The following is a 144,179-nucleotide window of genomic DNA, read 5'->3' on the forward strand; positions in this document are numbered from 1 at the left end:
TTTTTTAGAGCATTGTCATTTTTGCTATAATTTCCCATGTCAATAAAAAACATAATTTACATAACTTGCTGTCTTTTTTTTTTAATCGTAGGATGATGCAATGTATAAACGGCCTTAGACCAGGCAGATAGAGTGATAAAAACTCATAATATTAATAAATTAAAACTAATATTAATAAAACTAAACTATTATTTAAAAGGAATGGAACCTTATAACAAGTGTGTTCATGACAAGTATTGCTGCACGATGCAGAACCTTAATCTGGTGCCCTTTAGAACATTTTTTTGCAGTTTTTTCTTAAAAGTGCATAGCTTAGGTAATGTGTTGTCATATTGCACTTGTTGTCTGAGCAGAATTAACTCTTATGCCTTTCAAGTCAAACTGGTTTGTCATCAACTAAATACAGCTTTGAAATCAGACTGCTCAATGAAAATCAATGAGTGATTCATATCATTCACCCCAGACATTGGAATGTAGGTTTACATACATGATGTACAGTCGTGGCCAAAAGGTTTGAGAATTACATAAATATTAGTTTTCAAAAAGTTTGCTGCTAAACTGCTTTTAGATCTTTGTTTCAGTTGTTTCTGTGATGTACTGAAATATAATTACAAGCACTTCATACGTTTCAAAGGCTTTTATCGACAATTACATGACATTTATGCAAAGAGTCAGTATTTGCAGTGTGGGCCCTTCTTTTTCAGGACCTCTGCAATTCGACTGGGCATGCTCTCAATCAACTTCTGGGCCAAATCCTGACTGATAGCAACCCATTCTTTCATAACAACTTCTTGGAGTTTGTCAGAATTAGTGGGTTTTTGTTTGTCCACCCACCTCTTGAGGATTGACCACAAGTTCTCAATGGGATTAAGATCTGGGGAGTTTCCAGGCCATGGACCCAAAATTTCAACATTCTGGTCCCCGAGCCACGGTGCTCCATCGTGCTGGAAAATGCATTGTTCTTCACCAAACTGTTGTTGGATTGTTGGAAGAAGTTGCTGTTGGAGGGTGTTTTGGTACCATTCTTTATTCATGGCTGTGTTTTTGGGCAGAATTGTGAGTGAGCCCACTCCCTTGGATGAGAAGCAACCCCACACATGAATGGTGTCAGGATGCTTTACTGTTGGCATGACACAGGACTGATGGTAGCGCTCACCTTTTCTTCTCCGGACAAGCCTTTTTCCAGATGCCCCAAACAATCGGAAAGGGGCTTCATCGGAGAATATGACTTTGCCCCAGTCCTCGGCAGTCCATTCACTATACTTTCTGCAGAAGATCAATCTGTCCCTGATGTTTTTTTTTGGAGAGAAGTCGCTTCTTTGCTGCCCTTCTTGACACCAGGCCATCTTCCAAAAGTCTTCGCCTCACTGTGCGTGCAGATGCGCTCACACCTGCCTGCTGCCATTCCTGAGAAAGCTCTGCACTGGTGGCACTCCGATCCCGCAGCTGAATCCTCTTTAGGAGACGATCCTGGCGCTTGCTGGACTTTCTTGGACGCCCTGAAGCCTTCTTTACAAGAATTGAACCTCTTTCCTTGAAGTTCTTGATGAACCTATAAATTGTTGATTTAGGTGCAATCTTAGTAGCCACAATATCCTTGCTTGTGAAGCCATTTTTATGCACTGCAATGATGGCTGCACGCGTTTCTTTGCAGGTCACCATGGTTAACAATGGAAGAACAATGATTTCAAGCATCACCCTCCTTTTAACAAGTCAAGTCTGCCATTCTAACCCAATCAGCCTGACATAATGATCTCCAGCCTTGTGCTCGTCAACATTCTCACCTGAGTTAACAAGATGATTACTGAAATGATCTCAGCAGGTCCTTTAATGACAGCAATGAAATGCAGTGGAAAGGGTTGGGATTTGGGATTAAGTTAATTTTCATGGCAAAGAAGGACTATGCAATTCATCTGATCACTCTTCATAACATTCTGGAGTATATGCAAATTGCTATTATAAAAACTTAAGCAGCAACTTTTCCAATTTCCAATATTTATGTAATTCTCAAAACTTTTGGCCACGACTGTACAAGAGATATGTAAATTTACATCAGCGTTGGGAAGGTTACTTTGTAAATGTAATAGGTTACAGATTACAAGTTACCTTGTTTAAAATGTAATAAGTAGTGTAACTATTTCAGTTACTTTATTAAAGTAATGTAACTGATTACATTTGATTACTTTTCTAAACTTCTAATGTTTTCAACTGTTAATCATTTTCAAACATGTAAACAAGGAAGGGTTAACCTAACAGTAGCACTCAACACTGATTACTGTAAGACTTTCAAAATCCTTTCATGACTTGAATTTAGAGTATAATAATTGAATTGAAAGCACAACCACTACAAAACCACGGACTTTAGCACCTCAATTTGCATAGCTATGAAACACTGACATTTAACAATGCTTTGGAAAAAACAGTTAATCTTAAAAAATAAATAATATACATAAGCCCAGATAGGAAATGAAACAGTTATTGAATAAGCATGTGTCCTATTTTGTTTTCTAAAATCCTGAAACATTGGTGTGTCATAATTTAGAGCAGTCAATGCAATTTATGAAAGAAGTCAGTTAAATCGCACGTGGGTGTGTGCAAGTGAAAAAATTCAGATGTATTCCCCTTTGTAATCATTAAAATTTTCATAAGTAATTGTAATTTAATTACAGTTTGTTTTCTCAGTCACTGTAACAGATTACAGGTACATTTATTTTGTAATTAAATTACGTAATTCCGTTACATGTTACTAGTTACTCCCCAACACTGATTTACATGCTGTATACCACTTTAGCTTTATAATAAAAAAAGAGTTATTTGATTTTATAATAGCACATTATGCTTACAAGTAATAGCAATTTATTTAGAATCCAAAAATCCTTTCATCAGTGATCTAAATGGTCATAAAATAACTGTTGCAGGTATCTAGACTTGCTTATTTGGCATTAATATGATAATGGGAGAATTAGCCTTCAGTAGACTGAATAAATATAGCAGTTTGATGTTAGTTACTTTGTGCCATTTAACTGAGTTAACTTGTATTTTTCTTTTTTCCACCTTAGACCTGGTGGTGATGAAAGTGGAAAGTCAAGAACTGTATGATATGGAGGAGGAAGATCCATATGATAAACGTCACGGAGAAAAAATTTGCTCGCAGACTGAAAAGGAGCCCTCTCAAAACAAATCTCGAAAGAAAAGTTTTAAAAACTGTTACATCTGCCCTCAATGTGGCAGGAATTTCACTTATGAAAAAAGCCTTAAAAAACACGAGTTAATGCACAATGTACAGTGCCCTTTCACCTGCCCACAGTGTGGGAACATTTTCACTACGAACGGAAGCCTTAAAAACCACATGAGAATTCACACCGGAGAGAAGCCTTTCACATGCAATCAGTGTGGAAAGAGTTACACACGAAGCAAGACATTAAAGGATCACATGAGGATTCACACTGGAGAAAGACCTTTTAAGTGTGATCAGTGTGGAAAGAGTTACATACGAAGCAAAACCTTAAAGGATCACATGAGGATTCACACTGGAGAAAGACCTTTCAAATGCGATCAGTGTGGAAAGAGTTTCATACATAAGGTAACCCTTAATTTACACAAGAGAATTCACTTAAGAGAGAGCCATTTTATTTGCCATCAGTGTGGAAAAAGTTTCAAAGACATAGAACGCCTTAACAGGCATGTGATAATTCACTCTGGAGAGAAGCCCTTCAAGTGCCAGCAATGTGGAAAGGGGTTCCAAATAAAAAACAACCTAAAGGCACATATGAGATGTCACATTGAGGAAAAGCCTTTCAAGTGCCATCAATGTGGAAAGTGTCTAAAACACGAAACATCCCTTAATTACCACATGAGACTTCACACTGGAGAAAGGCCTTTCACCTGCCTTCAGTGTGGAAAGAGTTTCATTCTTGAAGGACAACTTAGTCGTCACATAAGATACATTCACACAGAGGAGAAGCCTTTCGTGTGCCATTACTGTGGAAGGATTTGTGAAAGCAAATCAAACCTTAAAATTCACATACAAGTTCACACAGGAGAAAAGCCTTTCTCTTGCCCTCAGTGTGGAAAGAGTTTCATACATAAAGGTCTCCTTAATTATCACATGAGGCTTCACACTGGAGAAAAGCCCTTCAGCTGCCATCATTGTGGAATGAGTTTCAGATATAAAGGACTTCTTAATGGTCACATGAGAAGTGTTCACACCAATGAGAAGCCTTTTACGTGCCATCACTGTGGAAGGATTTGCGAAAGCAAATCTAAACTTCAGATTCACATGCGAATTCACACTGGAGAAAAGCCTTTCTCCTGTCCTTGTGGTAAAAGTTTCGCACTTAAAGGAAACCTTACGGCTCACATGAGGCTTCACACTGGAGACCGGCCTTACATGTGTGTTCAGTGTGAGAAGAGTTTCGCCTATCTAAGACAGCTGAAAAGTCATTTGCAAACTCATTTTGGAGAGAAATCCCAGTGTTCTGAATGTGGCAAGAAGTTTGCAAAAACAAGCAATTTCAAAAATCATCTGCGCATTCACTCTGGACTAAGGCCGTTTAATTGTGATCAATGTAATAAAAAATTTATTTTGCCATCACACTTAGAGATACACCTGAAAAGTCACGCAGACAAGAGACCCTATTTGTGTTCTTTGTGTAAAAAGAGATTTAAATGGCTGTGCAATTTAAGATCGCACAAGAGATTTCATATCCGTAAACCTATTTCCAAAGCAACCTACTTGAAACGAAAGCAACAAATCCATACTGAAGAAAAACCTGACACTGTAAAAAGTGGTGGTCACGTGATGGCGCCTTAATTGTAGGGATACTCCACCCCAAAATTCGCTGCGTATGCTCTTCTGTATCAGCCGCACCACAAGGATGCGCTGTTTCTACGTGTATTTAGCTTTGATTTGAAATAAAACAGCGTATACTTGTGGTGCGGCTGATACAGAAGAGCATACGGTGATATGGAGAGACACAGAGGAGACTGTTGATGAATGAATTATTGAAAAAAGTTGTTATTTTTGTTTTCTTCGCTTACAAAAAATGTTCCCGTTGCTTCATATAACCCAGATTGCACGTCGGATGGCAGATGGAGTATTCTGTATTCTGACTGTCACAGGCCTCCTGGTTTTCATCCAAAATATCTTAAATTGTGTTCCAAAGATGAACGTAGCTTTTACAGGTTTGGAACGACATGGGGGTAAGTGATTAATGACAAAATTTTCATTTTGGGGTGGAGTATCCCTTTAAGTCATGTTTTGGTGCTACACAGTGTCATGGCTGGACATTTCTGATACTGTTGTGGGGATGAAGGAGATACTGTATCACAGGTGTTTTTTTTTTTTGTTTTTATTTTGCAGTTTTACTCATTTGTATGGGCAAAACATTAATCCAATTGAAAACATAGACCTTTTATATAAGCATAATCAATCCTACATTTAACTCGTAAATGTATTTCAGTAGCTTTCTAGTGAGATGGATATATTAAAATCTCACATTTGACTTTAGTTTAGTATGCATCATTTTAGCAGCTAGTAAACCAGTTCTTCTTTAACAGTGGGTAGGGGGCTGTGTGGAGTAGTGTACCAATTTAGTGAAAGTGTAAATCCTTTCATTTAAATGTGCTCGTATGAATAGCCTGTAAACCATTTTGTTGTGTTTGTTTTGTGTTTGTTGACTTGACATGGCTTCATTTTCCTCTCTCGAATTCCTAACATTTTAAGTCAACATTAAACCACATATAAGATTTTATGCACAAGTGGATGTATAGCCTGTCAGTCAACATTACAGTTACACAAGGACACTAGACTTCTTCCAAAAGTGTATCTGCATGTGGTCAGTGATTAACGTTAAAAATACAAATAACATATTAACGTAAAAACTTAATATCTATTATTGGGATATTCATATATTCATATTCAATATTCATAGCTGCTATTGGTACTCATGATTGAATTTCAAATACAGACCCTTAATGTGATTTTTTTAAAGAAAATTGAGCAAGTACATAAAAACAAGTGTCCAAATTCATCTTCATGCCTTATCCCAATTCACTGTGGCAAGCCAATAAATATAAATTCAAATTTTGCACTGTCAGATTCATTTCCCACATTATTTTTGTCTTCTCATCATTTCTATAAACACGTGTCCAGTTATTATGTGTGATGCATGTTGCTACAATAGTGTTGTTTGACTAGCTAGAAAACTGTATATGTGAATGATAAAAAACTGTTTTTAATGCTTTTCATTCCGTCTAAACAAGGCCTAAATGTCAATTACCATCAGAATGTTTCATGTACTTTTGTACAATTTTTTTTTTTACTATTTATGCATATGTATGCTACTATTCATATTGTACTTTTTTTTCAATGTGCTGCCTTTTCTACTTTTCTTTGATATTCAGAATAACCAAAACTGTAGGCTATGTATGGACTCATCTGTCAAATCAGAAAATGTCAAGTTTAAAATAAACAAGACTTGGAATTTCAGTCATGAACTTGCACAACTTTGGAACAATGGTTAAAAATGAATAGACTATGGCTATGAGTAGGAACTGCAAAGTGAGAACAATGAAAAAAATGCAGTAATAATTAATATGAGTTTTTGCAATTGCTATTCGCACTGAGTGTTTAAAGATTGTGACATAAAAATGCACGAGACCCAGATCTCAGTATGAATAGAACTCGTGCCCTCAGCGGTCATAGGGAAATTCCAGACAGGCGTTAGCTATTGAAGCTGGTTCGAGAAAACACACTACTGTACACAGAAAATGCTCGTTTATGTATATCTGTTGTCATATTTATCAGCGGTTAGAGCAGGTAAGTCAGATTACAGATGTTCTTGTGCTTTAACAGATGTGCTTTTAACCATTCGCCGTAGATAATAGTACAGGCTATGTGATCTACTAAAAGTAGAAAACGTTTAGAAGCATTTCATCACAAAATAGTGAAACTTGTGCAACAATATAGCCGCAAGATGTGTTCAAATCATCTTTTTACATTTTGCCATTTTATTCATATGAAAAAGCCTTCTCGGAAGTGAAACTAGGTAAAAGCGAAAGCCGTAGAGTTTGCCGAGTTTATTCTCGTTTATCACGAAATGTCTCATATGACACCATAATATTACTGCTTTGCAATAGAGCCCGAGCCCGGCCCTGGCCCGAGACGCTCAGGCCCTAGCCCGACCCGTGTCCGACAGCTCATCAGAATTATCAGCCCGAGTTCGACACAAGCCCGTTTTTTATTTATTTATTTATTTATTTTATTACACAGCGGAAGCCTGCCCTATTTGCAACAATAAAAAAATGGGTCAGTTTTGTGTTATGTTTTTTTTTATTTTCTTATCAAGTTGATTTAGAAAAATGTTTGGAGCATTTTTTTTTAAATGACGATTAACGTTAAACAGCCGAGCCGACAGCGAGTAGCCTAAAACATATTTAATCAATTAAACCTCTCAAATTTAACGCTAAGCCTACTTTACTTGGCTACAATAAAATCCATATATAAAAACACTTCAAGCATATCACACAGACAGTTTAATAAATGTTTATTTATTTAACCACAGTGAGTAAAAAAAAAAAAAAATTTAAATACTCGCAAACGAAATGAGAAATAGCCTACAATCTAAACAAATTAAATTAATTAAAAACAAACTTGCAGGTTATCTTACCTCAAAAAATGCACCACAGAATATGTCCATTCTTTTTTCCATTAGTTTCCAACAGTTAAACGAAAATAAAGTCCAGTCAAATGAAAAGTTAGAACAGTCTCTTACAGAGCATCGTGGGAGAAAAAGAATAGCCTCCAGAGTGGAAGGTTTTAACCCAGTCCTCCTCTCTTCTATCACTCTTCCCGCTGCGCTGAAGACACGTTCGCTGCTGCTGCTGACGGGACACTAAACACAGAGCGAGCCAATCTTGACAGTTGCGGTTAGCAGGGTCTCGTGCTGTTTACATTTACATTACTTTAGAGGCCTCTAATAGCTACTACTACAGTAAGTGGATATAAGTGAAGTATAATCGTGGGTCGCGCTGACGGAAAAGCGTGCGTGCGCGCGTGCGTGTGTGAGACTGTCATGTCAGTATGTCAGTTTAATTATAACCGGGTGGAATTATCAGATTATGAATGGTATGAGGTTATGAAATGTCGTTTCTTCTATGTTTGTTTTTCTATCGTCGACGTCAACTTCTCTTTTTTTTATTTAATGTCTAAAAATATAAATAGAAGGATACACAAAAAAAGGACAGAGGCCCGGCCCGCATGTGAGCTATAACGTGAAAAACTGGCCCGAAGCCCGGCCACTCACTGATGGCGTTCGCAACATATATAATCGGACAGACACCATTTCCAGAGTTCCTTTGCAAAGGTTCCCACTCACTGATGGCGTTCGCAACATATATAATCGGACAGACACCATTTCCAGAGCTCAGCGCCGTAGTGATGCTGGATGATCTTCAAGTGATGTACTATGACTCGATCACACGGCGAGCTCGCTCTTATGATGATTCAAAACACTACGACGAAGAGAAAAGTGATGCTGGTGTCATATTTCGTGATATGTACAACGACATGAAAGGTCGAGCATTTTATCTTAAGGAGCACCTAAATTTCACAGACGGTGAGCGTGCATATAAATTTTGACGGTAATGCAAATCACGTTTACTAATGCCAATACTCCCAGCCGACATTTCAACGTTGAAACAACGTCAGGTACCATGGTTGAATCAACGTTGAATTACCTTTCGATTTTGCAAATTGGATCAACGTTGATATTGTGACGCTGAATCCTCTGTTATACTTTAACGGTCATATTTTCAAATTTAGAAAGGCGCGAACAGTTTCAACAGCCAGTTCCTGGATGACAGCCAGATTAACCAATCATGATCAAAGCAATAAAGTAAATGATTGTTGTTGATGATAATATTTAACATATACTTTCAGATTTTAGAATAGGTATCATGATTAAAATATTGTAAAATGCTATTAAAATAATAATAATAATCTTAAGTAATTTAATATTAATAATTTAAAAGGCAGACATAAATTTGTATGCTGTTGAAGACATTAAGTAGATTCAACATACAGATCTTATTTAAAAAAATTATGTTGATTTACAAGTGTTTTTAATAACCTTTTTCAACCATTTAGCACTAAACATTTTTCAACGTTGAAACAACAACTGTGATTATTTTAACCATATTTCAGCGTTGAAGGTTGGTCACGTGCCGGCTGTTTTTCAACCATTGAGCTTCAAACGTTGTACATATCAACGTTGTTTCAACGTTAATACAACAACTGACCTTATTTCAACCATATTTCTACGTTGAAGGTAGGTCATGTGCCGGCTGGGCTACCCGTATCCAAGGTCAAAAAAAAATAAATAATAATAATAACCGAGTATAGAAATCTAAAAAAAGTGTTGGCTGTGTTCTTATCCTTCTAAAGGTGTACATGTTCACCAGAGACTTGCTGGATGTGAATTATTGAATGATGATAAACCAGGTCCACTTCAGACATGGGATGCATTTGATCAAAAAAATAAAGAGGAGTTCATTTTCAACGAGGAGAAAAATCATTTCCAAATTGAATTGCCATGGATATTGTGGGACAATTTACAATTTGCTCATATGAAATTTTTATATAAAAACGTATATCATCCTGTTTGCATTAAAGTTTTGCAGAGTTACCTGCAAGTGAAAAAGAACAATGTGATGAGAAAAGGTGAGAGAACCACTCTGATCTTTATACACAAAGCTGTAGTGTGGCTTGGTGTGACAGTAAGACTGTGTATTTTTCTATATTCTTCTCTGTATAGTTAAACCCAGAGTCAGACTCATGAGGAAGATGCTCTCAGACTCTGAAGGGCTTCAGATCAGCTGTCTGGCCACTGGTTTTTACCCCCGTCACATTAACCTGACCCTGTTCAGAGATGGTCAGCCTGTGGAAGATAATCAGATCACAGGAGGAGAGATTCTGCCCAACGGAGACGGAACTTACCAGATGAGGAAGAGTTTGGTGATCAGTGAAGAAGAGCTACGTGAGGAACATGAATACAACTGCACAATGAAGCACCTCAGTCTGGACAACAAACTGGACTTTACATTTGGTAAAAAAAAAAAAAAAATTGCAATTTTAAAGTAGATATCAGGTTTAATAACAAAACTGTATCTGTGTGCATCTCGTTTATTTATTTATTTATCACCCTAGTTTCAGATGTGGCTGAATCTGACCCAGGATCCTTCAGTCAGTTTGTAGTTTTCAGTGTGCTGGTGTTCATGTGTGTGGTTGTTTTCATCATAACTGCACTCATCATATGGAGGAAGAGACGAGCTGCTGGTAAATGTTCTGTTTAGTTCAGTTTATTACATCTAATGCTCAGTTAGGAACCAAACATCAGTTCCTTTAGAGTCACTTTTTCTAACACCATATTCAGTTCCACGTTGATGCTACTCTCTGTTTATACTGGTTTAACTTCCTCATTCTTATGCAGGACGAGATTCTGAGGCATCACAGTGTAAATACTTCTCTACTTCATGTGAGTATGCTGTGTTTTATAACATCATTTTTAGGTTAATTTTGCACATCCTATAAATGATAACCAAAATATTATTTCCTTTTTTTCAGCTTCCATGCAAGATGAAACATGAAAATTGAGTCTATTTAGTCAAGAAAATACATGCAAAACTTAATTTAATTTAATTTGCTTGTTGGATGCCATTTAGATTTTATGATAATGACATTTTCTGATACTGAAATTGAGCTTGCCTCAGTTCACAATAAATAATTCAATCATTTTCTTTCATCTGAAAGATACAAATGGATACAATTATATTTGTATTTTACAAGAACAAACATTAAAAAAAGTCTAGCCTAGTCTCACCAGAACTAGTGAACACCCATCTCATATACCCTGGCACACTAGTGAAGTGTGATATGATATGGTTATTAACTGCTTACTAGGAAATAGGCATTTTGCAAGGCTTTCTTGCTGTTAAATCTCAACAAGAGGAGAAGGTGTTCCTGGACAATTTCAGAGTATGAAAATATGGGCCAAATTGATCAACATTTCATCTTCTACAATCCTGTATTTTACGAGACAGATAGCAGCCCTAGAAGAGATGCAGACCAGTTCTCAGAGACTGGGACAGCACTGGTCCAAATCCAAAGTATTACTTACAGTATTTTGTCTTCTATAAAATCGCAATATTTGATTGCCTCATCTGAATGAATGACTCTCTTATTGGAGTCTCTGGTGAGACATTTGCAGAAAGGACAAAATGAATATATCTGCTGTTCATTTTCATACATTATTCATTTCATACAAATATTATTGTCTTGCATATTTTTGAAATTATGTTTTAGTAACAAAGTTCAGGGAGAGCATGTTCAGATAATCAACTCAGTTAACACGATATTAATATAGAGCCAACCTACCTTTGTTTCACTAGTGTTTTCTGTCCTTCCTGAAGCTACAATTAAAAATATATATTATTTATTTTTATTTTATTATTATGTTTTTTGTCATTTGATGCCACGCTCTATTATACATAGTAATATAAATTGAATATTAACACTTCTTTTGGTAATATTTAATCTAGATATAGCATTTTATGATGAATATATAAATTAAAAAAATATTTTACAAACATTCAGTACTCACTAGAAGCAGCAGTGTAATCAATCCTAAATTATGTTCTGGAAGTTTGTCCTGGGAAGGAGTTACTCAATATAATGCATTCAGTGTAATACTGTGTAACACTGGATGTCTACATCTTTAGTTTGCTTTCCAGTGTAATAGAGGGAACACTCAACTTAATTTTAGACGTTTAATTTTAGTGTACAGTACATGTAATTTAGAAGACGTACTTAGTTTAACAGTCTGCCATCATTTACTCAACCACATGTCGTTTCAGTCCCATACTGTATGACTTTTTTTTTTCTTTTGTGGAACACAAAAGGAGACGTTCAAGTTGTTAGTATCCATACCACCAAAGTAAACAGAATGGGCGCTTCCAAGCTCCATTCACCTTGCACTGGGGATTGGCCGTTTTCTGAAGCCCTTTATTTTCTTTCTCTGAAACCAATGGTCATCGTCTTGCTGAAATGTCCATTCTTGCTGATCATCCATGCAATTGATTTTTTTTCAGCACCTTTAGAAATATATTTACTGAGAAAAATGGTGACGTCTATTTCAATATTTTATTGGCTGTATATGACAGATTTTAACATAGATGTCATAGATGCTTTTTTGAACATTTTAGCAATTGATTTTTTTTTTACAAGGCATAGATGCAACAATATATATCTATAAAATGTTTGAAAACAAATATATAAATAAATGAATTACAAGGAAAGAGTAGGAATAGAGGAAAAAATAAATTGATGTTAAATAAACATCCATAACAATAAAAGTAGGTGGCGATATGGACACAGAATGCAATATAGGCAACCTAAGTAAAAGAAAAAGAAGAAGAGTAAAAGTAGAAGAAGGAAGTTTGGGGGATATCGGACCCAACACGAGATTATTTATTGAAAAAATGTTTGAGCTTGTGTATTTGTTGTCATGCTTGACATTCGTCAGAGCAGGTAGGATAGTGTACTGTCTGATACCTCACACAGTTTCAGCTGTTTGATGTTTATGGTCATAAATGGTTTTGAATGCCAGCATATTAAATCCTATTGACAGCTTAGGTCAGCACAGATATTCACGTATTAAGTGAAAACTACTATAAAACTAACACTGTAAAATGTACACAGCTATTACACAGGAATCCAGAAATACAAACCACAGATCATCCACACATCAAACAACCTGCAGAGATCACTGTCAGGGGGTACTGCAAATCTGTTTTGAAACAATAAGGACTCTGAAAAGCACTATACAATAAAAAAAAAATTACTTATCTATTTATTGTATTTCTTTACAGATCTGATCAGGAATGTACATATGTAATGGTATAATTTGAGGTCACGCTAATATTGAATGCTTGTCCTTGTGTATTCACAGGTTCTCACTCACTGATGGCTTTGGCAACATACATAGATGGACAAACGCCATTTCCTGAGTTCAGTGTTGTGTTGATGTTGGATGATGTGCAAATAGCATATTATGACTCAATCACGTGGAAAACTGTCTATCGCTCTCACAGTGAATCAAAATATTATGATGAAGAGCAAAGGGATGCTGGTGTTGTATTTCAATATATATATAACAACCTGAAAAATTGGGAATTATATTGTAAGGATCGATTTAATCACACAGATCACACAGGTTAGTCTAAGCAACAATTAATTAATACCACACAAAATATTTTCACTGCATCTTATATTGTGCTATGTCAGTGAAGGCCAGTAGTTTTTAGTTGAATTTCTTTCCATTCACATACAGGTGTACATGTTACTCAGAGAATTGTTGGATGTGAATTATCGAACAATGATGAACCAGGTTTATTTAAGTCTTGTGATGCTTTTGATGGACAAAATATTGGGGATCTCACATTTGACATGGAAAAAAATGAAATCCACAACACAATGCAATGGGGAATAGCATGGGAGCAAGGAAAACAGCTTCATGTAAAGTTTGTTCTTCAAAATGTTTATCACCCTATTTGTATTAAAACCTTGCGGAGGTACCTGAACATGGAAAAGAACAATGTCATGAGAAAAGGTGAGTGACTTATCCTGATTAACCTCAGTATGGACCAGTCAGCAGTGCTGACATAAAATACCTTTGCCATTGATTGCTTTATGAATCATGATTACCATAAATTATATAAATTAATAACTAAAGTAATATAATAGACTTAACAGTTTTACAACAGTATCACTTTTATGTAGTGAAGCCCAGAGTCAGACTCATGAAGAAGACACTCACAGACTCTCAAGGGCTTCAGATCAGCTGTCTGGCCACTGGTTTTTACCCCCGTCACATTAACCTGACCCTGTTCAGAGATGGTCAGCCTGTGGAAGATGATCTGATCACAGGAGGACAGATTCTGCCCAACGGAGACGGAACTTACCAGATGAGGAAGAGTTTGGTGAACAGTAGAGAAGAGCTACGTGAGGAACATAAATACAACTGCACAATGAAGCACCTCAATTTAGAAACCAAACTGGACTTTACATTTGGTAAAGAAAAACTAACAAACATTCAAGACATGCAGCTTTTGAGTACATTAAAACCAAATCAAACAGTACATTTAGTAATCAAAATGAATTAAAACAGGTCTACTTTGAATAAGGTAAAAAAAAAATTATATAAATATATATATATCATATATAATATATATTATATATATATTTGTTCTCATCATAACTCCAGTTTCATTTATCTTACCTTAATTTCAGATGTGGCTGAATCTGACCCAGGATCATCTACGAAGTCTGTAGTTATCAGTGTGCTGGTGTTCATGTGTGTGGTTGTTCTCATCATAACTGCACTCATCATATGGAGGAAGAGACGAGCTGCTGGTAAACGATCTGTTTAGTCCAGTTCATTCCATCTAATTCAGTTTAAACATTCACATACACAGTTTTGTGTTTCTGTAGCGTTTACTAACTGTGTCTTTATTTTTGTTCAGGACGAGACATCACAGAGTAAATACTCTCCTACTCCATGTGCGTACACTGTGTTTTAAAGTATTAACAATTAAAAATGTACAAGTAATAGGGCATTTAGCAGCATGTTCAGTTTAATTTGAGAAACTTGTAACTAAAGGATGTTTTTTATTATGATTTTCAGCTTCTGCCAGCTAATGAAAGTGAGTCTATGTTAAGGTAAAAATTAAGGTCAAGAACAATACATGCAAACCACGATCTTAGCATTTGTTTGGTGGATGCCATTTGGGTTATGTTATGATAACAATGGAAATTAAAATAATAAAGTAAAGATGGAAAATGAAAGAATGTAATAGGTACACAAAAATACTAAATTTTTGCAGCTGTATTCCTTGCTGGTACAAGGTAATCTACTTTTTGCTTTAGAAATGTCTAAAACTTGATGGTAGAATAGAACTGACTTTGTATGTTTTGTTATCATCCATCCATTTGATAATATATCATCATAAAAAATATTTTATTAAAAAAATCCCAGAAAAAACCTGGATATAATGTATATTTCTCAATGTGCAGGTTTTTAATTAAGTTTCAAGAATCACTGCACTACTTTTGAAGGATCTGAGGATCCTCAAATGCAAACTGTGTGTGTTGCTTCAAGAGAGCAACCATACATTTGAGTTGTGTTTTTAATTTCTTTTCTCTTTATAGTCATAGTATTCTTCATTCATTTATTAATTCATAATAATTTATCATTTAATTGTTTTATGATTGCATTTAATCATATAATTATTTATAATAATCATTTTAACCATGTATACTGTATACTAATTTCATTTATTCATTAATTGATTAGTCATTTATATTACATTATATTGTTGTTTTTTATATATTATTTTTCCATTATTGTTTAGTCTTATAACTGTGTGTCTCAATGGCTGATTGTCTTCATAAATAAGAAATAAGAGGGAATGTTCATGGAAATTCAGGGTCAGATGAGACATACTCAAATGATTCAATAAACTTTTTTTTTTTTCTTATCATTATCACTTCGTCTCCTAATTCTGCTGTTCACTGGCTTTACTCAGTCAGCTTCTTGGCTGATAGAAGACTGTTAACAGAGTTTTGGTTATTTTGGGTAACAGACGAGACTTGCTGTTAACGGGTTTTGGGTATTAGGCAATTTTGCTGAATAGTTGTTCTTTTACCAGACAAAATGAATATTTTCTGACAGGATCTGGCATCTGGGGCTGGATCTTAATTATCTGGCATGGAGGCATGATCTAACACTGTGAAGGAGCCAAGGGTTCTTAATAACAGCCTATGTGTGTATGGTTTTAAGTAATCAGAATATTTTGTTATGTGCTGTGTTCTAATCACATAACATAAAAAAAATAAGCATAAATAATCCATATCTATTTCTTTGGTATAATAACACTTGTTAAAATTGTGCTGGTCCAGACAAATTCAGAATGAATATTAAGAAAGACAACTATTATTTGGGCAAGAAGCACATTTAGATAAATCAGGACAAATTTCAGAATGAATATTAAGACAACTATTAATTCTATAAATTCTGCTAATTTTTACCATCACTTCTGCTTCCTGCCTTTGTTTGCTCTCTTGGGCTGATAGAAGAGTTGACTGGTTTTGGATATCAAACAAAATGCAGTGTCTGAATGCAAAATCTGCCTATAATAATTGGCTCCACAAATAAAAGTATAGCAAACCATCTGTATTAAAATGATCAGATCAGCTGTCTAGCCACTGTTTTTTACCCCTGTCACATTAACCTGACTCTGTTCAGAGATGGTCAGCCTGTGGAAGATGATCTGATCACAGGAGGAGAGATTTTGCCCAACGGAGACGGAACTTACCAGATGAGGAAGAGTTTGGTGATCAGTGAAGAAGAGCTACGTGAGGAACATAAATACAACTGCACAATGAAGCACCTCAGTCTGGAACAAACTGGATATATTTTTTGGTCAAGAAAAACTAACAATTAAGGAAAATGCCTCTTTGGAAATTAAATTTGACATTAGGTTTAATAACAAAAACTAAATTTTTATGACTGTAGCCTACTGATTTCTGTTTTTTTTTTTTTTTTTTAATCACTTCACCCCAATTTCAGATGTGGCTGAATATGAGCCAGGATCATCTACACAGTCTGTAGTTTTCAGTGTGCTAGTGTTCATGTTTGTGGTTGTTCTCATCATAACTGCACTCATTATATGGAGGAAGATACGAGTTGCTTCTTCATTCTCATTTAGGTTCAGTTTCCAAGACAACACAGAGTCATTACACCCGGACTCCAAGTGAGTAAACATTTTTTTTTTTTTTTTTTTTTACTACTTTAGTAAGTGATTAAATAATAATAATAAAAAAAAATTAAATATTGTTTACTTTTCCAACAATTTTTTTTTAAAACATATACAATAATTATTATAGCATTTATATCTCAGTTCTTTAAATGTAATCTTTTGCATCATGCAGTTACGTCTTTATCTTTGTTCTGCTTTAGTGCAAGAAGCAACTTGAATAAAATGAGCCTGTATGGACTCAAATTGATGGGGTAATAAACACACAGGTTTTGGTCTCATTTGTTTCCTGTGAATGTCAGTGGCTCTTATTGGAGTCTCTGATGAGACACTGGAAAGTCAAAAAAAAGAAAACTCAAAAGCTTAACCCCCTATAAAAAAAACACACCACAGACACACTCCTCAAAAAAAATAATACTTGATGGTACACAAACAATGATAAAAAGATTTTAAAAAAATAAAATATTTTTTATTATTATGACAGTTACAGTGCAATCAAGGTATATATATATTTTTTTTTTGCCATTATGTGTGTTTTCCAGGAAAACAAACTGATAAGCTTGGAAATTACTAGCACTATAATAAATTTGTAATTGAGCCATTGCATAAATGTATTTGCATCAGAAACATCTTCTGTGTCATGATTCTGTCACCACTTCCTTTAACCCTCTGGAGTCTAAGGGTATTTTTGGGGCCTGGAGAAGTTTTGTCATGCCCTGACATTTGTGCTTTTTTCAGTTTCTTATAAATATCTAAATGGCTTAAAGTCTAATCTCACTGTAATCAGCACAAACTGGGCTATAATAATATGTGAGCAGCATGTATGTACATGATTGTGTTTTTATGTATGCGTGGTTAGTGAAAAACTAAAAATGTTAAATCACTTGAATAAGGCAATAAAACACATACAGAAAATTGGTTCCCAGGAATTTTGAGAACTGGAGCTTGTAGCCTAGAATTTTTTTTTCTAAATGATGTGAAATCATCTTGTTTACTCACTTACAGAAAAAACAATATATTGATTTAAATTTTCTAAGACACTTTTTGTTGGTAAAAGTCATATGCGAGTAGGCGTCAACTATCATGAATTACACACCTGAGAAGACAAAGGCCTGCATAATGAGCTGCATAATGAGGCCATTCAGTCAGAGGTGTAACTGAGAGGGATGAGTTTACAAGAAAGAATGTGAGGACAAAATAAATGTATATAATTTTATGTTTGTAGTTTATTTAGAATATATTTAATTATCCCACAACATAATTTAATATTCACTTGTGAGTGCAGTTAAACAGTTTTATTAGGAACAATCAAAGCTGACTTTCAAACTGAATTTTTTTGCATCATTACTCCCAGTCACACAATCCTTCAGAAATCCTTTTAATCAATCTTATTTTCTACAAAAAAACATTTATTGTTATTATTATCATCATTATTATTATTATTATTATTATTATTATTATTATTATTATTAATGTTGAAAAGAGCTGAGAATATATATTTTTTAGGTTTTTTAGGGGGGATAAATTGAAAGAACAGCAATGATTGTTACATTTGTTACAGTTACATTTATTGTTACATTTATTATTATGTACATCAAGCTTTTGAATGGTATAGTAGTGTATATTGTGTTATTGAAACTTCATAATTATTTCACTTGATTATACATTAAGTCAGGAATTATATTTTGGAAAAAGTCTTTGGAAAAAGTCTAACTAGTAATATTCTTGCACTCTATGGGAAAACTAGTACAAGTATATAAATAAATAAAAAGAGACTTACTCATGTTTATGATCTCTGCTGAATAAAGTGCTTCATTCTTTTTTCTGAGGAAATCCAAATCTCAAATCCTCAACCACATCACATCTTTTTGGGGTGAATTATGTCTTATTCCGCTCATCGCGAAGCAAACAGTAAAATATATAAAACTTGAAGAACAGTCTCGCTGCGTTGTCTTCTGTTGTGTGGGCGTATTCAAAAGCCGCGCGCTTCAGTGAAACATTTGAATCTCAAAAGCGCGCTCGGCGCGGGGGCGTGGTCGCATTAGAAGATAATGAAGGGGGACGTGAAAAAAAACGGACATCGCGTTGTTTTCATATGGATTACTTTATCACAGAATATTTGTTTTCAGCAGCACTTGTTTAGTTTAAAAGTAGACATGTCAGGCTTTCTATAGATATCTCTCTCATGTCTCTTCGTTGAGTATTCACTGAGTTACAGTTCATTTTAATGACGCGTTTGTATCTGAGATCAGCGCAGACAAAGGCTGCAGACAGCACTCCTTGTTTGTTATCTTTATTTTATAAGTGCACAAAGTTTTGTTGTTATTATGTCTGTATACAAAAAAAAGTAGACCCTTTACAGATTCGATTGATGTATTGCACTTATCTGTACGATCAAAACTGAAAGTGTAATTTAAGTCCACTCAAAAAAATAAAATAAAAAATGTCTGCGATGTTCTTTTATGCCAAACATACCCCACACATTTAACAAGACACAAGCTACTTCTCTGCCACCTCATCGACTCTATGATTGTGCTATCAATTTGCTCCCCGGGACTACACCCCCATGGGGTAGATTGTACTCTCTCTCTGGTCCTAAATCTGAGGCAATGCAAGAATACATCTCTGAAGCCTTGTCTGCTGGTCTCATCCGCCCCTCTTCATCTCCTGCTGGTGCAGATTTCTTCTTTGTCGGCAAAAAGGATGGTGGATTGAGGCCGGGCATAGACTATAGAGGTCTGAATCAAATTACTATCAAGAACCGTTATCCTCTGCCACTCATCTCCACTGCATTTGAACTGTTACAGGGAGCAGTGATATTCACCAAACTGGACCTGAGAAACGCTTACCATCTGGTCAGAATTCGCGAAGGAGATGAGTGGAAAACTGCATTTAACACCCCTTCTGGTAATTTTGAGTACCTTGTTATGCCCTTCGGGCTCACCAATTCTCCAGCTGTATTCCAGAATTTGGTCAATGATGTGTTGGGAGACATGCTAAACAGATTTGTCTTTGTATATCTTGATGACATTCTGATTTTCTCCAAATCTGAGACCGAGCATGTACAGCACGTCAGGGCGGTTCTCCAAAGACTTTTGCAAAATAAGCTGTTTGTGAAGGCCGAGAAGTGTGAATCTCATTTCTTGGCTTCATTTTGTCAGCTGGTAACATCAGAATGGACCCAGAGAAGGTGGAAGCTGTTAAAGCCTTTCCTACAACTTAGAACCTTAAACAACTACATCCTACACTAGGCTTTGCTAATTTTTATCGTAAGTTCATAAAAGCTATAGTTCAGTGGCAGCACCTTTACACCAACTCACCTCGATAAAACAAAAGTTTGATTGGTCCCCAACTGCTGACAAGGTTTTTTCCACCCAAAGGAACTGTTCACTACTGCACCTGTAGCTTCCTGTAGCTTCCTGAAGAGGCAGTTCATTATGGAGGTTGATGCATCCAGTTCAGGGGTCGGAGCCATCCTGTCCTAGAGAGCAGAGAATGACAACAAGATCCATCCTTGTGCCTTTTTCTCGTGACGACTGTCTCCTGCTGAGAGAAATTATGGTATAGGCGACAGAGAGCTCCTAGCAATAAAATTGGCGCTGGAGGAGTGGCGCCACTGGTTGGAGGGCTCCGAACATCCATTTCTGGTTTTGACTGATCACAAGAATCTGGAGTATCTTCGTGCTGCAAAACGGCTAAACCCCCGCCAGGCTCGCTGGGCTCTGTTTTTTAACAGATTTAATTTTACACTGTCCTATCGTCCTGGATCTAAGAATCAAAAGGCTGATGCCCTCTCTCGGCAGTTTGACTCTCAAGAGGAGGAGGGTGAGGATCTTGATTTCATTTTGCCTGTTTCTGTCCGTCTTGCTACAGCTCTCCTTGATGTTGAAGAGGAAGTAATTAACAGCCTCCGAAATTCTCCTGCTCCATCAGCCTGTCCTGACAATAAATTATACGTACCTGATGCCCTCAGACCAAGAATTCTGCAGTGGTGTCACTCCTCACACTTGTCCTGTCATCCTGGTACTACCCGGACCACATTTGTAGTGGAACAGCACTTCTGGTGGCCATCTCTAAGAGGATGTCCGGGAGTTTGTTGCTGCATGCCCTGATTGTGCACAGTCTAAAACATCTCGAAAACCCCCCAGTGGACTTCTCCATCCACTATCCATACCAAGACGCCACTGGTCTCATATTTCCATTGATTTTGTCACTGGTTTTCCCTTATCCTCTGGAAATACCACCGTCTTGACTGTTGTGGAACGGTTTTCAAAGATGGTTCATTTCATTCCACTACCCAAACTGCCCTCAGCAAAGGAAACAGCTGAAATTATGGTTCAACATGTTTTCCGTCTCCATGGCCTCCCCCGCAACATTGTTTCAGATCGTGGTCCACAATTAACAGCCCTTTTCTGGAAGGAATTTTGTAAACGGCTTGGCATCTCAGTAAGCCTCTCCTCAGGTTTTCACCCCCAAACAAATGGCCAGACAGAACGCTTCAATCAGGAGTTAGAGACTGGACTTTGCCTCATGTGTGCTCGGGACCCAGCCTCATGGGCTTAGAACATGGTATGGGTCGAGTATGCTCACAACTCAACCCCTTCCTCTGCTACAGGCTTGACACCTTTCCAAACTGTCTATGGTTATCAACCACCTCTATTCTCATCTCAAGAATCTGAAGTTACAGTTCCATCTGCATTTGCTCTGGTGAGGCGTTGTCACCTGGCTTGGAGAAGAGCCAGGCAGGCACTCCTCCATTCCTCCGCTAACTATAAGAAGTGGGCAGATAAAACACCGCTCACCTGCACCTCAATATCGAATGGGACAACGAGTTTGGCTGGCTTCTAAAGATCTGCCCCTTCGACTAAAGAACAGAAAGTTGTCTCCTCGCTTTGTGGGACCTTTCCCCATCACTATGGTTGTCAACAGTAAGATTGCGACTCCCCAGACCACTTCGCATCCACCCTACTTTCCATGTTTAACGTTTTAAGCCATTTCGACAGAGTCCACTTGTACCCTCCTCCAGACCCCCTCCACCCGCCCGGCTCATTGATGGGGCCCCAGCTTATACAGTCCGACGGCTCCTGAAATCCCGTAGACTAGGGAGGGGGCTGCAGTATTTGGATGACTGGGAGGGCTATGGCCCGGAGGAACGCTCCTGGGTTCCGCCACGGTATATTTTGGATCCTTCACTCATTGATCAGTTTCATCATCATCCTGATCAGCCTGGTGGGACGTCATGAGCCGTCTGTTATGGTGGGGAGTAATGTCATGATTCTGTCACCACCTCCTGTTAATCTTTTATTGTCAACTAGCATCCAGCTTCCTGTTCCTGGCCTCGTAACTCCTCTTTAATAACCCTCATTGGTTTCACCTGTCTCACTAACTATATAAGCCAGTCTTACTCTTACCTCCTTGCCAGATTGTCTCATCAGCTCATTGGTTAACATTCCAGCCAGTTCCTGAATCAGATCCTTGAAGCCTGTGAACTCTACCCTGCCTGGAACCTGAATTTTCTCTCTCTGCCTGAACCTTTATCAAGAGGTAGTAATTTTGACTGACTAGTAAATTTGATGCTCTGGATTAGGATTGTGGAATTGTTTTGGACATGGGATTGGAAGAGGATAAAGGATTGTATTGTCTCTGTTTGTTCTCTACTCATCTATTACTTCTCAGAATGCCTTCTAGAACACACTTGTAGTCTCACCTGTGTGGTACAGTGGACTGTGTCTCTGCCTGTCACGTGGTAGACCAGGGTTTGATTCCCAAGCAGATCACCCCATCCATCTCAGAAGACCAACTAAATCCTGTTAGCTATACTGATCCAGGCAATATCTGTAAGCCGATTCACTCAATTCCTGCTTGGAATCATTCAACTAACTTGCTAACCTCCAGACCTTCTTCTGATTTTATACTCCCATCACGGACCCATTGCTTACTCCACTGTAGCCACCTTCTGGCCTGGATAGGACCTGCCAGCATCCTGAGAACATTGATATTAAAGAAACTGAAAATAAACTTTCAAAGGCTTATTCACTTGTGTCTGTCTGTAATTTTGGGTCCAGTAGTAATTCCCTCACATTCTGTTATGTGGACATTCAAAGACATTCATTTCAATGACATGGGAGTTGGTCCACCTTGAACACCTGACACATCTAGTGTTATATGAAACACCTTATTGCTCAATAAAAAAAACTCTAAAGTTGGTCGTTTTCACTTTCTGTGTAAAACAGAGCATATCACAGAAAAGTTAATGATTTGTAAGTCACTGGGGTTGTGAGATACAGTGAGATGTGTATATGTGTCTCTTGTCACATGAGCCATGCAAACCTAATTCTTAATCCTAATTCACTCAGTTCATGAATATTCTATCACAACCTAATTTAATTGTAATCAATCCACTTAAATTTGTAAAACAGATGTTTAGTTAATTCATTTACTGTATGTTGGTAAGTGAATACGTTTTGTTGCCATTAAATGAAAATGGGCATGAAATTGCTAGTTCCCAGCATGCCTTGCACAGGACTTTATGGGAAGAGTAAACAATGTTAGAATATTTCATATCTTCTTGCGCAAGGTGAAAAAAAGCGTGAGAACTGTTTTATATTTTGCTATGTTGGAATTTTAATGTCGTTTGTAACAGAAGGTTGAAGTTTTGTGGTTTACCACTGGTGAAGAGTTTTTACTGGGCACTTTACTTTGAAAATACCAGCCCAGCAGTCATGTGTATATATATATATATATATAATATATATATATATATATATATATATATATATATATATATATATATATAAATATATATATATATATATATATATATATATATATATATATATATATATATATATATATATATATATATACTGGACTTTGTTCAATTTAATTAGGCTTAGGCAAAGACTTTATTTATTTATTTATGTATTTACCATTTATTTATTTACTTACTTATTTTGTTATTGTTTAGGCTGCAATTCCTTTTCTGTCTCACACCCTGTCCTATGTCTTCCCCAAGCAGTTAAAAACACTGCTATTTTTTTCTGTAATTTACTGCTTTCCTATTATTATTATTTCATTCAAAAAGCCCATTGATCCATGTGGATGATCAGAGAATGTTGAATGTGTGCATATTAAACTCACATACAGATGAATACACATACAGTACATTTGCTTGTCAGACCTAAAAGAAGAAACATTACGTAAGAATCCACGAACAGAAATTGTGTATAACAGATGGTCATCTACTGTAGGTGTATAGGTAAAGGGTAACTGCTTTGTTTTGTAAGATTGCTTGCACTGGGTGGCACAGTAGCTCAGTGTGTAGCACTGTTGCCTCACAGCAAAAAGTTCCTCTGTTGAAGTTCCAATTGAGAGACGAGGATTTCTGTCTGGAGTTCTCATGTTCTCCCTGTCAGTGTGGGTTTCCTCAATGTAGTTGAATTCTCCTCATGTCTTACCAAACAACTAAGATTTTTTCAGTAACTTTTCCATTTCCTTTTAAATGTCTTTTTTTTAAAGGTAATACAGGTGGCATTGAGGGTAAGGGTGAGTAAACAAGGACAGACTTTTCATTTTTGTGTTAACTATTACTCAGTTTTCATATTTCGTCCTATAAAATCTGTGCATGCTCTGTGATGGTTGGAGAGTTTCCAGAGTTTGAATAGGTTTAGAAAATGTAAAAACAGTGTTACATTCAACAGAAAAAGAGAACTATTTAAACAGAGCAGCTCAGGTTTATAATATTGTTTGTCGTGTGGAAAAAATAAATAAACAATAGTAATAATAATAAATGCTTGTTAAATATAAATGTTAATTTTTGAAATGCAATCTTATGATGATTTGCACAAACATACAAATTTTTGCTATTTTCTTGGACAAATTCCTTTCATAAATAAAATGAATCCACCGTGTCCTCAATGAATCTGATGTCAAGAGACAATGAAGACTCTTATGTTCACTTTTACATCCAATAACAAAATGCCTGCATTACGAGAAAATATGAAATCCCAAGTTCATGGCAATATGTGCAATTGCTTAGACCTAAACAACCATCAGTCATTTAATTAACCCTCGCACTGAGTTTCTCAGTGAGGCTGTTAAACTTTATATTAAATGCACCAGTTCAGCTAGAATCTGGAGGTACTTGTTGCCCGTTTAGGGGATTCCCTTTGTTGTCATTGTTGCAGAAAGGGGTTTCCCAAGGTTGTTGATTGGCTGGAGGCTCAGTAGTCATTTGAAGTGAGGTCTTGGCTGTTGGCTGATTGGAGTTTTGAGGTGGGCACAGTCGGAGTTAGGCCCCGTTTACACTAGTGCAACGCTGCTAACCCCGTATTATTTGGAAAACTCCGGGTCTGAGTTTCAGTGTAAATGGACCAAGACGGAGACTTTCGAAAACGATGGCGTGGCTGCCCACGTGATCTCTGCGTATCCTTGACGACCGTGTAACCGTATCATGAACAGTAACATGGATGAAGTGCAAACTTTCCTGGCTTTGTTGTCAATTTTAGCAGCCATTGTGCAGATAAATTCATTACTTTATAATACAGCAGCTGCCTACATGTGCATGAGACAAGCTGTGCTTAGAGCAATCGGCAACAAATCTTGTTTCAAGTGGCGTAAGCCCTACATGAAACGCCGGTTTTGGGTTAGACTGGGAAGAACTAGTGCCTGGTGGGACATGTTTGTCAATTAAGTTGTTGTTCCTGAGGAATTGTGACAGATAAGTGATTATAAGTGATAGATAAGTGTTTGTTTGCCACAAAGTTTTAGTTTTCTTACATTTTTAAACTTTTATTTTTAAGAATCATAATATTAAAATTAGACAATATTTAAAGCTTTGTTTTGGGAAAAAAGGTCAATCACTTAAAAGCCCTTAAAAAGTGCATGAATATCAAAAAGGTTGTACAAAGCCTGAGATGAATAATGTAAAATAAAAACATAGACAATTTTTTTGCTACATCACTGTTACAGTTAATGTGTATTTACAGTTAATCACTGTTAATGTGTATCAGTCACTCCTCTCTTCCTTCTCTGCTAATGTCTCCACTGCTAAAAGAACATACTATGTAATTCCTCCAGGTACCAACAGACACAAGTGGCTTTCTCATACTGATGGATTTATTGAATCCAGCTTAGTCAGGATCATAAACACACCGTGAAAACTAAAGCACAGAACAAACAATAATTAGCTTAAAGAAAGAAAACTAACAGATAAAACTATTTTGACAAATACAACATACAAAACATACCTCGTTGGCTGAGTACCGAGAGAGGAATTAGTTTAAGTCTTTTTCTTCTTCTTTTTGTTGATCTTATTTCTCTTATTAGCTTAGTGACCACACTTTAGTCATGCATCTTTCTCTCTCTAGAGAGATCGCTTCTTTCTCTAGAGACCTCGCTTCTTCTTCTGTATTAACCTCTTCTCTGCATACGAAGCTCACTCTTAAGCTACAGCGCCCCTAGTGGCACTTAACGGTAATAATAATAAAATACAGAAAATGAATAGAAACGCAAATGTGGCAGTAACACTCCCACCAATCTCACAACTCTTACTGTGGGATTTCTATGACTTACACTCAGTCTGACAAAATGAACATGAAAATAAACACAAACCCTTAGTCTGCTTCTAGCAAAAACAATACCTTATGAATAGGTCGTTCTAATGAGACTGTCTTAGTCACAAGTTTACTATGCTTGTCATATGTCCTTTCACTAACCAAAAGTCGAACCTTTCTCACTTTGTTATCAGTTCCTGGATAGACATCAGTGACTTTGGCAAGCTTCCATTCATTACGTGGTGCCATGTCATCTTGTAGAAGCACTACATCATTTATCTTCAGATTCCTTCTGTGTACATTCCACTTCTGTCTTGGTTGCAAGTTGAGCAAATATTCTTTCCTCCAACGAATCCAAAACTCATTGGCTAAATATTGTACTCTTCTCCATCTTTTTTGAAGATACAAATCTTCTTTCATAAACTCTCCTGGAGGAGGTTGAACAATGGTTGACTTCATAGTGAGAATGTGATTGGGCGTTAATGGCTCAGGACCTGTTGGATCACTTAAATGCTCGATGGAAAGTGGCCTACTGTTGACAATCGCCATGACCTCATACAACAAGGTTCTCAAGGATGTACTGTCGAGTCTCTTTGCTGACTGGTCAAGGATGGCTGAAAGAACACTACGGATGGTCCTGATCTGTCTTTCCCATATTCCACCCATATGGCTTGCCGAAGGGGGAATCATGAGAAATTCACATCCAAGCGCTTTTACCTTCTCCTGATTCATTTCTTTCATGAGATCTGCGAGTTCTCTCTGGGCCCCAATGAAATTGGTTCCTCTATCACATCTCAGTTGACGCACATTTCCTCTTATTGCAATAAATGCTCGCAGAGCATTTAGAAATGCGTCTGTACTCAGGTCGTCTACTACTTCAATATGTATGGCTCGTGAACATAGACAGGTTAGTATGAGTCCATATCTCTTGAGCTCCTTTCGTCCATCTTTGACATATATTGGTCCAAAGCAATCCATCCCAACATAAGTGAAAGGCGGGGTAGACTCAGTTCGTTCTACTGGCAAATCTCCCATACTTTGATGCTCCGTTTTCCTTCTGTATTTGCGACATCTGACACATTTGAAGATGTATGATGAAACTGCACGGCTGCTCCCAAGAATCCACCAACCATTTGCACGCAACTCATTCATAGTCATTCCACGACCTTGATGTTGAACCTTCGTGTGAAAATGTCTGATCAGCAAAGTTGAAATATGACTGTCCTTGGGAAGTATGGCTGGATGTTTTACATGCGGGTGTAGTACAGCTTGACCCAAACGTCCACCCACTCTGAGGATTCCTTTTTCGTCCAGAAACGGACTTAGTTTGTACAGATTATGATTTGTGGTCTTGGAGACTATTTTCTTTGATTTTAGACTCTTTATCTCTTCTGCGAAAGCTTTCTCTTGAACAATTTTGATGATAAACAGTTCTGTTTGTTTTCTTTCTTCCAAAGTTGTACTTTCTTTGATCCTTTGTATATCACCCTTGTGTTCCTTGACCCTTCTTCTCAAGATTGCAAATGCTCTTATCAATCTGGACCATTCTGAAAACTTCTCAAATCTGCTGAAAATAGTTTGCTCTTCCTTTGCATTGATGGTATACACAGAGGCTTTGCGAAGTTCTGGATCATTTTCCCTGATCTCTCCCACCTTAACATCTCTATCAGGAATGTTCTTCTCCCAGAGAAATGCTGGCCCCTCAAACCATTCAGAGGACTTCAGTTGTTCTGCGGTTAAGCCTCGAGAAACGTAGTCTGCAGGGTTCTGCTCTGATGCGACATACGCCCATTGTTCTGGCTTTGTGCTTGACTTGATCCTTTGTATCCGATTCGCTACGAAGACTTGAAACCTTTTGGCATCATTATTTATGTAGCCGAGAACAACGGTGGAGTCGGTCCAGAAAAACTCAGCAACGTATGGGATTTCAAGTTCTGTCCTGAGTAGATCACTGACTCTAACTGAAACAACTGCTGCTGAGAGTTCGAGTCGAGGGATAGTTGTGACACTAGTAGGTGTGACTCTTGACTTGGCCATTACCAAGCAACAATGGACTTGATCTGATTGGTTAATGGCTCGCAGGTAAGTACAAGCACCATATCCATTGACACTGGCATCTGCGAAGTGATGAAGCTCGTAGCTTTTAACCTGACCGAAATCTGTAGGAATGAAGCATCTTTGAATCTGCATGTTAGCTAAACTTGGAAGGTGCTTAATCCAGGATTCCCACTGGGGTTTTAAGTGCTCTGGAAGCTCGTGGTCCCACCCAACCTTATCCTTGCACATTTGCTGAAGAATCTGCTTCCCCAAGAGGACGAACGGTGCAATAAACCCCAGGGGATCGTAAATGGAGGCGACAGTAGAAAGTAAACCTCTTCTTGTAAGGTGGTTCAACTTGACTTGAACTCTGAATTTGAATGTGTCTGAAGTGACGCACCATTCAACTCCAAGAGCTCTTTCAATGCGTGGTAAACTTAAAGACAGGTCAAGGTCTTTCACTGTGGCACACTCTTCTTCTGGAATAGTGGACATAACTCTCTCACTGTTGCACACAAATTTGTGGAGTCTTAACTTTCCTTTGGAACAGAGCTCTCTTGAGTCTTTGATGAGCTGAATGGCTTCCCTTTCAGTAGGAACGCTTGCCAAACCGTCATCAACATAAAAGTTTCTCTGTATAAAGTGTATGGTGTTTTCTTTGAATTGACCTTGTCCTTGGGCAGCAAGGTGTTTCAGGCCAAAGTTGGCACAGCCTGGAGAAGACGCTGCTCCAAAAAGATGGACCTTCATACGGTAAACTGATGGTGATGCTTCCAAATCTCCCTTCTCCCACCAAAGAAACCTTAAGTAATCCTGGTCTTCTTTTGTGACATGGAACTGGTGAAACATCCGCTCTATATCACACATGAATGCGACAGAACTTCTGCGGAAACGACAAAGAACACCAACCAATGCGTTTGTCAGGTCAGGACCGGTTAAGAGGTGGTCATTGAGAGAAGTATCCTGGTACTTGGCCGAGGCATCAAATACTACTCTGATTCTTCCGGGTTTGTGTGGGTGATAAACCCCATGATGTGGGATATACCATGCAGGAGTGTTATTCAACTCTTTGTCAGGGACTCTTTCAGCATCTCCTCTTGATATGATGTCATCCATGAAGTTTGTGTAATCATTGTAATATGATTTGTCTTTCCTTAATCTCCGTTCAAGACACTTTAGGCGATGCATTGCACATATTCTATTGTCTGGCAATGTGGGTCTTTCGTCACGAAACGGTAGTGGCATCTCATAGTGGCCGCTCTCATTTTGTGTGATGTTTTCTTTGAGTTTTGTGAGAAACTTTAAATCTTCTTGTGATACAGGGTTGCCCTCAATGGCTCTTTCAGAGAAGTCTCCTTCAAGTGCTTTGATAATGTCCGAAGGGGTGATGTCTTTTACTGTTGTCCTATTGACATAGTGGACTTTGTTCTGAAGCTTTAGAGAAGGCTTAAGCTCTGGGATGACTTTCTTGACAATAATGCGATGACTAATTCCAATTGCATCTCCATAGTTCAGGCAGTGATTGGTTTGTCCAACTATACTCCAACCAAGATCGGTGCGCTGAGCGTATGGCTCGCCTTCCTTGCCTGACACAATCTCTCTCGGCAGAAGAGCTTGTGAGCAGTTGTATCCGATCAACAATCCTACCTCGCAATCTTGCAAAGGTGCGATTTCTGATTGAAGGTGTTCCAGATGTGGCCAAGCTTTGGCTGTTTCATTAGTTGGAATGTGAGCTTTGTTAGCTGGAATGAATTCTCGTGTGTATGTAGGAGGTAAAGTGATTCTTTTGCTTGAGTAAAGGCCACGAACTTGAAGATTTTGAAGTCTGTCGGACTGAACAACTGTAGTCTGGGAAGACATAGTAGACAGCTCTAGTTTAACAGGTTCTTGGTTTGTCTCTAGTAACTTTGCAACTTCACTGAGAACAAAGGTTGTATCGCTTTGCGAATCCAGTAAGGCATACACAAGAACTTCTTTGTGTTTTGTGGAAGATGAAAGCCACACAGGAATGATTGCAGCTGTCTGTGTGTTATTTTCTTGACTTGCAACTCGGTTAGTCGTAGCCATGGCTGTAACTTGTTCTTGAACTCGGTCGCTTTGACTTGACCTTTCGTTGCTTGGATTTGGATTAGCTATTGGTTGCCTTTGTTCTCCTTTGTCCTTAACTCTATCTTCATGAAGACAAGTCGGATGCCCTTTACTGCACCTTTCACAAATATTGCGGTTGGTACAGCTCTTCGAATGATGGCCTGGTTTGAGACAACCAAAACATAGCCTTTCTAACTTAATAAAGCTGACTCTGTCTGACACAGCCTTTTCCAGAAAACTTCTGCATTTGTGTAAACTGTGCTTAGGTTTCTTACAGAATACACATACCAGTTGTATCTTTTCTTGTGAAGTCGTCATCAGGGTTTTAACTCCAATTTCTTTCTGTTTTGTAAGCTTCGGTTTGTCTTTGTTAGGCTCACATTGTTTAAGTGACTGTAAAGATGTAACAGGATTACAGGCTATCTTGGCTTCTCTCGATAAAAACTCAACAAACTGGCTGAAAGTGGGAAACTGATTTGTTTGTTCTTCAATTTCAATAACTTTGCGGTTCCAACTAGCAGCAAGCCAGTCTGGAAGTTTGGAAAGTATCTTTTGGTTCTCATTGCAGTCATTCAAGATCTCTAATGACTTGATGTGAGCTGTAGCAGCTTCACAACTGCGCAAGAAATCTGCAAAGTCTCTTAGTTCGAAACTGTCTCTTGAGGTAATTTTGGGCCATGCATGCAGTTTGTCTCTAAAGGCTTTCGAGATTGTGAATGGATTTCCATATCTTTCATCCAGAATCTTCCAGGCAGCAGCATATGCAGATTCAGTTCCAAGCAGGAAATATCCTTCAACCGCTCTCTTAGCCGGTCCATTCACATATCTCCGAAGGTAGAATATTTTCTCCTTGTCTGGGATATTTTTTTGGTCTATCAGCGTTTGAAATGACAGCTTCCAGTCACTGTAACTTAAGGAATCCCCAGAAAACACAGTAGGTTCCGGAACAGGGATACGGCTAGCACTTAATGCACTTGCTAGCACTTTAACAAGATCTGATGTACCATCACTTGTAGGAGTGACTGCAGCTTGGGGTATGACTTGTTTAAGCAGAGATGGGAAGCTTACATGTTCAGCGACTTTCATTTCGGTGTTAATCTTTGTTACATCGATCTTTTGCGCTTCTACTGCACTCATTTGGTCATAAACCTGCATCTTTGCTTGTGCTGCCTTTAGATCTTTGACCTTTTCCAGGTGCAGTACTTTTCTTTTCTTTTCATCAAGTGTTCTCTGCAGAGCTGCATACTCTGCTTCTTGTTGAGCCTTAAACTTTGCTTCGTCTGCTTCTCTCTGCATTCTTAATCTAATTTCTTCTGTCTCTCTTACTAAGCGCTTTTGTCTAATCAATGTTTCTTGTTCTACTGCTTTTTTCCTGACTTCAGCTTCTAGTCTTTCTATCTCTTGCTGTTCCGTTTCTTGTTCTTCTAATATTTTGAGAACAGCTTGACTCGCTGCTGCTTCTGCTGCGGCTTCTTGACGTTTTATAGAGGATCTATGTGAATGCTCAGATGAGTTCTTAGTGGTGTTGAAGGAGCTTGACTTATTGCTTACAGTTTGAAAGAGGGAGCCTGCTTCCGGCCAATCTTGTTCCTCTTTTCCTTCCAATCGGCTGGTTGCTTTATTCACGAGGAAACCTGAGATCTCCACACACAGATCTACTCTGCGACGTGACTCCTGATCCGGTGGGGTGAGCTTACGTAACTCTTCATAAACTTTTGTGACATCTGCACAAAGACCTCTAACATCACCAATAATATCTTCAAGTATGTCTTTATTCAAGGGTTCTGTTTGAGAGAGGGGTAACTTGGATGCTTTTGCACGTGTTCTCCACTTTTCATAGTTGTAGTTAAATCTTTGCTGGAGTCCTTTAATCCTCTCATCCTGCATTTCTCTTCCCTTTTCTGTGAGTGTTTTCACTCTCTGACTTCTTCTAAGTTGTACTGATTCTTGCTGCTCACTAAGATCAGTACATTGGGTTTCTTCAGACTGCATCTGGGGTTCTGCACTATTTAGTGGTATATTTGGATCAGTCATTTTAACGTCTTGTCACTTGTCACTAAACAGCAAAATCTTTACGTTAACTAAAAGTCATCCCTGTACTGCAGGCAGTTAAAATATAAAGGCAGAATAAAATAAAAATGTAACACTGAATCTTAATGCAGTTATATGAATGTAACTTAAATTACTGTCAACTTAAATATACCCAAAACGTATTCAAATAAAAGTTATTCACATTTAAACCGTTCACATAAAATACAGAATTTTACAAATAGCCCAATAAAACAAAACTAGGAATAGCAAAACGTTACTTTCACTTTTCACAGTTTGATTAATCAACCATAAACTTGTGTTTTGTTTTCCTTGTTTAGACAAACCCTTAACTTATGAGTGTCCACAAATCTTATTGTCTTATCTTAAAGTGTTGCTCTTCAAATCGTGTGCTTTGATCCCGTGCGCGCTCCCTGCTCTGTTCACGTGCCGATCACGCTGTGGCAAGACTGCTGCTCCTTTGATCATGCCGCCTCGCCTCCACCCACATGCAGATCAGAACGAGTTTTCACTGTAATTCCTCCAGGTACCAACAGACACAAGTGGCTTTCTCATACTGATGGATTTATTGAATCCAGCTTAGTCAGGATCATAAACACACCGTGAAAACTAAAGCACAGAACAAACAATAATTAGCTTAAAGAAAGAAAACTAACAGATAAAACTATTTTGACAAATACAACATACAAAACATACCTCGTTGGCTGAGTACCGAGAGAGGAATTAGTTTAAGTCTTTTTCTTCTTCTTTTTGTTGATCTTATTTCTCTTATTAGCTTAGTGACCACACTTTAGTCATGCATCTTTCTTTCTCTAGAGAGATCGCTTCTTTCTCTAGAGAGCTGGCTTCTTCTTCTGTATTAACCTCTTCTCTGCATACGAAGCTCACTCTTAAGCTACAGCGCCCCTAGTGGCACTTAACGGTAATAATAATAAAATACAGAAAATGAATAGAAACGCAAATGTGGCAGTAACATACTATCATAACAAAATTAACAATTCGTCTAACTCTCGCATGCTTTTTTAAAACATTTTCCTCGCTCCTTTGTCCTCCTCCTCCCGCTCCTGCATCAACTCTAATAGCTGACGACGTTGCCACATTTTTCATTAATAAAATTAAAAACATCAGTGCACAATTTTCCACACCACAATCCGTCAAGCACATCTCACCAGCAAACATACAATCATTCACATCCTTCTCTTCACTCTCTGGACAGAAGTCTCCAAACTCATCCTTTCTAATCATCCTACACTCTAAAAACTAATTCAGATGACCTTTAGTCATTACTTAAATATATATATTGTTGTGAAATAAAAAATCAAGTTCTGAGATACTGTTAGACTTTTTAATTGTAATTGGGATGACACACAAATTATGCCTATTGATGAAATATACTATCATGACTTGTCAGAGTTTAACATTTTCAATTAATCAAAAAACAATTTAATTTTAAGTTCTGCTAATGTAAAAAACAATTTGATGACGCGTAAACGGCGCGCGCATGTTCAAGGCCAGATGACGAGACGAGACGAGTGAAGCATGTGGTGATTGGTAAGTAATTTTATGCTTAATTACACATATTCGCATTCGCTCAGGATTCAGTTGGTGATAGCCTACTATAACCGAATACCGAAATCTGCAAGTCCTTGCTGTGAAATTTGAGCAGTGTTGATAGTAACGTTATAGTCTGTGTGCCGAGGTAAAGTTAGCTATAGCTGTAGCTTGTCACTGATTGAGTAGCTACACTATTTGTTCAGATAAAACGTTCAATATATGTTTTTCTTCGGAAGAAACCAGAGGTTGCGAAGTAAGTTTGGTTGCATGAACAAGGCACTCGGTCTCTGGTAACCTAGCAACGTAGGGAGTGACACGCTAACAGCCAATCATATAACAGTTTGGATGCGCCGTATTGTGGTCTCGTGTTGGATTCTTCAGTAACAGAGCCAAACAGAACCGGCGTGGAGTGATAAGTGGAAAGCCTTATTTGATCGGTAAGTGATGTAGATTAGTGACTGCTAGTTTTGACAGGCGCCCGTGCATGTTACTTAGAGAAAGAGCAGAGAGAGAGAGAGAGAGAGAGAGAGCCCCTCCTCCGGATATATATATACATATATATACAATAATATATAAGACCAATACCTTTGTTGATCTCCTTTTTGTGGGGATAATCCTTTCCCGTTGCCATGGCATCCTCCGGTGATGGATAGTGTTCCCTAAATCTGCTGAGTATGTCGCTGTATTTGTTTTGGCATGACTCCCAATCGACATTTTCGGCCACCATGGCCACCTTGCAATCATTAGTTACTTTGAGTAACAATTCCAACTCATCATCTGTCCACACAGAGACGTCCTTGCTTTTTTCTCGCCATCATGCTCATTGTTGAACCTGCCAGTGTCTAGCAACCAACTTCTTGTTTACACTTTTACGCGCATGCCCAGTGTACATGAATAGTCACGTGACATGCATTTTCGCTTATGTAGTGTAGATGGAGATCGTCTCTGAAACGCAGCTGAAACGCCAGTGTAAACACGGATCGTTTTAATTCTAAAATGCAATTTTAAAATAAAAATGCACTAGAACACGAAACTCTCAACAGAAAAGAAAAATAACTAATATAAAAGAAAGAATATATTAGTGTGACGAGAATAGATGGTGTATCCCAGGGGTCGGGAACGCGAGCAATAGGGAAAACTGCATACTGACGTACATTTTGAGGTAATAACTTCTCAAAGTCACACAGCCTGTTAGGAGTTATAAATACCATTAAAGTTTGAGAATTAACTTGCTCTAGTCTATGGATCCGCACGCGACCGCTGCACATACTAGGCGCTACAGATCAAATCCTCAGGTCTAAAAGCGCTTGTCAATGTCAAATTTACTAAGATGACCAATCAAATCAAAGTAGACGGGGTTTACTGTTGATAAAAGCAGAGCGCAAAGCGTCAGTTTAACGTTAAAGAAAGCGAAGTAAGAAGAAGCTGCAAATCATTTAATATTCAACTTTAAACGATACTTTTACGATAGAAATGTTAAATGACCGACAGCTTATCCAGTGACGCAAACTACTCAAATTTATTTTATTTCTCAAATATGGCCATTTTGAGAGCGAGAGAGAGAGAGATATGTGTAAGTTGTCTGCGTCTGTCTCTCTCTACAAAAATATGAAGCCTGGTTTAGTTACTTAAAAACAGTGATTTTACACCCCTCCTGCTGAGAAATATAAGCGATTCAGCATCAATTAATAAAAGTCTTGTGGCAGCGCTGACAACAAGTTTATGAGCTTCTGAATGTTACTTTTTGCACAGCGTGATCTCAGATCTGTGTGCCAGTAGTGTGTGTGTGTGTGTGTGTGTGTGTGCGCGTGCGCGCGGGCACGAATCAATTAATGCAGCATATTAATATAGAACAGCAATTAAACTGGTTTTAATGGATTGGCCTTGTCACACACACACACACACATACAGTGATGTTCAGTACGTAAAGTTCACGCTGTATATCTGTTACTCAAGAAACCTTTGAAAAGTTATAAAAACAATTTATGAAAAAATCTTCAGAAAATATTTGCCTGAAAATCAAAAAAGAGGCCTATTTTTTTTATTGTATCATTTAAAAATGTGTATGAACTGTACAAAGCAAGAATGCATACTGTATGATAAAGAATGCATTAAAAAAGAGGGGGGTGGGGGTGATGGAGGTCGGCACAGTTGTAAACCAGAAAAATAAAAAAATGGCACGTCTGGCTGAAAAGGTTGCCAACCCCTGGTGTATCTCCTCGTGTGTAGAGGCATGTAAGCCAGAGCACACTAACAGAGTGCTAAAAAGCAGAGGCAAAAAGCAGTGGCAAAAGAAACAAAATTTGTTGGTGTCCTGAGTTTTTAAACTCGTCTGTTGGACACATCCCAAATGGCGTCCTGACCAATCAGACACTGTCTTAGCTCGACGTGTTGCTAAGTTTCTCTTCCCAATACATAAATCAACATGTTATCTTATTAGTCACGTGGTCCGAATTTTCCTGCTCTTGTAAAGTATAATTTGGATGAAAGGTTTTTATAACAAGAATCTGATACAGTTTAAAAAGAAATTAATGGAAAAAAACGTTTCAGGCAAGAATATTAAAACACATATTAAGCACAACTATAAACCTATAAACTATTCAGTAGTTATTCAAAATGGCATATACAATGAGTGATTAAAACATGATTTCCAAATGTGTGGGTTGCATACATGATATGGAGTTATGCAAAGGAATGATATTTGTTCATAAGTCTTTTTAGCATCATTTTGGTGCATTTATACATGTAATGACAGTCTCTGTGCCATTCTGTGAATGTGAGGACATGTTCTGTGAGGAACAAAGGTCAAAAGGTCTAGAAGGAGCCTGGTCTTTGTCCTGGGGGATGTCCGAGGAAGTCATTAGTTAGTGATTTCCATAATGGATTTACATGTGATGATCTCTTTGACCATTAATCTTGCTACTTGCCCCAAAATGGACTATCTCCTTCCTGAGTTGGGTTTATCAATAAGTGTTCTTTTGTGTTAATGTTGAAACATTTCAAATCTGTGAAAGAGTTTGTTGGTTAGGCTTGCTTTAGGCTGACTGGCGCTAGGATCTCATTTACAATCATTGCTTTAGTTGCTTTAGGCCTCTTTGAGGAATTTGGCTCCTTGTGTTTCAACAATGTTCTGATCGAATCATAAATTGTCTGATTTGTTCTGATATCAGAGTTCTCCTGACATAGTGTGGAAAGATTCAGAAAGGTGACACTTACCAACACTGTACTGTATCATTTTTTTCCTTATGGATAAAGTGTGCCAATATAATCATTATATTGCCTCCACAATTAAAAGAATGCAATCAGATAAGCTGGAGACAACGGCTGATCTTAGACATCCAGTTGGTCCAGTTGGTCCATATATATATTTATAAAATTTATATTTTTTTCTGATATTGTGATATAGTTCATTAAAATGTATGATATGATGTTTGGAAGCGTTTTAATGACCATTCTGGTGCAGGATGCCCAACTCCCACACATGCATTGCAAAGCGATAAAGTGTAATGTTAAAGGAACAGTCAACTCATTATTTATTAAGAAAAGTGATTAAGTGTAACATATTTGTATGTTTTAAAAGTATGCAAACCTTTGCTTTCAGTACTATCTGGTGTGACCCCATTTTGCAGCTTTTTGCAGAAAATTGTAAATGGTATCTTAAAAATATTTACAATAAAACAAAAGCATGACAGACAGTCACACTTTATAATACAATCACAATTTATTAATTGTAAAAATGTCAAAAACAGTACAAAAGGTAGTCCATATTACGATGCATTGCAGTCAGTCACAGTCCTCTGTGACGGAATACAATAGTTCTGTGTCAAAGTCAAGGTCAAGGTCAGGTTTATTTATTTATATCGCACCATAAAAAGCAACATGAGTGCTGACCAAAGTGCTGCATAACGGACAAAACATGACATCACCATACAAAAGAAAGCCTTATAAAAACGGATGAAATTCACAAAACATCAAAGACATCACATATTTTAGAATGGTCACTAACAAACAAGAAGATAAGCTGAACCTTAAAAATTGAATAATAGGGGCACTTTAAACAATATGATTTCAGACCACATAGGCTCATTTTTATGTTGCAAAATTTTGCATGTTGTCTTGACTTTAATGTAGGACCATAGACTCACTTGTCATGTTTAATCATGGGTGGAAGCTGAAATGAAGGGGGAAAAATGGTAGCAATTTCCAGAAAGTTTCCAAAATTAACCAAAGAATGAACATGCTGCATTCATATTACTTTATTTAAAAAGTGTACTCACATTCAGTAAGAGAGTTATCACTTTGTGACGTCTTGAATCCTTGTCCTGAATAAGAATGACACAGTTAAACCATGTCCATGATGAATAGAGTAACAGAAACATGAAACTGCATACAGTGAACTTTGAAACAGGTCTCTAAAGGAATGAACTGGACTGAACAGAACATTTACCAGCAGCTCGTCTCTTCCTCCATATGATGAGTGCAGTTATGATGAGAACAGCCACACACATGAACACCAGCACACTGAAAACTACAGACTGAGTAGATAATCCTGGCTCATATTCAGCAACATCTGACAATGTGGTGAATTAAAAAAGTAATAACAGAAAAAAAAGAAAAAAAAAAGAAAAAAACGGTAAGATGATGGACAGTTATTATAGTTTTTTTTTATTATTAAACCTGTTGCATTTCTGATGGTTTATTAGTTTTTCTTTACCAAATGTAATGTCCAGTTTGTTGTCCAGATTGAGGTGCTTCATTGTGCAGTTGTATTTATGTTCCCCACGTAGCTCTTTTTCACTGATCACCAAACTCTTCCTTATCTGGTAAGTTCCGTCTCCGTTGGGCAGAATCTCTCCTCCTGTGATCAGATTATCTTCCACTGGCTGACCATCTCTGAACAGGGTCAGGTTAATGTGACGGGGGTAAAAACCAGTGGCCAGACAGCTGATCTGAAGCCCTTGAGAGTCTGTGAGTGTCTTCCTCATGAGTCTGACTCTGGGTTTAACTATACAGAGAAAAATGAGAAGTGTTACTGTTTATGTGTTAACATTAAATTGTTGGGTTCATTGCATGAGTAAGTAATTATACTGATGTTAATTAGGTTGATTCTCTCACCTTTTCTCATGACATTGTTCTTTGTCATGTACAAGTACCTACGCAAAACTTTAATGCAAATAGGTTGATAAATATTTTCAATCAGAAACTTCATATGAAGTCTTGTTATTTGGCCCCATGGCCCCCATATTATTTTTGTCTGGACATTTTTTTCTGTGTCAAAGGTGTATTCTCCTATTTCTTGTCCATTAAAAGCATCCCATCTCTGCAGTAGACCTGGTTTATCATCATCCAACAGTTCACATCCAGCAAGTCTCTGTTGAACATGTACACCTAAAAAAACAGAATGATAATTAGTTTCTTTAAAGACTTACTAGTCTTCACTGACAATAATCATAAGATGTAGACTGAAAATACTTGTAATCATAACCATCTCTAGCAAATTCTTTTCTCACTTATACATAAAAATATCTTTAAATAACAAAATATGATGTACAAACTCTGCATTTGTTATAATATAATCAACGTGTTGGCCAGCACTCACTATTTGTGTGATTTAGATGCTTCTTAAAATAAACTGCTCGCTCTTTCATGCTGTAATACATATCGAGAAATACAATATCAGCATCACTTTTCTCTTCATTTTGGTACTTTGAATCACTTGGAATGCGACCTACAACACTCCATGTGATCGAGTCATAATATGCTAATTGCACATCATCCAACATCAGCACAGCACTGAACTCAGGAAAAGGTGTTTGTCCAACAATATATGTCGCAAAAGCCATCAGTGAGTGAGAACCTGTGGATAAACACAAAAAAACTTTCAAAATTACTATATATGAGACATACTCTAATACCAAGAATAAATAAGGACCACCGTACTGTATATATATTTCTATTATGACAACTCTCAGAGGGTTTGGCATAATGTACATGACAATGTTAATGTATTTGGTCTTGGCGAAACAGACCTGCTACGCTGCTGCTGCTGAAAGTAACATTACATGTGGCCAAGTATGGTAACCTATACTTGGAATTTGTGTTCTGCATTTAATCCATCCAAATGCACAGACAGAGCAGTGAACACACACCCAGAGCAGTGGGCAGCAATTTGGGGTTCGGTGCCTTGCTACCAAGGACACCTCAGTCATTGGTACTGAAGGTGGAAGACTGTGCTTACACTCCACCTACAATTCCTGCCGGTACTGAGACTCAGACCCACAACCTTTGGGTTAAAAGTCTGACTCTCTAACCATTAGGCCATGCCAATGAAAGTGAATAGATTGAGATGTGTTGTACTGTATGTGATTTGAATTTGTTAATGTTTTTATTTTTTGTGTATTTTGAAGACATATTGCCATGGTTTTGATTTAATTTGACGCATTATGTTAATTTTATGTTAATTGTTTTTTATTTATTTATTTTTAGTAAATTGGTTTAATTATATTGAGTTGATTTGGGTTTTGTATTTTGGTTGATTTATTGCCAGCAGTGATTAACAATTTATTGTTTTTTATTTTACAGCCCTGTGGATGATAAGGGAGTTTTAAAGAATTTGTGTAAATAACGTGAATATTGTTAAGAGATTGAAGTTGAAGTGAATTTTTGTAACCATGCGACATTATGTTGAATTAAAACTGCACAATTTCACCTTACATGCCGTATCTGGGGTTCATGGTGGGTGTTTGTAAGGATTTTTAAAGAATTTGGGTAAATGGGGAATATTTATGATTTATGTGTTGTATTGTTGTTGTTGTTGTTGTTTTCGAGCCCTGTGGATGGTGGTTGTTTGTAAGGGGTTTCAAAGACTTTGTGCAAATGATGCTTGTACCCATACATTATGTTGAGTTAAAAACCACTGTCCACTGTCCTGCTGAGTTTATCACCTTATCCAGCTAATCAAGAGCTGTGTCTGAAACCACCCGCTATTCACTTTTTCACTAATATAGTCGACAGGTGAGCGAATTCTGACACTCAGTGCACGGGAAGGGCTGCTGCATTTACAGAGTTTGTGCTTGCTGTTTAATAATCATTTGAAACTGGTAGCTCCAGTAGTAATTCACAGGTTTATCTTCATCTCTGTCATAGAAACTTGCATGTATAAACCTTAATTAAATATTTTCATAATCATTAAAAAAAACGAATATACACCTATATGATTTTACGCTGTACCCACATTGGAAAATTGGTTTGGAAAATGGATGGATGGATCAGCTGCAGGTGCCATCTTCTGGCAAAACGTGGAAATTAATTCAGCACAATCCTCACAGTGCCTTATGTGTATTCTCTAGCCATTGAGTATACATTGGCTGTACACTCATTATTGCAGTGCATTGTGGGATTGTGAGTAACACAACTACAAATGGCTGTCCCCTCAAATAGTGACCTATTTCAAGGTATAGGGGGCAATTTCGGACACTGCTAAGGTCTTTAGAATTACTAGAAATGTCCAGGCAGGAGTGATAGAGCTGGTTGAAGCTACACTCTGCAGGACAGTGGCCATCCAGGAGCGCAGTTTGACACATGCTATATCAAAGCAAATAAATGCAGTACCAAATGACTTCTTAAGGTTTTATTCAAGAATGAAGGTTACGACTTTAAAAGCCAATTTTCTTAAGGACCCATTCTGTTGCACCCTGTTTTTTTTTACTTCTAGTTTTTTTTCCATGTATTTGCATGTATAATCCATGTATTGCTTTAAAGAAGAAAAAAACATCCTGTTGATCTTCATGTCCCTTGCCACATGACCTATGGTCTGGCCTTCCTTCCTGTACCTCCCCCTCTGCTCTGTCCAACTCTACAAGAGAAGTTGAAGCTCTGCCTGTCTTCCTTTTATGACCGCCGTGATTTTGCCAAGACAGACATGTTCCTGGATCAACATCTTTTGATGATCCTGGATCAACATTACTGTCCAAAAATACAGACTTAACCCAATCCCTACCCCTAAACCTAACCTTACCCATAATTTATTCCTAAAATCAGAGGGAAATGATAGCTGATTAACAAAAGTGTAGAAGCACCTAACCCTGATTGTAAGCCTAAAACTGACATTTCCTGAAAATGTATCTCTCAATCCTGTTTGGTTGATTGGAATGATGTTCATGTTGTACTTGGTGAAATCACGCTCACCTTCCTTGTATATACTGTACTAAGCATGGCATGATGGTGTTTGGTCTAAAATTCAGTTCAGTGATAAAATATAAAATTGCAATGTAGAATTACAATAAAGTAATGCTTTAATAATAATCATAAGAAGGGGTTGAGCCAATGGCTCAATAATAGTTCTCCCCATTTTAAGGAGATTTTATCTTCAAGCAGTTTAGAGCTATCATCATAACAGTAAAGCCTCATTTTATAACTTCCTAAAGCACTAACATGAGAGATTTTGTGTATAATTACTGTATATAATAAAATAATTTTATAATAAAACTTGTGAATAATTGTTCAGAAAAAAAATAACCATTACTCCTTAAACATAAAGAAAGCACTTTGAACAGAAAAAACAACAACTATTAAACCTATCAAAACCTAACCTACAAAAACCTAAAAAAAAAAAAAAAAGGCCTATTAGTCAAGTTTCACATGGTCAACGGTTAAATCAGTTACTTTTAAATTCAGTGTCATTTGGAATGCTATACTAAAGTAGTCAAACGTACATATACACTTGGAGACAAAACATAGATCAGAAATATTTCTCATTGCTCATTAAGTCTCATTGCTTTCAGGGTTTAATTACTGTATTTTTTTAGTAGTATTTAAAAAACTTATTTGATATATATTTGATGCTCTAAAGGAAAATAACTGTAATTCTTCTTACCTGCTTTGGTGACTGTAAACCATGTCAACAGACACACACAAAAAAACATTGAGTAAATTAATAATTTTTTTCCAAAAAAGTATTGCATATTTTCATATAGTTAGGCTCGACTATTTCTGCAACACTTTTTATTGTTTTTGAAGAAACCAAATCTGCCTGCTCAGTTTAATATCATTAAAAGTGGTACTTCCCCAAGTCAATTTCTGACACCTCGCCCTTAAGTCTATAATTTATTAACTCCATGCAGTCAACTGACAAAGAAAGTTTAGTATTATTATGCTCTTAAAAAAAAAGGATGTGTTGAAACAGGTGAGATTAACACATCCTTTTTCGAGAGTTGCTTAACATAGTGTTTTTTGAACCTTAAATTGCATAAACACATTGCATTACACCAAATACACAAAATAATGTTTTTTTTAGCAGCGTCATATGACCCCTTTAGAGGCTGACATAAGATATTTTTTGAGGTGATTCCCCTGGAGCGTCTTACCTATGTATTACATCAAAAAACAAGCCAGTTTTATAAAGTCTGGACTCCATATCTGGAATATATTGAGCCTCATCCTCGCCCTATTATACTACAAGGAACATTGTAATTGTGTAACACTCTGGACATTTAACTTGTCTGCTCTTCTGCTCTTTAATGCACACATGTATGGACTTTATATGAAATAAAAAAGCAGTAAATGAACTTGCCTGCATTGATAACTGTCAAAAATGACATCAAATACACAAGTATAAACATTCTTTCAGTGATTTAATCCTGGTGTACAGACGTTTTCTCTTAACATTATTGTCTATTGTTCCTTAGCAACAGTTCAAAGTTCATTTGGCACACTTTCAGCAGGGAACAAAGTGAAGTGTTTTTCACCTACATGTGGAAAACAGGGTGTGAGACAGAACAGACAATGCTTCCTAAGTAATAACAAAAAATAAATAACAAAAATCTTTGGCTCAGCTTATTTAAATTGTTGACAGTAGTCCTATACTGAATGAAGCAAAGTCAAATGAAGTCAAACAAATAACTCAGCGGAATCACTGTGAGTTCACTAATAGCCAGCAGTGGGAGAAACTAGCCTGCTAAATGCAAATTTAACATATGTTCTTGGCAGCAAATACAAGGATGCCACTTACTAGGTGTTACGTTCCCAGTTAGTCTAGGGCTATAGGACCACGTAACAGAATAAGAAAAGGTGATATGTGGAGGCAGCAAGGTTCAATTCCCAACCCCGGAGCTTTAAAAAATGCCAACAATTGACTCAATATCAAAAACAAGTTATTTTATTTTATGAATATGGGAGGATGTCAACACTTCGACAGGGGGCAAGGCCAACATAACAAACAAAAACCCTCTAACTATTAGGGAGAAACTAACCAAACTAACAAAGGAAAGAAACAAAAATACAATAAGAATAAACTAACTCCCTAACTCGCATAAACAGGAGAAACACACCATAAACAAAATGGCACCCACCTCTCTACTAACATTCCCAATAAATTAACAAAATAAGCTTAATAGATAAACAAACAATAACATAAGTACAGACAGACAAATAATAACATTCAGAACAAACCAGATTGCTTCTAATAGGCTCCAGTTATCACAAGGGTGTTAACACAATAACACTGTAAAGGAATTATTCAACAACTCAAGCAAACAACTAAAGCTGTCTGGGTTGAGAACAGAATCCTCACGATGCAGCCTCCACACACACCACTTGTGCTGTGCAATGGTGCAGCTTAAAACCTCATGGCTTCCTCTCCTCCTGCAATCCCATCAGATCACCAATTATTGGAATCAGGTGGAAGCCCTTACATCCTACTTAGGGACAGTAAAGGAGGAGAGAGAAAAAGGGGGGAAAAACAAAACAAATATGTCCTTGGACATAACACCCTCACCACAAAAGGATTACAGCCAACAGTTGTAATACAAAACATAACACAGGGCAAGTCTCACTAATCTGGAACATAAGTTCTAGACAGAGCATCTGCAACAATGTTTTCAGCTCTTTTTTTATGCCGGATTTCGATGTTATATTCTTGCATAATAAGAGACCAGCGCATCAAACGTTGGTTAGAGTTAGACATTCTCAAAAGAAACACCAATGGATTATGATCGGTATAAACTGTAATGGACCCATCACTTCCACCCAAATATACCTCAAAATGTTGAAGTGTTAACAATAAAGCCAATGCCTCCTTCTCGATTGTACTGTAATTCTGTTGACTCTTAGAAAACTTCTTCGAGAAAAAAGATACAGGATGTTCAATGCCCACTCCATCTTCCTGCAGCAAAACTGCACCAGCTCCAGTAGCACTGGCGTCCACCTGCAACTGGAAAGGTCTGCAAAATTGGGAGCAGCAAGGACAGGGCAGGTACAAAGAAGGTCTTTAGCAGCGTTAAAAGCACTTATACACTCTGATGTCCACACAAATTTCCTAGATGTACTAAGGAGGTCAGTAAGAGGTGAAACGAGGGCAGCAAAGTTTTTGCAGAATCCACGATAGTATCCTGCCATCCCCAAAAAGCGCCTCAACTCACGCTTATTAGTTGGTGTAGGAAATTCAACAATTGCAGAAACTTTAGCTTCTACTGGTCGCACCTGACCCTGTCCCACACACTTACCAAGGTATACAACTACAGCTTTAGCAAATTCACATTTTGCTAAATTTAAAGTTAGTGAAGCATCTGCTAACCGTCCAAACACTTCATCCAACTTGACCAAGTGATCTTCCCACGAGTTGGAACACACCACAACATCATCCAAATAAACTTCAGTATTCTGCAATCCTGACAATACTCTGTTCATGAGTCTGTGAAAGGTGGAAGGTGCATTTCGCATGCCAAAAGCCATGACAGAGTATTGCAGAAAGGCATCAGGTATTACAAATGCGGATATCTCTGAAGCATGTCGTGTTAGAGGAACTTACCAATACCCTTTCAGCAAGTCTAATTTTGTGACATAGCGTGCACTACCAACTCAATCGACACAATCTTCCATTCTTGGAAGTGGGAAGGAATCTGGCTTAGTCACAGCATTGAGTTTGCGATAATCAGTACAAAACCTGACTGTAGAGTCAGACTTGGGCACTAAGATACTCCATGGACTTTGGCTAGGGACAGCCAGCCCATGATCAAGCAGATATTGAACCTCAGATTTCATAAGGTCACGCTTCTTCGGGTTCACTCTGTACGGATGTTGCTTAATTGGTTGACTGTTACCTACATCAATATCATGACATAGTACAGTAGTTTGAGATGGCACATCAGCATAAAGGCGGGAATATTTACCAATCAAACTACTAATGGCCTCAAACTCACTTGCAGACAAATGGGAAAGGGTGGTCTTCAAATTAGCCAGAATGGCAGAATTCTGCAAACGGACACACGAAGTTGGAGCATCTTTTGCCATTTATCCATCCTCCTCAGGGCAATACACTGGGGCAAAACAACAGTAGTCACAGGTACTGGCTTAGAACTCCCTTCATTCACGTTCCGTGCAACATAAGCCTTGAACATGTTCACATGACATAATCTGCTTTTCTTCTTCTGATCAGGAGTACAAATTACATAGTTGGTGTCACTTAGCTTCCTCTCAATCATGTAAGGTCCTGAAAACCGAGCCTGCAACGCAGAGCCAGGTACTGGAAGCAGGACAAGCACAGACTCACCAGACTGGAAAGTACAGGCCACACTCTTATGATCATACTGCACCTTCATCTTAGTCTGGGAGTTAGCCAGATTAACTTTAGCAATCTCACAGGCCTTGCAAAGACGTTCACGAAAAGAACTGACATAGTCAAGAATGGGCATAGGTGTAGAACTTTGTGACAAGAATTGCTCACTGATCAACTTAAGAGGTCCTCGTACAGTGTGCCCAAACACTAGCTCTGCTGGACTGAAACCCAGTGACTCCTGGACACTCTCCCTTGCAGCAAACATGATTAATGGTAAGCCCTCAACCCATTCCTTGCCAGTCTTGATACAAAATTTTTGGAGCATTGACTTAAGAGTCTGGTGAAATCGCTCCAATGCACCCTGAGATTCCAGGTGGTAAGCACTAACCAATTGGTGCTTAACACCCAACTCATTTAACATCTGTGAAAAACCTTAGATGTAAAATTAGTACCTTGATCTGATTGGATCACCTTTGGTAGGCCAAACATAGAGCAAAACTTAATAAGCTCTTGAACAACTGTCCTTGCTTTAAGAGTGCGAAGGGGGACTGCTTCTGGGTAACGAGTCGCAGCACACAATGGTCAAGATATACTGGTAACCTGACTTTGACCTAGGCAAGGGCCCCACGCAGTCAATAATTAGTCACCTGAATGGCTCACCAAGAACTGGAATTGGGTTAAGGGGAGCTGGCTGATTAACTTGGTTTGGGTTACCTGCCAGTTGACAAGTGGGACAAGAACACACGAATTTGGAGACTGATGACTTTAGACCTGGCCAAAAGAAATATTTGGAAATTCGATGGAAAGTTTTGGTCACCCCTAAGTGACCTGATAATGCATTCTCATGAGCCAATTGTAACACCTGTGCCCGATACCCAGAAGGTAGCACAATTTGACGAACCTCTTGACAATTCAAATCAGAACACTGAAGCTTCCATCTCCGCTTTAATACCCCATCCTCCAAAAAGTAAGTGACTCCAACTTCTGGCACTCGCATAATTTCCACCACAGAATACATGCAAAAAACTAAGGAAGGATCAGACGTCTGAGCTGCAACCAAGTCCTCCTTACAAACCTTTAACGGAAGAGAGGGTACCTCACTTGACTCAGCACGTTCTGAACCCATTCCAGGTACTACACTCAACTCGCACATTTCACAGTTAGGCTGAGAAGAGAAAACAGTGTCAGATAGGTCGATAGCATTTCCAAATTTCTTTGACTGTGCACGGGTCACAACACAGGCAGGGAATACAGCAGAGAATTGAGTAGAAAGATCAGGCAACTCAACACTAGGTTTATGAACTACAATGGGTCTAGGAAAAACCTTACTCCCAGCAAGCTCATTTCCCAGGATAAAACCGACACCATCCACAGGTAATCGAGAGCACACACCCAGAATAACAGTTCCTGTGACAAGGTCAGACTCCAAATACACCCCCTTTAACACATCCCATTTCACATCCACGAATTACCACATCACTACCAGTATATGATTCGGGTGAAAAAGGTAACATCTCCAAAATTAATGACTGCATGGCTCCTGTGTCTCTGAAACAGGTGAAAGAGAAACTGAGCCAAAAGAGAGAAAAGGCTGATACGCAACAACATCCAAATCCTTTAACACTGGTACGGATTGTACCAACGCTACATTTTTGGCTTTAGAGGCAGTTTTCTGTTTCCATGCCTTACACTCTGAAATTAAATAGCTTGGGTCAAGAAAATAAAAACAGACCCGCCTATCTTCTGTACGCTTAGGACTAGATTTATGTTTACCTCCAGCAAACATCTCTGAATTAGCAGGACGACCAGAAGCATGGAACGGTTCTGAGCTCTCTGTAGCTGAAGACTGACTTTTAGCCTGACGTGTAGATGAAAATACGTTACGATGCGTCAACACAAATTCATCCGCTATCACAGCAGCATCAGTAAGAGCTTGCACCTTCTGTTCATTCAAATGAACAACAACACTTTCTGGGACACAGGCTTTAAAATCTTCTAACAAGATCAACTCCTGGAGCTGCTCAAAAGTGGTAATCTTGCTAGAAACACACCATTTTTCAAAAAGTGCCTTTTTTTCTCTCATGCAAATTCAACATGTGTTTGTCTGGCTGTTTTTGCATGTGCCCTAAACTTTTGACGGTAAGCTACTGGCACCAGTTCATATGCTCGTAACACAGCAGCCTTCATTACGTCATAACTAAGAGATTGTTCAATGGGCAATGCAGCTGAAACCTCTTGCGCTTTACCTGTCAAATTGCATTGCAGAAGTAGAGTCCACATATCCTTAGGCCACTGTAGCTTTACAGCCACACGTTCAAACGCTATGAAATATGAGTCCACTTCAGTCTCTTTAAATGGTGGCACAAGTTTAATATACCTGCTAACATCAAAATTAGAATGCGACTCAGAAGGGGAATCAGAAGAGCTTTGGTTACGGGTATGCGCAGAATCTACTATTGGCACCTCAGCTGATCTAATCTGAGGTGAAGGGGTAGGTCTGCTACGTAACTTAAGAGCCTCCATCTCATTTCCATGTCGCTCACTATCCCGTGCCCGTTCAGCTTCAATTACTCGAAGCCTGATGCACTGAGCCTCACATTCTTGTCGCTTTAACTCAAGATTTAATTATTTTAGCTTAATTGCCAATATAGCATCTGAACCAGAATCTTTTGAATCTATGTTAAGAACAGAATCAAAGCCAGCAGTCTCAGATTCTTTCCCAACCTCCCTATCTGATGCCACCAAATACCAGCTTCTACCAACTTCCCATATAAATCCTCTTTGATAGCCTGTTTATTCGCCTCTTTAAGTACGCTAATGTTGAAGAAGTCTGCAATAGCTATTAAATCCCTTTTACGACAACGATTATACACTTCTACCGTGGGAAGTAATGTAAATGAGATTAAATCAAACTCCATATCTTAAGTACTATTTCTCCCACATCAAAAGAGCAAAAACAGCCAGGCAAAGACAAAAGAGAAAAAGGAACACTTACCATTTACAAATTTGATCATCCACCAGCGGAATAATGTTCAAAGTTGTTTCAAATAACACCGATAACATCAATTTGTTACCACTTTGTTTGACGAGCCCCCAAATTCTGTTATGTTCCCAGTTAGTCTAGGGCTATAGGACCACGTAACCGAATAAGAAAAGGTGATATGTGGAGGCAGCAAGGTTCAATTCCCAACCCCGGAGCTTTAACAAATGCCAACAATTGACTCAATATCAAAAACAAGTTCTTTTATTTTACGAATATGGGAGGATGTCAACACTTCGAGAGGGGGCAAGGCCAACATAACAAACAAAAACCCTCTAACTATTAGGGAGAAACTAACCAAACTAACAAAGGAAAGAAACAAAAATACAATAAGAATAAACTAACTCCCTAACTTGCATAAACAGGAGAAAAAACACCATAAACAAAATGGCACCCACCTCTCTACTAACATTCCCAATAAATTAACAACATAAGCTTAATAGATAAACAAACAATAACATAAGTACAGACAGACAAATAATAACGTTCAGAACAAACCAGATTCCTTGTCATAGGCTCCAGTTATCAAAAGGGTGTTAACACAATAACACTGTAAAGGAATTAATCAACAACTCAAGCAAACAACTAAAGCTGTCTGGGTTAAGAACAGAATCCTCACGATGCAGCCTCCACACACACCGCTTGTGCTTCTTCTTCTTCTTCTTCTTCTTTCGGGTTTAATGGTGGTTGGCAACTAATCTCAAATGTGCATTACTGCCACCTACTAGACTGGAGTGTGGGTATTAGAATGACATTAAAGGAGAGGTGAAGAAAAATTTAAGTAAATAAATAGAAATAAAAACTTATATAAAACCTTTACAAAATAAAATTCCTTCCTATTAAATTCTTTCACTTAATCCAGTGTTTTTCAAAAACAAAATTAATAAATTGTGTATACTCCCAGATGATTTCCCTAATAAATGCTCAAGTGTCATGCTTTGTTCATCCATCTGTACCTTTAATTCTGCCCGATCTTCTTCATATTTTTTGCAGTCTAACAGTATATGCTTCACTGTCTCTTGCACATTACACTCAGTGCATAATCCAGTGGGATGTTTTCCTATTCTGTGCAATGTTGTATTTAAACCAGTGTGACCCATTCTAAGACGTAAGACTAACATCTCCTCCCTAGGGCTTCTGCCCTTCCTCATGCTTGTGGTTACTTGATTTTGTATGCTGTATAGATGACCTCCTGTATCCGCTGTGTTCCAATATTCTTGCCATATATAAAGTGAATGTTGCTTTATGATGGTTTTGACCTCTGCTCTACTTATTGGTACTTGTACATCTACTGTTTCATGCTTTATAGAATTTTTTGCTAGCATATCCACAACTTAATTTCCTTCTACCCCCACATGGGCAGGAACCCAAAGGAAGGAGACAACCACTCCCTCATTATGAAGTGTGAGAAGCAAGTGAAGTATTTGATAAATGAGGTCTTGTCTACATGACGCCCTCCAGACTGAATGCTTAATAATGCTGATAAACTGCCTGAGGCTATAATAACACCTTGACTCTGATGATTTTTTTCCACCCACTCTAATGCCAGTAAAATTGTTATCAACTCCACACTGTAAACTGACAGATAATCTGTAGTCCTCTTTTTGACTACTACTTCATACCAAGGAATAAAAAATGCTGCACCAGTACGGCCTGTTTCCGGCTGCTTTGATCCATCCGTAAAAATGAATAATTCCTCTTACTGGATACTGCTCTACATAGTTTTGAACTATTATCCATTGCGGCATTATTTTTGAGTTTTCTTTTAGTATTTGTTGTAAACTTACATTTACAGATGGTTTTATAAATTTCCAGGGTGGTATTGTTGATATTGCCACAGTGGGCCCTATTTGCGACTGATTGAGACCTGCATTTTGAGCCTTAGCATCCCCCACCCATCCGAAACTGTAAAAACTGCTTTTATTATGCTCTGTGCATTCTTGCAAGACAGTTTTTGTGGGGTGCTCCATACGATGTCCTTGTAAATAAGTCCAATATGCCAACATGATTTTGACCCTCCTAATACGTAGCGGCATCTCTCCTGCTTCCACCTGTAAAGCAGTTACTGGTGATGTTTTAAATGCCCTGGTACAAATCCGAAGTGCCTGTGCCTGCTCCACATCAAGCTTTTTAAGGTTAGATTCCGATGCTGACATATACGCTAAGGAACCATAGTCAGAGGCAGTTCTCATGAGAGCCTGATAGATGTTTATTAACGAAGCTCTACTCGCTCCCCAGTCTCGCCCTGATAGACATCTCAACACGTTGTTGATCTTCTTACATTTATTTCTGACCTTATCAATATGATGACACCAAGTCATCCTCTCATCAAAGATAACTCCTAGAAACCTCACCACCTTAACCTGATCCAAATCCTGTCCATACAATTTCAGTGGTACTACTTTGTGGCGCTTAGAGAAGCATATAACTTGAGTTTTTGGAATTGAGAGTTTAAATCCCCATTTAGAAGTCCATTGTTCAACTTTCTCTATTGCATTTTGCATTTTCTTTCTAAGATATTCTACATTTCGACCCCTAACCCAGAGTGCTCCATCGTCTGCATAAAGTGACTTACCTATATTTCCACTTACTTGATCAAAAATGTCATTTATCATAATATTAAACAATATGGGGCTGCAAACACTACTTTGTGGGGTACCATTTTCCACTATATGCCTACTTGATATGATTCCATATCATATTGATCAGCCTTAATACTACCTCCAGTGATGCATCTCTCATATGCCCTAGCATGCTATAACATATAGCATCTTTCCCTGGTGTTGTTTGTCGTGCATTTAGGATAGCCCTTTTTAATTCAAACATAGTAAAAGGCAGGTCCATATCTCCTCCTGGTGCGAATCTACTGTCTTTCATTCCAGGGTTTTCCAACAATGTCTGATTCCTACACTGGTTATCTATTGTGGATAAATTTCCAGAACTGTGGATTTTCACAAAAGTTTCTACCAAAAGCTCTGCTTTTTCTGCATTACTAACTGCATTCTTATTATTGCTACATAACACTGGCATTTCGACCTTTCTACCTAATCCACTCATTCTTCTAATTGTTCCCCATATGTCTGACAACTGAGTTTCACTTCCAATTTTATTGCAACACTGTCTCCAATACACACGTTTGACTGACCTAATCATTTTCCTAACTACTGCTTGCGCCCTTTTGTAGCTAATTAAAGTTTCCAGTGTGTGATGAGCTTTAAGCTGCCTAAATGCTTTATTTCTTCTTTTAACTGCTATTCTACAGCTCTCATCCCACCACGGCACCCTTTTTCCCTGTTTATTTCCTGTACTTTTTGGAATTGTTTCTTCTGCTGTTTGTATAATGGTTCATTTCCTCCACATCTGTTATATCTCTACTCAGTATTTCCAGACACTTACTCTCACTAATTTCTTGAAATGTCTGCCAGTCAGCTTTATCTAATTTCCACCTTGGTATTTTCACTTCCTCATCCTGGTGTACCTCTATGCCAATCCTAGTTATTATTGGGTAGTGATCACTACCCACTGTTGACCTACCTTTTACCTCCCATGCACTAATTCCTGCAATTTCAATTGATACTAGTGTTAGATCAATAGCACTTTCTGTATTACTATTATACCGTGTGCCCTTTTAATCATTAATACACACCAACTCCTTATCATCTATAAATTTCTCTACTTCTAATCCATTTATATCTGTGTTTTTACTTCCCCACAATGTACTGTGTGCATTAAAATCTCCACATACCATTATTTTTCCCTGCATTGATCCACAAACTAATTCCAACATATCAGTACTTAATTTATTGCAAGGGTTGTAGAAATTGACTATTTTTATACTGTTTTGCCCTGACCATACTTAAATTACAACAGATTCATGTTCTTTTCCCTTACTAATAACTTTATATCTTACCCCACTTTTAACAAAAGTTGCTACACCTCCACCTTTTCCTGTTTCTCTATCTCTCCTAATTGAAGTATATCCGTACAAAACAAAGTCCAATTGTGGTTTTAACCATGTTTCTTGCACACATATTACATGAGGTCTATCTGCTAAATCTGAGACAAAACTCTTGAATTCCTGTCCATTTGCTATAAGGCTTCTGGAGTTCCATTGCAATATAGTTAATATCATAAAGAGCCACCAACCCATGTCTGCGAGTTTGTACTTCAGGCCACTATCATTTCTTCCACTACCTCATAGCTAAGCCCTTTTATTCCTAGATATTTTTCCACTGATTTAACTATTATTTTGATCTTTTCTGTCTTCCTGTCTGTCTGTGTTGAGCAGTTTATCACCTCAACCATAAACAACACAAATTCATTTTTGCCCATAACTAACAAATCCTCCTTTGCCTCAATTGTCTCACACTTCCCACAAGACCCACTTTTATTGTCTCTGAGATCTGGTTTATAGGCTTCCTTTTCCTTAGACACTTTCTTTACAGCTTCTGCGTAAGTTATTCCTTGCAGCGATCTCACTCGCCGCACCTCCATTGCCCTCTTGCTAGCTTCACATCCACGGTAGGCTGAACTGTGCTCCCCTCCACAATTACAGCATTTTAGCTTTACTCCTTCTCCACATTCCCCATACTCATGCTCGCCTGAACACCTACCGCATCTTTGTTTACCCTTACATACTGCTGCTACATGGCCATATCTTTGGCACTTAAAACATCTCAGTGGGGGAGGGATGTATGGCCTGACCTCATAGCTCATGTAGCCTATACTGTATATAACTTACTTGGAAGTTTTGCTTCATCAAACTTAATCATCACAGACAGGCTATTGCACTTCTCCCCATTTCTGGTTGTTCTAAGGCGTTTTACCTCCAGCACTTTTGTCCCTGTTACATTGTCTCTGATTTGGTCTTCTATGACATTTACCGGTATTCCTGTGATAACCCCTCGAATCAACACCTTGTTTCCAGTCAAGATGCACTTTATTCTCTTGCCATCTATTCTGTTCAGTTCTATAGTTTTCTCTTGTTGCGTTTTACTCCTACAAAAAAATCAGCAGCGCTCCACTTCTTAATACTCTAGTCTAGCTGTTGCCAACCAACCACCGCGACCCTGACAGCGCTCCACCACCGCTTGTGCTGTGCAATGGTGCAGCTTAAAACCTCTAGGCTTCCTCTACTCCTGCAATCCCATCAGATCACCAATTATTGGAATCAGGTGGAAGCCCTTACCTTCTTACTTACAGAAAATAAAGAAAGAGAGAAAAAAAGAAAAAAAAACAAAACAAATACGTCCTTGGACGTAACACTAGGCTAGTATTTTTACATTTTTACAGTAAAGTGCCAAGTAAACACTCACCAAAAAAAAAAACTGTTTCATTCATCCAATTATAAAAAATGTAGGGTAATGATTCACATCTATATTTTTTTATTTGAGCCAATGGAAAAATAAATAAATTGCCCTAAGTGCGTTTTGAACCAAACATTAGCAGAACATTAAACAATTCTCTGCTTTTTTCATCTTGCTTCAGGATACATAAAGTATTGCTTAATTTCAACATAGTTTACCTAAAGTCCTGTGAAATGCATGCTCAATCTCATACCCATTTTCAGTAAATTGCAACAAAAAATATTCACACAAATAGATTAACTAAAATTCTCTATTGCTCATTTAAGTGGATGACCACAATAAAATTAGATTTAAAAAAAATAAATAAATAAATAAAGAATTGAGTCAATTAGAATTATGTTTAGAAATGTAACATGAAACACAGATACACATCTCACTGTTTATCCAGCATCTCACAACCCCGGTGACCTGCAAATCTTAAGGTGAAAGTGAAAACGGCTCAATAAAAGGTTTTTATTGAGCACTCAGATGTGTCATATAACACTACTGTAGGTGTGAAAAACACACCTTCACTGTAATTGCTTTGAATAAAAGTGTCTGCAAAATGCATGCTCAATGTAAATTGTTTATGATAACTTTTACCATGATAATAAAAAATAAAAAATAAATCCATCATCATTGTGGTTCACTCAGTCTTAATTTTTAGCAGTGTGTCAGCAGAGGTGCATTCTTCATCAGTGAGTGAGAGCCTGTGGATACACAAGGACAATATAATATTAGTACAATGTCAAATTAGACCATTACTGTACATATGACTGTACATTCCTGCTAACATCTACAGAAAGTAATTTTTATTTGTTTGTTTTTTTTATTTGTTTACTTTAAAGGGATAGTTCACCCAAAAATCTAAATTTGATGTTTATCTGCTGACCCCCAGGGCATCCAAGATGTAGGTGACTTTGTTTCTTCAGTAGAACACAGACGAAGATTTTTAACACAAACCATTGCAGTCTATCAGTCTTATAATGGAAGTGAATGGGAATCACGACAATAAAACTAAAAAAACATACACAAACAAAACCAAATTACTTTGTCAGACAACAATTGGTCTGCGCAGCGCAAACAAAGCCAAAACGTGGATATTTTAGGCAATATAGAAATCTTGGCCAGGACGTGTCCTGGGAAAATGCCACGTTTGGTCACCCTATTTTATTCCCTTGTTGCCGAGAAATATAATGTAGCACATAGGCACACAATGTGTAAGGCTGGGCAAGGCTTTGCCTTTCCGCCATGGGTTGGTTCACGAGTTCACCCTTATATCTAATCTGATAGCAAATAGTGAGCATATTTTGGCGTGCTGTCCTGGGGGAGGGCTCCAAGCCCAGAATATAGCCCGAACCCAGAGAACTCCCCCTATCCCTAATGTGGGATAAAAATAGATTAGGAGTGAGGAGTTGGGGTGGAGGAGGGATGCCAGAAAACTTGTCATAGGACAGAGGCAGGTAGGCTGCATATACAGTATATATATACTGTGCTAGCTAGGATGGTTAGCTAAAGAAGTTACACCTGTGCCAAATTGGTTGATTATTGACCCGATCGTTTTGTGTCTTTGCACATCAATGTATCGTCATGAGCTGCAGGGTTTAATTTGGTTTTGTTTGTGTATGTTTTTCTTAGTTTTATTGTATGTTTTAGCCATGATTCCCATCCACTTCCATTATAAGAGTGATAGACTGCAATGGTTTGTGTTAAAAATCTTTGTGTTCTACCGAAGAAACAAAGTCACCTACATTTTGGATGCCCTGGGGGTCAGCAGATAAACATCAAATTTTCATTTTTGGGTGAACTATCCCTTTAACCCTCTGGGGCCGACTAACGCAAATATGCGTTTTGAGGCATCTTCTACTGATAACCCGGAAAAGAACTTAAATTACACTTTCAGTTTTGATCGTACAGATAAGATCAATACATCAATCGAATCTGTAAAGGGTCTACTTTTATTTGTTTACACACATGATAACAACAAAACTTTGTGCATTTATAAAATAAAGAAAACAAACAGAGTGCGCTGTCTAGAAACGCGTCATTAAAATGAACTGTAACTCAGTGAATACTCAACACAGAGACATGAGAGATATATCTATAGTAAGCTTGACATGTCTACTTTGTTTACAGTGTAGGTGTGTTTTTCACACCCACAGTAGTGTTATATGACACATCTGAGTGCTCAATAAAAAACTTTTATTGAGCCGTTTTCACTTTCACCTTAAGATAAAACATATCACAGAAAAGCTGATTTGCAGGTCACCGGGGTTGTGAGATGCTGGAAAAACAGTGAGATGTGTATCTGTGTTTCATGTTACATTTCTAAACATAATTCTTAATTCTAATTGACTCAATTCTTTTTTTTTTTTCATAATCTAATTCAGAAAAAAGCGGAGAATTGTTTAATGTTCTGCTAATGTTTGGTTCAAAATGCCCTTAGGGTAATTTATGTATTTTTCCATTGGCTCAAATTAAAAAATATAGATGTGAATCATTACCTTACATTTTTTTTTAATTGGATGAATGAAACTTTTTTTTTTTTTTTTTTTTTTTTTTTTTTTTTTAAATTGAATCCTTACATTTCACTCCAATAAAAAAATGTAAAAATACTAGCCTAGTAAGTGGCATCCTTATATTTGCTGCCAAGAACATATGTTAAATTTGCATTTAGCAGGCTAGTTTGTCCCACTGCTGGCTATTAGTGAACTCACAGTGATTCCGTTGAGTTATTTGATTGATCTCATTTGACTTTGCTTCATTCAGTATAGGACCACTGTCAACAATTTAAATAAGCTGAGCCAAAGATTTTTGTTAGTTATTTATTTTTTGTTATTACTTAGGAAGCATTGTCTGTTCTGTCTCACACCCTGTTGTCTGTTTTCCACATGTAGGTGAAAAACACTTCACTTTGTTCCCTGCTGAAAGTGTGCCAAATGAACTTTGAACTGCTGCTAAGGAACAATAGACAATAATGTTAAGAGAAAACGTCTGTACACCAGGATTAAATCACTGAAAGTATGTTTATACTTGTGTATTTGATATCATTTTTGACAGTTATCAATGCAGGTAAGTTCATTTACTGCTTTTTTTATTTCATTATAAAGTCCATTGATACATGTGTGCATTAAACCCAGCTGAAAGAGTTTATGCCAACATGTTTTCTCCATGAACTGCAAATATAAATTTCTGTAAAATAAAACAAATAAAAAATCAATATAATAAGTCAATATAAATGTTTATTGTAACTATGGACTATGTAGGGTAGAGTGGGGGAAAAAGTCCCCCAAGATAAAGTCAATATAAATGTTTATTGTAACTATGGACTATGTTGACAAGAGTGATGTAGACGCTTTCACCATGAAGCTTTCACTGGTGATGTTCCGGAGAGAAAACAGATTTCACAGTAAATGATTTTAATTTTCAGCAGTAAGAAAAAAAGTGTTTTAAAGCTTGTTGTTCTGTAGAGCATCACAGTTATATATGATATGAGAACAGCAGGGCCTGAAGATAGGGAGTACCTGTTATTTAATAAAAATGTAATTATATTTTTCAGAGGTAATTCAAACATATTCAAACATATTAAACGCCCCCAGAAACGCCCCCATAAGGGCCTCTTGGCTAAAACAGTAAACCCAGTTTAATTGCTCAAAGGCAATGGGCAATTATTGTAGTTCTGTCATGACATCTCAGGAAATACTACTGCTGCACATATAACACGTATGAATAACCCCCATAGCATTCATGAATCACCTCGTGGCAGATCTATACAGGTGGAGCTGGGGAAGGTGGGGGGTTTCTGAAGTGCGCTGTGAACTGCTACAGCAAAACAAAAGCCATGTATTGAAATATTTTGAGCAGTGAGCTCATTGGTTACTGATACAGGAGAAAACGCTGTTCCTGTGTTTCAGTGGTAGAGCATTGTATCAGCAGCTCAAAAGGTCATGGGTTCAATTCCCAGGGAACACACATATTGATATATATATATATATAATTTATAGCCTGGATACACTGTAAGTCGCTTTTAAGCTCTGCTAAATGCATAAATGTAAATGTAAAACCAATCAGCTGTGCCATGTGATGATGTCATTAGGTCAGATTGAGTTAGACCTATCAGACTTGCGCCATCTAGAGTTTTTATGCCAGAACTCTGTATTTATTCTGTTTTGAACATCAAATCCTTTATTTTTTCATCAAATGTTTTCAAACTAGTTGGGTGAATAAATATTTTGAATGCAGAATATTTGGATTTTATATTTAAAAATTACCTCAAGTAAGCATCAGGTAGCTAGTTAGCTAGCCAGTTAGCACCAGCTAACAAAATGTTTCAAATATATATTATAATTTTGTAATTCATAATAATTTATATATGTATATGTGTATATATATATATATATATATATTATATATATATATATATATATATATATATATTTTTTTATTTTTTTTTTTTTTTTTTTTTTTTTTTTAATTTTAAGCAAAAAACAGATTGTAGTCATATTTTGCTGTAAATGTTTAAAGCAAATTGCAGTAAAACACCCCCTTGGTACAAATGAAATTTTTGTTAAAAATCTAATATAACATCTAACATGAAATATAACATCTAACATGAAAACTCTGGACATTTTTCATACTTTGTTTATAATTTATGTTATTGTCACAAAAACTATGATAACTTTTAGAACACATCTGAATTTTGATTCACAGAAAAAAATAAAATACACAGTCCATTGGGGGGGGGTGGGGGGGGGGGTCTATATTACTGTTATAGCCTCTATAACAGTAAAAACACACAAAACATTTAATAACAGATTTAGCTTCTATGTATTGTTATTTTCGTTCTGGCGCAATATGGCTGCCGTCACATCATCCAGGTGGATGCTGCACACTGGTGGTGGTTGAGGAGATACCCCCTTCTATGTAGAGCGCTTTGAGTGCCCAGAAAAGCGCTATATAAATGTAAGGAATTATTACATTTGGTAAAAAAAAAAAAAATCTACAATTAATCAAACAAAACTCCAATTTGACCAACAAAATAGGTAGATAACATTAGATTTAATAGCAAAACAAAACACAAATCAGTTCCACTGTCCCATCTGTCTGTAGCCTAAAGCTTTTTTCCAGTTATTTTTGTCACTTTTTTTTTTTACACCTCAATTTCAGATTTCTGAATCTGACCCAGGATCCTTCAGTCAGTCTGTAGTTTTCAGTGTGCTGGTGTTCATGTGTGTGGCTGTTCTCATCATAACTGCACTCATCATATGGAGGAGGAGACGAGCTGCTGGTAAATGTTCTGTTCAGTCCAGTTCATTACATCTAAAGGCAGGGGCACACCAAGCCGACTTCAAAGAACTAGCGGCGATGAATGCCGACGGTGTTGTCGCCTCGCGTTGGCAGGGTCGGACCAAAAAGCTGCGCTGGAACACACCGCACAGACTACAGCCGACTGCAAACTAACACGTGCGTCCTGCGCATGCGTGAGAGGAACGAGCTGTTCATATCAGCAGCTATTAAAAGTATATATACATCATTCAAAAGGAGAAACCGAAACAAAGATATACGAGATAAATGCAGATATACGAAATGTAAACAAAGTAGCGCTTGCTTATCATTTTGAATATCAGTAACGTTGATAACTTGAATCATTTTAAGCATGTTGTTATGAAAACATTCGCTTATTAGAATGATTGGGAAAGATCACGCAACATTTAAACAGCCTTCTGTCTGTACCGCCTTCATTCACATGCTTGTTTTCATCACTTTTGCTTTAATTCTCGGCACTGACTCGTTAGCTAAACTGAACATCCAATCAGAGCTCTCACTCTCGCCGACGTCCAACATGTTGAATCGGGCAAACTGCCGCGGATGTGAGTCCGACGAGAGCCGACGAGTGGAACACACCAAACGAGCTATAGCCCGACCGTCACTCGCAGGTGTGTCCTGGGCTTTAGACTGCTGTCCCCGTGACCAGGCCCCGGATAAGCTGAAGAAAATGGATAGATGGATGGATATATATATATATATATATATATATCTATTATATATATATATATATATATATATATATATATATATATATATATATATATATAAATGTCCTTTTTCTTGCTGGTCAAAAGGACATTTGTGTTTTATGATTGTTCTTTTCCAAACTGTTTTCACTCTCAAGACATCCAATCCTGCCACAGAAAAAAGCATGTCCCTATACAGATATCAAAAGTAGCCTTGTTACCAACAACCACAACAATATTTTCCAAAAAACAGATTATTCTTATGATCAACAACTAACAACTTTTTTTTTAATATAAAAAAGTTATATTTGTTTAGCATTGTAGTTTGTTGACCATCCAAAGATGTGTACAGTGTTCGCTATGGCAGTGTTTGTCAATATTTTTGACTCCAAAGACCCAATTGTCCATGACAGTACATTTATGTAATTAACCCCAATTAATTTTGTAACTAAATTAGTTTCATAAGATATATGTCCTTAATTCAACCAAACTGAAAGAACTCATTAAAATAAGTAATATGATGTAAATTGATATCTTGGTTATTGTAGTATTGTAAAGAAGTTGTTTTTTATCTGTCTCTCTCCTTGGAAGTTTGCTAAGGCCCTCTTTTTTGTAAATAACAAATATTCTGTCAAGGTGGTCTTAGGTGATTCATAAGATTAAATACACTTGATGTTATTCATTTCACTAAAAAACGATACGTTTCTGATTTCCTACCAATCATGTCTTTTTCTCTTTTTCTTTTAATTTAATTTAATTTAAATGCATTGTGTTTGTGTGTGTGTGTGTGTGTGTGTGTGTGTGTGTGTGTGTGTGTGTGTATTCCTATGAAGATGCTTTGCCACCTCACAAACCAGATCAACTGCAGAAAGAAACTACCATTAAAAATATAAACACAATGATGGACATAGACAATGAGGCATCATAGAGGATTGCGATTTTACTGAAATATTGACTGTAATCAAGATTATTTAAATATTCTCTCTATTTTGACATTAGTTAGTTATGCATAAAGCTGTCCTACAAATACAGAGGTTGTTTACATGCACAGTTAAAATGTCAGGTTTCTGAGATAAATGCAAGAAAAAAAACCTTTCTTTCTTTCTCCACATTTAAAGTGATATTCATGCCAGTAAGAATTTTTTTTTTTTTTTTTTTTTTGGAATTGTATTATAATAAGACATGTATAATGCGGTCATGAAAATTTCAAAAAGTCTTTCAGTACTATATATTACTTTCTCTGGAACTATAATTTAATACATATTGAGATGGTTGCTGTAATGGCATAACCCACTTGCAAGACCTATCTGAATGGGTAGTAGCAGGAAATAGTGTTGTATAAGATTCTAATTTGAGGCCATAAATCTTTCAAGTTGTTTCTTGTTCTGAAACTAAAAAGAGAAAAAAAACTTAAAATTCAGATATATGAGATTTAAAATTATTTTGTTGCTAAATGTAAAAAATAATATTGTATTGTAAGTTCTTTTTATACATTTCTATTAAGCACTAAAAAACTTACTTGAAGTAGGTGAATATCCACTGTGATGTGAAGTACTGGAGCCTGGTCCTGAAGAAGAGTTACACCATGATAAAGTTTAACTTTTTTATTTTATTTGATCTTCTATATTATTTTTTCCTCAGATGCAATAAACTTTAGGTTGCTTTTCTCTAAACACATTAAGAATAAAAACTTTTTACAGATCATTTACCATCAGCTCGTCTCTTCCTCCATTTGATGAGTGCAGTTATGATGAAAACAACCACACACATGAACATCAGCACACTGATAATTATAGACAGAGCAGAGGATCCAAAGTCAGATTTTTCTAGATCCTCATCTGTGGTAAAAAACCAAGAAAATCAGAAAATAAATGTTTAAACTTTTGAGATTTAGATTTTGACTTGTATGAAGAAACAACTTATATGAAGAAACAGATTTGCACTGTTACAGTGGGAACAAACTTAGTTGTTTTGGTTTGAATATAATCTGAGGACCTCAGACGAGCACTATCCATATATTTAAAAATTAAGTTCTGATTTTTGAAGATTGTTTGCTAATTTTCTTTACCAAAAGCAATGTCCAGTTTGTTGTCCAGGTTTAGGTAGTTTGCTGTGCATTTGTAATATGCGTTATGTTGCTTTTCTTCACTGATCACCAAACTCTTCCTCATCTGGTATGTTCCATCTCCGTTGGGCAGAATCTGTCCTCCTGTGATCAGATCTTCATCCACAGGCTGACCATCTCTGGACAGGGTCAGGTTTATGTGACGGGGGTAAAAACCAGTGGCTAGACAGCTGATCTGAAGCCCCTGAGAGTCTGTAAGAGGCTTCCTGAAGAGTCTGACTTTGGGTTTCACTTTGGAAAGGAATGTTAGAAACAGTTGACAGTAATGGGTCAAAATTTATATATGGTAAGATGAGTCTTTTTAAAATATCCCAAACATTTAGTCTTTACTATCATCAAGCTTTTATAAAGACACAAAAAAGCATTGCTAAAGTAATTCATACAACTCTTGTGCTATAATAGGTGAACTATTATTTTTTTTTAAACTAATGCTAACTTACATTTTCGCATCACAGTGTTCTTTTCTTTTTCCAGGAATGCCCGCAAAGTCTTTATGCAAACAGGATGATAAACATGTTCATACAGAAACTTCACATGAAGCCATTCCATCTGACCCATGCCTTTTATTCTCATCCATGGTAAATTAATTTGCATAGTTCTTTTTACCACATCAAAAGTGAACTCTTCAGTATTTTGGCCATTAAAAGCATCAGATGAAAGAAACAAACCTGGCTGATCATTGTCAAGCAATTCACATCCAACACGTTTCTGATAAACATGCAAACCTAAATGGATGGAAATCAAACAGATTACTTTTCACTGGCATATTGAAGTAAAACACTTTTTTATGATTATATAATAGCAAATGTTGCTTCTTTAATAATAATTTGGCTTCTAAAAAGAGCTTGAGAAAATCTATCATGAGTCATAATGTGATAAATGTCAGGTAACACTAAGATATGTTGCAAAAAAATAAATGAATGTCTTAATATTGAATTTTTGATTGCTGGTAATACCAAAATTTATAGGGTTGCACTTACCATCTGTGCAATTTTGGTGGTCCTTAAGATAAAATGTTCGATCTTTCATGATGTCGTATATATCACTGAATATACTACCCGCACCATTGTCATCACTTGAATTACTCTGACTGCGGTGGACAGCTTTCAATGATACTGAGTCATAGTACATCACTTCCACATCATCTAACATCAGCAGAAGAGTGAACTCGGGAAACTGTGTCTGTCCAGCAATGTATGTGCCAAAAACCATCAGCGAGTGAGAACCTGTGGGAACATGAGCAAGGATAACATTTTCTGACTAAGCAGACACATTTATATTACTTTGCCAAAATATACATGAAAAAAAAAAAAAATACACCAGTAAGATGATGTTTGATTATAAATGCTCATTTAGGGTCCCCAGCTGTCAGTTCTTTAGTGTGAAAAAGTGAAAAGAAGTATGGAGGGGCTGTTCCAGTGGTAGTCCTGAAAGTTAGCGGCAAAATTTAAATTTGATCCTGGCCAAAATTGGGAGTCCCATCAGCCGAACATTACAGTAGTCTCGAAATTACAAGAGCTTGGATGAGGAACAGTGTTGTTGTAAAGCACAAAAACTACTAACACAACTATGCCATTGTTGTTGAGATCTTTGCTTTATTTCTTAGAGACTTCCCATACATATGCATTATGTATCTTGATATCGTACAATAATAATTTAATGCTGGATTATGTTGTAACCTGTAACAAGGGGTTTGGGTTTTGTTTCTTGTTTAGGTTTTCTTGTCTTTTATTTTAATATTTTGTTTCTGATCATGTCAAGTCTGTTCATGCCAAGTCAAGTCTGTTCAAGTCTGTTCATGCCAAGTTAAGTCTGTTCAAGTCTGTTCATGCCAAGTTAAGTCTTTGTTTGTACTTTGGATTACTTTGAATAACTCGCCTTCAGTGGACTGTTTGTTACATAACCTTCTCTGTCTCTCCACCAAATTTGCTTGAGATTTATGTGATTAAATTTAGGAATTTATGTGCAGAATCTGGGCTTATAGCCCAAGGCTGATGCGTCTGCTGTGTACCTGTGCTAGTAAAAGAGAGAGTACACATCAAATGTCACCTATGATGTCATAGACATACCCTTCCAAAAATAGTTTGAGTCTCCCTTGCTATAAATAAAGAAAGAAAGAAAGAAAGAAAGAAAGAAAGAAAGAAAGAAAGAATCAAAAACAAAAATCTGCTCCCCCCAAAAAAGAATGTATAGTGGCATAATAAATAATTAAATTATTTTGTAAGAAATAATACATTTTTCAAACAAGTTCCACAACACTGTAAAACATTAAATTCCCCCTTTTAGTTCCCCTTTTTGTTGGATAAAAAATAACAAGTCAAGTCACCTTTATTTATATAGCACTTTTAACAATACAGATTGTGTCAAAGCAACTGTACAGAATTAATTAGGAAAATAGTGTTGTCAATAATGCAAAAACAAAATAAAAAACACTCTTTTCAGCAAAAAAAAGCACTTCACCAAATAAATCAAAAAACACTTTAGCATTTTGTCTATAAACTGACCATATTCAGATTAAATACATACTAAACATGTTGAAACCAACCAAGTTATTATCAAATAAAGATATCACTGAAAGTTTCATTTAATTTACTCATGTAATATGAACACATTGTGCCCAAAATACCCCTCTCGTGCCCCATGTGAACATCATGATCACAAGAATAGCTGTAAACTGACTTACCTGCTTTAACAGCTGTCAAATATGACAAAAGACACACAAGAGACTGCATTCTGTCAGTAAATGAATCCTCACACTTTAGGGTATGATCTTGTTGAGTGTTACAGCCTTCCAACAACAAATTAAAGAAGTGACTTTAGCTAATGTTTGGAATGTTTTGCTGATCTAACCGGTCTTTCCAGTCTCGGTTAAAAAAGTGAGATATGCTCAGTATCTCATTGTTGTTCATTTTTAATCATAATCTTGTCTGTTTATCTTTAATCATTTCATATTTTTGTAATGCAGATTACTTAAGAAAATCATGGATTAATGTGATCATGACAGACTATGTAAGGGTAGTCTCAGCCTGAGACTTTCAAAAGTATGTGAATATTTAAAGTTCATGGCACAGAATCTTTAAATATGTTCAAGAGTTTTACACACTAGTCTGCTTTTGTGGGGACATTACCATGCCTCTAAACATGACAAAATGAAATAACACAAAACAAAATGTGATTGGTTGCTTTACCTGTCAGTCATATGGCCTCTTGTGCGGAACATCTATCCGAGAGAATTTGGATAGATGTAACATATGTTAAACAAATAATGTATAATAAATATTATGGATAGCTGGTAGTGATAGTATGATAGTAAATAAGTATGGATAGTTGGGTATATATAATAATTAGGCCTATAGTAAAGCATTATTATGATTATACACAGTAAGCCTTTGCTCTAACACACAAATATGCAGCATACTTATGAATCTGCAATGCAAACAAATTTTAGGCTCAATAAAATAATTTCTGGACTGGTTGTGGGCATAGGTCATTTTTAATAAAACTCTCTGTAAGTGCCAAATTAGATATTAATTGAAATATTTTATGTGTACTTTACATTTTTAAAATTTTCGCAATATTCATGATATCTTTATTATTACAAAAGATATGATGCATTAAAGTATGTGGTTAAATGCAATTTCATGTTGCTTGTGGTTTTAGCAGTACCATCAACGAACTGACACAACAATATATTCAAACTTTCTTAACCTACATGTGGCTTTCTTGGGGCTGCCCAAATGGGAGGGACTATCTCTCTAAATGGGTTGTACAGAAGTAAAGAAGTGACGTGTGGCCAAGTATGGTGACCAGCACTCGGAATTTGTGCTCTGCATTTAACCCATCCAAGTGCATACACACAGTAGTTAACACACACACACACACACACACACACACACACACACACACACACACACACACACACACACACACACACACACACACACACACAAACACCTGTAGCCAGTGTTGTGCAAGTTACTTCCAAACTGTAAAACATTCTAGATTGCTTCATACTGTTATTTAAAAGTAATTATAATTGTAATGCGTTGCATTACTCCTGAGTTGCTTTCACCAAAATAACTACAGAAGTAGAACTTAACGTTCTAAAATAACAAAAAAAACACGCTATGGTGTAGCATAATGACTGTGGGCTACCCAGGCTACTAACAATATAGCATATCATTGGCAAAGTGAAGGCTCAAAACAATGCAAGAAAGGATGACAGCCAGAATCACAAATGATCCAAGTCTGTTAAAAGTATGGTAGCGGTAAAATGATTATCTGGGAATAGCTTGGGTCTATTCATATTAGACACAACAGGACTATATGTAAACTCTAATGCCATGACAAGATACACATTTGTTCTTTTCTTATTGTTGCCATTATTTTATTCTCTTTGAATTCAAGAGGTTCACAACACAAAACTGTCATGCACAAAGTGAGCATGATGAACATGAGCATGATGAACATCAGCTTATGCTTTCTTGGGAAGTATAAAGTGCAATTGGAGGACCAACCCTCAGCCTCAGTTATTTTAGTCCATAGAAATGAACATATAGGCTAAACGTAGCCTAACTGCTTAGAAAGAAAACACAGAACAAATAGAGACCCTTAGGCCTATATGCCTCTAAAAAGTCTAAAATAAACAGGCTGCCAAATAAAGGAAGGTTAAAATGAATCCACTTAGGCTACAACAAGGCAGATTGCAATTGGCTCTATGAAACTATGGGACTAGACACTTTTCGAGAATACAAAAATGAAATTAAAGTGCTTGGGCCTACGAGGCCTAACAGGAAATATGGCTCAGTCATTTAAGGCAAACTCAAAAAAGTTCAGTAATAATTTTTTTTTTTAAATGTAGCCTATCTAAAACAAACTGATTGCAACCACTTACCTTAAAAAATTGAGTAAATTCAATGAATCATTTTTTCAGTTTAGGTCTGTTGATGGTTATAACATTTTGATACATTTTGACCCAGTGACCTAGAATCTATATGAAGTTGAACTTAGATTATATAAAATTCTAGCTAGTCATCATGGAAACATTAGCTTACCTTGTAATTGGTCACAGGCATCTTACTAACTTCTTGAAAGCAGGAGATTTCACCGTGACATACTCCGCCACAAGTCTTCTGACTTCTCGAGGTTCAAGTGGCATGATGGCAGACCGAGAGAAACTTCATTTCTGTTGTTTTGGCTTATCACTCTCGTTCTGTTTTTTTATTTTTTTCTCAGTAAGTGGAGTGGTCACATGGCACCGTTCGAGGTTTTTTTTTTTTTTTTTTTTTAATTGCTATTGCTATTTCGCAACGTTGATAGTTCTTCCGATTTTAGACAAAGGTTGCATTTGACTATTATGTTCTTCATGTCCTTATCTCTGACAAACTCGAAGTAATGCGCATACGTCCATCTCACAAATGTACAGTCTTCTTCTGCCATCTTCACCCATTAGCCGCTTTTTCACTGGTCAGCACGAGCACAGAGGCCGAAATCATGCCTCACGTCACTCCTGTAAAACCTTCACTGGACTACGTCACACAATACAAAGTTACACCAGCGAGAGGGAGATGAATGAAATAAATCTCTAAACAAATATATTAGAAGCTGTCATTTAGTCTTTATTTATTAACTTGGACCCCACACGCAGCTATTGATTGACCACAAACAGGTAATAAAACTTACTTGCATTTTTCATTCGTTAATGACTCGCAGTCTTGCTGTTTGTTTTTTTTTTTTTTTTTTTTTTTTTTAACAATTAAATTTTGGGCTAAATGTGTGTAGTAACGCAAGCGTTACTGAACATGTACAGAGTAAAATATTACTGAAAATTGATTAGTAATGCTTTACTGCGTTACAGCAAAAAGTAATACGTTTCTGTAATGCATTACTTTTGTAACGCGTTTCTCCCAACACTGCCTGTAGCAGTGGGCAGCCATATTGCTGCGGCGCCCGGGGAGCAGTCGAGGGTTCGGTGCCTCGCTCAAGGTGATACTGAAGGTGGAAGAGAGCGCTTGTACATTCACTCCCCCCACCTACAATACCTGCCAGACTTGAGACTCGATGCCACAACCTTTGGGTTACAAGGCCGACTCTCTATCCATTAGGCCACGACTGCCCAAGTATAGAAGATTCCTGCCTAAGCCCACCCCTAAACAAAACCCCACTAAGTTAAATATCTCTAAGTCTGTTTTATTGAAAATATGCATATTTGTTATACAGGCTTTCCAACAATCAGAATCAGAATCAGAATGATTCCACATACGAGGAATTTGTTTTAGTGACAGAAGCTTCCGCAGTACAACAGAATGACAAGGACTGAAGAAAAAAACAGATAATAAAAGAATAAAAATGGAACAAGTAAATAAGGAATAACAATATACAAATTGACAATTGTATGTGCAGTTAAACAAGATTTGATTAATTGATGTTAACAATTAAGATATAAACATGAAAAAACACCAGACAAGCTACAGTACACTTATAGCCTGAAATATAAAGGAACACAATACATTCAAAATCGAGGAACTCCTGTTGCTTCTCAGTACAAGAAAGCAAAAAAGAGGTTGCAATAGTAAAGAGAACAAAAGCATGCATTAGCAGTGGTGCAGTTAAACCAGATGACTGATATTTTCAGCATATGCTAGCAACTCATTCTGTTGGTAGGTCTTTCAAATTCAAATGTTGAAAAAGATTGTTTATAACATCATATTAAAGTTTATTTAAAAATATATTATATGTTAAAATATTATATGTACATTCATAAATATGATGGGAGAGCTGACAGATCAAAAACTAGAAAAACTTTATTAAGGCCTCGTCAAGATATGTCAGCTGATTGTAATGACAATTCTGAATACAATAAGATTATTTCAAAGCACTGCTTAATGTACTAAGCAAATTTTAAGATATAGACATTTTGACATTTTTTAAAACATTAATAAATGTTAATGTCACCAGAATTAATGAACAACCCTCTACATTTCCAGCAATTTTTTTTAATTGTTACAATTATAGGCTTCATTTTCTCACTATAAAACATAGGTGTCATGTTCTAATAACCCTTATTTAATAAAAATTGTTACAAGTATAGGCTTAACATAACTATAACTTTGATTATAATAGCATTTGCTCTGAATAGCCATTTCTAATCTGACTGCGTGAAGAACCCGGAAGCGTGGCTGCTGCTTGTTTTGTGATGTCACGATAAATTCATCTCACCAATGACCATATTTAGACTTCCTCCTTCAGCTGCGGTCACTGGGCAAAACTCCAGTATTGTCAGCCAGCAGCTCAAGTGAAACTGAAAGAAAAAAAAACACCTTGTTTATCCGAACAGGTCTTTGATCATTTATTTGCTAATAATAACTCTATATTCTTATTCATTGTTAAATAACAGCACAGCAAGATAGATCATGGTTATTAAGACACTTACTGGCTGCCCTGTGGGGATGGGAAGATATTTGGGACTTCGTTCAGTGTCTTCTCGTCGGAGATTACCTCCATGAGCAATGCCAACGTCCTCATGTCTGTAAAAGTTCTCCCGTGAAACAAGTTTGTTACACACAAACATTCTTGATGTTTTAGGAGCTGATGGCCAACCCACCGCCTGCAGCCACAATCTAGCTCTGTCAGCATCTCGGGGGAACCAGTGCAAACCTGTCAAATTCTTACAAGGAGCCAACAAACACTTGCAACTCATTCTGAATTCAGAGCCCGTCTGGCATCAACTCTGTTTATAGCAAAAGATCACATGACAGAAACCAAATCAAGCAGAGACAGGCAAAGTCAGATTCACAAATATGCTGCATTAAACATATAAATGACAACAGTCGTCTTCAGAGAATGAGATAACTGTTCAGTATCCTCAAACAAAACATTTATTGTGTTTATCAAACAGGTGGCTTTTCCTGTTTCTTACACTTTACAGTAAGGTTTAACTGTAATAATAATAATTTGTTAGTAAATCTATTTTCTGAAAACAAAAAAGATACATGTTCTTTTAGATATATGCACTGCTGAATTTAGCTGCCCTAGCAACTTTTTCTTCCAAAAGCACCTAGCAACAAATTTTGCTATTTTTAAAATTTATTTGGCAACTTTTGATAAGTAAATCAAATGATAAAAAGGCACACATTTTCCATCTAAATCACACAAAATAAGGAAATCACAGATGCATAGCAGTACACACATCACATGAATGAAGTTAGCTGCTATTTGCAATTGTTTAATTTAATAATAATTTAATATTTGAATAATTGTTCATTTATGATACACTTTTCGATTATACTGTAATGTTGAATGGCTATAATTAATGGCTAAAATTGAGTTGAAATTATGTTGTTTCTACATTCATTTGGAGGTTCAATGTGAAATTATGACAATATATTAATAATCAGTAGTCACGATTAGTTACAGAAAATGTGTGATTAATTAGTTTGACAGACAACACAAATGTTAACCTTTCATAGAAGTTGCTGTTGGTAATGTTAATTCATTTTACTGCTGAATATGCATTTAATTTTTAATTTCAGACACCTTAAAAAACATCATAAAGACACCCAAACGACCCCCAACCCCCTTGGCCCCCTTCAGATTTTCAATTCAATAATCCTGCCCTCAAATAAAACTAACCGAATAGCCCTGATATAGTAGATTGAGCCCTATTTTTATACTAACTGCTAATACATTGCTTAAAAAACTATAATTGTTCAGAACGTGTAGTTTTACTAGTTTACTAGTTAATAATAATAATAAAAAACTTAAATTGCAATTGTTCAAAAATGTGTAAGTGATAAATAATTCAATGTTGTATTTAAAAATAGTCATTTATATTTTGAACAAATCTAAATTAACACATACAATTTGTTTCCTGAGATTTGATGTAATTCTGTGTCATAATTATGTAATAATGTCATCGTGCAATGACAACACAATGTCATTTAGCAACAAATCGACCTTTCTTTAGCAACTTCTCCTGAAACTTAGTTGCCAACACTCCACTCATGCATGCACGCACGCACTGGTATGCTGGATCTAACACCACACTGAACACTAGGAACACCCCTTGCATGTTAACCTGCAGCAGCATGTTAAATGCACACAGCAGTGTGTCTATGTACATATTGGCAGTATCTCTCTACTTGCTCTGCAGTAGCAGCAGCAGCAATGAAACAGCATAGCAGATCTGTTCTACCAAGACCAAATACATTAACATTGTAAAATCTGTTTGCATGCCAAACTCTCAACAGAATTACAAAGTTTTGTCTTGAAACTCAATATGGTTGCAGACTGATAGGTTAGTACACACAGTACATATGACTGATAGCAATCACATAGTTTTCTACATGGCACATGACATGACATGGCACATGACTGGTTTCTATAGCATCATATTCCAATGAGCTTGTGTAAGAGGCCAGTAGGTAGGTGCTGTGCAGGTAAACCTCACTTGCCTGTTTTCAAGAGGCAAATTAGCAGCTGCAGTCTTTATCCTCATTGTTAGTGCGCCCACCTCCCATGCGGGAAACCTGGGTTCGAGACCCACATTATTTACCTATATGTTCCTTTGTCTTTGTATTTTTTAAATATCATTTGAAGGCCATCGTAGCACACCTCAAATAGTATCTAACAAGCACTTTTCACTTTTCATGTTCTATCGTGCATCGAAGCTGAAATGAAGAAAAAAATACTTTGGTTGTCATTTCTAGAAAGTTTACAAAATTAACCATAAAAAGAACATGTTGTTCAATTCATATTAATTTACAAAACAATTTACTCACATGTAGCAGGGGAGTATGTACTTCCCTGTCCTGAATAAGAATAAGATAGTAAAACCATGATAGATACAATGAATGTTCATCTAATTGAGCAGCAGATGTAATGAACTGGACTGAACAGAACATTTACCAGCAGCTCGTCTCCTCCTCCATATGATGAGTGCAGTTATGATGAAAACAGCCACACACATGAACACCAGCACACTGAAAACTACAAACTGACTGAAGGATCCTGGGTCAGATTCAGCCGCCACTGAAAATGGTGAGTAAAAAAAAAGAAAAAAAGTGATAACAGTAAGTTACAGAGATATGAAGATATTTTTGTTATTTTTTTTTTTCTTTACCACATTGTGCAGTTGTAAATTATGTTCCTCACGTAGCTCACGTAGGCTCTTCTTCACTGATCACCAAACTCTTCCTCATCTGGTAAGTTCCGTCTCCGTTGGGCAGAATCTCTCCTCCTGTGATCAGATTATCTTCCACTGGCTGACCATCTCTGAACAGGGTCAGGTTAATGTGACGGGGGTATAAACCAGTGGCCAGACAGCTGATCTGAAGCCCTTGAGAGTCTGAGAGTGTCTTCCTCATGAGTCTGACTCTGGGTTTTACTATAGAGAAGAATGAGTAGTGTTACTGTTGCAAAAGTATTTTGTAATGCTTCATAATGCATGTAGAGAAACACGGTTATTTTTGTTAATTTTTTTTTTTTTTTTTTTTTTGTCAGCACTGCTGTCTGGGTCATATTGGTCAATTATGTTTTTGCTTACTTTATTGGTAAGTTAACAAGGTTGATTCTCTCACCTTCTCTCAGCACGTTGTTCTTTTCCATATATAGATACCTCCGCAAAACTTTCATACAAAGAGGATAATAAACATTTGCATACATATACTTTACACGAATCCATTTCTGTTGATCCCATGGCTGCCATGTCATTTTTGTCTGGGTTTTGTTGTTTTCTATGTCAAAAATTAAATCTTCTATATTTTGTCCATCTAAAGCATCCCATCTCTGAAGTAGACCTGGTTTAATTTCATATAACAATTTACATCCAGCAATTCTCTGATGAACTTGTATACCTTTGGAAAACAAATATTAAAACGTATTAATCTATTTGTATATATATATATATATATATATATATATATAATTACAGTCTCTAGCTCATGTAGCTTTCTTGCTTCTATGTCAAAGGTTTTATATGCTTTTTGCATAAACACTTAAAAGTTACATTGGTTATTAAGCCTTTTGTATGTTATAATTATTAAGGGTTGCACTTACCATCTGTGTGATTTTGGTGCTCCTTAAGATAAAATGCTCTTTCTTTAAAGATATTATACATATCGCGAAATACAATATCAGCATCCTTTTGGTCTTCTTCATGGAACTGCAAATCAGTACTGTTAGTGCGATAGATAGGTTTCCATGTGACCGAGTCATAATATGCTATTTGCACATCATTTAACATCAGCACAGCACTGAACTCAGGAAATGGTGTCGGTCCAGCTATATATGTTACAAATACCATCAACGAGTGAACATCTGTGGATACACAAGGAATATATAATGTGTACATCTGAGACATTTTCTACTACTAAGATAAATTACATAGCCTATGTATAAAATTCCTATGTGGTTTGTGTAGGTGAGCAGCACAGTTCCCAGCTGTATATGTAGTGAAAATCGTGTGGAGAGATTTGAATGTTGTGAAGTGTGAAAAAAGCAGCTCAGTGTTGTCAAAGTTTAGATTAAGCTGATAAGTAGACATCCGAATGGAAATATCAGTGAGGTAAGGACAGATTAATGGAGTGAAATTTTGTAAACAGAGGAATTGATCAAGACTGAATAAAATTAGACAGGACCAAAAGCAACATGTGAGTTCATTCGTATTATTTATGTCAAGTCAAATCTTTTATAACCGCTAGACAACTCAGAAGTGACCAGTGCACTGAGGCTACATTTGTGTTATTCAGACATTCAAGAAGAGATGAAAAAGCAATGCTTTCTTAGATTTAAGTTAAAATGTATCCAGTTAAGAACTATACGTTTTGCCAGACTGTGAGGCAACATTGCATGCTACTGCAAAATAATTGACAGAGCCAGGAAAAAAAAGAGGGAAAAGGTGTAGCTTAATTTTTTTATATTTTGTGGTTGCTAACTAATTAAGACACAAAATGTGCGTTTAAGAAATAGAATTATGCATCATAAAACACTGTGCAAACACACCAGTTTCCTACATGAAGACCTCTGCTCTGTCTGTTATTTTCAAGTTAGTTGTGACAGAATTTTTGTGACTCCTCTTCGAATTGTATTTGTTTAGTTATGTCTCAGAGGAAGAATTCATTTGCGTGGTTATTTTACAGCTCCGAACTGTCTCATGTTACACTTTCAGTTAGATTAACTATGCACTGATGTAAAATATCCTCGTCCGATAATTACTTAGCCAATAACTGTATTAGTTTTAGAGTACCTACTATTCCATCGAAACCCTCGAAATTACATAAAATCTGCAGAAATCTTACCTGCTTTGGCGACTAGAAAGCATGTCAACAAATACACATTAAACAGCATTTTCTGAGTAAACAAGTCCTTATGCCTTAAATTATTAATCATTAAAAGGGTTCATCCCGATTTGTTTTTCCACCCCGATCTACCCATAGACAGTAAAAGAAATGGACACAGTGTCCCCGGGATCTACTTAACGTCTGATGAAACCAGATCCGCCTGCTCAGCAGGTTCATTTGTAGGCGTGATTTTCCCCAAGCAAGCGTTAACCCCGCAGCCGACTTCATTGGTCAATTTAAACACACAGTCACCTTAAGAAAACGAATAAGTAGCCTAAATAAATAGACAAACAAGATAAATTATACAGCTGCAATGCATATTTCAGTCTCATTTGTGGATCGGTCAGTGTTTAATGAAGTTATTCAGAGATTTACATTTGAATGATTAAAATAAAAAACATATTCTCTAGTCTACATCACCTGATGCATTGATGTAGCTAGTCAAGTTTATGTTGTTGCTGATGGCTATCCAGCAGTAGGCTACCATCTAGTGGTAAACAAATGAAGTAGCCTAACACATAATACAGTCAAAATTCCTTATAGCCTACTCTAGTCTTACTTCTAGCGCTGATGTATTGCCTTCAACTCAGTCTCTACTTCCCGTAGAGACTATTATGTCACAGAATGACTACACAACCTATTGGATGATGAAAGTAAAATAATAATAATAATTTCTCATCGTCTGTGTGCTTTACATTAACGCCCAAAGTATGATAAGAGGATTTTCTCATTTCTCATCAACAGAGTAGCCTACTTGGGTAACACCTATTTGTCATTTGTTTTGTGTCATATTTGAATAGAACACACCAATTAATGTGTTTTTATAGCCTAGTAGAATGTACAGCATCTACATTTAACATATAAGTGTAGTTGTAACTGTAGGTATATGTTTATTATTATTATTATTATTATTATTATTATTATTATTTACATAATGTAAATAGCTGCAGTTGTACTTGCTCATCAATTATACATACTTATTCAAAAATTAACATGCATCTTCATTAGCCGTAAAAGGATATCTATGTAAAGGAATCTTAAATTATCTCAATATAATCACCCTAAAATTTGTTATTAATAATAATAATAATAATAATCTGACTTGTGAAAATATAGATTACCATGAATTCTGGCTGATTGAAGCATACGGTGATTCAGATCAAGAAGATGATGAACATGTGGCACATGTAGACTTCAAAGAGCAGAAAGAAATCATAACTTTACCTGACTTTGCTGGCCAAATTGAGCTTCCTTCACTATATGAGGATGCTAAAAAAGGAGTATCTATTTGCAGAACCTTCTTTGACATGCTTAAACAGGCATAAAAATGTTTTACTGAAATGTTTGAAATGTCATATTATGATTGATGCTTTCTATCTTTTCCAGACCCCCCCTGGAGCTCAATCTATCCCAAAAGTGATCCACAGTTGAATGTCAAGAATACCCTGATCTGTCATGTGACTAGATTCTTCCCTCCACCTGTCAGAGTCTTGTGGACCAAGAACAATGTAAGTGTAAAAAAATGAATCAACTCTCAGCAGATATTACCCCAACAAAGACGGGACACTGAATTTATTTTCTCAACTGAGCTTCATTCCAGAGGAAGGAGACATTTACAGCTGTTCTGTGGAGCACAAAGCCCTTCAACAACCTCAAACCAGAGTATGGGGTGGGTTTATATTGTATTTATCATTCACATTTAATCCCCTTTAAAAAACACAGTTGATTTCACAAATATTTGTGTCTGTGTGTACAGATGTGGAGATAACGGAGCCCAGCACTGGTCCATCAGTGTTCTGTGGAGTTGCTCTGGCCCTTGGGCTGCTGGGTCTCGCCACTGGAGCAGTTTTTATTGCCAAAAGAAACTGATACAATAACTTTGACAACTGTAGATGTTATTTTGTTTTAGTTCTCATGTTTAGTTGCATATGAGCAAAAGTTACAATATAATTTATTTTAGTGTTAATTTCGTTCATTTATGTTTTCAGGGTTCTACATTTTAATATACAACAGCAGACATGTTACACCTGCAATAATGTACAATAGCTGTAAGTCTTCATTATACATGATATAATATTCTACCTATGCATAATGTAGTAGCTATTTAAACTTATCTTTCCCTTTTCTGTTTCAGTGCATGGACATTATGGATATGTCCAAATTCAGTGTTGAGTACCTTACTCTCAAAAAACATTGAATTTATCTTAGCTCGGTCACCTACAACATGATAGAATATCTGAGAAACAACAGTACTGAGCATAAGGTTGTTGGTTACACTGAATTTGGGAAAAAATTGGCAGAGGACTATAAAAAAAACAAAAAAAAAAAACAAGATTTTACTTGCACAAGCAGAATTTGTGCTGAACCCAATGCCAGAGTTAATTGTCTCTTTTTCAAGGATGACAGGTAAAACAGTTCCTTATTCATTACACATACTTATTAATATTAAAGACAGAATATATTATTAGTTTCTAAGCTTTGCTATTTTAATTTGACATATATAAGACATCTAACCCTTTCTACTTTTACAGTACAATCAGAAGTCATTATCCGGTTGCAGTGTGAATCAGAAAGCTATGCTGGTGTGCAGTGCCTATGACTTCTACCCCAAACCCATTAAACTGATGTGGATGAGAGATGAAATGATGGACTGTGTGAAACAGGCCTTGTTTATGTTATTATAAATTATATAAATGAATTACATTCTGGTCTTGACTTTTTAGTTTAGAAGATTCCCCTTTTCTAGGGATGTATTTCAAGATTTCAATCTCTCGTATTTTGTCTTGTGTTGTTTTTTCACCTTCGAAGGCTTGTCGATGCTAAGTACACCATTTATTTTACTCATCAATCTGTTTTTATCAATGCTTTGAGACTGATGTTCCACATGTTATCCACCAGAGGTCACTGTCACACATATTTTGACTGTGTCTAATACACCCACAAAACATTCATCCATTCCTTTTATATAGCCTACCTATTTTATCTAACCTAGGCTATAAACAGGTGGAAGATGCAGTATTTTTGATATAGGGTTTGCAGTGCAAATTTGTATGGGATCAGTGCATAGCAAGACACCAACAAATATCTTTAGTGTGTCAGTAATTACATATTTTTTTCTTCGTTTTTTCTCTACATTTGCACAGACACAATAATTTGTGACATTTAAAATTAGGAATAAGAAGTAAATAGTAAATACAAATCAATCTCATGTTCTACCTTGAGGTTGTTGAAGGGCTTATTCATGATAAATGAAATATTTCAGAATTTAGATGTTACATATCATCTGAAATGGATTACATTAAACAATAAAAATTACAACACAAGCTTTACCGTGAAACTGTTTGTCAAAAATATGAATAAAAAAAATAATTAACTAAGTAGCCAACACTTTTTTTTTTTCTCGCGTTCCATGAACGATCCGGTCATTGCGTCTGTCACGTGACAAATGGAAGAAAGACTCGGAAGGTGGAGTAACTTTTTATGTCCCCTGTAAATTATCTTTTGAGTGCATTATAATGATTTCTTTATTCAGAATTCGATATTCTGGCTGTTAAAAGTATAAAATTTAAACCCACTTCAATGAACGAAATGAGTTAAAGATTAGTTCATTTTGATGAACGAGATCAAACGAGAGAGTCAGTAAAAACTTCCCATCACTATTGCACAAGTTAGCACCAGAGGTCACTGTCACCTATATTTTGACAGTGCCTTCTCCATCATGACATTCATTGCTTTACATCCCACTGTGGAAGTGGATTTTGGCCTGCTTGTTAGTCAAACACGGCTACGTTTCCCAAAAGCATCTCAAACCCAAGGACAGCATAACTGCTCTTTAAGTTTACAGTCTACTTACTGGTCTATACCTGGAGAAAGCTGTGGTAAGCATTCCCTTTAGTACTCTTTTCTTATCTACTCTGCTGTTTCTTGATTTAGGATCTTAACATATGCATTATAACTTCTTGTATAAGCCTACTTGTTTACAGTTACAATATCTATAAAAAGTGTCAGTTGTTCATCTGTGTCTAAGATGAAAGGTGAAGCTAAGATAGTAGTGTAGTAATGCAGCATATGTATTGTGATAGTGACAAAGTTTTGTCAAATTCTTTTATCTTGAAGACACCAGGCTGACTTTTGCATACAGTCAAGAGTGTCTTGTAGTAGTGTGTATCCAACCTGAATAAACTGTGATAATGTGAGAAATGTTGAAGGTATCTGAATAAATTTTGGTTTAACTGTATATTTAATTTTTAAAGTGAAGCCTATGCAGTGCTGTTTTACATTTGAATATTCGGTTTCTGTACCTGGACACCTATTGAAAAAACGTAAACATTGTGTAAATAGCACAAATAAATAAATAAATAAAACATACAAATTAAACAAACAGGGCCCACTGGTACAACCTGCACTGGGGCCCCGAAAACCCCAGCTACGGCCCTGTACAAACACAAAGTTCAAATGACTTGCAATGATCGCTTTGTCGCATCGAATACACTACATTAAAGGTGTTTTTTAATGACTAATAAGTCATTTACAAATGTATTTTAAATAGTTTTTGAGCAGTTATAACTGTATGAATAAGAATAGTGACTTAAATGCAAGAAGGAAGAGAGGGGTGGGGTAAGCAGTAGCTCATTATTATTTAAAGGGACATGCACAGAAACAGGTCGCTGTGAACAGATCTGTTTTGACAAGGTAAAAAGAGTGTTTTACACTACCATTGATAAATTTTAACCAAAGTATGTTATAGACTTTTCATGAAGACCCAAAAGAATCATACCAACTTGTGGAAAATGGGCATCCGATGACCCTTTTAAGAACAATTAAGTGAACAAATGCCACGCTGGCCTATTTATACCCAGACGTCCAGGGCGTGGCCAGCTATGCAAATTTCTTTGGCCTTTTCTCAATGATGTTAGAGGTTTCTGGGCTCCCAGGAGCGACCCCTAGTGTCAGACTTCAACACAACGTCTCCGTTATGTCCATTAAGGTTTACCTAACCAAGGCTGGCCGCATACTAGACGATTTTAAGCCCGATTTGCAAGCCTGAACGATTGGGGGATGTGGCCCGATTCGCAGCTTGTCGCAAGTGATTTTTTGTCCAAAAAATCCTATTGTGTGGTGCCATTACTATTATTTAACTACTCCCGATCGAGACGGAGCATAAGCAAACTCAAATCATAAATATCAAACATTTACGACTCTTGATCTGGCTGCCTCTGTCATGATATCCGCGATAGCCAATGAGAGCGAGCAAGCGTCACCTACCGGATGTTGAGTGCTTCTATAGCTGAAACCTGGCAGCTACAAACATGCTACGAAAGAATACATCAATCATATTATTTTTTTTATACGTTTGATCTCGCGAGTGTCCATGAAATCACGTCACTGTGAGATCATTCCTACAATCATCAAGTGTGTGGTCTGGTCGAATCATCTAGTGTGTGTGTTCAGAGGATTATAAGGCTAAAAATCAGTTGAAATGTCTTCTTGTCTGTAGTCACCCATGGTTTTAAAATCGGTTAAGATTTTAAAATCGTCTAGTGTGCAGCCAGCTTTCAGCATTCTTCCAGCCCTATACTCTTTATTTTTTTATAATTATATATAGTGTAATGTTTTATAAATTTTCATTTTCATTATGAAGATTTTATCAAAACCTCATTTTACATCAACTTGTGAATTACAGCATCCCTCAATCGTGGCATGAATTTGACCATTTAAAAAAAGAAAATATCAATATGTAGATATCAATGTATGGCAATGAAATGACAATTGTATGAAAATGACGCATTTCGTTGTTTTATATTTAGCAAAGTATATAGCATGTATGCATCCAGGAACAGTGATGTGCAGAGCCTTCAGATCTGAGTGTTATGTGTCCACCTTTGAGCCTGTGTACTTTTAGAAAATAAATTCTCTTGAAATACACATTCATATTTTTCTAGTTTATTATATTTTACATTTTCAAAAGGAAGAGGAATATCAGTCAATGTACAATGCAGAACCATGTTAGATTATTGTTTTTAAAACAGGAAGAATATAGCGTGTATTTGACTCACAGAAGGTTTTGCAATGCAAATGTGTATGGCATTAGTAACAGCATTAACAACACATATGTCAATGTTACTGTATCATTATAGTTATATCCTTTGGCAATGAAAAAGTCTCCTGTGGCCAGATCCAGAAGCCCAAGAGCAAGGCCAACTCCACAGAACACTGATGGACCAGTGCTAGGTTCCTTTATCTCTACAACTACATACACAGACACAAATATTTATGAAATTCATCAAATGCTTTTAAAGAGGATTAACTGTGAATAATAAATACAAACTCACCCCATCTTCTGGTTTGAGGTTGCTGAAGGGCTGAAAACAGTGCCGGCCCTAGCGTTTTGGGGGCCCTAAGCAGATTTTACCTAACCACCCACATCCCATCCCAATGTACACAGTCTATGCTGTAAAAACGCATATGCAGTAAAAATGCTTTTTTTGTAAAACACTACTATGGCCCTTTTACTAATTAAAGTTGTCTGTGGAGTTTAAAATCAGGATATGGTTTTAAACTCTGTATATGGATGAAAATTTTTTTGGCAATTACTGAAATATACACTTTAAAGTAAAATTATCTCTGAGGTATTTATTAACAATTGTATGCTTTTCTTTTTAATTTATAAAAGTTGTAATTTATTGAACATCCTTGAGACAGTCACACCATAAGACAATTTTGAGATTTAGCTCAAAAATGTAAAATAATAATAATAATGAAACTAAAAAGGATAACTTATAATAACTTAGAACTACACATCCTATTATAGTGTGCATACGAATTACAGCCTAGATATTGTATGCAGCCTAATTTTCAGGCATCAGGGAGCCGCAGCTGCTCTCAAACTGCTGGTATTGAAATTGCGTTTGAATACGCACGCACATTCTTTTTAGTTTCGCTTTCGATTTCGCGATCGGGGCCGGAGGTGCTGAGCGCACATTGTATTCTACACGATTTGTCAGACACTTACAGTGCGTGTCCACGAACGGGTTTAATTCATTCCTGTGGAAGTACAGCTTCAGAGAACGCTCCAGCTCAGTTCTGCTGTTGCTCCACACCATCATCTTGCCTTACACCCGTGATTGCTGTCTGAACTCCTGACACGGGGCCCCCTGGTGGCCACGGGGGCCCTATGCAGCCGCTTACATTGCTTATTAGGTAGGGCCGGCACTGGCTGAACAGCTGTAAATGTCTCCTTCCTCTGGAATGAAGCTCAGTTGAGAAAATACATTCAGTGTCCCGGCCTTGTTTGGGGAAATCTCTGCTGAGATTTGATTCATCTGTCACACATTGTTCTTGGTCCACAAGACTCTGACAGGTGGAGGAAAGAATCCAGAAACCAGACAAATCAGGGTGTTCCTGACATTTAATTTCACATTGTTCCTGGGGTAAACTGAGGTCCAGGGAGGTTCTGAAAGATGAATGTACATTTTTTTTTTCAGTACATTCATGTAATATGTATGTAATTAAAATATAACAAAAAACAATATCACACTAAATCATAAATCACTTTATTATAAACCAGTTTTGATATTCCAAATTCTTCTTACTAAATAAAATTGGATTTAGATGATGTCACCGTGGAGTAAAAACAATACTTTACCAAGAGATTGAGATACATTAAAGGAGAGCATCCTGAAATGTGAATCTTTGCACAAAAGTGTTGATCCAGCAAAAGGGTCTTCATGATCAGTAGTAAATACCAGAGTTTCTGGACCAGGAACATATAGAAAACTATTTGGTACTACGACAGTTTTTCTTTGTTAAGTCCACGTATGTAGGCACTTAATTATTGTAAATCAAGAGCATTTCATTACTACCAGGTGCACTGCATGATTTAATTATGTCAAATACATGATAACCTAAAGATTTAAGAATTTAGAAGATCTAGAAGATGCAATTTCTTGGATGACCTGAAGGTGAGTACATTTTGTAGGTGAAACTTTAAAACAAAAAAGCTATTAGAATTTTTTTTAATATTTCATGACTTTGTATTTATGTATGTTTTATTTTTTTCTTTCTGCAATAAGGAGAAGGAGAATATCTCCTGCATGGTGGAGCATACCAGCTCTCATAGACAAATGATCTATCACCAGGGTAAATACAATGATGAAATTTAAGTGTTAAGAATAAATGTCTAATTTGACATAGGCAGAATGTCTTATTTTATAGATCCTTCTATTATTTTTATTTTTTTTTATAATTATATACAATGTTTTATAATGTTCATTTTCATTAATGAAAACTTTATCAAAACCTCATTTTACATCAACTTGTAAATTATAGTATCCCTCAGTCGTGGCATGAGTTTTTAAAAAAATAATATCAATATGTTGATATCAGTGTATGGCAATGAAATGACAACTGTATGAAAATGACGCATTTCGTTGTTTTATATTTAGCAAAATATATAGCATGTATGCATCCAGGAACAGTGATGTGCAGAGCCTTCAGATCTGTCCAGCCCGGGACTGTGATGTGCTGGCTGATCTTTTTACAATTCATACTGTATTTATGAGTGCTATGTGTCCACCTTTGAGCCTGTGTACTTTTAGAAAATAAATTCTCTTGAAATACACATTCATATTTTTTACTAGTTTATTATACTTTAATTTTTTAAAAGGAAGAGGAATATCATTAAATGTACAATGCAGAACCATGTTGTAGATTATTGTTTTTAAAACAGGAAGAATATAGTGTGTATTTGACTCACAGAAGGTTTTGCAATGCAAATGTGTATGGCATTAGTAACAGCACTAACAACACATATGTCAATGTAACTGTATCAGTATAATTATATCCAGTTCTTTCCTTTGGCAATGAAAAAGACTCCGGTGGCCAGACCCAGAAGTCCAAGAGCAAGGCCAACTCCACAGAACACTGATGGACCAGTGCTGGGCTCCTTTATCTCTACAACTGCATACACAGACACAAATATGTGTGAAATTCACTGTGTGTTTTTAACAGGGATTAAATGTGAATAATAAATATAAACCCACCCCATGTTCTGGTTTGAGGTTGCTGAAGGGCTTTGTGCTCCACAGAACAGCTGTAAATGTCTCCTTCCTCTGGAATGAAGCTCAGTCGAGAAATTACATGCATTGTCCCGTCTTTGTTGGGGTAATATCTGCTAAAAGTTGATTCATCTGTCACACTCACATTGTTCTTGCTCCATGAGACTCTGACAGGTGGAGGGAAGAATCCAGAAACCAGACAAACCAGGGTGTTCTTGACATTTAATTTCACCTCATTCCTGGGGTAAACTGAGGTCCAAGGGGGTTCTGAAAGACATTTTTTATTTTAAATGTTATTTCAGTTTGATAATAACAAACATGAAATACTCTTTTCCTGTATTTGTAATTCATACTAAAATGTTTGCACATTTTAGTCCCTTCATTTTGAATTGATATAGTTAAATGTTTAATTCAAATGGGTTTTAGATTAAAATAAAACTTACCAAGAGTTTCAGATGCTTTAAGGGACAGTGTCCTGAAAAATGAGTCTTTGCAAAAATTTGTTATTTCAATAAAATCTATGTTAATAGTTTCCAAAGGGTGTGTACTGAAGATAGTTTGTGTTTGTACAAAGTCAGGTACTTGTACAAAGTCAGGTACTACAAAAAACAATTTTTTCTCATTAAGGTCGATGTATGCAGCCACTTCATTATTAAAAGTGAAGAGAATTTCATTAGTACCTGCTGATCCAGTGCACGATATTATCAAGCCATATTCAAGATAGCCTAGATCACAGAATTTAGAAGATGATTATGTTATAACTCATAAGGAACATGAAATAAAATAACACTATAAGCTTTAACATGAACGTCTTACAAATATTTATTCATAGAAGATTATCAATAATATTGTGCTACACTACAAAGTATCCTTTACCATTCAGACCACATTTTAAAACACATTTTTAAATCAAAATCCCAAAGTTTGTCTGAAAGTTTTTACTTACTTTGGCCCTCAGTATATAGGAAATAGGTGATGAAAAATGTTATTCCACAAAATGTTCCAAGCATGTTTGTTCACAGAAGTGAATCTAACCAAAGAATGGTTGCATCCTTCTGCTTAACATTACAATTCAGTATGGTGCAGTGTTCAGTCATTAGAATAATATTTTGGTTTTAAATGATCTGATTGGCAGATGCCGACATTAAGAGTGGCATTATCATATCCAGGCATGCATGTTACAGTGCCCAGACCAATATATTCATAAGTCAAAAGTACGTGGCACAAATGCAAAAATGCAGTACAGACCTGTACTGTTTCTGTTATTGCCTGCTTTATCTGAAACAGGTAAGATTAAATGCTTTTATATAAAAATGTCTCTGTGTTTAAGTGATCTAGGATTCATTTGTGTAATAAATTTCTCCAGAATTCAGTGTTGCAGAATTTTGTTTGCCCAAACATTTTTAAAATAAACTTCTTGATTTTATTAAGTGTCTTCAGTCTGCTCTTGTATTATATTATAACATAATATAATCTAAAGATATATCTTATATTTGCTCATTTTTGTATTCCTGTTCATTTCTCTTTTTTTTCTTTTTTAGTGCACGGACATTACGGATATGTCCAAATGTTGTGTCATGCATCTATCTCTCAAAATTTCGAGTTTACTTTCTCAGTCAACTACAACAAGTTTGAATATCTGAGATACAACAGTACTGAGAAAAAGGTTGTTGGTTACACTGAATTTGGAGAGAAATGGGCAGAGGATTATAACATGATTCTACTTGCAAAGGGAGATCTTCCTGTGCAACAATGCAGACAATTGAGAATGTTAACTGACCCTTTTGCAGCGTTAACAGGTAAAATAATTCTACTTGCGATAGATGCTATTTACAATACGTGAAAATAGCAGTTATATTTGTTAATTTCAGTGTTAATTTATTAGTGTCACACCCTTATATATATATATATATATATATATATATATATATATATATATATATATATATATATATATATATATATATATATATATTTTTTTTTTTTTTTTTTTTTACTTCTACAGTAAAAACCAGAAGTAATTATTCGGTCAGACAGGGAAGCTAAAGGGAATGAGAAAGCTGTTCTGGTGTGCAGTGCCTATGACTTCTACCCCAAACCCATTAAACTGACATGGATGAGAGATGATAAAGAGGTGACAACTGATGTGACGTCCACTGAGGAGCTGGCTGATGGAGACTGGTACTACCAGATCCACTCCCACCTGGAATACTTCCCCAAACCTGGAGAGAAGATCTCCTGTGTGGTGGAGCACGCCAGCTCCCATAAACCCATGATCTATCACTGGGGTGAGAAGTGAGTTATGATGAAATTAAAGTGTTTAAAATCAGTTGCCTCAGGGGACATATTTAAAATAAGAAAAAATAAAATGTTAATTACAGATCCTTCTCTGCCTGAGTCTGAAAGATCTAAGATCATTCTTGGGGCTGTGGGGCTGCTGATGGGGGTTTTTATAGCAGGTGGAGGACTGATCTACTACAAGAGAAAACACACAGGTTGGTATTCATGTTCAGTGTTAGAGATAAATCATTACAAGTAATGCAAGTTACGCAATCAGACTACTTTTTCAAATAACAAGTAAAGTAAATCATTACCATTAAATTAACAACTAAATATCTGAGGTACTTTTTCAAGTAATGAAAATTGCTTTGGATGTCCCGTTTATTCACTGACACATCTCCTGTCCCCGTGGTGAGAGAACTCGGGAGTGAGGTGCAGAGGAAGAGGCACTTCTTTCAGCCTGAAGCTTTTTAATTTTATTCTTTGTGGGAAAGGTCCTTTACAGTTGCTATATATATATTTAACACAAAGGTACTGTAATGCATTATGTTATATAAAAAGTAACTTGATAATGCAGTTAGTTACGTGATATTGTAATGCATTACTTTTAAAAGTAACTTTCCCCAACACTGTTCATATATTGTTAAGAATGAAGAGAGATTCGGTGGGCTGGTGGTGTGTTAAAAAAAATAAAATAATCTGTGTTATTAATATTAACTGAGATGTTGATAATGCTGTTGTTTTGTTGCTGTCTACAGGCTTTTTCAGACTTCCAGTCTGTTTACTTCCACTTCAAACAATGAATGGCACTGAAGAGCAGTAGGTCGCAATATCTAAGTCTGCAACCCTCCACACCATCTTAGAGAACCGTGGCTTGAGTATGAGGGCTGTGTGACAATATTTAGACATCAGTCCCCTATAAAGTATTTCTCATCTTCTGATTATCCATATTATCTGATTTAATAAGCATCAGTCTCTTTGGTTAATCAGTCTCTTGTCAGTTAAAATAGCAATTCTAAGTTTTATAGCTCCTCTCACCTTTCTTATGGTTATCTGTTATCTAAATAGTATGGAAATTAAAAAAAAAAGGGAAAAAAACTATAAAACCATTTCTGTCACTTTCCTATTTGTTGTTGTACATCTAGTTTCCCATAATTGTTATGCAAAAGATTTAGTGTGCATAAAACTTTATCGTGTTTGCTTAAAATATTATTTTGCATGTGAAAGTGTCAGGGGGTTTTATATTCAAAAATCACTTTAGGATGGTCCTGTTAGTGATGGAAAAAAAACTGAGCTTTTAGAAACTCCAAATCAACTGAACCAGTTGCTTTGCAAAATGACTCTCTGTTTCAAATTGCAAATGTTTTCATGAAAGTAATCTTTTAAATGTAATCTACAAATCATTAAATAAAATTTACTATGAAGTGTCTGAATATTTTGTAATCTTTTGTTAATTTGTAGTGTTTGTTTTATGTGTTTTTATGTAGGGCTTTGCTAACTATGTAGCAGACAAATCTAGGCTAAGGCATATGCTTATCAAAAAAAGTTTGCCTTTCTCTCCTTCTGTCCATCAGAAGTTTTTGCCCTGGGACTGGAGCCATTGGCCTTTGATTTTAATACTGAGAGCATAATTTATGTAAGATATCTGAATAGCTTTTTGAGTGCAGCTAGATTAAAATGACTTCCGTGTAATGGAACAAAAAAAGGCAGAGAGGGAGGAGAATACTACAGAGGTACTACCAGATCCACTCCTACCTGGAATACTTCCCCAAACCTGGGCAGAAGTTCTCCTGTGTAGTGGAGCACACCATCTCCTTTAAACCCATGATCTATCACTGGGGTGAAAAAGGGCTGATACTACAAAATATGACCACAGAAAACAAACTATAGTTTCTACTATCTTCTTGTTGTTGTTGTGAAGTAGTTTTAAAAGTTAAAAAGGAAACCATTTTATTTGTTGCATAGCCTAAACAGTTCAACCAACCACAGAGGTTTTCAAGCCAGCATTGCTATAGCACAGCTGTACTTTTGAACTTTTTATTAGTATGATTCCTAATGTTAAAACAACATTTGTAATTGTAATGAAATAAAGTGTTTGTTTAGTCATTTCTTTCTTTAAAAAAAAAAAAAACTCTCAAGTGGCTCACTGGGCTATTGTTATCAATAGCAATTTTATCTCAGTTTTATCTCAAGGCGTCTTCTGGGCTAATTTTATGTCTAAAGCTGATTTTGGATGAACCCATTTAAGCCCAACGGCAACTATAGTTGCCACAGTTTATAGTTGTCATTTTCCTTTTGTAAATATTTTTCTATATGTTATCCATGTTTTATTTCTCAATGACATGCAAGCAAACACCAACCAATAAAAAAAAAGGTGATTCACTTCCTTGCTGTCACAGTTAAGTTTTGAACCCCTACTTCCAAATGGCGAAGGCAAAACCCTCCCAAAGAAATGTATTTTCAAGTTACTAATAAGTATTTTTTGTTGACACACATATATATATATGTCAACAAAAAATACCTTCATGATTATGTATATATATATATATATATATATATATATATATATATATATATATATATTAAGTATATATATATATATACACATAATCATGAAGGTCTCTAGAATCATCCAAACAAAACAAATCTTCCAGGAGATCTATAGTTTTTTGTATACTTAGTCAAAAGTCCAAGCGGAAACTATAGTTGCCGGTGGGCAAATAACTTGTAAATACAGTACATATCATGGGGAAATGGGGTATACTGTGTTAACAGGTTAATAAATCAAGGTTATTGGTCTTGTTTAGTGCTTTTTCCTTTCATAATATCTCACCTAAAACATAACTTAACCCTTTAACTGACATCTCTACTGGACAGTAGACCTTAATTTGATAGGGAATAAATCTGTCAAAAGGAGGAGATGAGAGAGCAATTTTTCCACAGCTTTCCTTTCTGTGTCTGCTTTTGCCATGGGGGTCGGAGATTTCCAGTTTTCAAGTGACAGCAGGAGTTTACAAACTTCAGGCAGTCACACAAAAGGAAGAATGGGCTAGAAAGAGCTAACACATGGGATTGATTGACGTAGATTATCTTTTTCTCCCGTTTATGACATTATGTTTTGTAAGGGGCAAAATGTTGAGGCCCCTTTATCCAGTGGATGCGTTTCATTCTAATTGGTAAAGGACCCTAATACATTTTTGGACTAGTAGCTTATGGACTAGTTCCATTGTAATGTTGAAATTCAGAGAAGTAATGAGTTTATAGTTACATTATTATATGAAATCACCTACTACAGTCAGCCAGTGAATACTTTGGGCCTAAAAAATAGATGTAATATTTTCTTCATTCTATTCATTTTTATTTATTTATTTTCATTTAACACACTTCTAAGAATGAAAATACGTGCATGTTCAATAATAAGTAAATAAATAAACAAAAAATCATGGGTGTAGCCTATGATACTTATTTAAATAATCATATATTTTAAAAAGAATATCATTAATTTCATGAATATCAAGGACTTTTGTCAAGGTTAATCCATTTGACCAAATCAGTATGTGCCTGTTCATTAAATAAATGAGATTCTACATATTTACATCACAAAGTATAGTATGCAAATATGTTTATGTAAATTTATACATCTACTTGTACCTTCACTGCAGCACTCATTTGTAGGCTACTTATACTAAAACTGCTTACATAAGGGAAAGTTCACCAAAAAATAGAAATTGTGTCATCCTCAAGTTGCAAACCTATGAGATTCTTTCTTCTGTTGAACACAAAAGAAGATATTTTGCATAATGTTGGTAACCAAACAGTTAAATGCGTAATTTTCATTCAGGTATAACCTTTTTATTATATAGATGTAATATTTTCTTAATTCTATTTATTTTTATTCATTTATTTAACTTATTGATACACAATACCCTGTTGGGTCAACTTAATGGCTGCTCTTCGTTCTGCACTATGTTCCACCATTTTAAGACAAATGGATTTGTTGTGTTATCATATTCAAGACATTATAAACGAGATGCAGCCTTTTTGGGGTTTGCATCAAATGTTCTTTAACTTTTATGCATGATAAATTTGTTTATGAATAAAGATTGATCTGTTGAAAGCAGTTATTTTGAGTTAGATGCCAAATGCTCTCCTCCTATTCAGATTTGACATTGAAGGGGTCAGTACAACATATTTGCCCACCGGCAACTATAGTTGTCACACATTCAAATACGATTTTCAAGAAAAAAATAACATGACTATATGCATGAAACCATTCAGAAACATTTGGGCAAAAAAGGGTTAAACATTACAATTTTTAAATGTAATTAGAAGGATTTAAAATAGCCAATCATTTTGTGTAGGCTACTATACATTAGAGTAATCTGATTTCATGTGGTTATTATAAAACTTTAAAGTTTAAATGCATTGATACAATTTAAATGTACTACAGAACCCCCCTGGACCTCAGTTTACACAAGAAATGATGTCAAATTAAATGTCAGCAACACCCTGGTTTGTCTGGTTTCTGGATTCTTCCCTCCACCTGTCAGAGTCTTGTGGATCAAGAACAATGTAAAAGTCAAAGACCAATCAGCTCTCAGCAGAGATTACCCCAACAAAGACGGGACACTGAATTTATTTTCTCGACTGAGCTTCATTCCAGAGGAAGGAGACATTTACAGCTGTTTTGTGGAGCACAAAGCCCTTCAGCAACCTCAAACCAGAACATGAGGTGGGTGTGTATTTATCATCCACATTTAATCCCTTTAAAAACAAGATTGATTTCACAAATATTTGTGTCTGTGTGTTCAGATGTGGAGATAACGGACACCAGAACAGTTCCAACAGCCAAATGTGAAACATGTATTTAACTATACCTACCACACCAAACCGTGCACTTGCACCTCAAAATGTTTTACAAATATTTTTCCTTTATTCCACAAAGGCCAACACATATTTGAAAAAATTTATGGTTGCCACCCGTCCCTTAAAATACGGAATCGTCCCATATTTAAGGTAAAATGATTTGTCCCATATTTTACAAAGGCCAACACATATTTGAATAAACAATAAGTATTTTGCACTGTTTATAATACTAATAGCATTTTTAATTAAATAAATTTAATAAGAAGAACGCCCTTTCACAGGAGCGCAGCATGTGGTAAACAAACCTGTGCGGTTTAACACATCTGGAGCTCACATCTGCCCTTTGAACACAAGACTCTCCAGATATAGGGCAGAATGGGAAAGTTATCAATGTGTCTGTCCAGTAACTAATGATGAACGCGCAGAAAGGCATTTCAGTCTGACTTAAAGGGACAGTTCATCCAACAATGAAAATTTTGTCATCGTTTACACAACCACAAGTTGTTCTGAACCTGTAATAATTTCTTTCTTCTGTTGAACAGAAAAGAGGAACAGTTTCTGGTCCCCAATGACTCTGATGTTATCATTATTATTATTATTTTTTTTTTTTACCTTACTATGGAAGTTACAACCATCAGCTGTTTAGCTGAGAGATATTCTTCAAAGTATCTTCTTTTGTGATCAACATTAGAAAGAACTTTATGCAGGTTTAGAACAACCAGGGTAAATTATTACTAATTATTTATAATTATTTATAAATTATTCATTTTTGTGTGAACCAAAGTGACAGACACATCCATGCTTCCAAAGGTATAGGCCTATTGTTTTATTAACATTTGGATAGTCTGTTAATATAATATTCCATACATTATCAGAGCTTGGTAGACATAATTATGATATTTTAGACATTATAGGATAGACAGGAAATTAATATATTATAATTAATGTTATTTAGTTATGTTTTGAAGTTTTATTAGTTTAAAATTCTTAACATACAACTGTTTTAATTATCTTTTCAATTTGTAATTATTTTTAAAAGGGGGGGTTGGGGGGGGGGTAGATCAAGAATTGTTCTGGAATCGGATGGTGACTCCCAGAGGGGGGGGGTAGATCAAGAATTGTTCTGGAATCGGATCGTGACTCCCAGAATCAGAATCGGATCGGATCGTGAGTTGACTAAAGATTCCCACCCCAGTTCTATTGTTATGTACAGATGTTAATTTGCTTTGCAAAACTGGCTGTGGATCATATACACACTATTGGAAAGGATTGCATCATACATCAGAAATTATTGTAATAAATGTCTGGTATTCCACTGTTGTTTAAAAATAGGACAAACAAACTACTGAAAATATGAAATGAATGTTTTAGAATTGTAACAAAATTGCTTGTTGTGGTTGTTGCCTTAGCTGCAATTTATACAAAACATTCAATAAATATAAATAATAAAATAATTAAAATTAATCTAAAATAAAAAAAATATAACTCTAAAAATCCAGAATTACAATAAAACCAAATTCATGTTTCATCTTTCTCAATGTATTGAAGATACATATTACATGTAGCATGTTTTGCCACAAACACACACAAATCCGGCTATTAGCGGAAATAAATAAATAAATAAATACCTATACCTGGAATTAAAATGACCTAAAATTCAGACTTTGTATATTTCAAAGTCTGTAAGAGTTGCATGTAACTTTATTATCTGCATTCTCTTTCTTCTTAACTGGCAGACAGTGCACATTGAAACACATATTTAGAACAGAGCCACTGTGCTATTTCTCCATAAAATAGATATCCAATTTATATAATGTTTAAACAGACAAATATAACCATTCAAAATATTAAAATACACTCCAGATTAAACAGACAGATGAAGCCTTGCAGGTTTGTTTTTTAAGTAAATTAATATTATTATTGGAAATATTAAATGATTTAAAGGATTTCCCAATGTGAAACTTGAATAGTATAGAATTACATGTCTCACACTGGAATGTGCTCTCTTCTTGGTTTGAGAAAAGTGCCCAACACGTCAAAACATGCATTTACTCTTCTGAATTATGACAGTTTAGGTCTTAAAGGTCATTACGGCCTCTCATCTACATTACCAATTTAGAATTGAATCATTTAATTTATTCTTAATTTTTAAACATTAGAAAATAGAAAAGAATACTGACTGAAACCTCTAGCTGAGAAAAAGGACTTCATATCTGGATGTTTTTGGAAAGTTTCAGATTAGAGCTTGGGTTTGAACAACCCAGCCTTGAAGAATCTGCGTATTCTCTATTTCTTTAATTGAACTCTCTGACTCCTGGTCTTTGTTCATCATATCTGGAACTTGGGTTTTAATACTATAATTATATACTATAACAATAATATTTATTATACATATCAGAAAAACTATAATTAATAAAGTTCATGTTAAAACACATCATTAATTAAAAAGTGTGGAAAATGTTTACTTTCTCTGGACTTCAATATGTAGAAAATAGGAAATAATAATAATAATAATAATAAATGTTCCGCAAAATGTTTCAATCATGTTTGTTCACAGAAGTGAATTCAACCACAGAACTTTTGGATCCTGTATTATAATTTAGTGTGGCGCTGTGGTCAGTCATGAACTGGATATTCTGGTTTGATATATTCTGAGTAGCTGACTAAGGGGTGTGTATTGTAATGACATCACAGATGTGATTATCATAACAAACAATCAAATAACACCACTCCCACAATACAATTAAAAAAAAAATGTACAACAATACTTAAATCAATTTTTTATCTTGCTTTAACAAAAAAACAAATGACAAATTTTCCCTACAAAATACCTTTGTGTTCAGGTGATTTAGAATTCTCAATATTAAATATTTTGGTTTAAAAACTACCGTCACTAATCATCTTGTGTTAACAACTAAACAAATGTCAAACTGAATTATGATGTCATTTCTGAATGATTTCCTAACTTTACCAAATCACAAAATAATCGAATTCTGATTCACTATGTGGTGTGTGGAGATTCTAAGAAATCCACATGGTGATAGAGATTCTGAGAAGAAGTCCGCGTATTTAAATTAAACCCAAGTGTTGTTGAGAGATTCTGAGAAGTCACATACTCAAAATGTGTTCTATTCATAATGATAACGTTTCATTTCAAAAGTTAAAGAATTAATATTTCATGGTAAGCATCTGTCTCAACATTAATATATATTTATATATATATATATTATATATATATATATATAATATATTAATAGGTTTCATTTTTATATTCAAAAATGTTTTGGTAAACTTTATGGTATATTTCATATGTAATTTCAAAGTATTTCTAACTGACGTAGTCAGCTGAGTCTGTTTTGCATATGAACGTTGAACTGCATGTATTGTTCTTTTGTATAGCCAGATGACGACTTATGTCTAGAACAACAGTATATAAGATAGACTCAAGAAGTCCAAAATCGAGACTATTTTTAAAGGTCAGGTGTTATTAGTGATAGCCAGATGACGACTTATGTCTAGAACAACAGTATATAAGATAGACTCTGCAAAATAGAGTAGGGGGTTTTTGACTTTCTGAGACTCTGGCCTCTCTATCTTTTCAGCTCACTTCCTCTTCCTTTGGCTTCACTCGACAACTCTTAGACTCAGACTTAGAACTCTTACAGGTTTTTATTCAAATTCAGATACCTTGAAATTCAGATACTTTGATACTCTGATACTTTGATATTTTAATATTTTAATACTTCATATTTTGGTACTTTTGATTCGAACAGAATAATGGTTTATGTTTTTATTACAATTGTATTAATGTTTTGATTAATACTGGTTGGGTTCAATCCATCATAAATGGATTGTTATTAAAAATGTACTAACATTGGAGTTAACATTTTCTATATTTGAAGGTTGTTATTATTATCCAGAACTTTATTTCCAAGTTATGATTTGTGGTTTCTGTTCTCTATATTCTTTTTAATAAATTTACATATTATTACACCTTGACCATCTGAATTGGATTAAATTTTGCATCACTATGTCTTCTTCTGACAAGTTTATTACAATAAAATACTTTGTTATTATGAAAATTGTTATAAAATAAAAACAAGATATTTTATTTAGTATTGAAAATTATTTGTATTAGTCAATCTTAGTTTTTTTTTATGTCAAAATGTTATTTAAACTTATCTTTCCCTTTTCTGTTTCAGTGCATGGACATTATGGATATGTCCAAATTCAGTGTTGAGTACCTTACTCTCAAAAAACATTGAATTTATCTTCTCGGTCACCTACAACATGATAGAATATCTGAGATACAACAGTACTGAGCATAAGGTTGTTGGTTACACTGAATTTGGGAAAAAATTGGCAGAGGACTATTAAAAAAAACAAGATTTTACTTGCACAAGCAGAATTTGTGCTGAACCCATGCAATTCCAGAGTTAATTGCCTCTTTTTCAAGGATAACAGGTAAAACAGTTCCTTATTCACTACACATACTTATTAATATTAAATACAGAATATATTATTAGTTTCTAAGCTTTGCTATTTTGGTTTGACATATATAAGACATCTAACCCTTTCTACTTTTACAGTACAATCAGAAGTCATTATCCGGTTGCAGTGTGAATCAGAAAGCTATGCTGGTGTGCAGTGCCTATGACTTCTACCCCAAACCCATTAAACTGATGTGGATGAGAGATGAAATGAAAAGTGGCAGCTGATGTGATGTTCATTGAGGAGATGGCTAATGGAGACTGGTATTATCAAATCCACTCCCACCTGGAATATTTTCCCAAACCTGGAGAGAAGATCTCTTGTGTGGTGGAGCATGCCAGCTCCCATAGACCCATGAACTATCACTGGGGTAAGAAGAGTTGTGACGAATTTATAAGGTGAATTTAAGGTGTTAAGATTAGGTTTGTTCCCTCACTGAACATATTGTCAGAATTTTCTTTCATTTTACAGATCCCTCTCTACCTGACTCTGAAAGGTCTAAGATCATTCTTGGGTCTGTGGGGCTGCTGATGGGGGTCTTCATGGCAGCTGGAGGCCTGATTTACTACAAAACACACAGGTTGGTATTTAAAGTACAGAATGAAGACAGATATGGTTTGCTGATGCTGTTTTTAAAAATTCCCTGTCATTATCAGCTGAGATGTTGGAAATTTTGTTGTTTTGCTACTGTCTACAGGCTTTTACAGACTTCCAGTTTGTTACTTCCAGTGCAAACAATGAATGGGACTGAACAGCAGTAAGCCATAACATCTATGACTGCACCATCTCTCCATATTACCATTTTAGAGGATCATTCATCAAAGACTTCACTGCAATTGTGAGCACTCTATATGTTCAGGCTCAAAGCTGTTTTTAAAAGGCTCTGGTCATAAAACTTCTACAATACTATAATAAAATTTTATTTACAAGAATTAGATATGACCAGCCGAACATGTTAATTAGGTGCCTCCTACACACTGTTTGAGTGGACTGTGTGAAACAGGCCTTGTTTATGTTATTATAAATTCTATAAATGAATTATATTCTGGTCTTGAAATACAACCACAAAACATTCACCCATTCCATTTATATATCCCAACATTTCAATCTCTCGCATTTTGTCTTGTGTTGTTTTTTCACCTGCGAAGGCTTGTCGATGCTAAGTACACCATTTATTTTACTCATCAATCTGTTTTTATCAATGCTTTGAGACTGATGTTCCACATGTTAACCAGCAGAGGTCACTGTCACACATATTTTGACTGTGTCTAATACACTTACAAAACATTCATCCATTCCTTTTATATAGCCTACCTATTTTATCTAACCTAGGCTATAAATAGGTGGAAGATGCAGTATTTTTGATATAGGGTTTGCAGTGCAAATTTGTATGGAATCAGTGCATAGCAAGACACCAACAAATATCTTTAGTGTGTCAGTAATTACATATTTTTTTCTTCGTTTTTTTCTCTACATTTGCACAGACACAATAATTTGTGACATTTAAAATTAGGAATTAGATGTAAATAGTAAATACAAATCAATCTCATGTTCTACCTTGAGGTTGTTGAAGGGCTTATTCATGATAAATGAAATATTTCAGAATGTTACATATCATCTGAAATGGATTACATTAAACAATAAAAATTACAACACACGCTTAACTGTGAAACTGTTTGGCAAAAATATGAATAAAAAAATAATTAACTAAGTAGCGACACTTTTTTTCTCGCGTTTCATGAACGATCCGGTCATTGCGTCTGTCACGTGACAAATGGAAGAAAGACTCGGAATGTGAAGTAACTGTTTATGTCCCCTGTAAATTATCTTTTGGGTGCATTATAATGATTTCTTAATTCAGAATTTGATATTCTGGCTGTTAAAAGTATAACATTTAAAGCCACTTTAATAAACAAAATGACTTAAAGATTAGTTCATTTTGATGAACGAGATCAAACGAGAGAGTCAGTAAAAACTTCCCATCACTATTGCACAAATTAGCACCAGAGGTCAGTGTCACCTATATTTTGACTGTGCCTCATCCATCATGACATTCATTGCTTTACATACCACTGTGGAAGTGGATTTTGGCCTGCTTGTTAGTCAAACATGGCTGCGTTTCCCAAAAGCATCGTAAACCCAAGTAGGCTACAATATAACTGCTCTTTAAGTTTACAGTCTACTTACTGGTCCTGGAGAAAGCTGTAGTTAGCATTCCCTTTTAGTACTCTTTTCTTATCTATTCTGCTGTTTTTTTATTTAGGATCTTAACATATGCATTATAACTTCTTGTATTAGCCTACATGTTTACAGTTACAATATCTATAAAAAGTGTCAGTTGTGTCTAACAAAGATGAAGCTAAGATAGTAGTGTAGTAATGCAGCATATGTATTGTGATAGTGACAAATTTTTGTCAAATTCTTTTATCTTGAAGACACCAGGCTGACTTTTGCATACAGTCAAGAGTGTCTTGCAGTAGTGTGTATCCAACCTGTGGATTATTGTGATTGATTTTATCAGCTGTTTGGACTCTCATTCTGAAAGCACCCATTTGATCCATTGGTGCACAGAATTTAGCATTGTAATACTAAATTTCTCCAAATCTGTTCTGACGAAGAAACAAACTCATCTACATTTTGGATGGCCTGTGGGTTAGTGTGTTTTAAGCAGTTATTTCCTCATAATTTCATGTCTTCTTATTTGTGTATGTTTCATGTATGTTTTCCTTTCTGCAGTAAAACCAGAAGTTATTATCTGTTCAGTCACGGAATCAGAAAGGGGAATGAGAAAGCTCTTCTGGTGTGCAGTGCCTATGATTTTTACCCCAAACCCGCCAACCAGACGTGGATGAGAGATGATACAAAGATGAAAGCTAATGAGATGTCCACAGGTTAGTGTTATGTACTGTGATAAAGAAACATCATCCTTTTCTGTCAGTAACATAGATTGAGATGTTGTTTATTGCTGGTGATACACTTTTACAGACAGCCTGTTTCCTACTTCTGCAAGCAACGAGCAGCACTGAGGAGCAGTGTATTGCAAAACATTCTCACACCTGAATCCTAAGTGTTTCCAGGGGTCTCCACAAGGTGGACATTGAGCTAGAGACTGTGAGATCTTAGCATTAAGAGAAAGAAAAAATGCTTAAACCTGCTAAAGATCTTCAGACAAACTGATTGACTTTATACTACGAATTGTTTACTACAGTAAAAATGAGCAATTAAAGTCAATTACTGAATCACATCACAATGCAAATGAACAGTCACATATTGTGACATACAGATCACAGCTCAAAATGGAATGGTTTGTTGTATTAAGTTTGTGGTCAATGTTTCAAAGCTTTGTTTGTGCCCTACCATTCATCAGTTTGGAGTCTTTAATTTTTTAATATATATTTTTGAAAGAAGTCTCTTCGGTGTGTTTACTTGGTTAAAAATATGATAAAACAGTAATGTTGTAAAATAATATTACAGTTTTAAATAATATTTTCTATTTGTATATGTTTTAAAATGTAAAATGTATTCCTGGGATGCAAAGCAGAATTTTCAGCATCATTACTCCAGGCTTTAGTGTCACATGATCCTTCAGAAATCATTCAAATATGCTGAGTTGCTGTTCAAGAAATGCTTCTCAATATTTATTATCAGTTATTGTTATCTTTATATAACAGCAGTGCTGCATAATATTTTTGTGGAAAACGTGATACATTTTCTTCAAAGTTCAAAAGAACTGCATGCATTTATTTAAAATAGATTTTTTTTGTAACATTATAAATGTGTTTTCTGTCACTTTTGATCAATTTAATGCATCATTGCTGAATAAAAGTAAATTAAATTTCTTAAGAGAGAAAAAAATCTTACTGACCCCAAACTTTTGAACAGTGGTGGAATATGATCACGTTTCATTCAAAGTCATTCAAAGTATGATGAGTTAATTTAAGGTGTACTTTTTTTATCATAAATGCAGATGTTTTAATTGCATTTATATTAAAATAGGTTATATTAAACATGTTTTTATCTGAATTAAGATAAAACAGTTTGGGACAATTTGACTTGACAATGACTTCATAATACGACTTCATGATTTAACTTGATAATGCTTCATATTACAGTCTGTAAGATAATGTGCCCCATATTTATTTGTTGAAAATCTACAAATAAATATCCTTAGCTAAAAATAGGGAGTAATAAAAACATCCTTAATACACTAGACAGAGACATTACATTAGAGACACATAAGACAAAATTTTACAAAAACTGTAAAAAAAAAAAAAAAAAACACATCCTATTTATCCTTACAAATGCCCTTATCATTCACATAAGCATTAACAATTATAATATTTTTCAGTGGACGACCCTAAAAGCCAAACTTAAATTTTCCAATGCAACTGAGCGTAATGGTAATCACAACTCGTTTTTGATTAAACCAGATCATTTAATGAATCCAGAATACTGTACTCTACATTTTGCTTGGCTCTTTGATCAGTACACTTTCAGAACAGAAATAATGATGAAAAACACTTCCATTAAGAGAGAAAAAGAGTGTTGTTAATTATTGCTATTCAAGAGTATAGGCTAGACTGGAATCACCGGAGTGTTTTGATGTTGAGCTGATAGCAGACAAATCTAGGCTAAGTGAGGCTTTAAAAAAAGTATGACATATGCTTATCATAAGTTTGTCTTTCTCTCCTTCTGTCCATCAAAAGTTTTCTCCCACCGCCCTGGGACTGGTGGCGTTGGCCTTTGATTTTAATACTGAGAGCATAATTTATGTAAGATGTTTGAATAGCTTTTTGAGTGCGGCTAGATTAAAGAGAGTTCCATGTAATGGAACAAAAAAAAAAAGCATCTGCAGATTTTATTTAAATATATTTCAAACCTCCAATGAATTGGATAGAGTTGACAAAGACAGAGAGGGAGGAAGAGTTTTAGAAAACACTATTAATTCATTGTGTGTGTGTGTGTGTGTGTGTGTGTTTTCAATGCCTGTTTGCTTTGTTTCTGTAACACTTTCACTCACTGAAATTGCACTTTCATCTGTTTCTCCATCCTTAAAATGATGTTACTCCTTTTGAATTAGCATGAGAGGACTGTGAGGTTTTGTGTAATATATGTGTTGTGTGTATGTGTTATACTGCACATCATTACAACCAGTCACGTCTGTCTTTGTTCTATGAGGCAAATCAGTTTAGTTTTCGTTGATTCATTGATGCATAAGCCAGAATGTTAGCAGTCAGTATTTATCAGCGAGTCTGCAAGTTGTGCAACTTCTTTGTGATCCTCATGCTGATGCAACAAGATGTGTTTGCTCTCTCTCTCTATATGCAGGGTTTACAACACTTTCTTCATATTTCTAAGTTTAATACTTTAAAGACAAATATTGGCAATCTGTCATTTACAATTCACACAGACTGAAGTAGTTTAAGTCTTTGGTTCTTTTAATTGTGATTTTGATGATTTTGGCTCACATTTAACAAAAACCCACCAATTCACTATCTTAACAAATTAGAATATGGTGACATGCCAGTCAGCTGATCAACTCAAAACACCTGCAAAGGTTTCCTGAGCCTTCAAAATGGTCTCTCAGTTTGGTTCACTAGGCTACACAATCATGGGGAAGACTGCTGATCTGACAGTTGTCCAGAAGACAATCATTGACACCCTTCACAAAGAGGGTAAGCCACAAACATTAATTGCCAAAGAAGCTGGCTGTAACCAAGCATGTTAACAGAAAGATGAGTGGAAGGAAAAAGTGTGGAAGAAAAAGATGCACAACCAACTGAGAGAACCACAGCCTTATAAAGACTGTCAAGCAAAATCGATTCAAGAATTTAAGTGAACTTCACAAGGAGTCAAGGCATCAAGAGCCACCACACACGTGTCAAGGAATTTGGCTACAGTTGTATTCCTCTTGTTAAGCCACTCCTGAACCACAGACAACGCCAGAGGCGTCTTTCCTGGGCTAAGGAGAAGAAGAACTGGACTGTTGCCCAGTGGTCCAAAGTCCTGATTTCAGATGAGAGCAAGTTTTGTATTTTATTTGGAAACCAAGGTCCTAGAGTCTGGAGGAAGGGTGGAGAAGCTCATAGCCCAAGTTGCTTGAAGTCCAGTGTTAAGTTTCCACGGTCTGTGATGATAGAGAATCTGTGGGGTATTGTCAACAGGAAAATGAGAAACCAGAGACCAAAAAATGCAGATGAGCTGAAGGCCACTGTCAAAGAAACCTGGGCTTCCATACCACCTCAGCAGTGCCACAAGCTGATCACCTCCATGCCACGCCAAATTGAGGCAGTAATTAAAGCAAAAGGAGCCCCTACCAAGTATTGAGTACATGTACAGTTAATTAACAGACTTTCCAGAAGGCCAACAATTCACTTTTTTATTGGTCTTATGAAGTATTCTAATTTATTGAGATTTGAGTTGAATTACTGAAATAAATGAACTTTTCCACGACATTCTAATTTATTGAGATGCACCTGTAGTCTGTTTTGGTAACTAAACTCTTGAGTCAGATGTTGTCAATGATTTTTGGATCCAGTTCACAAAACCAGTCTGAATGATTTGTGCACGAATCAATTAAGTTTTTGGTTAACATCTTACTAGAGGGGAAGATTATCAGTAAATAACTTTCAAATTTCAAAATACAACAAAATTGACCACTTTTATGATTCTTGTGTTCTTTTGTTCTTTTTGAAGCTAGAAAGCTAATCCCTGTTCATTGTAACTGCATGAAAAAAATGACTGGCACATAATTCAAAATATCTGATTTTAGTGTTAGAAGAAAGAATGTCGTAGAGGTCTAAAACTTTATAATCAAACTATATCTTTAACTTGAAATGTGCTGCTCTCCAAAGTTTCTCCATGATAATAATAGCCTATACATAAAGACACATGCAGACAGAATGGAGCAGGTGGAGGGCTAATCTAATATATCTGTTTTTTTTTTTTTTTTTTATTAGGTTGAGCTCTTTTGAATCAGCTCATTTGTAGCCTGTTCATTGAGCTGCTATACCTCCAAGTGTGAAGTGTCCAACTGTGGGGACCGAATGAAAGAGACACTATGAAGAACGAAAGGGGGGTGACAGAGAGAGAAATGTTGAGAAAGTTGGAACGAGGTGGAGTTCAGAAAGAGCGAGTTGAAGGGAAAGTAAAAGACTGAATGACTGATAAAGGGAAAAAGAGTTACAATGAGCGTTCGCATGTGCCCGTATGTATGCGTATGACGAAGAGAAAGAGCGAGCGGTATGCTATGATGGTATTGTTTTTGTGACAGAGATCAGTGGCTGGCTGAATGTGCTTTATTTGCAGTGGGGCTGCTCTCCCAGGCTAATAAAATGTGAAGCTCCCGCTGCCTGCAGTGGCATGCTGTGCACAGCGGGAGGCAGGGCTTTTTTGTGTTCCCCTGCCCAAATTATGGAACCGTCAATACCCTCCCTGGATCCCGTCAATAGAACCACGCTTTGTGACTGATGGGAGACCAACTTCAAGGCTATCCTGAAAAAACAGAGAAAGGGGAAAACAAGCGAGAGAAAGGGAGAAGAAAAACTTGACCTGCTTTTTCCCAAATATGGTCTATATGCTTCGGCAGTCTGACATAGAAGGTTGTTTTTAGGTTCGTCTGAGGCTTTGTGAAGACTGAGGCGCTCAATAGAGCAACAAACCATCGCTATCGTTTCACTTTCTAAACCATGTGGGAGGGAACGCACTGCCATCATCGTTGTTGTTGATTTGCCTTGATCTGAATGGTGACATACCCTCAGGGTGAAGTCTGAGACATTAGACGCACTGTTGCTGTGTTAGCGTTAGCATGTATTCCTTATGAAACCTAAAAGGGATTTTCCAGCGTGTTCGTATACTCAGGGTTTTATCGTTTTTATGGAGGGGGGCAGCTATGGGGGATATTTGTTGTGGATGGTAAGGCTCATTAGCAATAAACAGACATTTGATTGGGATAATTATCCACAATTGTACAAGTACATGTAAACTTAACAGGTTAGGTGAATGTCCTTACAGTAATTTTATTTAAAAAGTCATGAAAAAGTGTCACTTTTGGTATGATGGCATAATTAACTTTTGTAAAAAGTAAATCTAAATATAATATAAATCAGCATTTATATATATATATATCACACAACAGTAGCAGTGTGATATGGCTGTATATTGGCACGAATGTGATTTGTCTATAGGCACAAAATAATTCAAATTGGTAAACTCTACAGTATTATCTACTATATATTATTTCTATTATAAATATAACCATTGATAAATGTATGCAAGTTTGCATTCTTTGTATTGAGTCAGCAGGTATATCTGTGATGTTTTGATTCTCCTTAGGTCAAATGTTCTATTTATAAGGTCAGAGTTCACCAGGCTTGAACTTTTGTACATTCCCACTCTCTCACATTCATTATAATTAGGGATCCTGTGTGCTTACAGACAATTGGTACAGTAGAAGTCACTCAAACAGCGAGTTTAACCCTTTGGTGACAGTTCAGAGGAAAAATCTGTCTGTTCTTCTGGATCCTTCTCCCCAAAGAATTCTGTAGAGCGGGAGAAACATCACAGTGAATTATTAAACATCAAGTAAAGAAAAAAACAAGTAAATTCGTCTGTCCTCCCTCTCTATATCTAAAAAAAAAGAAGAAGAAAAAGTGAAACTTTTTCTTTTTCTTTTTTCCCTTCAGTTTGGAGTTGGAACTTCAAGTCATTTTTGTGGCTGTTCAAACGGTCGGGAACACGGAGCGTTTGCTGGATTCCTGTGTGCGCATTCAAAAGCCGCCTCCCTCAGAAGTGCCACCTAGCAGCGTGCTAGCGCGGGAACCTCGTGCAGCGCGAGGATTCAGATATGCTAATTGATCAGCGGGGTAGCTCTGAGCATCACTGCAACCTGCTTTAAATAGACAGCTGCTTCCCTCTGTATTCCCCCAACCTCCTTTCCTTCTTCTCTCCTTTTCTCCTTCGTCCTCCCCTCTTCAGAAATCTCCTCCTCCTCTCTCACACTCGCCCATCTCCTTACTTTCTCTCACTTTCAGTTTAGCAAACAGCAGTAAATTGATAAGAAGTGGTGATGAATTGACTTTTGGGCAAAGCGAATAGGAAGAGAACTAAGGGAGAAGGACAATAAAAATGCAGAGCCTGTTTGTCTGAGAGTGAGAAAGGGCCTCCGCCGGCTCTTGGCAGCTACGACCGCATTAGCGCTAAGTCCTGCGCTCTTCTTTTTTTTTCTCCTTGTCCGGGGCTCATGCTGAGCAGGAACCTGAGCTGATTGGGTTTCATTCACAGGTCTCTGAGTCGGCAGTAAATTCTGCCGGGGGTTCCCTGAGGGGCCCCCTCAACACCTCATCTCCAGCTGGCTGAGCGCGATTGTTGAGGAGCTGAGGAGTCACGTTGGGGTCATCCACTATGGTACTACTATGCTAACTCGCCTCGCTCCTTTCTCTGTCTCTTTCTTCCTCTTCTCTTTCCTCGCTCCCCTCCTGCAGGTTGCTAGGGCCTGGTATTTGCTCTCCGTGGCCGGGCTGTAATGACAGCCGCGGTGCCCCTGCTGGCTCTCAGCTAGCGTTTCTCTTTGTGCTGCTTGTGGTTATTGGGAGTGAGAGGGCACGAAAGGGTGATGGCTTACAAACACACACATAATTGCACATTCACACACACTCCGCATTCACAGCTTTTAGACCAGTTATATAGGAGGAGATACATACACATTGGTGTTATTTTAGTTAGGCTATTGTTCTCATAAAAACACTGTTTGAATGCTTCAACCATTCAACTCTCCTATTATGATATGTTGTAATAAAATCTGAATTATTGTTTTCATTAATTTGGTATATATATACTGTAGTTTTCAACACAATAACTTGGACATATGACAAAAAAAATATGCAGTATTGCATGGTCAGTCATGCGATTCTGATGTCATATATTTTAAAATTAACCATTTCCATGCCAGCTTATCAGGGTTATTATAGTTATATAAAACTAAAACCATTAAAAAAATTATTATTATTATTTTAACTTGATGTATTAAAATAACCCAAACTAAAACTGAAATAAAAATTAATTAACTAAAAAAATATATATTGGCCTATTTGGGAAAAAAACTAATAATAATTACAAATCACAACAACTAAATCTTTAACTAAAATTTTAAAATGAAAAAGGAAACTATACAAATGAAAACAAATTCAATAACTATAATAGTATCTCAATGACACTAAAATAGCAATGCAACTGATTTCCAACATATTTCACATATGGTATTATCTCACTATAAACTTTTTCTCTTGCTTTCAAATCAATATTTCATGTCCATTTATTTATTTTTTGGTATGTTTAAAGTCACTCAAAGAGGTTTTGTATCATCCTGAACTGTTTTATTTTGCAGTAATAACTGACTGAATCCCTTTCATCATTTTTATGTAACTATTTGACGAGTTTAAAATTAAATTTTTATTGACAGACTGTTTTTAGACTGCTCCATTCTCTTCAGGGTATCTCTACCCTAAAGGCAAATACAGTGTATACGTTCCCTTTGGGAGAGGAGCTGAGTGTTTATGGTTCTCAGAGGGACAGATGCTCGTTCAAAAAAGCCCAATCAACACAGACATCATATCACACCTCCTCTAAATACAGCCGCTCTTAAAAAGGGGCAAACACCAGCCATAAAACCCCTAATGACAACACTAATAAAACTACAAAGACATGAAAGAGCCGGCCAAAGCCAGCAGTGAACGGCTGGCCAAAACTTCCTTCCTGCTTCTGTGTCTACTGAGGACAGAATGAGGAAAGAGAGAGCGAAAGAGACTGGACAAATGGGGGTGTGTGTGTGTGTGTGTGTGTGTGTGTGTGTGTGTGTGTGTGTGTGTGTGTGTACGAAACTCTTTATCTTCAGTCTACTTTCTGACTGCCTGAATAGTTGTTTCAGCATGAACACATCAGTTTGCCAATTGCTAATGTACTATGAACAGTGGATCACAGCCCCCACAACTTCATTTAACCCTTCAGAAGCTGGTAGCTTCATGTTTTTGATCCATATTCCAAAAGAGGCACAAATGCAGGCAAATTTTTATACATTTCTTTCTCTAAACTGAGAAATGAAAGTCCAGCTGGTAAACATCATTGCAAATGGCAAGCATTAAGTTATTTTGTAGAAAAGCTCTGGAATCATTTGTTTGCAGATGCGCAGATTATCAACTAACCCTGATGCATAATTGTCCATGCTTTTTGTAGCCACTGCATCATATTACAATAGTGTTTTACAATAGAACAATAATTGTCTGAACATGTATGTGCATTGCAATGTGAACATAAGTAGTTGTACCAAACGGTTACACAATGATTAAATGGCATCAAAGCAATCCTGCGTATTTCCACTTTATCTGTTTTACAGTTTGTTTAAACAGAAGAGACGTCTTTTGCACCATCTCTATTGTCCATGGCATAATTTCCTCCCCCCTTTGTGAAAAATAAGAATACAAAGAACATAACAGATGCCTTGTTGGTCTCCGCAGTGACTTTCCCCTAGTGAGTCTTTAATAAGGCTCCAGATATTAAAAAAGAGTGCAGTTTTTCTTGACTAGGCCCAAGTCTTTTTGTGTGCATGGCAAAGAGCCATAGAAGCTGTGCTTTGTTCCATGAGAACGGGACAAAATTATGTGTGTCTTTGTGTGTGTGTCTGGTCCATGCTTTCTCAGAAAACATTTGCATGCCTGATAAACAGCAGCATTTAGAAACTTTCTTGCCTTTGTTGTAGAAAAAGGAGAAATAAATATCATATCTTTAAACTAAACAGAATTTCATTCACTTTGAGTTTTAATCCTCTGATGTGAGTCACTGGGGACAGTAAGACAAAAACCTCAAAAGCCACCATAATTACAATATGCAAAATGTTTCCCCATTAGAAGCTAAACTTGACACCAATTAGATATGAAATTTAAGAAAATCTCTTATCATTATAATATGCTTTTGATAAGGGCCCACTAAACAATGAAACTAATCCCGTGGTGGTTCAAAAAGGACTGATTACTGGCAAATTGTTCAGTTGTTTTCATTTCTGAGCTGAGTTTACATTCAAGACAAATTGTTGCTCTGAGGAAAGCATTTAGTTTTCAACTGACTCAGGAGGTATCTGTTGTTTTAAGAGAAATGTGCTCAGACACATTTGGGCTTCTTATCATGTCTCCAAAGTATTTTTCTTTTATTCAAAGAGTCAAACATTCAAAAAAAAAAAAAAAACACAGCAAAGGACTCTGAACAGCTTAATTAGCTTGAAGAGCCTCGATGGCCTGCAGCATTGAAGCTTCTGAATGTATTTGTGCTTGTGTGTGTGAGTGTGTGTGTGTGTGTGTGTGTGTGTGTGTGTGTGTGTGTGTGTGTGTGTGTGTGTGTGTGTGTGTGGTGTGTGTGTGTGTGTGTGTGTGTGTGTGTGTGTGTGTGTGTGTGTGTGTGTGTGTGTGTGTGTGTGTGTGTGTGTGATATTTTTAATGACGGCACTTAGGAGATTAGAGGAAGAATAGATGTATGGGATACACAAAATGAAAGGTGATAATGGAAAACGCTCAACCATTTAAAGATGCATCACTGCTTCAAAGATACAGCTGTGTGGAAAGGACTGACATTTATACCTTCAGACTTAGTTACATATAAGAGACTAATCTGAGGTGTTTAATGTGAACAGTTTACATGTAGAGATATACTGCGGCACCAAAACATATTTGGACTACTAAGTCGCGCTTAGTAATGTATGCACAGCACAAGCATATTTTTTAATTAAAAAAAATTATAAATGATAAAACATTAGATATGCTATTCAAAATTATGAGGAAAAATTGTTTGTGAAACGTTTTATTGCTTACTACATGAAAATTCATTTTTCACAAAAAGGCATTTTAAATGATGAATGTTTATAGAAATAATAAATTATAAAACATAAGATACGCTATTCAGAATGATGACATTTCTGTTACTGTTTGTGAAACTTTGCCCATAGTTAATGTGATGAACAACACATGCGATTACTGTTGCTAAAACATATGTGTGTGGTTTTGCTGGTTAGTATGACATTTATTTACTTTTATGGATTTAGCAGAAGCTTTTATCCAAAGTAACTTGCAGTGCATTCAGGCAAACACCTACCAAACAAAATGCCCTACCGGAATCGAACCCACAACCTTTTGCGCTGCTAACACAATGCTCTACCACTGAGCCACACCATTTGGATGCAAAGCTAACAGATTCATACTATGTTTGTTGGTGGGCATTAATTGTCTGCCATTATTCACCACAAGTTTTTGCATTTCACAGCAGGGTTTTTTGCATATAATACAATTCACCAAAATAATGACTTGTATGAATCAGTTCTTTTAAGAAATCATTCAAAAGACTCGTTCAAAAGTTTTCTGTTTGAATCAGCCTTAAAAATTATAAAAAAATATAAAAAATAAAAATATAAATATGTAAACAAATATAGTAGGAAAAATACTAAAAGCAATGCATATTAGTATTAAAAAAATAAGTTTTGATATATTTATGGTAGGAAATTTACTAAATATCTTCATGGAGCATGATCTTTACTTCATATCCTAATGATTTTTGCCTTAAAAGAAAAATTCAATGTATTGTTGTCTATTGCTTAAAATATACCCAAGCGAATCATGACTGGTTTTGTGGTCCATGGTCACAAATGCTTCTGAATGAACTTGCCGTATCTACTGAATCAACATTTGACTCAATGAATTTTGAATTTTATATCAGTGCATTATTTTTTCAATAGCCCTTAAGCTAGTATTACTTGCTAAAACATATTGAGAAAGCAAAATATATTCTTTTAACCTGTATCTTTGTTCATGTTTAGGCTCATTTATAGATTTCCATAAGCGTTATGAAATGTCTGCTCTAAATAGTGAAGCATTCTTCTCATATTTCTCTCTAAAAAGTTTGTGGTGGGTCTAAAAGGTAATTATATCAAGTGGGTCCTAGCATTAAAAAAAAAATCTTTGTGTTTCCTTGCACTAAATGTGTAATAATAAGTGAAGTTAGTTCTGAGAAAGAAAGAAGAAAATCAGCATAACCTTTTTTCCAGAAGTTACTGAAAGGTTTGATATTGTATTTCAAACATTGATTCATGCATTTTAAAACATGGCTTTTAAAAAGTGACCAAATATTTGTATACAGATGTGTTTTAATGATACTCTCTTCAGACTAATAGTTTGAAGGCTAAGCTGATTAAAACAATGCAGTAAAATGGGTACCAATAGTTGTTTGACTAATTATTTGAATAAAAATTATTTTGCTTTACATCCAATATAGTTGGCTTCAGAGCAAACTATTCAACTGAAATGGCAAACTCTTATTTCACTGAAAAAGTTTTTATTTAGACAAAGGAGGGGTTGTTGGGGCGGTGTTTCTTTACCTCAGGAAGGATTTTGAAACTGTAAACCACAGAATTCTTATGTCTAAATTATTGGGTTTTAATTTTTCTCCAGATATTTTAAGATGGATTGAATCATACTTGTCAGGTCGCACACAATACAGTATGTTAGTATACAGAATTATAAGTCAGTCCCCCCTAAGTATATCCACTGGTGTTCCACAAGGATCTATTCTGGGTCCTTTGCTTTCCACGTTGTACATCAATGATCTTCCATCTGTCTGTCCTAACACTAACATCCAAATGTATGCAGATGACACTGTTATCTATATACACGGAAGCAGTGTGTCACAAGTTGCAAATGAACTTACAGAATCCTTGGTTCATGTCACAGCTTGGCTAGAACAATGCTGTTTACAGTTGAACATCTCTAAAACAATGTGTATGTTCTTCACCAAAACTAATGGTTCAAGTGTAGTGCCAGATGTTTTTGTATCGGGGAAAGACTACAAGTTGTATCTCAATATAAGTACCTCAGTGTTCGAATTGATTCCAGACATTCATTTAAGGCTCAGGTTAAAACGGTCAGTAACCAGGTCAAATTTAATCTGTCAAATTTTAAATTTATTCGTGATTATATGTCGTCTGAGGCCGCTTTGATGTATGTGCATTCCATGATTATTTCTCATATCATTTATTGTTTAACTACTTGGTTGCAAGCTAGTATAGGGGGTGGGGAAAGAGGGGACTGTATTATTCCTCTCAAAAGATGTCAGTTTAGTCAGTTTCAATTTAAAAAATAGTTACTAAAAACTCAGCACTGTCAACACTGTATTCTTGATAGTAGACTTCTTTGTACTAACTGCTCTTGGCTATGTTGCTTTCTCCTGTTGCCATCTCTCCTTTTCCTTATATTTAATTTTGTCTAAATAACTACTTATATCTGTATTTTAGTAGTGATTTTTATTGTTTTATTTATTGCATTCATGTCTGTTCATCTGTATTTGTTCAGTATTTTACTTTTTACTCCGTTTTCTTTGTAGATGTGTATATATGTGTAAGATGCTCTGTTTTTGTCTTTAGGGTGACTTTTTAACATTCTGTCAAGGGTCTACAGATGAAAAATTGCCATTTTGGCTAATTCTGGCACATTTACAGCCCCTGTAAACAAATAAACTAAACTAAACTAAACTGAACTAAAGACTTGAAAAGAAAGGGCTTCTCTTTTATGGCCTCACTTTGTCTGGACTACCGTCTGCTGAGCACTTGCTATTTGAACAGTCTTGGAGAAGCAGTAAAAAGTATCATTCCTCTCACTCGTGCGAGCAAATGTGGCTTCATTAAGGAGGCTGAACCCTCACCGAACAGAGACGATGTGAAAGAAAGCGACACCAAGGTCGTTGTCCCTCACCTTGGCACAAACATGTGTCATCTAGCTCTCTGCTGTGAAGGATCACGATACTTCTCTCCATTCAGCTGTATTTGATGTGGCACTCACCTGTCATGCTCTCCGGACAGATGAGAAGAGAGTCTCTCCTCACGAAGGCCCGCCAATCAAAGCACCTGACACTGGCCTCAAAGAGGGTTTGACGGAGGGCCTGTTGACACCCCTCAGCCGGCGCCCCTCTTCTTTTAAGCCCCACTTCTGCCTAACATCTGCAGCAAGATGAAACAGAATCATAATTGGGTGCAATCACGCAAGAGGCAAAGCCAGAGCACTTCTTTTACAGACGTGCTAACATTACAACATGCCTAGCACTCTTTACCTTTTTTTATTTTTTTTGTTTCTTTTTTTTTAATATGTTTTAACATTTAATAATGATGTATTATGAAGGTTTTGAAAAGGGAATTAATATGGGTCTTTTGTTTTATCGAGATATCAAAGAAGACAGTAAATCAAATGCATGGTCTCTCTCACTGTCTCTCTTTTGCTCTCTCTCTCTCTCTCTCTCTCTCTCTCTCTCTCTCTCTCTCTCTCTCTCTCTCTCTCTCGATATATATATATATATATATATATATATATTAGTGGTGTCAAACGAATAATCATGATTAATCGCATCCAAAAGTTTTTGTTTACATAACATATGCATGTATACTGTGTATATTTATTATGTGTATATAAATACAAACACATGTATATATTTAAGAAAAATTTTATGTTTATGTATTAAATAAATTTATGTAAAATATAATAATTATGAATATAAATGTATAAACGTGTAAATATTTTTAAAATATATACTGTATGTGTGTGTATTTATATACATAATAAATATACACATACATATATAATGTAAACAAAAACTTTTATTTTGGATGCGATTAATCACGATTAATCATTTTACAACACTAATATATATATTAATATATATATCTATAAATATATATATATAAATATATAAATACTGATATATATATATATATTGACCACAATGTTTTTAACATCTGTAAATAATATATTTCTAAAGGATCATGACACTAAAGACTGAAATGACTGATGAAAGTTCAGCTTATAGTCAGACTGAAAACTGAACTTTTAAAGTGCATGTAGAAGCACTGTGTCTTTCTGCAGAGTATGCACACTTGTACAGATATAAAAAAAAATAAAAACACAGCATATATAAACACAAACAAAACCAGTACAGATATAAAAAGACAAAAAACACAAACAAACAACAAAAGAAAAAAACACACAAAAAAACAAAAAGTCACAGTTTCTCTCTCTCTCTCTCTCTCTCTCTTTCTCTCTCTCTTCATTCCACTTTCAATGCATTTGTATATCGATTGCACACACCTCTCCTTTCATTCAAGTCAGTGGCTTCACTAGAAAGCTCAAACACTTCAATGTGACACTCAAAGGGCCCCTACAAAAGGTGTTTGTGTGTCAGGCACAAGAATGTTCCCTCTAATCACTTTCACAGTGAGAGGAGGGGATGCGAGAGAAAAAGAGGGCAAAAGAAAGAGGATTAAAACAGTGGAGTGTGTGTTTTCTCCACACTATGTTTAATCAAATACTTTTGAGAGCAGCATTTCCCAAAAGATCAGTGTGTCTCAAAGAGACTGCATTTGAAAGATGTACCTGACCCTGTTTTCTGACGTATGTCAGCGTGTGATGCGCACAAACAGAGAGGAAGAGGGGTGTTGTCTGACTCTGTTCTCACTTCAAACTATATCATATAATTCTTATATATATATATCAAGTCTGTGTAATATATTTTGGGACCGGGAATTACAGAGGGAATTTATATAGCTCAGAGAGACTTCTAAGAAATAAATATATAAATTTTGCTGTAAATAAAAAACAAATCAGGTGTGGGAATTACAGAGGGAATTTATATAGCTCAGAGAGACTTCTAAGAGAGTTTTAAGTTATGTTTCATTTAGGTAGGCCTATCAAGTTCTCTTAAAAAAGAAATGATAGAATTGACCATCTGGGTAAACTCTATAATCTAGAGGAGACATTTTATATGCATCAGCTTCAATGACAAAATGATATGGTTTTGGTTACTATATAGATATAGTATGGATAGAACTGAATGTCATGCATTGCATGCTGCATGCAACCTGCTTAAAGAGTGAGTGAGAAAGAAACGTTCCAAGTCGCACCAAGAACATATTCATTAATAAAGTTATTGGCTTCACAGACTCTCCAATATTCACATATTCAGCTTCAGGCATCCCTTGTAGATTCCATATTTAATTTTATGTGAATTAAAAATGAGGCTTTGATGGATAGTACAGACCTTTGAATGAAATCTGTCTTATCTTAAGCTCCTTAACCAAGTATTAATTTCACATTCAGTTTTTACTGATTTGTATGACTTCCCATTAACACTACCAATTTACTTTTATCCAACAAATATATTAATTAATTAATCTATTTATTTATCATTAATTAATTAATTAATTTATTTATTTATTATTATTGCATGATTTATTTAGGGTAAGTTTTTATATGCATTCTGGACAATTAAATGTCTTCGATCCTTAAAATCTCATTTAGACAAAATAATGGACAATTAAATGTCTTCGATCCTTATTTTGTTTTTGAGACAATTTGATGAGAAATTTGATTTATTTGTAGATAATGGCAAAGCTCAGTTTGTGACAATGTTGTGATATCTTCTGAAACTTTAAATACAGTAGATATGATATAACTGGGGTCTTTTTCTCAGTTATTAAATAAATTCTCCATTTCCTCTCTTAAACTTGTCAAGGAGTAGCATTGAAATAATACATATATCTGATCTTATTCTTTCATATGTGAACTTACCAAATGAAGAATGTCTATTATTTGATAAGCCTGTGCATTGTTCAGTCTTCGGAAATAGTTTAAATATCTCGGCCCCTCTGGTGTCATGATTTCAGGGCCTTTTCTTTCTCAAGGAATGGGAAAAGGGCCACAGGCTTTTCCTACTGTGTGTGTCTGTGTGTGAGAATGACAGGTGATTTGAGGCTGTTTTGATATAAGAGCTGGAGGAATGTGCATGGGTACAGTAATCTTTGCGTGCAGGAGAGTGTCAGAAGGGGGTCGGACAGGCAAAGATGAGGTAAGTGCTCACAGCTATGAAACCGTATCTTGGACAGATTAAAAGGCATTTTCCTCTGTTCCTTTCAGCTTGTCCAGGTGTTAAGTCCTTGACATGTTCCTCCATGTGTAAGGTTTCTTAGTGTGTGTGTGTGTGTGCACACTCTCTTTGAGACTTGAGACAAACACTTTTACTGTAAACGAAGCCTTTGAACTGTAATTTAGTTACAGTGCAGATGTTAGTTTTCTGGATAAATGATGAAAAAGTAACCTTGATAATTAAAAGAATTAAAGAAAAACATATTGTGTATTCGTGAAAGAAGTAAAAACAAAAACACAACAACAACAACAACAACAACAAAACAGGTGGGTACTGAATACATGCACTAAAAATTATTTTACAAATGTTCTACTCCATTATTTTTCAAGTACAAATTACAGACTGAAAAGTATAGGTAGTTTAGATGCCTTTCTTTCTGTGACAACTGGAGCTGCAGAAATGCTGATAAACATTGAGTTTTCCCAGACGCAACCACTGATTAGCATTAAAGACTGTTCCTGCTTGTCCTCATAGCTGTGCAGGTAATGCTGTCCAACATGACATACATACACACTGAAATCCCTCTCTCTCAGTTGGTGTGATCTACACCTAATTGCACCTAACTGCACACATTAAGTGCATATTTCATTTAATGAAATAGCTTTTTGTGTCTGTTTTGAATTTTCCTGGAAGATAAGCTGCCATTTGGGCAGTATTTATTTTTAATTTTCAATCACACTTAAAGGGATAATTCACCATTTGCTCACCTTTGTGTCGTTCAAGACCTGCATGACTTTCTTCTGTGGAACCCAAAAGAAGATGTTTTGTTATTGTTATTGTTGCTCTTTCCCATGCAATTAGCTTCTAAATATCAAAAAATAGCTCCATGTGACTTTTGTGCTTCATTTCATCCATCTAGTAAACATTATCTCAAGAACTACTGTGACTGGATGCTTGAGCATGAGAACTGAATCAGTACAATTTGTGAACAAATCATTCAGATCATTTTTGTGAACCCATACAGCCAAGTAATTTAAAAGATTTGACTCGTTCATGAATCGGACACCAATACTTCCTTTGTGAACAAGAATGGATGTCAAGATATCCAGTGATTAACAGCTTAAATTTCAGCCTGTTTCTCACACAAAGCTATTGTATGACTTCAGAAGACTTTAAAATGTAAATCAACAGAAAAAATCACCACCATAACTATTCTTTAAAATACCCTTACAAACACAAAGAAGAAAAATCATAAAAGTCCCAATCAACATAATAGCAAATAAAAAACCAGCCAGTACATCATTCAAAATATCCTTTCATGTTGTACTGAATGAACATGATTTGTCATGAAGAATCATGAGGGGGTCAAATTCCTTTCATATCAAATGTATATAGCTCCTTTTGCCCGAATAACTTTACTTATTTTTTAGCCCTGTGTCATGACTCGTTTTCTGGTTTCCCTCTTTGTCTCTTTTTACACCACCCACGATGACTCCAATGCTCATGTCATTTATTTTTTGTTCCATTCTCTTCCTCTCATGGTGTGTGTGGAATTGTTTAATTTCTGTGAGAGGTTCAGGCAAACAAAGAGTTCCAGGGAAAATATGCGAGTTCCCTTCCTCCTGTCCTGCCTAATCCAAACACAACTTCAGAGGAAGAGACGCTCCACATGTGGCTGCATGAAAGGAAACGCCGAACCTCGGGTGAAAAGACAACACATGAATGAAAATATCATGTCTCCCCATCTTATCCCACACAGTTCCTCTGAAAAAAATTTCTGAGTTAAAATTAGGCCATTAGAATAAGGCCTCAGTGTAGTTCTCCTCAATATACTTCCACAAAATGAATGCATAGTTTAGCCTATCATAATGTTTTTGAGCACATTTTCTATTGCAGAATATCCCATATATTAGCCAAGGCCTGAACAACCATTCAGATTGGTTTATTTGTTTGTTCTGCAGATTCTTAATAATAGAGTTTAACTGTTTAATGTGATGGAGAGGTGAAGAAATTTACAATAAAATTGAGTTGTTTCTTTGGCATTGTCTTTGTTTCTTTCCTCAAGTCTCCCTAGCCCTTTATAAACAGATCGCTGTTCCTATGATGAGTTTCTGATGCATATATGGAACACTAAATTGGAAACACTTTCGCAAAACCATAAGTCGAAATCTGATTGGCTGACTTTTAGAGGATTTTCAGAAGACTAGTTTGTTGTGGTCTTTAACGGTTAACAAATACTGTGTTCACCAAGACTGTGGCAATGAGTGTATCACAGTGCAGCTAAATGCTAGATTTAAGAAAGTTGTGATGGTTACAGGTTAAAAAGTATAAAAGATGTATACGAATTTAGTTTGTAGTTAAACATAAAAGAGATGCTTTCATGTGTTTATCTTTAGGATTGTAGTACAATTTTCCAAGCTTGGCCGACCCATTGCAAAAGGATTCTCAAGTGATCCCATTTTATTAGTTATATGTCCTCTCACATCTATCACTGAATATCAGGTGAAGTACCTTTACTAATGGCTCTTTTCCACCGAGCGGTATACGGTTCAGTATGGTACGGTACGCAATTATGAAGTTGTGAATGGTACCAAAATAACAAAACGTACCGTACCACTTTTTTGGTACCCTTCCATTGGGGTACCTAGCACAGCAAAGGGCACCAAAAGGGTGGAGCTAAACTCACTGCAGAACGTTTATTGGTCACTTTTGTGTGATACAAGGGGATAAAGCTTCTCCTTCACTCGTTTCGCTCTGCTGTCCATGAGTGTTAGCTTATTTACATCAGAGTGCACAAACATACACAAAAAATCAGTGTATTTTATCATTTTATATTTTCACACAGACAATAGCTGTTTCTCAGTATGCGTTCTTGTGGACTTGTGAAACGTCATTGCTTAAAAAACTGCGTAATTTTCAAAATATTACTGTTACTGTGTCATGAAATGTAGTTTTAAAAGTTTTTCAGACAAGAATGAAATTGTTTAAATCTCAAATCTAAGGTTTATTTATACAGATAGCGCCTATTTGAAAATTTGCTATACCGATTTCGGCACTCCAGGCAATCACCGGGCACTCAGTGCTCATGTTCCTGCCAAGAGCAGCCTTAGCTCGGCTAGTCCTTCCGACATTTGCTGCTTGCTCTGATGTCTCTGTAGTGATTAAACATGAGATACAATTCGTTTTGGGTATATTTAACAGGCATTCGTGGTCTCATGAATCTATTATTTGTTCCTGGTCATATCGTTTTGGCTGAGCACAAAGTTATGTTTAACTTTATATATTTATTTGGAACTTTACTGTAGTACAGCATTGACTTTGTAGCATACATTTGACTGAATTGTTTGCTTTTGTCTTTATTTCCTCTTACATAAGCCGCTTATACTTTATACTTGTATAATGGCTATTGTTGTTCATTAAAACTGACATGTAACAAAAAGAGGCAGAGTTGTGCTTATTGTCGCACTTTATTGTAGATCGCTACTTTCAGGCATACACCACACTTATAAAAAAACAGTCTTAGTTGTAACACTTAGTTAAATATTTAAATATTTAAATACTCTGCAACATTGTGATGCAGAGAGCATAAAAATTCCATTTGAAGTACAACATTGTGATGCAGAGTCAGAGACGTTCGGATCCATTTGAAGTACATTTAGAGAATGGTCAGACAGGCAGTAATCAGAGAACAGCGTCAAGTATGTCAAAGGATATCCAGAATCAGAAACAATACCAGGCAGAGGTCGGGGCAGGCGGCAGAGAATCACAGGCGGTATAAACAATCCAAGATAAGACACGGCAGGAACAAACACAAGGAGAATGCTCGGAAATGTCAGACTGGGCTAAACAAGACTTCACAATAACTCAGAGTGCAAACACAGTATATATACACCTGGCGGTGATTAGCCCTAGGCATGGGATTATGGGAAATGGAGTTCATGGGCACTCCAGCTGACGATCATGACAATTATATATAGAAAAAAAGTGTGGCAAAATTCAAAATAATTAAAAAAATTCAAGATATCGCTGAACATTTATTGTACCATAGTAAAATTAAATTTCTGGCTTACATTTTTCATCTCAGTTTTAATTATTCATTTAAAACAAGACAAAGCTGCTATTATCTTAATCTCCAATTTGTTTTTTATCAGTTTAGAGTAGATTTTAATGCTTCGGTAACTAGCAGAAGACACCAACCAGTTTTAAATTTCAGTTGCGCAGATGAGGTTTGTTGTAACACCGTGTTACTGGAAACTGGGAAATATGTGCATATGCCAGTCAGCATGAAAGTATTGATGCTAACATTGCAATCAGTGTGTTCAGGTCACCTGAATTGCGGAATTGCTGATTGAAATGGCTCTTGAAAAAGTGTACACCATTATACAATGGTAAGATATCGTTATCTTTGGTTTTAATCTTTACTATTTGCATTCATTGTAATGCCAGATTAATGGTATGGTTGCATGCTGGTCTGTTATTTTAACAACAATTACCTGCCCATAAAAATTATATAGAACAAAATAAACTGTACCAACCCCTTTCTGTCCAAATGGGTTGTAACTGCTATAAAACCTAGATGTTATGTTATCAGGCATGACTGCATAAGACTAACGCCTTTGTAGAGAATTTTAAATAACTGCTGATCAATTATCAGAACTGAGCTGTCAATCAAAATGGAGTGGAAAAAGGTGTTGAACAGTTGCTGTCACCAAAAAAAAAAAAAAGGAAGTCTCTGTTTGGGGTGAAATTGGCTGCAACAGAATACACAGAAAGCAAGCAACATGAGAATACTAGAACAATCATAATATAATGAATAAAACTGTCACTCAGTGCGGATACACTGTTTGCCTTGGTTTTATTTTTTATGAGATTCCATTCTATTTGAAAAATACATATGATCCAGTTTTTGAATTTGCCTACATTTAAGATTTCTTCTTTTTGGAAACCTGCGAAAACTGATAATGCTTTAATGTTGCCTACTAGGCTTTAGAACCAAGCTCAATCACCGTTCAAAATAGTTCTTAATAGCTTTTTTCAACTTTATTGTGTGTCGTAAATTTTTATGAGTTGTATTATTGTGGTGCTTTGTCTTGGCTGAACTTTTAGGGGTTTTGTTGCGTTTATTCAGTCATGTCAGCACTCTGCTGCAGGACTTCTTAAAGCCTCTGTCTCTTAGAAGGAAGTCCCAAGGATCACGGGAGAAGGGGAGCGCTAGAATGAAGGAGAAAGTGAAGGAGGAAGAAATCAGTGGAGAAAATTTCGCTGCAGGCTCGCTTAGTTTTATCTGCCTTTGAACGAGTCAGCTTTAATTTGACTTTGATCTCAATTTGCTGCCGCATGAATTGGCTTCCATGTGCTATAATGAATGGAGAGGAAAGTTTTCTGGAGGATTTTCCTTTTCCAAAGCTCTCTCTCTTTCATCATCTCTCTTTTCCCTCCCTCTGTCTCTCATACTCAGGCCCAAAAATAAACCCTCCAAAAGTGCCCTTTCTATTTGTAATTTCCTCAGATGGATCGAGACGGCTCTAAATCATCAAATTAAGTCGACTGAAGAGTCCTATTAGATATTTTAACCAAGCTAAAACTCTCCTTGAAGCCAGTGATTAAATTTGTTTATGCGTAAGTGCTACAAACTCGAGTGAAGTTTGAGTCCTCCACTGAAAGTTTCCCAGAATGCCTTTAGTAATAGTACAGAACGTCTTACTTAGGACATAAGAGAATAAATGAAAGCTGCTTAGCGCTCGAAGCTTAGGGGAAAGGACTTCTTTTTAATCTATCTTTTCACTCACTCGCACTCTCTCTTTCATCAGACTTTAAAGGCAGTCGGTTCACAGGTCTGCGGGATGAAACAGTCACAGACTTTGTTGAGATAGTCATAATTCACTGGTCTGTTCACAGCTTCCTGCATTCAGAGGCTTCTACAGACCTGGGCAATTAAACATAGTGCTAGTTTGGGAATCGCTCCCTTACAGGCACTGCTTTCTGGGTGCTTTATTCTAAAGGCTATGACATGATGTTTAGGATCAGCCTTCGGCTTTTGTTAGTCTAAACATGCGTAGACGCTCTCGCTTTCTCTCTGGAGCATGTACATTAATCTTTGCTGAGGCCCACTGCAAACACCCAGTTGTAAATGCATTAGTGAGAGGTTTCATGGCTGAATAGGGTGAAGAATGAGAGACAAAGTGTGGTGATGGCAGTAATAAAGAGATTGCTCTCAGATTCTCTCATACACACACACAGATGCCTCACTTCCTTTCTCAAGGGAAGTAACAGGTTGACACAATGAACAGCTGGACAGATTCTCACTGACACCCCTCCCCTTAAACACACACACACACACACACACACACACACACACACACACACTGCTCTAGACCTTTGCCTGAATTTTAGTTCTACACACTAGTTCATTCAATCACTATTGAGAAATAAAAACAATTGTGTTTCATTATCAGCAGTCCTTTCTAATGACATAAAATAGTTCACACAAAAATGAAAATTCTGTCATCATTGACTCACTTTCTTCTGTGGAACATAAAAGAACATGAGAATTTTTGTTCCGTATTTTTTGTTTGTCTGTACAATGGTAAATGAATAGTCAACAAAACATTACCAACATTCATAAAAATATATTTTGTGTTCCAACACAACAGTGTGCTTTTGTATATTTTAGTTTATAAACTCATGTAACGCCATATGATACCTAACTATGAAATAAAATATTTAATCATGAAATAATGTAATATGTATTTTTTATGTAAAAAAACTAAATGTTCAAAAACTATGCCTGATACAAGAAAAGACATAAGACATGACATTTATTTTAGTATTGATTTTTATTTGGCATGCAAAGACACACCGATTTAAAAATATGCTCTCTTTTTAGATTAAGATTCATTTATCAACATTAAATTATCTACATGAATATTCTTTCTAATAAATGTAAAGGAGTGTAAATGTGAACGTTATCATTTACATCAAGTTTGTAAGTTAAAACATGAGCTCATTGATTCAATTCAAATCAATCTCTTTTAATTACAACCATTACTTCTGATATTTTGTTTATTTGTAATTTTATGTTTCAACTAAGCAATAATATTTAGTGGTGCGCAATTAACTTATTGCCCCATTACAGACTAACATATAGCTTGTTCAACCACATACAACAGTCTTAAGTCTAGAATACACTACACAGTTTTTTTCCCCAGGTTTTTCCTCATTTTACAGTCTAGGAGTAAATGTTCTAAAAATCAACGCCAGTCTACAGATTTTGAACAATCAGAGATGACAGATTTCACAGAAAAGCACATAGTAGATGATGGCCACAGACTGTGATTTTTTTTAACTTCAGACTTTGATTCCGTCCAGTTGGAAGAAAGAAAAAAATAATAAATATGCTTAATACTTTTCATTTGTCATGTGTCTCCTAGCAACAAAGTGCATGTTTCTGCATGAGTTTGTTGTGTTCGGAATGACTTGGAAGTAGTGTGTGATCTTCAGTTGTTTAATGTATGATGCCCAGTTTTTCTCTGTAACCATTTACAAAGTCACCAATGATGCCTAGAGTTTTAAAATCTGTTCAGATTTCAAAAGCTGTGTAGTGTGTTCCAGCCTTTAACAAAACCCAGAACACCTTAGCAATCACATAGTGAAAAGAAAAAAAAAACTCAACCTAAAGTTGTATATCCTCTTGTGTGTCTACAAAGTAATAAATATAGTCTTTGTCTATATGTGTTGGTGTTAGAAGATCTGGATTATCTGAGAGGCGACTCAGGGGTCGATTGCAATGAAAGGCCAGCATTTTAGTATAGGGAGAAAGAAGAGGACTCTAATCTAATTTGACTGGAGTGTGTGTCTGTGTGTGCGTCTTCTCAGTAAGAGAGTACTGTGGGAATAACCCAAGAAGGCTTTCTGTGTGAATGGTTCCTCCTGAGCCAAAACCAGTGGGGTGTCCCCATATCCTCTTTTTTCCATCCCTCTCTCTTTCCATCACCCCTCCTCATTCTTAACCCCCAGCAATACTGATTCCATCCTGGCCACTCAGACAGAGACAGATTAGACGACAAAAAGAGGGCAAGAGCAAGAAACATAGAGTCCCTCCTGATTAGTGACTGACACTCAAGTGCCCTAACAAGAACTCTGGGTACTTTTCAGTCACTTCATTATGTTAAAAGTACTTTGCAGACTTAAATACTGTTCTAAAATCTAAATACTGAAGAAGGATTCAAGTTCTTTGCTGATTTATTGCAGCGTTACTTCACATAAGACAGTTTCGGTGTGGATGATTTAATGCCTTTGCATTTAAAGCCATGATTCTCACATATTTGCTAACCCACATTTAAAGGGTTAATCTTTAATAGGCACATTTGCAATTAAATGACAGACAAATCATTTTGCAAGCACTGGAGCTGTAAAAGATGTAATTTCAGTGTTTGGCCTGCCTGTCTGGGGTTTCAAGTTCAGTTAAAAGATGGCCACTTGAAAGCTGAATGAGGTCAGAGCGAAGAGCGGCTCTGAAGACGGGCTCTCAAAGTGAGTTTCTGACACTTCTATTACTAACACAACACATGAAGTCATCCGTGTTTACGACACACATCAGAGCTCTCCATCAACTCAAGCTCACAAATCAACCCAACCGCAAGAACTGCAATGTTTTGATGTTGTTTCAGAGGCCTTTGTTTATTGATTATCTCTGATGTGATCCAGTTTTGGGTTATGAAAAATAAGCTTATAATGTGGATTATATGTGTCATAAATTAAAATAAACTAAGCCAAATTTGTTAATGCCCAATGAAGGTTTTTTTGTGGTAATTCTTATAAAAATATAAATGTGTCATACACCAAGAAAAAAAAACTGTTTACAATTCAGAATTTACTTTTTAAGTTTTTTTTTAATGCAATGCTTTTCAGCTGTCAGTGCTAATTCTTACAACAATGGAAAATCTATTCATGTTTTTAAAGTGAGCCTAGATGATTATGTGTCTGATATATAAAGGGACACATTAAGATGCATCAATAAATTATATGTTTTTGAACCATTAAAACCATATGTGCATAAAACACAGCAGGCTTTGAAGTAGTCAAGCACTTAAATTATTAATCGAAGAGCTCACAAGCCTTTCCTCAAATCAACTGACCCTTTAGAGAAGTGAGGCGAGTTTTTAAACAGCCTTTTGCATTTTGAAAATGAGGGGGATCTATGCAATGAGGGGATTAAATTTGTGATTCTGAATTCTTACTCAGATAGACATGTTTGCACCGCTGTATAACTTTCATCCTTTGCTGGTCAGTCAAGAATGAATGAATTTCGCACATGATCGCGCAATCACAGAGAGATCTGACTTATATTTAATGCTTCTGGGTAGAGACTGTAGATGCAGAATATTAATAGCAGGCTCTTCTTTTAAAGAGCAGTCTACTTAATAAATACATGGCACAGTATAGTTTGAAAAAAATAGAAAAAAAAAATAAAAACACTAAAATATTAAAACAATAAAAAAATAAAAACCTAGATAGTAAAGTTTGTGTTCAAACTTTAAGTTGGCTTGAAAAAGCCTGACCAGAAAGTTTGAAAAATTTAGAAAGTTTGAAAAGTTTAAAAAGTTTTAAAACATTTAAAATTTTGAAAAGTTCAGAAGTTTAAAAAAGAAAGTGATTAACATATTGCTAGCATTAAAAGCAAGTGACTAACATGTCATTAGCATGATTAGCAAAGTTGCTAGCATGTTGCTATCATAATTAGCAAGTGACTAGCATGTACTTAACATGATTAGCAAGGTATCTAGCATGTCACTAGCATGTTTGTAGCATGATTAGCAAGTGACTAGCATGTCGCTAGCACGTTAATAGCATGTTCCTAGCATGATTAGCATGTTGCTAACATGTTCCTAGCATGATTAGCATGTCGTTAGCATGTTTCTAGGATGATCAGCATGCGGCTAGCATGTTTCTAGCATGATTAGCATGTGACTAAAATGTCGCTTGCATGTTTGTAGCATGATTAGCAAGTTACTAGCATGTCGCTAGCATGTTTCTAGCATGATTAGCATGTGACTAAAATGTCGCTTGCATGTTTTTAGCATGATTAGCGAGTGACTAGCATGTCACTAGCATGTTTTTAGCATGATTAGCAATTGACTAGCATGTCGCTAGCATGTTTTTAGCATGATTAGCAAGTTACTAGCATGTCGCTAGCATGTTTTTAGCATGATTAGCGAGTGACTAGCATGTCGCTAGCATGTTTTAGCATGATTAGCAAGTGACTAGCATGTCGCTAGCATGTTTTTTAGCATGATTAGCGAGTGACTAGCATGTCGCTAGCATGTTTCTAAGCATGATTAGCAAGTGACTAGCATGTCGCTAGCATGTTTTTAGCATGATTAGCAAGTGACTAGCATGTCGCTAGCATGTTTTTCTAGCATGATTAGCGAGTGACTAGCATGTCGCTAGCATGTTTTTAGCATGATTAGCGAGTGACTAGCATGTTGCTAGCATGTTTTTAGCATGATTAGCGAGTGACTAGCATGTCACTAACATGATTAGCAAGTTGCTAACATGTCGCTAGCATGATTAGCAAGTGACTAGCATGTCACTAGCATGTTTCTAGCATGATTAGCAAGTGACTAGCATGTCACTAGCATGTTTTTAGCATGATTAGCGAGTGACTAGCATGTCGCTAGCATGTTTCTAGCATGATTAGCGGGTGACTAACATGTCGCTAGCATGTTTTTAGCATGATTAGCAAGTGACTAGCATGTCATTAGCATGATTAGCAAGTTGCTAACATGTAGCTAGCATGTTTCTAGCATGATTAGCAAGTGACTAGCATGTCGCTAGCATGTTTCTAGCATGATTAGCAAGTGACTAGCATGTCACTAGCATGTTTTTAGCATGATTAGCAAATGACTAGCATGTCGCTAGCATGTTTCTAGCATGATTAGCAAGTGACTAGCATGTCGCTAGCATGTTTTAAGCATGATTAGCAAGTGACTAGCATGTTTTTAGCATGATTAGCGAGTGACTAGCATGTCGCTAGCATGTTTTTAGCATGATTAGCAAGTGACTAGCATGTTTTAGCATGATTAGCGAGTGACTAGCATGTCGCTAGCATGTTTCTAGCATGATTAGCAAGTGACTAGCAATGTTTTTAGCATGATTAGCGAGTGACTAGCATGTCGCTAGCATGTTTTTAGCATGATTAGCGAGTGACTAGCATGTCACTAGCAAGTTTTTAGCATGATTAGCAAGTGACTAGCATGTCGCTAGCATGTTTCTAGCATGATTAGCAAGTGACTAGCATGTCACTAGCATGATTAGCGATTGACTAGCATGTCACTAGCATGTTTCTAGCATGATTAGCAAGTGACTAGCATGTCACTAGCATGATTAGCAAGTTACTAGCATGTCGCTAGCATGTTTCTAGCATGATTAGCAAGTGACTAGCATGTCACTAGCATGATTAGCAAAGTTACTAGCATGTTGTTACCATGATTAACAAGAGACTAGCATGTTGTTAGCATTATTAGCATGTTGCTAGCATGTAGCTAGCATAAGTAGCAAGTGACTAGCATGCTGTTAACATGACTAGCATGTCTCTAGCATGTTGCTAGCATGACTAGCAGTTTTTAGCATGTTTCTAGCATGTTTTTAGCATGATTAACAAAGTGACTAGCATTTTGTTAGCATGATTAGCAAAGTGACTAGTATTTTTTTAGCATGATTAGCAAGTGACTAGCATGTTTCTAGCATGACTAGCAAGTGACTAGCATGTTTCTATGTTAATCCAGGTAAAAACTAGTTGATTCAGTTAGAAACCAGCTAAGACCAGCGTGACAGTGGCCAAAAACTACTTTAAAACCATGTTAAAAGCATGTTTAAAAGCATGTTTCTAACCGGATTATCAAGGTACTAACATGTTGTTAACATGTTTCTATGATAATCTAGCTAAAACCAGTTGATTCAGTAAAGAAAACCAGATAAAACCAAGCTAAGACCCAGCTAAGGCCAGCGTGACAGTGGCCAAAACCACTTTAAACCATGTTAAGAAGTATGTTTCTAGTCTGATAAGCAAGTTACTAGCATGTTGTTAACATTTTTCTATTCTAATCCAGCTAAAACCAGTTGATTCAGTAAAGAAAACCAGCTAAAACCAGCTAAAACCACCTAAGGCCAGCGTGACAGTGGCCAAAACCACTTTAAAACCATGTTAAAAGCATGTTTCTAGTCTGATTAGTGAGTAACTAGCATGTTGTTTTCATTTTTCTATACTAAACCAGCTAAAACCAGTTGATTCAGTAAAGAAAACCAGCTAAGACCAGGTAAGGCAAGCGTGACAGTGGCCAAAACCACTTTTAAAACCATGTTAAAAGCATGTTTCTAGTCTGATTAGTGAGTAACTAGCATGTTGTTAGCATGTTTCTATGCTAATCCGGCCAAAAACCAGCTTAAACCAGTGGATTCAGTAAAAACCAGCTAAACCCCAGCTAAGACCAGCGTGACAGTGGCCCAAAACCACTTAAAAACCAGCTTGGGAGACTAGCCAAAGCAACTGATCAGCTTAGGCTGGTTTTAGCTGTATTCTCAGTAGAGAGTTTTTAAGGTTTGCTATGGTAGTAGACAACTTAAATGCATTATAAGTCTTATTTTGTAAAAGTTTGCACCCCCTCAATGAAAGTCTATGGGATTTAAGGTGGTTTTGGTAGTCTGGTTTACGAAAACCATAAGCCGGATCAGTTAGAAAAGATATAGCAACCCGAGTCAGACCAGTCTGAAGGTCTGACCCGAGTTTGGTGGTTCTAGCTTGAAAGCTCTAGGAGGAGATAGTGTTTAAAATTTGGCTCAGAAGAATAATAATAATAATAATAATAAGATTAGATAGTAGATCAATAAATTCCTATAATGGTTAACATACACAACCTGCATTCTTTCTTTATATATATATATATATATATATATATATATATATATATATATATATATGTATAATCATATATATATACTTTTCTTTTTTTTTAGGCTTTGACAGCAATAAGGTATAAAAAGTATAAAAAAAATATAATATTTATATAAATGCACTTGATAACACAAGTATGCAGGCTGATTCAAAGTACAATATCGTTTGAGAGGAGAACAGAGACATGGTAAGCAGATTAAGACTGTGGTCCTCCTGTATCTGTAACCAACATGGCCTTCAGGGCCTAAATCCACCAGCAGCTTCACTTTTCAAACCACACACATACGGCAATATAAAAATAAGCTGTACTCAATTCAAGCTGATACTTGCTTTTTTCCCCCAACACACAGTTTGAAGTGTGCAAAGATTCACTTTGACTTTTGCAGCTGAGGACTGTAGGAGGATCAGTGAGGAAAAAAAGACGTTTTGTTGAGGAGGATGAGGTGGTTGAGGACGACCTTTGTGTCCACCTTGACTCAGATGTAGGCCTCTCCTGTTGTACCGCATTCTCGGCATGTAAAACGTCACCAAAAACATAAGCTTTGACTCTTAAAAAAAAAAAAAAAAAAAAAAAACCTAATAAGATTTCCATTCATTTAAACTTATCAAAATTCCCACTAGAGCCCGGGGAGCTTTCTTTCTCGCAACCCTCTTTTCTTTCATCCATGGTTAAATATGTAAATAAAATGTCTAAAGTCATTCTTCAAAGGGGAACAAAAGAAAAAGGGGGGGCTGAGAGAGGCAGCCCTAAAAAACTAAAATGCCTTCCTTTCTCCATAACATTAGCCAGAGGGGGGCCAGCTTCTAGGCAGAGAGGAACAGCAGGGGAGCGCACAGGCTCCATAGAATCACACATCTCCCCAATCCCTCACACACAAAAAAACATGAAATATCTTTTCAGTCTGAGCCATCAAAGGGCCTCCCTTCTCTTTATTAGTTACAGAATTATCTCACACTTTCTGATTTCCACCAAGATGGAACCCCAGCGAGCTGCTGCTGCTGCTGTGCTTTGGAAGAGATAAAGTTCATGCATGTGTGTGTGCTTTTGTGAGTGGGTGGGTGTGTGGGTATAAAGGATAACTGTATGGACCGAGTATGAAACGGTGAGGGTGGTTGATGCTAGACACCGAAATAAACAAACACAAAACATGAAAGGGAATGTAGGAGCTGCCAAGGCTACTGATGATAAAGATTGAATGGTCATGATTCTCCACTCTGTTCTTCTGCTAGTCTTCAAAGCGATATCCTCATGGACTGCAAAACAATCACAGAACAGAAACGTGTAAAGTAAATCAGGAACAAATCAGCTGAGGCTGAATGTGCAACGGCACGGGTATCCCATTAAGATTCTGTCTCTGTGTTATATGTAAGTTTTAGAAGCGTCAATCAGTGAGCTAATGAGGCCGTCTGTGTGCTTCATACAGTGCTCTGATATGTTACACATCCTGAAAGGATTCATTAATAGCAAAAGCGATGAAAAGGTGTTTACATATCAAAGCAAAGGAAAATGATGATATGTATGTACATGTGATCATCATTATTAACAACACTGGGGTTAAACAGCATGTCAAACAGGCATTTATGAATGAATTTTTTTTTTTATTACACTGGCCAAACCTGGTTTACTGGTGTTAATTGGAATTTTCAAACTGGTCTGTTGGCTGGTTTTACGGAGGTTTTGGGCTCTTTTGGGTTTGAGACTAAATTTGTACTTTGAGTTGGACTATAATAGTCTAAGGTAGTGTAAGGTAAGTATAAAATGTGTAAGGTCTTGTAAACAACTCAAACTGGGTTTAGTTTACATTCGGCAAGCACTTCATTGCAAAGCGACATATATTGCAGTTCATGGTATGCATTTTATTAGTTTGTGCATCCCCCTGATCAAACTCATGACCTTATTAAATGTCACGGCAACATATGTTTTTCCATAACTTGAACTCACCATAATTCACCATATTTAAAAATTTGAGACAGCAACTTAAGCTTAAATTGAATTAGGTGGATTTTTACAGTGTAGTGCAATGCTCTGCTGCTTAGGCTGAAGAATACCAGGTGAATGTCGTAAACTTTTTAAACAAAACCTGTTTGACAGACTGTCTGTTTACATTTTGACATCCAAATGAAACAAAAAATATCACAAAATCACATATAAATGTTTCCTGAGTTATCAGGTTGCAAAATTGCAAAATAAATTAGATATTTATAATATGGTACTGCAATACCAAATTTCAAGAATCATTGGAACCAATTTGATTCAAATTACTGACCAAGATGACCAATTTGCATACCAAGTGCTCAGCATGGCTTCAAGTAGATTATATTGAGATGTCAGTCTTGTAAACTGTCTCACACAACTCAAAGTAGGACTGGCTTAGTTTCGTTTTTCAAATACGTTGAAAAGCACTTTACAAGCTGTCATAAAAAAGCTCTTAGAGTGTTCTGACAAAGATCTCCAGAAAACCACGCTCATCATGTGTTGCACAGATAAATCATGGTTTTACTGGGTAACGTGATAGAGCACTATGCTATCTGGTCAACACAGTCTCACTCCCTACTCGTCAAATGTCTGACGCATGGTCAAGGGACCCTGGCGTCACTTTTTAACGCACTGGGTATACCTTTGGCGTCATTTTTCAACGTGCAGGGTAGTCCGATAGACTTCTATAGAACTCAACAGTGTTGAAATTTGACGTCTTGGGTCAGCACACACCGCAACCCGTTGTCTGCCTTGTATGGGTGGAGACTACAATAAATAAAAATAAAAAGGAATAGGCTACAAAAAAGGATCTATGCCAGGGCGAGCAAATGGCGGCCCCCAGATCATTTTTATCTGGCCCTCCAACTGGTTTTTGATGTTTAAAAACCCTCTCAATCTGATATCAAAGTGCCCTCTGCGCAAAGGTTTAGCGCGTTCATCAGCGGTGAGTTTAACAACACTCAACTGCAGGTAAAAACGGCATTCAGAGGTGAGTTTGACCAAAGCAACGCTCAACTGCAGGTAAAAGCATTAAAATGTGAGTTTAACAACGCTCCAAGGCGCGTGCAAGTAAGCAGTTTAAGCGTTTTATTACAACCCATTCTCACTCCTAAAGCGCCAAAAACTGACGCCTCTAGCGTCACTATGAAGACGCCAAAGGCGCCCCTCGGCGTCGCTATATCGACGCACTAGGACCTACATTGCTTTAAGTGGGAAACTTTTGGCGTCAGTACTCAGACGCGAAGGGCATGAGATGTTTATCGCTATGAAATCACGTTCAAGAAGTCTCATTCAGCGCACATCGCGATATTTGCCATCAGTTTACATGTGCCACAGGTTGGGTGAGTAGTCGTAAATACGCTGATTTAATGCCTGTTATAAAATGTATTCCGTCTTCTTTATTAATCAGAATATCGCTGTATGTTTCCTCGCTGTATTATATCGGTCATCCGAGGCTGTCTTTGAGTTTCATTGCGTTTAACTAAATGAAGACAGCTGCTAACTAGAGTGATTAAACTCTATCTGTCACGTGACGTGCCATAGACCTTCGATCCGTTTTTATATTCATATCAGGTTCAAAGATGTAAGTTGTATTTGTAGTAAAATCATGGTAACCACGACACGTACAATAGTAACAAATGAAATTTGAAGTTAAAAACCCAGGAACGGGACATTTACCATGTTTTTACCACAGTAACTGTAGTTTTACTATGGTATAGTAATAGCACAATAATCACCAACCTACCTATGGTTGTACAACTGTAATGGTAGTGTTTTGATGTGCTTTTTTATATGACAGATATCACAGTAATCACATTTACTGCACCATGTTTTAATACCTTTTTATGTAAATAAAAAAAAGTAAATAAATAAAGGACACATATTTTTTCCCATCTTGCAGTTCATTCATATCAGTTTATATCTTAAATATTTATATTTAAAATTCTGTCCCCCCCCCCCCCTTTTTTTATTATTCTTTTTATTTATTTTTTTTAGCTGAAAAGACATGAAGGAAGCAGTCAGCCCAGTCGTGTTTGTGGAGAGGTATTCCTTCAGAAATGGAGAAGATAGAAAGCTGCGGAGGCAGACATTTGCAGCAGTAAGTCTGTGTTAGTTTTACCTTTTTATCAAACTGCTGTTATAATTTGCACAGCATTTGTTGTTTCTTAAACTTTTGCACTGTCCAAATACCCACACTTGCCATCTTTGCACTTGACCACTTGATTACTTATCTGACATATTTCCTGTATTTGGCCCAAGTGTTCGAGTGAGCATGAAGACCACAAGTGTGTGTCGAACTTTTCATGACCTGATGGCAGTGTTTCCCAATCCTGGTCCTGGAGAACCCCAACACTGCATGGTTTTGGTGTCTCTCTTGTCTGACACACACTTTTGAGGTCTTGGAGTCTTCACTGATGAGCTGATGAGTTGAATCAGGTGTGTTTGAATAGGGAGACATCTCAAATGTGCAGTGTTGGGGTTCTCCAGGACCAGGATTGGGAACCACTGCCTTATGGGACACATTTAAGTGTTTACAGAGATTTTTTTTTATTTATTTTTTTTAGTTTCAACTTTGCATTTTAAAATAAACTTCTAAATGTCTTTTCAATAGTTCCTATTAAAGATGACAATTTAATTTGTGGTGCTTCTAATTAAGTGATAAAAAAGCAATTGCAAATGATGTACAAAATAAATATACTTTTCTGTGCACCAAGAAACCGTGCAACACTTTGTTTTACTACCAAATTATTTTCAATATCTAATTATTATTATTATTATTAATATTTCACATACATTGGAAAGGTTTTCCGTGACCAGATCAATTACACTACTGATAACAGTCCTTTAAGCATGTAATCATTTTTAAAATAATTCGTATGAATATAGCTTGCTATTACTGACTTGCTTTTAATAATAGATGCATTTAACATTTAATTATACAGCATCTTTACAGAGGCTGCTTTTATGGTCTAAAAGAAAAAGTTGCATGTAATGTAATAATATTTCCTTCCTTTCTGTCTTACAGGATTGTTTGCAGATAACGCTGTACTCCATCATGCACAAGGACTCACCTCTTTAACTCTTTATCCCCCCCACACACAGAAATGGTCCCTGGATCAGTGTTTAGACTTTGCAGTGGTTTGATTTTTGCAGAAAATGCAACTTTGTTTTAATTATAAGCTTATAATGAATACATTTTGACCTTCCAGCAGCCCATATACTGTATACAGAACCAGTGATGAACACAATAGTTGAAAATAGTATTTTCGTATTGATAAAGCATTGTGTTCTCTTTTTCAAGCTTCATACAGTAAACTTTACTTCTGGTGCTTTTATCATAAAAAAGCATCAGTTCTCATCAGGAGTTTTAGTAAAGGACATATTCATGCACAGCCATCCCCTAGTTCCAGTCATGAAGCGAATGATGTTATTGTCAGATTTATATTTCTGCATTTTTATGTAGCAGGTGTTTGTTTTCCTGAACACTTTATTTTTCTTCCATTGTTCGGACAATCAATGTTTATTTGATGCTGTGCTGATAGAGTTTTATAGATAATATTGCACACTTGACATGCATGTCTTCATGGTGTTATTTTCTGAGTTTGAAACAGTGTGTTGTATCACTTTTTGGTCAATTTAACTTTTAAGAAAATTGATTTTTCCAGTGTTCTCTGAAAGACTGTATCTGTATATACTGTATTTACTGTTTTGGTTTTTTAATAAAAGTATTTGCATAATGAAAATAGTTAACGTTTACAACATAACTGCCTTTTTATTCTTCATAGTGGCAAAAACGAGCTTGGTGACAGAGGATGCAGTGCAGTAATTTGGGCATTTTGTCTTTGAATTAGTTTTTTCTTTCTGTTTTTATTGCTAGAGTTCAAATGTTAGAGCATGGCAAATCACAGAAACACAAAAGTGAATAATTTTATAACTTTAAAACACAACGTAACATACAATGTAAATGTTAGAAGCTCATCATTTGATTAGTTAATGCACTTGTCTTTGGACAAAAAAAAAATGATATTTAACGAGAGGAATCGGTTAGATGGGATCCAACTGCGACTGCTGGGCATGTGCACATCAATATTGGCCAATTTTTGTCAAGCTGAACAACAATAATTAGAGCATTTGCATTATTGTTGGAGGAAGGTGTAGACGTTAATAAAACACAATCTAATAGGTAGCAAATTTGATTGATTGTTAACCAATCTATCCCTTCAGCCGAAAAAACGGAAGACATTTGTTATAAATGACCATAAATGGTTAAGGAAGTGTGACGCCGCTGTTCAGCTTTGATATCATTGTCTGTGAATTTCTCTTGTCACCGCACGACTGTCTGTGGTTGGACTATCTTTTAACCCATATTAAACAGCGCATCATGTTACAAAAGTATGTTTTTGCTGCTATTATCACATTAGTAATAGATCAAGTCAACAATTAAGGGTTGCTATGTTGAGAAAAAATTACCTCTTTAGCGAGATCCTAACCCTAACCCTAAGCATAACTTCAATGAACTACAAAGAAAAGCGCCAAGTTTTCCCTTTCCATAGATAGAACGACAGAGGCTTGTGGGTAATGTAGTTTAAAACTTATTATTAACGAAATGAAATAAATAATACATTTCATGGAAAACTGGATATCTAAATATTTTCATTGTGTAAACCTCTATGATATAATTGAAAGACAGAGTGAAATTTGGTATTTTACAGTGAGCAATATTTAAAACGCCTTAATGACACCTTTCCATTTATTTCTGCAAACTGTGCCCAACATTATTTTATCAGCATAGCATAAGTAGTAATCCTGCCTATTTTCTCTTTGATTCGTTAATTGGACTCTGATTTACAGCCATTTGAAATGTACAGTTTTTGGCTCTTCCGGGGGGTGCTACTGGGCCCCTGGGGGTAGAAGGACAGTAAAACCTACATATATGTATTCTCTTCATCATGGACAACAAACTGAGCTGAGTCACATTTATATCTGACAGTTTTCATAGTCCACCCTTTTCTATTCTTACATCATGGCTAGTATAGCTTTTGACAGGACATTGTGAGGCCATCTGATGAAACATGGAAAAATTAGAAAGAAATTATTTAATAATAAAAATAATAGATTATTTTTTTTATTTTTGAAGTAAACAGCAATAAATATAATGGATGAACCTGCAACAACTTGCCGTTATCTATTCCCCGCTGTTAAGCAGTAATCAAGGACAATTTATACACATTGTGATACTTCACTATTACATAAGGACAAATTCATGCAGTACTAAGAATACTATATATATATATATATATAAATATATATATATATATATATATATATATATAATTAGCATTAGCAAAAATCAGTGTAAAAAATGTCGTCCTCACCCCCTTATCTTGCTCCTCAGGTGCTGGACATCAGTAATGTGAATGCTCTTGGTTTTAATGCAGTACAAGGTCCACGTTGATTATTCCTGCTACATTCTCAGGTTATCCCTCAAGTGTTTGTAACAATAAAGCAAATGGCACCATCTTTTAATGCAAAATAATTCATCTTGTAACTCCCTTTATTTCACCAAAAAAATGGCATATTTGTTACTAAATATATACAATAATAACTTTCTGGTGTATTGTTGTTCCAGATGTCATTAATCTGATCAAAAAATGTTTATGTCTTAAGTAAAAAATAATTCCGGTAATTAATAACGTAGTTTTTCCAAGTATAAAAATAAACACATATGAGACCACCTAGTAAAATTATGTATTTACCAAGAATTTTCAATACACAATATTCATCATATTAATTTTATTGAAGCATAGACTATAAAGTTGATAAAGTAGCATCAAGACAAATAAGATTCAAGGAAAATAATAATGGATCATCAAAAATTCATTAATATCATAAATTAATCAGTTCACACAGATGAGTAATGAAATGTCCTTAAAAGTCACACAATCCCATCCAGGCAACTGTGATACAGATCATGTGATACATATAAGACATGTGATACTGTTTCAGAAAATAATGATTCCTTATCATCACATCTAAACTGGTTTCATTTCCCCATCATGATCTTCTTCTCTCGTGTCTGGAAACAGTTTGTGGTTGATATCCAGCACTGATCTGGTGTAGCTTTTTCTCAGCCAGAGGATCTCTCAGTCCTAACATCCCATTTTCAGACAGTTCCCAGACCTGGTCAAAGTAAAACAAAAAACACAAACAATTCAGATGAAGTTGTTTAATGGACAGTCAGACAGTTTAATGTTCTGTGTGATTTTAGCAGTGTGAACAACTATGACCCTTGAAGTACTGGACACATACCATTCTTCAAGCTGTTTTAAGACCTTTTGAGAAGCTTTTTCTTTGAAGACAATTTACCACATCCTCTTCTTTCATTCCTTTCAAGACCATCACTTGGTCAAAACCCCTCATTTGGCTGATGAGATCATCTGTACAAAGTAAAATTGTTAAAATACTGCAATAAACAATTTCATTATTCAAGAATTAAGAAAAAGTTACAGAGGCAAAGGACTTGCTCTTGAGACACCCCTTAGCATGTGACTGAAGTTTTTGCCTCTAGAATTCATCTTTTGTTGCAGTAAATGTGTCTTTTTCCTCTGGAATCTTTCTCCAAAGTTCATGACTTCTCTCACAAATGTGTTTTAGTCTGTGCAGTGTAAGGCGTGGCTTCAAACCAATCAACTATCAATCCACAATTTATAACACAACATTTACAAAACAATGAAATAATGTAAACCACTTTTATAAAACTTGTATGCTTTTATTTAAGAAAAACAGGTGGTGCTTTTTTAAAAACTTAAGATTAAAAATGTTCCAGTCACACTTTGCTAACATGCTATAATTCAAAAAAAAGAATAAAAACGCAAAAAAAAAAAAAAAAAAAAAACCTATTAGAAAGAATAATCAAGGCTGACATGAACAGTCATGTGAGAGATCATCATAAGGTGCTGTAACACATAACACAGCATTGCTTCAATACACACATACCAGTGGACAGCTTTCTGTCTTCGTTTGGGCACAAGATGGCCGTCTTCATTCCTCATCCTGAACAAATAATTTCCTTGATCTTCTCTTCTGTAAAACAAGATAATCTCTACTTACGCTGTGTGCAATTAATATTGCTCATTAAACATATCATTAAATTCATTTAAAATAAGATTCAGACTAGAGCATTTGATGAGTAAATGTTGATTCAAAAATATTCGAAACAAATGTACCTGGAAAGGGCTGATCATGGCAAGATTCGCTGAGAGCAAGGTTTGTGAGGGTTGGCTCTTAAAAGATCTGTTGAGCTCGATGTTGTAGACCTGAAAAAGAAGAACAGCATTATCTGCAAGCAATCCTGTAAGACAGAAAGGAAGGAAATATTATTACATTACATGCAACTTATATACATTACAGTGGGGGGGGGGGGGTTTAGACCATGAAAGCAGCCTCTGCAAAGATGCTGTATAATTAAATGTTAAATGCATCCATTATTAAAAGCAAGTTCATATGAATTCTTTTAAAAATGATTACATGCTTTCAGGACTGTTATCAGTAGTGTAATTGATCTGGTTCTGACAAATTAATCAAAGAATTGATATATCACGTGACACATCAAACTAGCATTTCCACTCGTGGAAACATAAATGACGAGGTGCAGAGAGATATCATGTATAGTTGGAACATAAACTGATGGGGCTTATTTGAAGTACCGGTAATTTATTAAGAAGCCAATGGACAATAAAAACTTTCTGACTGTTTGGGGCATTTGACTGCTTTCCAAGAAGAGCGCAACTGATTTAGCAATATTGTGATAGTGTCAGATGAGATTGTCCTGGGGCTTGTACAATATCATACAAGTGTTAAACTGAATTACTGAATTATTAAGACTTTGATGTGTGACTATGTTTAGAGTTCTTACTAATGGGGGCATTTTTAATACTTTTACCCTGTCCAAATACCCACACTTGCGGTCTTGGCCACTTGAGAGCGTGTGTACGTGACAGTGTGTGCACAAGTCTTAATAATGCCAAAGCGCAGTGCACTTAACCCACACTATCTCCAATACTGCTCCGAAACGCTATACCAGGCTTAGTGTATCCCATCATGCTTTGGAATAAATTGTGAGACTTTTTGCAGAGATCTCACGAGGGGTCACGGAAACCTTTCCAATGTATGTGAAATATTAATAATAATAATAATAATTAGATATTGAAAATAATTTGGTAGTAAAACAAAGTGTTGCACGGTTTCTTGGTGCACAGAAAAGTATATTTATTTTGTACATCATTTGCAATTGCTTTTTTAACACTTAATTAGAAGCACCACAAATTAAATTGTCATCTTTAATAGGAACTATTGAAAAGACATTTTAGAAGTTTATTTTAAAATGCAAAGTTGAAACTAAAAAAAAATAAATAAAAAAAATCTCTGTAAACACTTAAATGTGTCCCATAAGGCAGTGGTTCCCAATCCTGGTCCTGGAGAACCCCAACACTGCACATTTGAGATGTCTCCCTATTCAAACACACCTGATTCAACTCATCAGCTCATCAGTGAAGACTCCAAGACCTCAAAAGTGTGTGTCAGACAAGAGAGACACCAAAACCATGCAGTGTTGGGGTTCTCCAGGACCAGGATTGGGAAACACTGCCATCAGGTCATGAAAAGTTCGACACACACTTGTGGTCTTCATGCTCACTCGAACACTTGGGCCAAATACAGCAAATATGTCAGATAAGTAATCAAGTGGTCAAGTGCAAAGATGGCAAGTGTGGGTATTTGGACAGTGCAAAAGTTTAAGAAACAACAAATGCTGTGCAAATTATAACAGCAGTTTGATAAAAAGGTAAAACTAACACAGACTTACTGCTGCAAATGTCTGCCTCCGCAGCTTTCTATCTTCTCCATTTCTGAAGGAATACCTCTCCACAAACACGACTGGGCTGACTGCTTCCTTCATGTCTTTTCAGCTAAAAAAAAAAAAAAAAAAAAAAAAAAAAAAGGGGGGGGGGGACAGAATTTTAAATATAAATATTTAAGATATAAACTGATATGAATGAACTGCAAGATGGGAAAAAATATGTGTCCTTTATTTATTTACTTTTTTTTATTTACATAAAAAGGTATTAAAACATGGTGCAGTAAATGTGATTACTGTGATATCTGTCATATAAAAGCACATCAAAACACTACCATTACAGTTGTACAACCATAGTTAGTTTGGTGATTATTGTGCTATTACTATACCATAGTAAAACTACAGTTACTGTGGTAAAAACATGGTAAATGTCCCGTTCCTGGGTTTTAACTTCAAATTTCATTTGTTACTATTGTACGTGTCGTGGTTACCATGATTTTACTACAAATACAACTTACATCTTTGAACCTGATATGAATATAAAACGGATCGAAGGTCTATGGCACGTCACGTGACAGATAGAGTTTAAATCACTCTAGTTAGCAGCTGTCTTCATTTAGTTAAACGCAATGAAACTCAAAGACAGCCTCGGATGACCGATATAATACAGCGAGGAAACATACAGCGCTATTCTGATTAATAAAGAAGACGGAATACATTTTATAACAGGCATTAAATCAGCGTATTTACGACTACTCACCCAACCTGTGGCACATGTAAACTGATGGCAAATATCGCGATGTGCGCTGAATGAGACTTCTTGAACGTGATTTCATAGCGATAAACATCTCATGCCCTTCGCGTCTGAGTACTGACGCCAAAAGTTTCCCACTTAAAGCAATGTAGGTCCTAGTGCGTCGATATAGCGACGCCGAGGGGCGCCTTTGGCGTCTTCATAGTGACGCTAGAGGCGTCAGTTTTTGGCGCTTTAGGAGTGAGAATGGGTTGTAATAAAACGCTTAAACTGCTTACTTGCACGCGCCTTGGAGCGTTGTTAAACTCACATTTTAATGCTTTTACCTGCAGTTGAGCGTTGCTTTGGTCAAACTCACCTCTGAATGCCGTTTTACCTGCAGTTGAGTGTTGTTAAACTCACCGCTGATGAACGCGCTAAACCTTTGCGCAGAGGGCACTTTGATATCAGATTGAGAGGGTTTTTAAACATCAAAAACCAGTTGGAGGGCCAGATAAAAATGATCTGGGGGCCGCCATTTGCTCGCCCTGGCATAGATCCTTTTTTGTAGTAGTCCTATTCCTTTTTATTTTATAGAAGTTATTGCACGTTGAAAAATGTCCCAGTGCCGCCAGGGTCCCTTGACCATGCGTCAGACATTTGACGAGTAGGGAGTGAGACTGTGTTGATCTGGTATCTCTTGCTCCATGAGGCCCTCTGTGCTTTCTTTATAGCTGCCACATGAGACTACCAACAACAGCTAGCTCAAGCAAAGACAATTTTCACCATCTTTTTGAGCTGATGTAGCTATAATACGAAGTACACTTCTTTTTCATTAACACTGTTGAGTGTTTTATATTACTAAAATACCCAACAGAGCATTAAACCTCATCCCTGCTTACACAGTGACTATTGAACTCTGACATGTCAGCTCTATAATACCAATACTTTAATGCATGCAGTATGCTATGGGAGTGCATAGATGCCCCTAAGGAGTGTGCCATGGATACAGCCCTGAGAGCTGAGGTAAGACAAGGCCTTGGCTTGTCAGCCCTTAGCGCTTGTATGAGTCGAAGATGAATCCACTAAAACAAGACTGAAAAGCTCTTTGTTAAGAATTCATCCTTAAGGCATTTTTATCCTGTACTCTTGCAAGTATTTACGATTGAGAGCAGAGGGTGAAGAATGGAAACTGCCATAGTATAAGTTAAGAATGTCTTTTATGTCATTACACACCCACATCTGCTTACAAGGCCACGTGTTCTACAATTGTATGTTGAGGACAGAATTTTACATATTCATTTAAAGCACTGAAATGGCAGCGGATTTATTAAAGCACTCAGTGTTATATACAAAACTTATGAATTAATGTGATTTCTGGCACAACGTAGTCTTTGTTATTTAAGCACTGGAGTGAATTGTTCAAGTGTACAAGGGAACCATTGCAAAATGACATTGGAACTTAAATAATGCATTTAAAAAACATGTTTATGTCTGAAGAAAGAGGCAGTCAAGGGCCCGGAACACTAAACATGTCAGTAGTCTTTTGATTTATGAGTAAAATGAGGTCTGTGGTTAACATTCCTGAAAGAGACTTTCATTTTGTTCTAACATAAATTACATACAGTCATAACTCAAATGTGAATTTAAAAAAAAAAATGTGTTTTTAAAAAACATTTAAGGTGCAAGCAAGGATGTTGAATCTATGCTTAATGAACCACTTTTTTCTTTGTACAGCAATTTATACTTGCATAGCAATTTACACGTAGGTAAAAAAGGTTTAAAAAATTTACATAACGTTGCATCATGTTATTTTTAACTCATAAACTGAAACACCATTCTAAAATAAACTCCGTAGGAATTCCAGAGGAAACGTCATAAGTGAACAGGATATAATGTATAAATACATAAGGTTACTACATAGGCTGCATATATAAATAAACATCAACAAACTCTTTGGAAATTGTCTTGAAGAAAGTGCCACATTGATCATAAACTATGACGTTTCACTTCTTTTATTAATAACATCTCAAAAGCCACATGGTTTCACTTTTTTGTCATTCAGATGCGTGGGGTGAGAGTAAAGACATACTTTAGCGATCAGTTCTTAGTTCAGTCAACAATAAAAAGCGAGCGGAATTTCAAGGAATAAAACTCTCCTTTCGCTCCACACTCTCTTCCCACAATGGTCGGAGCGTGAAAATCGTCAGTTGTAGAGAGAAAAGGGACACATCTCGACTGCAAAGCCACAGAATCCTTTTGGTTGTCTTCGGCGAGAGATTTCTCGCTGACTTGCGCCGAAAAGTGTATCGTAAATCATCAGAGGGATTTCGTCGGGGGGAGAAAACAACAACAAATGTCCAGTGAGTAATTTACTGTGATCTTGTGGTAAAATGGTGACGAGGATTTGAGGTCTACACAGCCAGTTCCGCACGGTTTAAGGATAATCAGTGTGTCAGTTTGGGCTTTCTTATGTAAAGCAGCTGTCTTTGAAGGCGGATCTTTTGGCAGGTTAGTTCAGGACTGTGGCGGAGGAGCTCAGACACAGACCGCGCGCGATGCAGCGAGCAGCTCTTGAGTGTCTGGAGACGAGCTGAAGTGAATATTCACACGTTTACCGAGCGGATTCATTCATTCATTTTCAGATGACTGCGATAAAACGATCCCGTTCCTTCAGTTTGTTTAGTTTGGATACACTTTGCGGAGGAAGAATGTGGAAAGTAACGCGAGAGCGAGTTGAAAAGTAAGTGTAAGTTTCTTGAGGGAAACGGAGCGTCAACATTATCTCACAGGAGAAGACCAAAAGAGCTTCAGAAAACGGAATTATCATTTGTGGACTGGGAATTGAACATAAACTGTGTGAAACCTCTCTATATGGTGAAGTTTTTCTAATATTTATCTATCTTAAGATTTTTTTTGGAAAGCTATTACTTTTGAACTGAACTGATTGTTTGGAATCTGAGTTACTGACTCAGTTCCATTAATTCACGAAGGAAAACAAATTCATCCTCACCTTGCTCAATTTTCTGGGATACGATAACTTTTTTAGTAAACCAAATACAATAATTAAGAGCGATAATGAAGCAACTTTTCTAGTAAAAATACAGAGCTTTTTTGAAAGACAATCCCTGCTACATGAATTCATATTAAAAGACCATGTTTGCTGCCACTTTTGGACTCAGCCTTGTGCTGCTGTGCATGGCTGGGTTTTGTTCCGCTATCAGCTCCATCGACCCGGACCGGCCAGGTGAAGGAAGATGCCAAGAGATCGCCATTCCACTCTGTAAGGATATTGGCTACAACTTGACAGTTATGCCAAACTTAATGGGACATGAAGATCAAAGTGAGGCAGCCATAAAGCTGCATGAGTTTGCTCCGCTGATTGAGTTTGGCTGCCACAGTCATCTGAAGTTTTTCTTGTGCTCACTCTACGCTCCCATGTGCACGGAGCAGGTATCCACACCCATCCCAGCATGCCGGGTAATGTGTGAGCAGGCAAGGCAGAAGTGTTCTCCAATCATGGAGCAGTTTAACTTCCACTGGCCTGAGTCACTGGACTGTTCCAGACTGCCAAATAAAAATGACCCCAATTATCTCTGTATGGAGGCACCAAACAATGGCACTGACGAGCCCCCGAAAGGCTCCCACACTCAGCCACCAGACTCCCGACCCCCTCGGCCAGGTAACAACCAAGAACTGCCGATAAAGGAAAGGGTCGGTAAGACAACATGCGGCAATCCTGGAAAGTTTCATTATGTTCAGAAGAGCGAGTCCTGTGCTCCCAAGTGTTACTCCAACGTTGATGTGTACTGGAGCCAGGGTGACAAGCGCTTCTCCATGGTGTGGATTGCCATCTGGTCAATCCTGTGCTTCATCTCCAGTGCCTTTACCGTCCTCACCTTCCTCATCGATCCACAGCGCTTCAAGTACCCCGAGCGACCCATCATCTTCTTGTCTATGTCTTATTGTGTCTACTCTGTGGGCTTTCTTATAAGACTTTTCGTGGGGGTGGAAAATGTGGCCTGTGACCGTGATGGTGGCGTTCAGTACATCATCCAGGAAGGCTTGGAAAGCACTGGCTGCACTATAGTCTTCCTCATACTTTACTACTTCGGAATGGCCAGTTCCCTGTGGTGGGTTATTCTGACTCTCACATGGTTCCTCGCAGCTGGGAAAAAATGGGGTCACGAGGCGATCGAAGCCAACAGCAGCTACTTCCATCTAGCGGCATGGGCCATACCAGCTATTAAGACCATCATGATCCTGGTTATGAGGAAGGTAGCGGGAGATGAGCTCACGGGGGTCTGCTATGTGGGCAGCATGGATGTCAAAGCCTTGACGGGTTTTGTTCTTATTCCCCTCTCTTGTTACCTCATTATTGGCACTTCCTTTCTGCTCTCAGGGTTTGTGGCACTCTTTCACATCCGTAAGGTCATGAAGACCGAAGGAGAGAATACGGATAAG

General features: G+C 36.4%; 10 protein-coding genes, 3 long non-coding RNA genes and 2 pseudogenes across 16 annotated transcripts in view; 9 read left to right on the forward strand and 6 right to left on the reverse strand.

Moving 5' to 3' along the window:
- Window positions 1-4,813, forward strand: part of LOC109081787 (gastrula zinc finger protein XlCGF26.1-like) — a 6,505-nt gene extending 1,692 nt beyond the window's left edge. Inside the window, exon 3 of the mRNA XM_019096750.2 lies at window positions 3,060-4,813. Within this exon, the coding sequence (XP_018952295.2) occupies window positions 3,060-4,813 (1,754 nt within the window). The remainder of the gene's footprint in view (window positions 1-3,059) is intronic.
- A 1,864-nt stretch (window positions 4,814-6,677) lies between these two features.
- LOC109094605 (major histocompatibility complex class I-related gene protein-like) lies at window positions 6,678-14,667 on the forward strand. Of its 3 annotated transcripts, none has more exons than XM_042729996.1 (7): window positions 6,678-6,820; window positions 8,367-8,618; window positions 9,446-9,721; window positions 9,816-10,106; window positions 10,208-10,336; window positions 10,491-10,535; window positions 10,625-10,821. In XM_042729996.1, the coding sequence occupies exons 1-7, from the start codon at window positions 6,772-6,774 to the stop codon at window positions 10,645-10,647; spliced, it is 1,065 nt and encodes a 354-aa protein (XP_042585930.1). In that variant the 5' UTR covers window positions 6,678-6,771; the 3' UTR covers window positions 10,648-10,821. The 3 variants fall into 3 exon arrangements, with proteins under 3 accessions (XP_042585930.1, XP_042585931.1, XP_042585932.1); XM_042729997.1 differs by having other exon boundaries at window positions 10,214-10,336; XM_042729998.1 differs by lacking the exons at window positions 10,208-10,336; window positions 10,491-10,535; window positions 10,625-10,821 and adding exons at window positions 14,348-14,470; window positions 14,581-14,667.
- Window positions 12,481-14,236, forward strand: LOC109094466 (major histocompatibility complex class I-related gene protein-like). Its single transcript, XM_042729140.1, has 5 exons — window positions 12,481-12,586; window positions 13,008-13,271; window positions 13,389-13,667; window positions 13,838-14,128; window positions 14,226-14,236. Exons 1-5 carry the CDS (start codon window positions 12,538-12,540, stop codon window positions 14,234-14,236), a joined length of 894 nt encoding a protein of 297 aa, XP_042585074.1. The 5' UTR covers window positions 12,481-12,537.
- An 11,260-nt stretch (window positions 14,668-25,927) lies between the features above and the next one.
- LOC109103948 lies at window positions 25,928-33,573 on the reverse strand. 2 transcript variants are annotated; one of them, XR_006155334.1, is made up of 2 exons: window positions 26,121-33,573; window positions 25,928-26,033 (listed from the first exon to the last, which is right to left on the reverse strand). XR_006155334.1 is itself a non-coding variant. In XM_042728973.1 (2 exons), the coding sequence occupies exon 2, from the start codon at window positions 32,583-32,585 to the stop codon at window positions 26,487-26,489; it is 6,099 nt and encodes a 2,032-aa protein (XP_042584907.1). In that variant the 5' UTR covers window positions 32,586-33,209; window positions 33,297-33,573; the 3' UTR covers window positions 25,928-26,486. The 2 variants fall into 2 exon arrangements, 1 of the variants encoding a protein (XP_042584907.1); XM_042728973.1 differs by having other exon boundaries at window positions 25,928-33,209; window positions 33,297-33,573.
- Window positions 33,574-37,856: 4,283 nt separating this feature from the next.
- LOC109097201 (major histocompatibility complex class I-related gene protein-like) lies at window positions 37,857-50,102 on the reverse strand. Its single transcript, XM_042729011.1, has 7 exons — window positions 43,030-50,102; window positions 39,754-40,011; window positions 39,270-39,542; window positions 38,869-39,159; window positions 38,602-38,724; window positions 38,432-38,476; window positions 37,857-38,325 (listed from the first exon to the last, which is right to left on the reverse strand). The coding sequence occupies exons 1-7, from the start codon at window positions 43,115-43,117 to the stop codon at window positions 38,309-38,311; spliced, it is 1,095 nt and encodes a 364-aa protein (XP_042584945.1). The 5' UTR covers window positions 43,118-50,102; the 3' UTR covers window positions 37,857-38,308.
- A 7,871-nt stretch (window positions 50,103-57,973) lies between these two features.
- LOC122138140 lies at window positions 57,974-63,844 on the forward strand. The gene is made up of 3 exons (XR_006155345.1): window positions 57,974-58,164; window positions 63,305-63,517; window positions 63,706-63,844. It is a non-coding gene; the product is annotated as an uncharacterized LOC122138140 (long non-coding RNA).
- Window positions 61,423-66,075, reverse strand: LOC109053190 (popy Class I histocompatibility antigen, A-1 alpha chain-like). The gene is made up of 7 exons (XM_019070611.2): window positions 65,915-66,075; window positions 64,212-64,457; window positions 63,672-63,956; window positions 63,175-63,462; window positions 62,816-62,944; window positions 62,626-62,673; window positions 61,423-62,497 (listed from the first exon to the last, which is right to left on the reverse strand). The coding sequence occupies exons 1-7, from the start codon at window positions 65,961-65,963 to the stop codon at window positions 62,475-62,477; spliced, it is 1,068 nt and encodes a 355-aa protein (XP_018926156.1). The 5' UTR covers window positions 65,964-66,075; the 3' UTR covers window positions 61,423-62,474.
- Window positions 66,076-71,856: 5,781 nt separating this feature from the next.
- On the reverse strand, window positions 71,857-75,722 carry LOC109053192 (major histocompatibility complex class I-related gene protein-like). The gene is made up of 6 exons (XM_042729019.1): window positions 74,287-75,722; window positions 73,809-74,084; window positions 73,393-73,615; window positions 73,138-73,260; window positions 73,011-73,040; window positions 71,857-72,899 (listed from the first exon to the last, which is right to left on the reverse strand). Exons 1-4 carry the CDS (start codon window positions 74,588-74,590, stop codon window positions 73,251-73,253), a joined length of 813 nt encoding a protein of 270 aa, XP_042584953.1. The 5' UTR covers window positions 74,591-75,722; the 3' UTR covers window positions 71,857-72,899; window positions 73,011-73,040; window positions 73,138-73,250.
- Window positions 75,723-76,561: 839 nt separating this feature from the next.
- On the forward strand, window positions 76,562-77,939 carry LOC109053239 (annotated as a pseudogene).
- A 5,966-nt stretch (window positions 77,940-83,905) lies between these two features.
- LOC109053193 (H-2 class II histocompatibility antigen, A-U alpha chain) lies at window positions 83,906-85,678 on the reverse strand. The gene is made up of 4 exons (XM_019070614.2): window positions 85,572-85,678; window positions 85,069-85,350; window positions 84,611-84,892; window positions 83,906-84,527 (listed from the first exon to the last, which is right to left on the reverse strand). Exons 1-4 carry the CDS (start codon window positions 85,633-85,635, stop codon window positions 84,406-84,408), a joined length of 750 nt encoding a protein of 249 aa, XP_018926159.1. The 5' UTR covers window positions 85,636-85,678; the 3' UTR covers window positions 83,906-84,405.
- A 122-nt stretch (window positions 85,679-85,800) lies between these two features.
- Window positions 85,801-88,336, forward strand: LOC109053242 (rano class II histocompatibility antigen, A beta chain). The gene is made up of 5 exons (XM_042729090.1): window positions 85,801-85,912; window positions 86,167-86,424; window positions 86,635-86,913; window positions 87,007-87,120; window positions 87,664-88,336. Exons 1-5 carry the CDS (start codon window positions 85,801-85,803, stop codon window positions 87,726-87,728), a joined length of 828 nt encoding a protein of 275 aa, XP_042585024.1. The 3' UTR covers window positions 87,729-88,336.
- An 8,050-nt stretch (window positions 88,337-96,386) lies between these two features.
- Window positions 96,387-97,301, forward strand: LOC109053194 (annotated as a pseudogene).
- A 33,802-nt stretch (window positions 97,302-131,103) lies between these two features.
- LOC109052103 lies at window positions 131,104-133,371 on the forward strand. The gene is made up of 3 exons (XR_006155342.1): window positions 131,104-131,468; window positions 132,124-132,226; window positions 133,154-133,371. It is a non-coding gene; the product is annotated as an uncharacterized LOC109052103 (long non-coding RNA).
- A 2,543-nt stretch (window positions 133,372-135,914) lies between these two features.
- Window positions 135,915-140,279, reverse strand: LOC109048114. The gene is made up of 6 exons (XR_006155339.1): window positions 139,743-140,279; window positions 138,992-139,094; window positions 137,355-137,444; window positions 137,125-137,211; window positions 136,438-136,565; window positions 135,915-136,308 (listed from the first exon to the last, which is right to left on the reverse strand). It is a non-coding gene; the product is annotated as an uncharacterized LOC109048114 (long non-coding RNA).
- Window positions 140,280-142,098: 1,819 nt separating this feature from the next.
- Window positions 142,099-144,179, forward strand: part of LOC109095327 (frizzled-10-B-like) — a 3,255-nt gene continuing 1,174 nt past the window's right edge. The window contains exon 1 of the mRNA XM_019109031.2: window positions 142,099-144,179. This exon is cut by the window's right edge and continues 1,174 nt beyond it. Within this exon, the coding sequence (XP_018964576.1) occupies window positions 142,872-144,179 (1,308 nt within the window). The 5' untranslated portion in view covers window positions 142,099-142,871.

The sequence above is a fragment of the Cyprinus carpio genome, chromosome B8 (assembly GCF_018340385.1).
Source record: "Cyprinus carpio isolate SPL01 chromosome B8, ASM1834038v1, whole genome shotgun sequence".
Classification (NCBI taxonomy): domain Eukaryota; kingdom Metazoa; phylum Chordata; class Actinopteri; order Cypriniformes; family Cyprinidae; genus Cyprinus; species Cyprinus carpio.

What these genes read in the sequence shown, in the direction of transcription:
- LOC109094605 (XM_042729996.1), top strand. Translation starts at nt 6,772, where the DNA reads ATGCTCGTTTATGTATATCTGTTGTCATATTTATCAGCGGTTAGAGCA. An exon ending in GCACCTAAATTTCACAGACG is followed by an intron (nt 8,619 to 9,445) that starts GTGAGCGTGCAT and finishes ATCCTTCTAAAG; the next exon opens with GTGTACATGTTCACCAGAGA. An exon ending in CAAACTGGACTTTACATTTG is followed by an intron (nt 10,107 to 10,207) that starts GTAAAAAAAAAA and finishes TTATCACCCTAG; the next exon opens with TTTCAGATGTGGCTGAATCT.
- LOC109094466 (XM_042729140.1), top strand. Translation starts at nt 12,538, where the DNA reads ATGTTTGAGCTTGTGTATTTGTTGTCATGCTTGACATTCGTCAGAGCA. An exon ending in CTTGACATTCGTCAGAGCAG is followed by an intron (nt 12,587 to 13,007) that starts GTAGGATAGTGT and finishes GTGTATTCACAG; the next exon opens with GTTCTCACTCACTGATGGCT. An exon ending in GAACAATGTCATGAGAAAAG is followed by an intron (nt 13,668 to 13,837) that starts GTGAGTGACTTA and finishes ACTTTTATGTAG; the next exon opens with TGAAGCCCAGAGTCAGACTC.
- LOC109103948 (XM_042728973.1), bottom strand. Translation starts at nt 32,585, where the DNA reads ATGACTGATCCAAATATACCACTAAATAGTGCAGAACCCCAGATGCAG.
- LOC109097201 (XM_042729011.1), bottom strand. Translation starts at nt 43,117, where the DNA reads ATGCAATACTTTTTTGGAAAAAAATTATTAATTTACTCAATGTTTTTT. An exon ending in GAACAATGTCATGAGAAAAG is followed by an intron (nt 39,160 to 39,269) that starts GTGAGAGAATCA and finishes TTCTCTGTATAG; the next exon opens with TTAAACCCAGAGTCAGACTC. An exon ending in CAAACTGGACATTACATTTG is followed by an intron (nt 38,725 to 38,868) that starts GTAAAGAAAAAC and finishes CCACATTGTCAG; the next exon opens with ATGTTGCTGAATATGAGCCA.
- LOC109053190 (XM_019070611.2), bottom strand. Translation starts at nt 65,963, where the DNA reads ATGCAGTCTCTTGTGTGTCTTTTGTCATATTTGACAGCTGTTAAAGCA. An exon ending in TTTGACAGCTGTTAAAGCAG is followed by an intron (nt 64,458 to 65,914) that starts GTAAGTCAGTTT and finishes ATGTTCCCACAG; the next exon opens with GTTCTCACTCGCTGATGGTT. An exon ending in GAACACTGTGATGCGAAAAT is followed by an intron (nt 63,463 to 63,671) that starts GTAAGTTAGCAT and finishes TCCTTTCCAAAG; the next exon opens with TGAAACCCAAAGTCAGACTC.
- LOC109053192 (XM_042729019.1), bottom strand. Translation starts at nt 74,590, where the DNA reads ATGTCTCAGATGTACACATTATATATTCCTTGTGTATCCACAGATGTT. An exon ending in GCACCAAAATCACACAGATG is followed by an intron (nt 74,085 to 74,286) that starts GTAAGTGCAACC and finishes TGTTTTCCAAAG; the next exon opens with GTATACAAGTTCATCAGAGA. An exon ending in GAACAACGTGCTGAGAGAAG is followed by an intron (nt 73,616 to 73,808) that starts GTGAGAGAATCA and finishes TCTTCTCTATAG; the next exon opens with TAAAACCCAGAGTCAGACTC.
- LOC109053193 (XM_019070614.2), bottom strand. Translation starts at nt 85,635, where the DNA reads ATGCTTGGAACATTTTGTGGAATAACATTTTTCATCACCTATTTCCTA. An exon ending in CCTATATACTGAGGGCCAAA is followed by an intron (nt 85,351 to 85,571) that starts GTAAGTAAAAAC and finishes TCTGTGATCTAG; the next exon opens with GCTATCTTGAATATGGCTTG. An exon ending in TAAAGCATCTGAAACTCTTG is followed by an intron (nt 84,893 to 85,068) that starts GTAAGTTTTATT and finishes AATGTCTTTCAG; the next exon opens with AACCCCCTTGGACCTCAGTT.
- LOC109053242 (XM_042729090.1), top strand. Translation starts at nt 85,801, where the DNA reads ATGTTACAGTGCCCAGACCAATATATTCATAAGTCAAAAGTACGTGGC. An exon ending in ACCCATGATCTATCACTGGG is followed by an intron (nt 86,914 to 87,006) that starts GTGAGAAGTGAG and finishes TGTTAATTACAG; the next exon opens with ATCCTTCTCTGCCTGAGTCT. An exon ending in CTACAAGAGAAAACACACAG is followed by an intron (nt 87,121 to 87,663) that starts GTTGGTATTCAT and finishes TGCTGTCTACAG; the next exon opens with GCTTTTTCAGACTTCCAGTC.